Genomic DNA, 144179 nt, shown 5'->3' on the forward strand with positions numbered 1-144179 from the left:
TGGCTATTAAAAACACAATCTGGCCAGCAGAATGTGTTCTGTTGCTATAAATGGAAGCATATTTGAATAATTCCTGAATCAGGACTGGCTACACGAGCCCTCTTGTAAGACTGGGTGTTTACACCCACATGTGATACAACCATTCCAGTGGAGTTGTTGAGTTTGAGGGTTTCATTTTGTTCCCATGAACACTTAGCGAACTAAGGTTCCACATAGACAGCACCCTGATTATCAGTATATGCCTCATACAACTGAGGAGTCACACTTTCCCCAGAGGTTGACTGCTAACAACTGTTCCACCTCAACAGCCATGCATCTCAGTCAGTGCACAGTGCACCCTGAGACTGAGATTTTTTTTATAGAGGTTTTGACCATTCTTGTAATCTGGGTGGCTAAGCCAAGATGCACAGTCCCTGTGGCATACAGCACTCCACTGCTGTGCTCACATGGTTGCTGAAGAATGACCAGAGCTTATAGCTACAGAAGACTGGGGTTGCCAAGCCTGTACCCAGCAAATGAACACTGAGCTCCCTGAGCTACTCACCATTTAGCATGACCCTGGGGGTCACATATGGGTTTTCGAGTCCCATGGATGCCCATATCAGTCAATTGTTGCCTAAAACATCCTTTGAAACTCTCGAAAACCTCTGGTTCTTTCAACTTATCCAGGTCTCACCTCCATAATTTCCTATCTTTTTTGCAATTTCTTGTTTTCATCTACAGTTCATAAACAATAAATCATCTCAGAGTCTACACCTACCCCTGAAAAGGCTTACAGTTTAAAATCTGGTCCCAAAATCTGTCTCTTCCCATTATATAATCAATCTGAAACCTTGCAGTCTCTTTCAATAGATTACCAGCTACAAATTTATGATCCTAGCTCCAAACACCATTTATAACAGCTGCAGTCTAATTATGTTGTCATAACAATAATTCCATAAAGTCCAATCACTCCAAATTAATGAATTGCATCTGCTTCAGGTAAAATATGAGGCTTATTTGCAAGTTTAAATTTTTTAGAACAAGAGATGACACATTGAGATCAAAAGTGATTAGCTCTGTGGGGATGTAGAACCACTGGCTCTACCCCCAATAATATTGCTGCCCTATCATAGCAAGAACAACTGTGTCTTTGCCAGATCAGTTCTCTGTAATATGTGATCTATACTACATGCATTGTGTATTCGCTGCGAAAATAAAAGTATTCATAGTAAGTGACAGGAGTGAGAGTGATTATTTATTGTTGTAATTACTACACCCCCCCCCCCCCCCCACAACCTACAACTCCATGTGTTGAGCTGTCTAATAATAGTGATGGCGTCATCTGCTCATTACTAAGAGAAAAGTACTTAGCTCTTCCTATTTGGTGTGTGATAGAATCTAATTTGCATTATGAAGTGAAACAACCTTCAAATAAGGCTTGAACAGCACATTAAAACTCATTTTAACACTTATTGAATGAAACTTCCATATAGACCTGGCTCACACTGAGAATACTTGTACTGATCTTCCACATACTCTTTTTGTGGGTGCACTGTGCCGATTTGGCAGGTGCAACTGCTGGAATATAAAAATATTCTCAGCAATGCAAACCTGTTAGTAAATGTATTATCGACAGTAACATCTTAATCGAGCCACAAACTAATTACAAAATCAACCAAATGCACCATGATGTACATGACAAAATATAATTACAATTTTCATTGTATAATCTAATAGATTCACAATCCTTCAAATCAAAATTTATATTGTAAGTGTTTTGACAATAAATTTTATAAATATTAATTTTAACCAAAGTTAAACTATAATTTCACTTTCCACCAAGTATAGTAGTTTCTTACAGCAAATTTTATTATTTTAGATAAATTACTTCGTTTCAGTCTGTGACAAAGATGATAGCTATGACATTTTTCTGCATTGCAAACAACTGTACACAGTGCTCTATGCAGACTGGTCATGGGTTTAGTCAGCGCAATTTCTATACAGGTTGGTCAGAAACAGTCTGAAATCTTGTAAGAGTATTGCAGGGGAAAATGTGCTGAAAGATAACTGTTAGAATACAACTCAATACGCTGTGCCATTTCCATGCTATTTAGCACTGAAATTACCCAATCTGGTCATTGCATGCAGAAATTCAAACAGCTTCCTAGAGGTGGCAATGGCCAAATGTGTTCTCCATTTGGTTAGTTGGAACCGAACAAATAAAAATCATTGGAGGTTAGCAAGGATCGAACACCCAGACATTCACCCCGATGGTTCCTCATTTGAGAGTAGCTGAAGTAAAACTTTGTGTCATATTCAGCATCTTAAAAATAATAGTACTGCTCCAATTTGTGAGGTAGTGTAGTGGTTAAGGGACATTCATAACGTCCTATCATTATAGAATCTTTGAGGAAGTGATTTCAATTATTTTTATTTGTTTACAATACTGAACAATGGAAAATCCAGGATGGAATAATGACAATATTATGAAAAGGGAAGTTGCTACTCACCATATAGCAGAGATGCTGAGTCACAGATAGGCACAACAAAAAGATTGTCAAACAAAGCTTTCAGACAAGCAGGCCATCATCAGAACAGGCCATACACTTACACAGACCCACGTAAATGCAACTCACACACTCATGACCACAGACTCTGGCTGCCAAGGCCAGACCAGAGGCCTTTGCAACCAGAGACTGTGGTCATGTAAGCATTTGCATGTGTGTGTGTGTGTGTGTGTGTGTGTGTGTGTGTGTGTGTGTTGTCTGTCCTGATGAAGACCTGTTTGGTCAAAAGCTTTGTTTGGCAGTCTGTGACTCGGCATCTCACCATATGGTGAGCAGCAACTTTCCTTTTCATAATATTGTTGCAATAATATTGAAACATTCGAAATTGGCACTCTGTGAATTAACTAAGATAGAAAGTAATTTATTTATACTGACAGAACAATGGTGTCAGAAGTATTCTTCATTACAAGATGTGGATGTTGTCGATGGTAATTGTCAAACAAATATGTAAAACATATTTTCTTGTTCTATTACACAAGAAAATAATGGAGATGAAGATGTGAACAATAGGCAGGATTATAAATAAAACTGAAACTCAACCACAATGAGGAACAGAAATAATGAATGCAGTAACATGGACAGAAACATAGGATATTAAAATGGAAAAAATGAAATTGACTTTAATACGTAATAATAATCAAAACTATATGAACAAAAGTCACACATGAAAAAAGAACAATAGGAAGTCACAATGAGAGCAGATGAGAAAGCTTATATGATGACTACAACAATGTGACAAAGGAATAGTAATAAAAAATTACTTTTAAGCCAATAATTGAATAAACATGGTGATCAAAGAAGTTTTGATAAAGATTCAAAAATTTAAAAAAATATCAAAGCACCTGATGAGAGTCAAACCCATAATTTCAGCATGTGTACAATATCCCTTTACCACTATGCCTCACCACCAATCCATGCAGTACTATAATGTTTAAAACACTGGAGAACTATGCAAAATTTCGATAGTTTCAAAATGGGGATCTCAGCCCTGGGGACCTGTGATTTTTTAGTCAACAGCCACAAATGTACAAAAACAGGGAAAAATAATGATAATGATGAGGCAACAGATATGATGTTTTCTCAATTCTTTCATGTAACAACAAAATAATCAAGAATGAAAAGTAACAATAATTATGTATAGTAGGTACTCAAAGTGTCCAACTCCAACCTGAATGCACGCATTGCAATGCTGTGTCATGAGGTCCACAAGTTTTCCAAAATCAAAGTTCCCCTGATTTCATCAAAAGCTAAAATTACCCTCACTAGAAGCTCTTCAATGGTGTCTACTGGAATCACATAGACAATTTTCTTCACATGCTTCCACAGATAAAAATCTAAAGGGGTAAGATATGGAAAATGAGCTGACCAGCGAACTGGCCCATCTTAGCATCTACCTCTACAGATACAATGCATCTAAATGCTCCTGTACCTCAACAGCTTACTGTGGTGGTGTGCCGTCATGTTGGTGCCATGTTATCTGATGGACCACCACAGGAACATCTTCTAAATACAATGAAAGGACTTTTAAGAGGAAGGTTAAATATGTCTGTCCATTTAAATAGTTGGGAAGCAGAACAAGAGCCAAGAGTCACCTGTGATACCTGCCAAATATTCATGCCAAACTTATGCAAAAATGACTCCACATACATGCCATACACATTTACTTCATGCCATGCATATTTACTTTATTCCTAAAGTTGCTATTTTGAGAGCTGAATGACCCTTCTCTGGTGAAACATGCCTTGTCTGCCCGCAATACTCTCCTTTTGAAATTTAGAATTCTGATTCACTGATGTAAGTTACTACAGGAAATACTGATTCCAAGAAGGATAGTCCTCTTCCACCAAATCTTCCACTTTCTATACGTGGTACTGAGATGGGTTTTTGTCATGAAGGACATCCAATACAACAGTGTGTAAAACCCGAAGTTAAAAACAAATGGATATATTTTACCATGTTTATTTTCAAGCATATTGAAGAATGTTACATTAACTTTACTTACTGCCCATGAATTACCAATGGCCCTCAAGCTGGAAGTAGGATCTGTAACAACCATATCAAGGTCTTCTTCAAACTGAACAGTCTGCATGGAGTATGGAGTCCAGCGTTAATTTTGTTCACATGAAAACTTCCAATCTCCCTAAATCATTTGTCAACCACTGCAAACATATTTGCATATTGAATAATGTGATTCACAAATCTTTCACTCTAAACTGTGTGGGACTCCATTGAATTTCAACCTACAGTTAAATACGTTAAATGCATATCAGTGTATTCATTGAAGGAACATCAATGATGTGCCACGGCACCACTACATTCACTGCTGTGGAACTGTGTTTCACACCTTCATCTGTCATTGTCCTTTTGCACCTATTTCTGCGTACATTCACAGCTAAACAAACACTTCCAGCAACAATTGAATGTGTCAGTACAACTTCATAAGGTTATCCAATAACTAGCAGACATATGTCTGCTATAGAAGCTAATACCAGTAATACCATTTGTTCTCATAGCATAGATGGTAGCGCACAAGACTCTTAGACCATTAGGTGATGTCCCAACCCTGTTAATGTCAACTGTTTGATTTTTGTTTTACTCTCTTGTTCGGTTTGAGGAAACCAAACAAAGAAAATTTTTGGCCACATTGTCTCTGGCAGGCTGTTTAAATCTGTGAGTGTGATGATCTGATTAGCTTACTTTGATGTTGAATGACTCAGAAATGGTGTTACATATCGAGTTTTTTTGTCAACAATTATTTTGCAGCATAATCTCCCCCACAACATGCTTACAAGCTTTCAGACTGTTTCTGACCGCATTGTACATAACTGTGAATATCATTGAGATTAATTAGTGCACATTGAAATGCAGAAATATAACCATTTACCTGTTTATATGAAATGAAACTGAACAGAACTGAGGGATCAAGTGATATACAAAACTGATGTACCGTGTTCTACTAACCTAAATTTCGATCTGTTACATTATACTGTATATGTGACAATCTGCATCACCAGAATTTAGACAATTCTAGATCATGTCTAAGTCTTCTAGAGAACCTTCTCTGTCCCTGTTAAAATGGCCACTATGAAGCCTTGACCTAACAATATGAGATAACTCATTACAGGACTAATCGAGTCCCATGAGTTTGAACATCAGAACAAAACTAATCAAGAATTGCACAAAGTGTTAAATATGTTAGATGAAGCCAGGAAAACAATGTTAACCATCATTCTATGAACAAGACTTGCACATTATTCACAATGTTTAGCTGGGAATTGTCTTGCTAAAGAATAATGTGTAGAATTATCTTGAAGAAGAGCAATACACCAGGCTCAAAAATATCTCAATACATAAAACTCTGATATCAAACTTTACACATATCTGCTCTGTTTCTGAACAACAGTAGTTGTCAGACTGCAGTCACCATAGCAGAGCGCAACACACATGGCCATCACTGCAGCACTGGTTGGCACTTCTGAAAATACTGTATCTGACTTCTCATTTTGATGTTTCTGTCTGACATTTTTGCGGTTTCTGAAATCTGGAAGATGATTCAGTGGGAATTGTCTTGCTAAAGAATAATGTGTAGAATTATCTTGAAGAAGAGCAATACACCAGGCTCAAAAATATCTCAATACATACGACTCTAATATCAAACTTTACACATGTCTGCTCTGTTTCTGAACAACAGTAGTTGTCAGACTGCAGTCACCACAGCAGAGCGCAATACACGTGGCCATCACTGCAGCACTGGTTGGCACTTCTGAAAATACTGTATCTGACTTCTCATTTTGGTGTTTCTGTCTGACATTTTTGCGGTTTCTGAAATCTGGAAGATGATTCAGTGCCATGTATGTTATCAGTCTAATCCACAGCAGATGGCAATGAACTGTTGACACAAACAGGTTCACACATTTTAGCAGTGCTTCAGAGTAAAGTCAACTTTATCAACAAAGTTGTAGAGTTTATTGTAACCAGTCCAACATGGTAGCTATCATCCCATGCTGTAGTCACATAGTGTGGTTCAGTACCTACTCATCATTGTGTGTGGATCACCTCTATCAACTGATTAAGCATTTAAAAGGTCACAGCAGCTTCACTTGTTCCTGTTGAAATGTTAACAATACAACAAAATCCGTTCTATCCTGACTAGTAATTCTGCTGTGTTAAAAGCATTAATAATGCATCCTTTGATGTAATAAATGTATACTGACACATGACTTCATGTTTTTCCTTTATTTGATAGCTGTTCACTGATGGATCTTCGAGTAACACTGATGTTTCTGGTCAAACAATACTGAAAGTGCTGCTAGGCCTATGCATATACCATTTACCACAATTTCACATCACTTACTACTGATTTATTATTCAAGAAATTCTCTTTGTTTGGATTAATTCAGTATTTCACTATTCACAAATGTGAATGTACTTTTACAAGATTTTTACCGTCTTGTAATAGCTATGGAAATGACAATGTTGTAAGTGGTAAATGAGACAAATATTCATGTGAAACTATTCTAGTAGCATTGCCAGAAAATTACCTAAAAAGAGTTAGCTTTAAACCTGCTTCCCTTCCAGCAACATCTCATATTGATAACGGATGTAATGAGAAACTCATATACCGGTGGCATTCTCCAGAACAGTTCATACTGTAGTGTTTCCTTACCAAGTGCACTGCATTTTTACAGGCTTCTCCCAAAAAGTGTGTGTCACTGATTTTTGTAACTATTACTTATTTCACAAGTTCATTCCATTTCATACCACTTTCTAGCATGAACTGTAGCCAATAAAACTGTATGCCATTTGGTATAACATACTTGGTTCCATCAATACAAAATTCATAGAAGATACTCCACATGACCATGTGTTTGTTATCAGTCTTCAGTCTGTTTCACTGTCAAGTGACTTTCAGAAATCAAAACAGATGAACTAGCCACCTGTGTCTACTACCAACAAGATACTGCGTGTGCAAACAGCAGACTGAGTTTCAGAAGACGGATGTTGTTGTTGTTGTCTTCAGTCCAGACACTGGTTTGATGCAGCACTTCCTGCTACTCTATTCTGTGCAAGCCTCTTCATCACCAAGTAACTACAGCAACGTACATCCTTCTGAATCTGCTTAGGGTATTCATCTCTTGGTCTCCATCTACGATTTTGACCTTCAACACTGACCTCCAATACTAAACTGGGATTCCTTGATGCCTCAGAATCCTACCAACAGATCCCTTCTTCTTGTCAAGTTGTACCACGAATTCCTATTCTCCCCAATTCTATTCAGTACCTCCTCATCAGGTACTTGATCTACCCATCTAATCTTGAGCATTCATCTGTAGCACCACATTTCAAAAGCTTATATTCTCTTCTAGTCTAAACTATTTATTGTCCATGTTTCACTTCCATACATGGCTACACTCCATATAAATACTTTCAGAAAAGATTTCCTGACACTTAAATCTATACTCGATGTTAACAAATTTCTCTTCTTCATTTCAAAAGCTTCTATTCTCTTCTTGTCTAAACTATTTATTGTCCATGTTTCACTTCCATACATGGCTACACTCCATACAAATACTTTCAGAAAAGATTTCCTGACACTTAAATCTATACTCGATGTTAACAAATTTCTCTTCTTCAGAAATTCTTTCCTTGCCATAGCCAGTGTACATTTTACATCCTCTCTACTTCGACCATCATCAGTTATTTTGCTGCCCAAATAGAAAAAGTCGTCTACTACTCTAAGTGTCTCATTTCCTAATCTAATTTCCTCAGCATCACCTGATTTAATTTGACTGCATTCCATTATCCTCATTTTCCTTTTGTTTATGTTCATCTTATATCCTCCTTTCAAGACACTCTCCATTCTGTTCAACTGCTCTTCCAGATCCTTCGCTCTCTCTGACAGAATTGCAATGTCATCGGCAAACCTATAGGTTTTTATTTATTCACCATGAATTTTAATTCCTGCCCCAAATTTTTATTTTGTTTCCTTTACTGTTTGCTCAATATACAGATTGAATAACACCGGGGATAGACTACAACTCTATCTCACTCCCTTCCCAACCACTGCTTCCCTTTGATGCTCCTCAACTCTTATAACTATCGTCTGGTTTCTGTACAAATTGTAAATAGCCTTTCATTCCCTGTATTGGACCCCCGCCACCTTCAGAATTTGAAAGAGAGTATTTCAGTCAGCATTGTCAAAAGCCTTCTCTAAGTCTACAAATGCTAGAAAAGTGAGTTTACCTTTCCTTAATCTATCTTATAAGATAAGTCTTAGGGTCAGTATTGCCTCACATGTTCCAACATTTCTACAGAATCCAAACTGATCTTCCCTGAGGTCGGCTTCTACCAGTTTTTCCATTTGTCTGTAAAGAATTTGTGCCAGTATTTTGCAGCCATGACTGATTAAACTGATAGTTTGGTAATTCTCACACCAGTCAACACCTGCTTTCTTTAAGATTGGAATTATTATAATCTCCTTGAAGTCTGAGGTATTTTGCCTGTCTCATACATCTTGCTCACGAGATGGTAGAGTTTTGTCATGCATGGCTCTCCCAAGGCTATCAGTAGTTCTAATGGAATGTTGTCTACTCCCAGGGCCTTGTTTCCACTTATGTTTTCAGTATCCTGTCAAATTCTTCACTCAGTATCATATCTCCCATTTCATCTTCATCTACGTCCTCTACCATTTCCATAAGATTTCCCCCCATGTACATCACCCTTGTATAGACCCTACATATACTCCTTCCACCTTTCTGCTTTCTTTCTTTGCTTACGACTGGTTTTCCATCTGATCTCTTAATATTCATGCAAGTGGTTCTCTTTTCTCCAAAGGTCTCTTTAATTTTCCTGTAGGCAGTGTCTATTTTACCCCTAGTGACATATGCCTCTACATCCTTAGATTTGTCCTCTAGCCATCCCTGCCATTTTGCACTTCCTGTCAATCTCATTTTTGAGATGCTTGTATTCCTTTTTGCCTGCTTCATTTATTGCATTTTTATATTTTCTCCTTTTATCAATTAAATTCAACATCTCTTCTGTTGCCCTCAGACTTCTACTTGCCCTTGTCTTTTTACCTACTTGCTCCTCTGCTGCCTTCACTAATTCATCTCTCAAAGCTACCTACTCTCCTTCTACTGTATTTCTTTCCCCCATTCTTGTCAATCATTCACTAATGATCTCTCTAAAACTCCCTACAACTACTGGTTCTTTCAGTTTATCCATGTCCCATCTCCTTAAATTCCCACCTTTTTGCAGTTTCTTCAGTTTCAATCTACTGTTCATAACCAATAGATTGTGGTCAGAGTCCAGATCTGCCCCTGGATATGTCTTACAGTTTAAAACCTGGTTTCTAAATCTCTGTCTTACCAGTTATGTTATGGGAAGGATAGAGGGGAGGATATTTCTCATTTCAGAGCATCATTAGAGTTAGTTGAAATGTTCCCACCACTACAAAAAAAAAAAAAAAAAAAAAAAAATAAAAAAAAATAAAAAAATAAAAAAATAAATAAATCATGAACCTTACCTCCAAAAGACTTAGTCCCACAGAAATATTAGGCCTTTCCAAAGGCCACACCTTTTGCCCCACTCCAAAATTCAACCATGCAGTACTTGTTAAAGACTTTCTCTCTTTTTCCTTGTCCCTACAGTGGAAATACTTTTCACCACCAATACTACCAATCAGACTCAACCAAAGACCAATGTTCAAGCCTGCCTGACTCAATTCACTCCTCCATCCATCCATGATCCACCCCCATTGCCCCCAAATCACCCCCAGGTAAGTATCCAGAATTTCTTAAGCTAGAACTTTGCCCCACCATCATTCTACAAATCCTCAAGATGCAAACTAAGGTTACATCCACAGAAAGAACCGCAATCCACAACTAAAAACTGATCCTGACCTTATAATTATACCTGCTGACAAACTCTCTACCATTGTTGTTTTGAGTTATTAATCGATCACAGAGGCATGACCTACCTTCCTGGTCATGTGTGAATCAATTAGTGATTAAGATAAACTCTGACATAAAGGATGTTTGTGGAAAATTTGAGCATGCAAATGTAATAGATGTAAGCACTCTTGAAAAATCCATGCACACCAAACACGGACTTCATCTAAATTATGCTGGTAAACAATACCTAACAGAGAAAATATATAATTTTGTAAAGCATTACACTAGAAAACTTACCAGTACGTTGAATAATTGGCTCATAACAGGCAATGAAAGCTCAAAAAACAAAGCAGAACATGTTAAAGGGGTCCAAATTGACTCACAAGGAAGGATGAAACCCAAGGAAAGAACGAATAACACAAAAATGGGCCAAACCACATTAGATAAATGGTTGGGAAGAAACACACTCCAAGGGACAAGTAGAGGTTTTTTAGAGTAGCTGAGGGTGCCACAGGGGAATGTGTTACAGAACAAACTCATACATACACTTTAAAAGTCGTTCACCAAAATGTACAGTCTCTACCAAACAAACTTGATGAAATAAATGTACTTCTTAGGAATGAGTGGAAGGAGGTATCAGTTTTATGTTTTTGTGAGCACTGGCTAGAAAAGGACCATTTACAGTATTCAAATATAACCGGTTTCACTCTGGCAAACTACTTTTGCAGATCAATATCAAAGCTTGGAGGAAGCTGCATTTATGTAAAAGAAAACATAGACTATAAGATAATAGACTGTGTACATCACTTAGGAAGCGAAAAACACTTTGAAGCCTCAGCTATTGAAATAACATCAGGAAAAACTTTAATAATGTGTGTTTACAGATCACCCAACAGCAATGTAAACATTTTCTTTAAAAAACTTGACCTTGCACTAGGGAAACTTAAAAATACTTGCAAAACTATAGTTCTGTGTGGCGATTTTAATATTGACCTCTTAACACACAGCCACCAAAGAGAAAAATTCCTTAATATTATTCAAGAATATAACCTGTGCACTAAAATAAACTCCCCTACACACGTAACAAAAACTAGTGCTACACTTATTGATCCGATCTTTGTAAACACTGACATGCACACCTCAGAAAACTTTAATACCGGCTACAGTGACCACAATGCACAGCTACTTGCCGTATGCAGAAGTGTTGATTTGTCTAGGAATGGAAGTGTTATCTACAAGAGAAAATTCAGCATGCAAAATATTGAGCACTTCAAACATATGCTAAGTACCCACTCGTGGAATAAAATCTACAACAGTTACAACACAGATGAAAAGCTGGATAATTTCATGGAAATTTACAGACATTGTTTCGAAATTGCATTTCCAAAAAAGAAAATAATTTGTAAAGGCCCCAGCAAACCCAAAACTTGGATTACATCAGGAATCAAAGTATCATGTAGAAGAAAAAGGGAACTTTTTGCACTATCAAAAACAGATAGCAGCCCTGAATTTGCTCACCACTTCAAAAAATACAAGTTAACTCTGAGTCGTGTAATAAGGGAAGCAAAATTAAGGGAAAATGACAAACTTATCATGGGATCATCAAACAAAGCTAAGACAATGTGGAATACGGTACAGAGACTTACTGGAAAGGTGGAAACACACAAAAATATTGTATTGTCACAGGCGGGCAGCAAGATCACTGATCCAAAATTAATTGCTAACCACTTCAATTCTTACTACACCAATATTGCTCGTGAGTTAGCGAAGGAACAAATGGGAAAAACATCAAACAAAATATTACAGGAAATTTCTGGAAATAGTGTAACAAATACATCCATGTTCCTCCGTCCAATAAGTAGGGAAGAACTGTTAAACAGTATAAAGTCATTAAAAAATAAATATTCAGCCGGAGTCGACGATGTGCCAGACTATATTATAAAAGTATCAGCTGAACAGATACTCGCACCACTGCTAGATATATGCAATTCTTCACTATCAAGTGGTATTTTCCCACAACAGTTAAAAACTGCAAAAATTGTACCCCTTTACAAAAAGGGCGATCGGCAGCAGATGGTCAACTATAGGCCTGTGTCACTCCTATCAGGTTTTTCAAAAATCATTGAAAAACTAGTTCTGCTACAACTAACTGATTTCTTTAACAAAAAAAATATGATTTCAGGATGTCAGCATGGCTTCAGGCCTCAGTGCAGTACTGAAACAGCCACTTTTAGCCTCATAAATCGTATTTTAAATTCAGTGGATAATCACAAAAATGTTTCGGGGATTTTCCTGGATTTAACAAAAGCATTTGATCTAATAGACCATGAAATTCTCCTAAGAAAGTTAGAGTGGTATGGTGTAAGAGGCCTGCCACACGAGTGGCTGAAATCCTACCTAGAAAATCGCTCTCAGATAACAGAGGTAAAACACAGGGGAAAAAACGAACTCCAAGCTTATCAATCGAAACCTTCCACATTAACCCACGGTGTACCACAAGGCTCAATTTTAGGTCCCTTTCTCTTCCTAATTTTCAAAAACGACTTCCCCCTACACGTTCAACACTCCGAACCAGTGCTATTTGCAGATGACACAAGCATATTAATTGAAGGTGAAAATGAAATGGCTCTAAGTTTAAATGCTAAAGTCACAAGTGAAAATGTCTCAGAGTGGTTTATGAGGAATAAATTACTGATAAACCCTCAAAAAACAGTCGTCTTACACTTCCATACACAACAAAATAAAAACCCATTAAAACCAAACATGTCAATGGAAAACCAAAGAATTAACAGTGTCACTGAAGCAAAATTCCTTGGCATCTACTTACAAGACAATCTTAAATGGAATTCCCACATCACTTCATTAAATTCTAAACTATCCAAAATGACTTATGCGATGAGGATTATATGGAACAACACAAGTCCTGAAACAGTTAGAGCAGTGTATTACGCTTGCATACACTCCCTATTAAGATATGGCATCATATTCTGGGGAAATTCTCCTCATTGCATAACCACATTCTGGAAACAAAAAAAGATTGTGAGGGTAATGAAAAATGCCAACAGCTGAAAATCATGCAAACCATTCTTTAAAGAACTGGGGATTCTACCCCTACCATGTATCTATATACTAGAAGTTGTAATGTTCCTAAAAAAAGCATGCTAAAAAATGGAAATGTATTTATTCAAAATAAATCTGTACATGAACACCATACAAGGGCAAATAGTGACATACACAGACATCATTGTTATACCACACTGTGCAAGAAAGGTGTATATCACTCAGGTTCACATTTGTTTAATAAGCTGCCAAGTAACCTAAAGGCCATAAACAAAATCCATAGCTTTAAAAAATCTGTAACATCATATCTCTTGGAAAACTGTTTTTACTCAGTAGCACAGTATCTTGAAAAATAAGTTGGTTGTAACAATATACAAATGTAATGTAACAATATAGCAATATAAAAATGTAACAATTTATAAATGTAATGTGTACACCAATGTAACAGTATATTAATGTGATATCATTTTGTCCAACATCTAAGGTATGGTATATGTACCACAAAGATTCAGGATGTAAATAAATAAATAAATAAATAAAAACCACAAAGATTACCTGGAAGCAGGACTCCACTAGCTGTCAGATTCATCCATGTACAAAGCCTGCCACAGTGTCCCCATTACAGAATCTCCTCAAAACCTTAGGCCCAACTCAGAACCTCTCCCCAGAGTCCATCTCTCTCCTCACCCCTACTATTCCCCACACTCCTATCTTCTACATGCTTCCTAAGTCCATCAACCCAACCACCCAGGATGCCCCATTGTTACCAGTTACTGTGCCTCCAATGAAAGAATCTCTGCTCTCGTAGACCAACACCTTCAGCCTGCTACCTCTCCCCAGAGTCCATCTCTCTCCCCACCCCTACTATCCTATCTGCCCAACCGTCTCTTTACCTCATCCCTGCACACTCCTACAATCAGCACTTTACCATCCCCCATCTAAAACCTGCTGTCCCCCCCCCCCATCCCAGTCACCTCCCCCCCCTCCGCCCTTACACCCACCACTCGGTTGTCTTTCCCATAATGCAGTCTGGCTTCAGCTACGAGAGACTGTGGTCATATGTGTGAGATGCGTTTGCATATGTGTGTGTGTGTGTGTGTGTGTGTGTGTGTGTGTGTGTGTGTGTGTTTGTGTGTGTGTGTGTGTGCGCATGTGTGCAGTCTGTTTTTGACAAAGGCCTTGTTGGTCAAATTTCTGACAGTCTTTTTGTTGTTTTTATCTGCGACTCAGCATCTCTGCTATATGGTGAGTAGGAAGTATCCTTTTCATAATATTGTTTTACATATCTGGGTATGATAAGCAACTTAACAAATTACATTTCAACACTCTCTATTAAAAAGGGAGCATTGTCCTATAAAACGTTAAGATATGACACTACAACCTCTCTATTCACTTTACTGTTGTTGTTCATCTACATCTACATTTATACTCTGCAAGCCACCCAACGGTGTGTGGCGGAGGGCACTTTATGTGCCACTGTCATTAACTCCCTTTTCTGTTCCAGTCGCATATGGTTCGCGGGAAGAACGACTGTCTGAAAGCCTCCGTGCATGCTCGAATCTCTCTAATTTTACATTTGTGATCTCCTCGGGAGGTACAAGTAGGGGGAAGCAATATATTCGATACCTCATCCAGAAACGCACCCTCTCGAAACCTGGCGAGCAAGCTACACCGCGATGCAGAGCGCCTCTCTTGCAGAGTCTGCCACTTGAGTTTGCTAAACATCTCCGTAACGCTATCACAGTTACCAAATAACCCTGTGACGAAATGTGCCGCTCTTCTTTGGATCTTCTCTATCTCCTCCGTCAACCCGACCTGGTACGGATCCCTCACTGATGAGCAATACTCAAGTATAGGTCGAACGAGTGTTTTGTAAGCCACCTCCTTTGTTGATGGACTACATTTTCTAAGGACTCTCCCAATGAATCTCAACCTGGTACCCGCCTTACCAACAATTAGTTTTATATGATCATTCCACTTCAAATCGTTCCACACGCATACTCCCAGATATTTTACAGAAGTAACTGCTACCAGTGTTTGTTCCACTATCATATAATCATACAATAAAGGATCCTTCTTTCTATGTATTCACAATACATTACATTTGTCTATGTTAAGGGTCAATTGCCACTCCCTGCACCAAGTGCCTATCCGCTGCAGATCTTTCTGCATTTCCCTACAATTTTCTAATGCTGCAACTTCTCTGTATACTACAGTGTCATCTGCGAAAAGCCGCATGGAACTTCCGACTTCAGTCCTGAGACTGGTTTGATGCAGCTCTCCATGCTACTCTATCCTGTGCAAGTTTCTTCATCTCCCAGTACCTACTGCAACCTACATCCTTCTGAATCTGCTTAGTGTATTCATCTCTTGGTCTCCCTCTACGATTTTTACCCTCCACGCTGCCCTCCAGCACTAAATTGGTGATCCCTTTATGCCTCTGAACATGTCCTACCAACTGATCCCACCTTCTAGTCAAGTTGTGCCACAAACTCCTCTCCTCCCCAATTCTATTCAATACCTCCTTATTAGTTATGTGATCTACCCATCTAATCTTCAGCATTCTTTTGTAGCAATTCACTTTACTAGACATGTAAATCTTTCTACAAACTTTAGTTACCAATTACTGTTTAATAATGACTGATGTTACAACTACCTAATGGTTAATAATATCTGTGTCAATGAGGATATCCTCATCTGTGTCAATGAGGATATCCTCAAAGAGTCCAGGTCTATTTGTTACCTTTATTATATAATATTTCTCTGTTAACTATGGGTTTCCAAATTCTCTGTTCTAAGTAGTTTTTGGAGAAATAATTTAGTATTGTTTTGCATGATGTTTTACCACACCAAGCACTCACAAAACTGAAATCATACAAAATCCATTTTTGGTTGATTGAACTCTCCTTGATGTATTAATGAGCTGAGGGTTTTGCTAAAGATTTCTGTTACATCTTGGACTGAGTCTGGGGTCAACATGAAGACCCAGTTATAAGTTTGTGCCCCTGATATTGGTACTTGGCTGAACAGTCCCACACACAGTTTCAGTTTCATATCACCGATTTTATATTTCTTATTTTTTGTGGCAAACATGTCACCCACTTTTCCATTTCTTATGCTTTCAACACATACTTTGATCTATTTAAAAATGTCAATGCTGCTGATTCTGTGTTTTAGCTAGCTTTCTGTAACTTGCAATATGTGAGCTCCACTGCCATTTTTTGGAGCACATTGAACTGGCACTTTATTAAGAATGCTCTGTGCAGCTGACTGCTCTAGCCTGTCACAGATGTAATGAAGTCTCTGAATATCCTTCTATTTTACTCAGATCCAGGACTTGAAATTACCTCTGCGGACAATGCCGCAGATTGTGAACAAAGCCAGTTTTCTCAACCTTCTCTGTCAGTTGCTGGAATACTCCAACTACTGCCTCTGAGCCCAGATGACAGGCATCATTTGCTGTGGTATGTACCACAATCTGTTGCTGGTTACACCTCTCAATGACTGACAGAACGGTCAGACTAGCACGTTGAATGAGGCTTCCAGACATACATATTGATATCACAACATGATTCCTCCCATCTGTTTTCTCAAGGGATATCATTATGCATTCTCTGTTCAAATTACCGACTACTAATGGAGCACTTACACTTTTGTGCATGTTTCTCCTTGACATAGGACAAATCACAAGGGTCAGTTTCAGGGGAAGACATCACCTCAAATATTTTGGTAAGGGGTATGGTTGTAGTAACCTGAGCTTTTTCTGCCTTCCTTGTACAGAGCCCCAAGAATCACCACTCACAGTCAAATCAGCAAAGAGTATTAACTCATGTATTTTTTGGAGCTGAGACAGTATCCACAGGAGGGAACAGTACTTGTGGTACCTTTGCAGGATGCACAAATGAAGTATACAAATGACAATAGTGCTGCTGTCTGTGGTACATGCACCATAATGCAGTGGTTAGTGTCACTGCCTGGGGTGCTGTAGGTTGTTGTTGTTGTTGTGGTCTTCAGTCCTGAGACTGGTTTGATGCAGCTCTCCAAGCTACCCTATCCTGTGCAAGTTTCTTCATCTCCCAGTAGCTACTGCAACCTACATCCTTCTGAATCTGCTTAGTGTATTCGTCTTTTGGTCTCCCTCTACGATTTTTACCCTCCACGCTGCCCTCCAATACTAAATTGGTGATCCCTTGATGCCTCACAACATGTCCTACCAATCGATCCCTTCTTCTCGTCAAGTTGTGCCACAAACTCCTCTTCTCCCCAATTCTATTCAATACCTCCTCATTAGTTATGTGATCTACCCATCTAATCTTCAGCATTCTTCTGTAGCACCACATTTCGAAAGCTTCTATTCTCTTCTTGTCCAAACTATTTATCGTCCATGTTTCACTTCCATACATGGCTACACTCCAAACAAATATTTTCAGAAACAACTTCCTGACACTTAAATCTATACTCGATGTTAACAAATTTCTCTTCTTCAGAAACGCTTTCCTTGCCATTGCCAGTCTACATTTTATATCTTCTCTACTTCGACCATCATCAGTTATTTTGCTCCCCAAATAGCAAAACTCCTTTACTACTTTAAAGCTGCGTGCCCTCGGGAAAAATTACGGCTGTAGTTTCCCCTTGCTTTTAGCCGTTCGCAGTACCAGCACAGCAAGGCCGTTTTGGTTATTGTTACAAGGCCAGATCAGTCAATCATCCAGACTGTTGCCCCTGCAACTACTGAAAAGGCTGCTGCCCCTCTTCAGGAACCACACGTTTGTCTGGCCTCTCAACAGATACCCCTCCGTTGTGGTTGCACCTACGGTACGGCCATCTGTATCGCTGAGGCACGCAAGCCTCCCCACCAACGGCAAGGTCCATGGTTCATGGGGAGGGTTACCAGTTGAAATTTACTACCAGATATTATTTGCTATTTAGTATTTATAATTTATGCAAGATTCTTGAAATATTTTTTTTTAATGTTTGATTTGATTTTGATTTGATTTGATTTGATTTATTTCATGTTCCATAGGTCCAACTATGTTGGATACACAAGGACATGGAACGAGTCAGTTTTTTACAAATACAATCTGATAATCTTATAGCATATACAGAAATTTGAGTACATAATTATATAAAAATTTATACAGTAAATTCTTTGGGCAGCAATACAGAAAAAGAAAAAACATTTTCTTAGAATCATTAAAACACTACAGAAAACAGATACGGAGCACACACAGATACAGAGCTCAGGTTAAATAAAATTCTTAGTGGCATTATGTCAACTTGTATTATATAATATTAAAATATTACAATTTATTTAGTTAAAAATTCATCTAGACTGTAAAAAGCTTTTTCTAGCAGAAATATTTTTAGTGCTTTCTTAAACTCACTCTTGTTATGAATCTTTGTCTTTATTTCGGGAGGAAGAGCATTGAAGGGTTTTGCTCCAGTGTAGTGGACACCCTTTTGTGCCAAGCTCAAATTTCTGAGTTCACTGTGTATGTCATTCTTCCTCCGTGTGTTATGCTCATGATAATTACTGTTTGGTTGAAATATATCTATATTTTTACAAACAAAACACATGAGAGAAAAAATATATTGGCATGTAGTTGTGTATATTTTAAGATTACGAAAACTATTTCTACAAGAGTCTCTCAGGCGCAATCCACATATAATTCTTAAAGCTCGCTTCTGTGCAATGAACACTTTCCTTGCTAATGGCTGGTTGCCCCAAAAAATAATTCCATACTCAATGAGAAGAATGCTGAAGATAAGGTGAGTATATCACGTAAATAATGAGGATGTATTGAATAGGATTGGGGAGAAGAGAAGTTTGTGGCACAACTTGACTAGAAGAAGGGATCGGTTGGTAGGACATGTTTTGAGGCATCCAGGTATCACAAATTTAGCATTGGAGGGCAGCGTGGAGGGTAAAAATCGTAGAGGGAGACCAAGAGATGAATACACTAAGCAGATTCAGAAGGATGTAGGTTGCAGTAGGTACTGGGAGATGAAGAAGCTTGCACATGATAGAGTAGCATGGAGAGCAGCATCAAACCAGTCTCAGGACTGAAGACCACAACAACAACAACAACAACACTCAATGAGAGAATGAAAATAGCCATAATATGCCACTTTTGCAGTGTTAGGTTCAACACATGTAGTGACAACCCATAAAGCATAGGTAGCAGAGCTAAGCCTCTTATAGAGATCAATAATATGTGAAGACCAGTTCATTTTCTTGTCAATGTGCACTCCAAGAAATTTTGTTGTTTCCATTCTAACTATTGGTTGATTACCACATGTCACACTTATCTCTCTCTCTTTTTCTGTTTTTGTACAGAATTGAATAAAGCTGGTCTTACTGGAATTTAATGAGAGACCATTCACCATGAACCAATTAACCATATCTGAAAGTATGTAATTAATGAGTTCCTCAAGATTGTTGTCTGTTCTACTGCTCATAAAAATTGTGGTATCATCAGCAAATAATGTAAATTTACACGGCAGGCTTGTACATGATGGTAGATCATTTATAAAAATCAGGAATAATAGTGGCCCAAGAATTGAGCCCTGGGGCACTCCACATGTAATGGAACTCCATTCAGAATCTGAGGAAGTGTCACATACTCCACCCGAGCTATTCAACACAACTTTTTGTTTACTGTCTTGGAGGTACGACTGTAGCCAATTGCCTGCAACACCACTTATTCCTACTAATTTTGCTTTTTGTAAGAGAATCTGGTGATGAACACAGTCAAACACTTTGGATAAATCACAGAAGACACCAAGTGCTAGCATTTTTTCATTAAGGGTTTCTAGGACTTCATTTGCAAGTGCGTAGACTGCGTCTTCTGTTGAACGGCCCTTTTGAAAGCCAAATTGGCTCTTGCTGAGAACTCCATTCTTCATGAGATGATCTGTAATTCTTACATGTATTAGCTTTTCTAGAATTTTGGAGAAAGCTGTCAGCAAAGAGATAGGTCGATAGTTAGTTAGTTCAGCTTTATCACACTTTTTGTACAGGGGCTTCACAATGGCATACTTAAGTCTACTGGGAACAACACCTTTCTGAAGGGAAGCATTGAAAATATGACAGAGAATGTCCCTTATCCACACACAAGAATATTTCAATAAATTACTAGATATATTATCAACCCCTACAGAATTCGTACTTTTTAGAGACATGATGATTTTTTGAATTTCTTCTACAGTGACAGGATTAAGGTGCATTTCTGAAATTGTGTTTGAATATACGGCCTGACAAAGAGTTACAGCTTCATCAACATTGGGCTTGCAACCGATCTGTTGAGTTACTGATAGGAAGTGTTTATTAAAAATCTCAGCCACCGTTTTGGGGTTATCTACTAGGATACCTTCATATCTGATATTATTTATATCTTCTTTACTTGTTGTATCTCCTCCTGTTTCTTTTTTTACAATGCTCCAAATTGCTTTTATTTTATTATTAGAATTATCTATTTTCTTCTCATAATAAAGGGCTTTTGATTTCTGTATTAGTTTCTTCAAAATTTTACAGTATATTCTATAGTGTTCCCATTTTTCTACATCTTTACAGAATCTTATTGCAGCATAAGTTTCCCTTTTGGTTTTACATGACTGTTTTATACCTTTTGTAATCCAAGGCTTGCTTACAGAATTGGAAGCACTGTTTCTGACCCATTTTTTGGAAAATATTTCTTCAAAAAGAGCACAGAATTCATTTATAAAACAGTTAAATTTAGTATGAACATCATCATGGCTATATACTAAATACCAATCCATTTGCTGCAACCTGTGGTTGAAAGTTCCTTTCGCCTCTTCATTAATTACTCTTATGAATTTCCATTGAGGAAATTCTTTTTTGAACAGATTAACGTCATAAATAGTGAGAATTTGTCCATCATGATCTGAAAGCCCACTTATAACCTGCCTGACAATATAATTCTGATGTCTATTTACATCTAAAAAAATGTTGTCTATCATAGTTTGGCACTCGGATGTAATTCTTGTTGGGAAGTTTATTACTGATGTCAGATTGTGTAAGGTCATCACAATCTCAAAGTCTATTTTATTCTTATTTTCTGTCAAAAAGTTTATATTGAAATCACCTAATACTACAATATCCTTCGCTTTTGAAAGTAACCATGACAGAAGGAGTTCCATTGAATGCAGAAAAGTTTTTATGTCACCTGAAGGAGCCCTGTAGACAGCCAACACTATTATTGGGTAGAATTTAGTTGTTATTTCTGTGGCACATGCCTCAAATTGTTGTTCCACACAATATTTCTTAATATCTATAGCTTTGTATGCTACACTATCCTTAACATAAATTGCTACTCCACCTTTATCTTCACTTTCCCTACAGAAGTATGTTACTAAAGTATAACTTACTATAGATGGCAAGGCACATTTATCAGTAACATGGTGCTCAGTTAAGCACAAAATCTGGGCATTATTTATACTGTCCTTTTCACTAATGTTAATAAGGAGTTGATCTGTTTTGTTTAAGAGGCCCCTTATATTTTGATGAAAGAAAGAGATGCCTTCTTCTTGCTTTTTCATTCTATTAGTGCTGTTACCTGACTGAGAATCCATTGGAGTCTGCCTTGAGACAGGAGAGAGGAGACACCTGACACTACCTACTGTTGTCCCTTCTTTTTCTTCAGGCCCACACATAAAAAATCGTTGAGATGAGAAGGAGGCTCAGCATTTCTTCTGTTCAACAGCCCTCTATTTGTTGTTGTTGATGGTGGTGCTGTTTCTGACACTTCAAATGTTGGTTCTACCACTACTGCTGTGTTTCCTTGTGAACTTGGAGTCTTCTCGTTTTTGTTATTTTCGTCTAAAATAATACTTGGCTGATGAGGAACAATAGTTCTTTTGTTGTTGAAATCGATGTCCACTGTTCTTTCTGTTAAAATTTGGTCTTTTTTTACATGTTTTGCTGCTGCTGATGAAGTTTCTAATGAATTTTTTTGAAGCGTTTTCCTTATGGAGTCAGGTGATGGCGATGCAATTATCGTTTTGGTTTTTAATTTATTTTGGTGGTTTTTTAATACCCTGGTTATCATGCTTGTCAGATATTCTTTCCCCAAGCCATTCAGGTGAAGTCCGTGTTGCGTGTGGAATCTACGTCCAATACTGCTTATATCAACGCATTTCACGTTTTTAAAATGTCTGCAGATTTTTGCAAACTGACTGTTGGCACTTTCTATTTCCCTGTTAACACATGACCATCTTGCAAGATCATAGCGATGCGGAATATTGACAAGTATTATGTTAGTGTGAGTGAGGTTCCTCAGACACTGTTTAAGATCGCACGTTGCACTCGCTATTTTGTTTCTGTAGACATCGTTTGCACCTCCCATAAGTACAAAGAAGTCTTTATCATGCAGATTTTTTGCCTCTGCAGATTCGGTCATCTTTTTAATTTCGCTAGTGGGGCTCCCGGTTTCACTATACCACACGAAAATGTTTTAGTTGTTTCTTTTAGTTTACTCGGAAGTCCATGACCATGGCTGTCTGAAAACACAAACAGTTTCCTGTTATTGGAGTTCACAATTAGCGAGTCGTTTTGTATTGTTTTACTACACACTTCGACACAATTTTTGGTCAGCACATTTATATTGACCTCCTTCATAGTTGTTTGCGTCAGTAAATTTTCTTCTCTTACCTTATTCCCCACAGTGCCTTTTTCCTTTTCCCATCGTTCATGCGAACTGTAAGTTGCATTTTCACTATCGGCGATCGAAAGTACTTGAAATGTGTTTTCGTGCACAAAGCTTGCGTAACTTTCGCAGGTTTTCCGAATTTGCACTTTGGACTTGCTGTTTTTGCACTTTACATTTGACCACTCTTCCGTAACGGACGGACTATCTCACACAAGTTTTAGCGTGTTCAGTTCACTATTTTCTTGTTGTATTTTCGAAATGTCCGTTTTCAAACTGCCGATTATGAACTGTAAGCTCGTTATGCGTTCATTCAGTTTCTTGATTTCGTCTTTACAATTTTCACACGATTTCTTTTTTACGGCAAAATTTAAGTTTTTCTGGAAGGACACTTGCTTAACTTTTACTGTAGCCGCCATCTTAAATACCAGCATTATGCAATATTCTATGTCTGTGTAAACAGCTGCACTCTACATCCAGGAGGGGCTGTGTGCTGTTGTCAGTAATAAATGTGCTTTTAGTTCTAAGTCCTGTACTTCACTGATGACCTTGCCTTCGTATCTGGACATGTTTGTGACTTTTCAATTCAATTCAATATATTATCATCCATTTTATCATTACATGTTATACGAAATGTCATATGGGAAGACTTCAGTGTAATAGTACTGTATCCCTTTGATCTCATGATTTGCACTCTATCAGATATTGGATCTCTTTCTCATCCAGCCTTTCTATTCAAATAATTTAAGATTTTTTGCTCTTTTTTCTTTCCTCCCTTACTTGTATGAAGAAATACCATGCATCTAAAATCTGAAATTCACTGGTTTTTACATGTAACTGTTAAATGGCTGGTTTCATACAAATAAGTAGACTTTTTACCTATTGTTGAGCAGAGTTTTACAAAAATGATGCATAATAATTGTATAGATAAGTGAAACATTAAGTAGGGTAGCATTATTCCATAAAGTTGTCTATAATGAATTACCTGCCACTGAAAATAAATTAGGTAATGTAAATAACTGAAAAATAAATAACACTACATATCAAAGGAAAGTACTTCTGTATTACAAATAACTTCTAGCACTAAAAGCAAATTTAAACATCTGTTCTGTTTCATGTACATGCCCTCAATATAATTCTGTGAGTATTGTATCTTAAGCATTGGTCTTGCAGTATTTGAAAATGCTATTATTTTGCAATTAGGTAAAGGGTCCATGTAGGTTCATATAAAAAATCTCCACGTTGATTAGTAAATAACACATTTTATATGATCTTCTAATTAAAAAAATAAATTTGAATTGAATCTGCATGTATCCAGGAAAATCCCATGTAACATTCAACATTGTTCACTGAAAATTGTCAGACATCATAAATAAATACTAATGAAATTAATAGGTATAAAGGCCTACCTCAGCTTAGCTTACCTTAGACTCAAAATAATATGCTCTTTCATCCATATTATGTAAATTACTGAAATCATCATTGAACTTTGAAATCTGTGACTTTTTTCTCATAAAGTAACCTGTTTCTAAATTATCTGTCACTGAATGTTCAGTGCAAGGCATGAATTGTTGACTTTTCTGAGGTGCATTTCTTCCAGCATATCTCTGATTTGAGTATGGTTCTATTCCTTTAAGTTTCATTTTCAGAGAACTATCCAATTTACCATTATACTTATTGATGGAAAGTGGTTTAGAACTGACACTCATTACAGAATTTTCTTGTGGAGCAGTTTCTTCTTTGCATGCAAGTAGTTCATACTGTTTCAGTCTTGAGGTATCTGAAAAGTATAGTCACCAATTTATTTAATATTTAGTGGGACAGAACAAACAGATACAGGTTATCAACAAGTACTTTCATTTATACTAGATAATTTAATACAGTTATCCATATCTATTGTGAGCAACAATTGTTGAAATATGAGGTACATGACAGACCTCTCTTAGAAAAGCCTTTCTCAGAAAAATCTGTCACTGAATGTTCAGTGTAAGGCATAAATCCTTGACTTTTCTGAGGTGTATTTCTTCCAGTAGATCTTCGACTTGAGCTTTGTTGTATTCCTGTAAGTTTAATTTTCATATAACCGTCTAGTTCACTATTATACTTCCCGATGAAAGGAGAACTAGAACTGACACTAGCAGCAGAATTTTCTTGTGAAGCAGTTTCTTCTCTGCATGCAGGTAGTTCATGCTGTTTCAGTCTTGAAGTACCTGAAAAATCACAGTCACTGACTTAATCATTATTTACTGCAAAAGAACAAGATAAAATTACCATCATGTACTTTAATTTATACTAAGTATGTTGCTGAAATTATTAATATCATCTGTGTGCCCCTGATTGCTGAACTTTGAAATATGTGGCATACCTATCATTAAACAGCCTTTTTCCAAATTATCTCCCACTATATGTTCAGTGAAAGGCATAAATTGCTGACTTTTCTGAGGTGCATTTCTTCCAGGATATCTCCTACTTGAGCTTTGTTTTATTCCTTTAAGTTTCATTTTCATAGACCCATCCAATTTACTTTTATACTTTTTGATGAAAAGAGGACTAGAACTGACACTGGTAACTGAAGTTTCTTGGGAAGAAGTTTCTTCTTTGCATGAAAGTACTTCATATTGTCTCAGTCTTGATGTATCTGAAAAGCATAATCACACATTTCAGCACTATTTACTGCATAAGAACAGCAAAGATACAAGTTACCAATCTATCATCTCTGATGGTCTATGTTTAATGGTCTGTATAATAAGTTAGCATCTCAGGTGACCAATATCAACACAGAAATATAAACCAGCATGTTCAGTCCCTGTAAATACAGTTCAACTGTAGTTTCTAAAAGTTCTCATAGTTTACTGAAATTCAAAAAGACAGTATCTACTACAAATTATGATACTTCAAAAGATGATGTACTGCACACTTTATATTCTGGTTTTGACAGAAAGAAGGTACACTGAAGGCATTCACACAGAGATGTGACAGATCTGTTGCCTCTAACACATTTCCTTCACAGCTGCAAAAAAAGTCCACTCAGTCACAAACACTCACATACTGCATTGCATCACCACCACCATTAAGGAAAGGCGTCAGGTATTACATTAACTGGAAGCAGCAGTCTCTCTGGGTTCCTTCTGTAAAGTAGACTAACAACAAATTGTAGGTAGTTTTTGTTGCAGTTACAGACAAATATAAGAACACACACAAAGTTCTAAGCATTTTAAGGTGAACACAGTTTCTATATTCCACATAAATCCAGAGTAGAAAGAGGGACCAAGACCATGATACAAATCAAAATATACCCCAAGAGTGGAGTCAAGTTACTGTGACAAAATAGAATAGTGAAATGAGAAAGACAGACTGCTCCATTCCAGGGCTGATTGGTGTCTGGAAGTGGTGCTGGGCACTGGTGGTGTGTGCAGGACCTGAGGCAACAAGGTCTCCTGATGTTCAATCATCCCAGCACCTGGTGGCCGGCCCCACATTGCCAGTGCTGGTACAGGCGGGTTGATTAGCAACAGCTCATGTCAGTGCCTTGCAAAATGTTGTCATAGCCACAGCAGTGGCACTGGTACAAGACAAGTGTAACATGGAGGGTTAGCACATCCTCTCCATTTGGGGGAATGATGAAATCCTGGTGTCCATCTCCTGTACTGCAGGCTGCCTTGTGGTGTGCAACAAGGTAGCATTCATTGTCTCCTGGGCCTTAGAGACTACTGCCTTCAGTTTGTGGTAACTAGAGCACAGGGCCAGAAGTGGCCCTGATGATGATGATTCTGCTGTGAACAAATTCCCTGGATGTGATGCCAGCTGCCAGGGGCACATAATGCTCCTTGGGGGAGGGATCAGAATATGCTGGGGTAGCTCCTCTGGCCCATCTGGCAGCTCTGCCCTTGGAAGAACCTCATCCAACACCAGTCCAAGACAATCCAGTGTGTGCTGAAGCAGACAGCAGACGAGTGGACTAAGGACAAGGGGGAGCACAGTGCAGGTGGTCAGACCAAGGAAAGAGGTGATGGCCCAAGAGCCAGTGGAGAGGACAGAAGGACCAAAAATCAGGTCCCAAGAGGTGGGTCATCTTTGAAGGTGTGCATGGGGGCAGAGGAATTTGGTCTCCCACCCATAAGCATAACTGGATGCAATGGCACTCCAACAGCCTGTCACTGGCCTGTAGCATGAAGAAGTGCTTACAAAGAAGTGCTTACCCTGCTAACCAGGGATGACCCGCTGGAATCCAACACTAATGGTAGACAAAAGCACTTGCCCAGATGGGGGACTCTGGCACAAAGTGTGGTGACAGAGGTGAATGAGGCATATGAGGGGTCAGGAGCAGGAGGTGCAGCACTGTGTGCAGCTGACGTCCATACAGCAATACTGCTGGGCTCTTTTAGTCAATAGGAGTGCACCTGTAAGAACTTAGAAAATGCATACATGCCTCTTCTGCCCAAGCATTCTCAACATACTTCTTGATCTGTCTTGAGGGTCGAAATAAGGTATTCTGACTCTGTTGGAGTGTGGGTGAAATGGGGGTGCCCTGACATGGTGGATGCCACGCAGCCAAAAAAGGAAAAAAAAATCCTTGAAAGAACTGAGAAGTGAGCTGTCACCCCTTTATCCATCACCAAGGTGCAAGGAAGGCCTTCAATGGAGAAGATCTGGGTGAAGGTACACTCAGTAAACTCTGCCAGTGTAAAGTGGGAGTTGACAATGTATGGGAAATGGGAGTAAGCATCAATAATGAGCAACCAAAATGCACTCAAGAAGAGGCCCATGAAGTCCAGGTGGTCACATTCCCATGGCTGCATTGGTGCTGGCCATAACAAGTAACAGTGCCACAGGGTAGCTTGGTGATCTGGATACTCGGAAGATGCACTTAGCCAGTAGATGCAGTGGTGAGCAAGCATCTTTTCTTTGAGGTCCTCCAGTGGCTGTGATGTAAGAGCTGAAAGTTGTCCTACTGGAGGGAAGCCGAATGATCACCTGTGACATGGCATATACCATTATCAACAAGATCACTCCATCAATGACAATTAGTCCATGGTGCAGTACAAAATAATTACAAAGAGGGTCCAACACTCAGCCTTGAGTTTGTTCAGGCCACCCTCACTTGATGTGTTGCTCTATTTGGTGGAGAACAGGATCCATGTTGATAGCATGAGTGATATAAGAGCTCATAGTCAGAAAACCATTCAGTGCCTTCCGAACTTCCTCACTGAGATAAAAGCAAAGTATTTCCTCCTAGTTGAAGCCCGGGTTTGGACCCACACAAATACATGAGAGAGCATCTACATTGGAATACTCAGCCATCTAGCAGGAGTGAATCTCATAAAGATAATGGCTGAGGAGTAGGGTGGTCTGTGGTCTGTCTTATCTGGTAGGTGCAGATTGGGGTCAAAGAGAGAATCTAAAGGCCTTGTGGTCTATGGCAAGATGAAACTTCATGCCCTACAAAAACACTGGAAACCTTCTTGACTGCATATGTGGTCCAGCAAGGCCCCTAGCCCAAACTGGCAAGCATCTAAGACAAGTAGCTTACTCAACTGAAATGAGGCAAGGGACTGATGAAACCTACCTTCCACAGTTATGAATGTTTGGTCACACATAGTCATTCAGACAAATGGACACTTTTCTTTAGTAAGTGCATAAGAGGATGCACAATGGTGGTTGTTGAAAGAAATGAGATTTATCCAAATTGCACTTGAGACCCATGTCCTGCAGTGTATGAAACAGAATCATAATGTTCCACAGATGGTCCTCAGTGGAGGGTCATATGATCACAGTTTCTCCAGATAGTTGATACAACAGGGAACATGTTGTGTAAGCTGTTCCAAGAAATGTTGGAAAAGAGCTGGAGAGCTTGACACCCCAAAGACCAAACTTTTATCCTTGTAAGAACCATAAGGGATATTGAAAACAAATAACTGCTGAAATTCCTCATCAAGCAGAAGCTGCAGATGTACCTCAAATAAATCCAGTTTGGAATGACAGTGTCCTCCCATCAGTTTCATTACCAGTTCCTGATGATGCAGGGTACAGGCCAATCACAGCCTGTGTATTAATTGTAACATTAAAATCATTGCAAAGACATAGATGGTTTCTTGATAATTACAAATGGCATAGCCCATCATCTGGGCAAAATAGGTTCAATGACATCCAAAGTCATCAGCCTTTTGAGCTCCTCCATCAACTGATCATGTAGCAACAGCTGCATCAGCCTGGCCAAAAGCAAACAAAGGTGTCCCATTGATTTAAGGGTAATATGAGACTTATAATCCTTTGCCTTGCCAAGCCCAAGTGAAAAACTGGCCAAAAAGCTCTTGCAAAGTAGGCTACTTGGTCAGAAACAAGATTAACTGAATCAGACACTGTGAACCAAAATGCTGTGAAAGCATCGAAGCCAAACAAGTTTTCCACAAAAGCACTATCTGTCATAAGTAAAGTTAATGAGTGGACCACTGGCTTGTAAGCCATCTCTCCTGTAAATTATCCAAGAATGGTACTCTGTCATCCACTGTAACTTATAAGACAGTGTGTCGCTGGAGACACTGGCACTACACCAAGAAACAGATACATGTGATAATTAATAAGAGACACTGCTGCACTCATATCTACTTCAAACTGAAGTGGCTTACCTCTGAAACACACATTGATGAATAACTTGTTAAAAACCAAGGTTGTTCGCGTGTAGGGCTGAAGACATTAATGTTCATTGGTAGACAGGCCAATGGTGCCGCATGAGAGGACAATGCCTGACATACCATTGTATATTCCTTTCTTCCAACAGCAAGAAATTGGGACAACCTGGTTGGTCATGTTGAACAAAAAATGTGGGGCATGACAGAAATGGTTTGCAGGAAACGGCATGCTGGGGATGTGTTTATGCCATGTGCCATTTACAGGCAAGTTGCACCTTCACGATTTCTACCTCCAAGTACGTGCCTGAAACCAAGTGCCTGCCATCATCCAAGTTGATAGTGGCTGCTTCCACCATAAATCCAGTAGGGTGTACGAGAAACTTTAGAAAATTTAAATGATTGGACAACAGAAAGGGCCTTTTCCAAGGAGGTATCCCCAAACTGTCATGCACACTGTTCCATAGTGTCAATGGAAGACTACTTATATTGGGAGGTAACAAAACAGTACTTCTGACTGAGACCCTACAAGTCTGCAGCCCAAGCACGATTGATGAGGTTGTTTCCTGCACTGATAAAACTCTATCCTTGCTAACGTGATGACAGGAAGCAACACATTTTGTTAAACAACAGGTAACAGGGTGCCTGAAGTGAGCCAACTTTCCTAACAAGTGATGCATGTGGGGTGAAATCCATGAGAGAAAAAGAGCCTTGATAGTATTATCATCCATAGCCTTGAAGGTAGTAAAATGGTGCCATAAGAACTTCTTGTGTGGGTCCCACTCCTCTGAAGACTCATCATAGCCTTGAAAGAGAGATGGATGGGACAGCAGTTGCTGTGGCTTTGTAAGTAGTCCAGTCAGTATCCTGTCCAATACGTCATGTGTTCCTGCTGTTCGCTCCCAAGGATGCACTGGTCACCATTGTCAACTTCCCAAGAAACCCATATGAAAGTACAATCACCCTGACTGCCACACATATAGTAAATACCCAAACAAATAAAAACAAGCACAAATTTATAAACGTTTTAATGTGAATACAATTCGTTTATTCCATACGAATTCAGAGTACAAAGCCAGACCAAGTCATGATAGAAGTCAGAAGAAGATGAATGGTAACATGGTGGGTTGCCACAGTTTTAATCTACTCACACTGATAACCATATGAATTACATTTAGGTTATATATTTATATTTTGTACTTTAAAAACTTCACTATGCCTCATCTTACACTACTTATCTACCATTTTTATCTGTTGCTTCATACAAAGTATTTATATAACTTCAGTAATTTGAGAAACAACTATTACTAGGTGTTATGAACTTGTTTAATGTGAACATTACTATTAAACAGAATTTAGGTCCCTGATTCCAAATATTGTAATAAATTGTAGAAGGAGTGGCTAATAAGATAATCTTTCCTGAATGCAATTTCCACTCTGCAGCAGGATGTGCACTGATATGAAACTTACTGGCAGATTAAAACTATTTGCTGGATCGAGACTTGAACTTGGGACCTCTGCCTTTCACAGACAAGTACTCTAAGGACTCAGCTACCCAACGATGACACACAACCCATCCTCACAGCTTTGCTTTCACCAGGAATTTGTCTCCTGCATTCCAATCTTCACAGAAGCTCTCCTGCGAAACTTGGAAGACTAGCACTCCTGGGAGACAGGATGTTGTGGAGACATGGCTTAGCCACGGTCTGGGGATGTTACCAGAATGAAATTTTCACTTGGCAGTTGAGTATACACTGATATCAAATTTCCTGGCAGATTGAAACTGTGTACTAGACCGAGACTTGAAATTTGTACCTTTGCCTTTCACAGGCAAGAGCTCTACTTGACATCCCCCAGGCTGTGACTAGGTCATGTATCTACAATACCCTTTCTTCCTGGAGTGCTTGTCTTGCAAAGTTCACAGGAGAACTTCTGTGAAGTTTGGCAAGTAGGAGACAAGGTACTGGCATAATTAGAGCTGTGAGGACAGGTCATGAGTTATGCTTGGGTAGCTCAGTTGGCAGAGCACTTGTCCATGAAAGTCAAAGGTCACATGCTCAAGTCAGTTAGAGGCTTTTTTATCAGAATATGAAATTCTATTCTGTACCAACATAAGAAAGTGTAATACATGTGGAAATAAGTGTTACTTCTAGTATTGTGGTTGTGAATTTCAAAGTTCATCTTAAATTCATTGTTACTGTTAACCACAAATACAATTAGGGAGTACCTGTCTTGGAATGTGAGTTTAAGAACAACATCCCTTAAGAGGGTACAGAACTCAAGGTTTTGGTTAACTATTTTAAATTTCTTTAAATTCACATTTTGACCAGGAAAATTCCAGGACAGAATAACAGCAATATTGAAATGATAGATTATTACTCACCGCATAGAAGAGACACTGTCACAGACAGGCACAACAAAGAAGAATACTGAAATAAAGCTTGCCAAAACAGTTCTTCCTGAGAAGTAGAACTGATCGACATTCACACAACAATAACTCACACACACGTGGCTACTGCCTCTGGTCTGGAACCTGACCGCACAGTCAGGTCTTAGGCCTGAAGACAGCAGCCATATGTGTGTGAGTTGTTGTGTGAATGTGTGAGAATACTACTTCCAAGAAAGGTCTTCATACTTTTTAATTCACATTTCTTTGCCTGTGCCATCAATCTGATGGCAAACATCATACTTAAGTTATAGCAGGTGGGAAATATCAGTCATCGACAAACACACACGAAGGAATGAAACTTTGCTAGCTTTTGGATGAATCCTTTCTCAAACTCTAGTACACTAATACACATTCTTGCACATGCCGCCCCCCCCCCCCCCCCCGGGCACCCACCCACACATACGCACACACCTACAGCTACAGTGTGCTAACTGAATACACTATATTAGGAATGCAAATCGGGAGGTAGACTGGGGTTAGGGGCTGTGGGAGGTGGAGTGGTGAGGGGAGAAAGGAGGTGGGGGCAGGAGGTGTGTGAGATAGGAAAGTGGGAGGGAGAGGTGGTAGATGCACACAATAAGGGTGCAACAAATGGGTACTGGAAATTGTTAGTTTATGCAGTGCACAATGATGATGACATGGAGGAATGGACTTCGAGGAGATGATGGAACAGAGGAAGGGGAGACTGTTGCAAAGAGCATGCTGGTGCTGTTTCTTGGTGCAGACTGAGGCCAGGAGGATGGCAGGAATGAAGAATGTGTTGTAGGAATAACTCTCATGAATGTTGTTCAGAAAGCCGGCACTGGTGGGAAGGAAATGGACAGCACAGGTTGTGGAGCAGCTACTGCAATCCAACATGTTGTGTTCAGCAGGATGTTTGACTCTGTTGGACCTTCCCCCTTTCTCCCAAACCAACACAATTGCGACAGTCTACCTGAGAATTGCTGTACCACCATTATGCATTCAGCTGTCACAGTACAATTGTACAGGTGTGTGTGTGCGTGTGTGTGTGTGTGTGTGTGAGTGGAGGAGGGGGGCATATATAGTTACGTGTACACCATCTGAAAAAATGACTCATCCAAAAGGTAGTAAAGTTTAATATTTTTAAGTATGACTGTCAGCAACTCAGAGCTTCACTATTTGATAAACAGTTTCATTTACTCCTACATTATTTACATTCTGCCAGAACTCTCAATACTATTTTCAAATGATACTTAACATATAATAGTGGTACATCCCTAATAACAGTCTGTTGCTTATAATTCACTGAGTGAATAAAAACAGCTATTTACTAGGAAAGCTTTCCAACAATAGAAAGTGAATAATGGAATATCAACAACTGTGAAAAGGATAGATTGCTACTCACCATAAAAACATGAAAGGGTTGCGAACTGGCACAACAAAAAGACTGAGCTTTTGGTCAAAGCTTTCTTTCAGAAAAGAAAGGAGAACACACACACACATCAATACAAGCAGGCACACCTCATCCACATGACCACTATTTCCAGCCACTCTGGGCAGACTACAATTGTCGCAATGAATGAAAGCAGTAACAATGGGGCAGGGAAAGGAGATGGATAGCAGGCTACAGATGGGGGAGGGGGGGGGGGAGAAGAGCACTGTCTAGTGGAGTAAGTAGGGAAAACAAAATGGTAGGACAAAACTGCCAGGCACAGCTTCAGGAGGCTGTGGAAGAACAGGGTGAGGAGTGGAAAAGGAGAGGAGCAGAGAAGGGAAGGGACTGCTGGGTGCTTCGGCAGAGGGCAGTGCAAAGCACTGACAAACGATGTGATTCAGTTGTTCCAGTTCAGTGTGGTCCTTTGTGATGACAGGGGCACTCTTTGTAGCTGGTTTTGTGGGTGGTGGGAAGATTGCAGGTGTATGGGGATATGGCATAGGAAATCTGTTTGCAGACTAGGTCTGGAGAATAATGCCTGTCTGTGAAGGCCATTGTTTAGGGAGTCCTTGTCACTACAGATATGTCCTTCCTTGGGTGACTACACTGTATGGGAGGGATTTATTGGTGTGGAAGGGATGGCAGCTGTTGAAATGCAAATACTGTTGGTGGCTGGTGGGTTTAATGTAGACGGAAGTGTTGATGGAGCCATCTAAGAAGTGGAGGTCAATGTCCAAGATGATGGTACGCTGATTTGAGGTGGTGCCAGTTGAAGCGGATGGGAGAGAAGGTGTTGAGGTCATGAAGGAATGAGGATACATTGTCTTGGCTCTAAGTCCCAATCATGAAGATATTCATGGCTGTGCCATGGATTTGTTTGTAAAACTCCACTTCAAAGGATCAGTAGTTGTGTGTTAGCATATAGTTAGTAGGGTGTATGAGGAATGAGGTAGTGGGTTTGGTCTGAAGGACATTAGGAAAGGTGATGTTCAATACTGGCACAACCACAGACACGAGGGATGTTGTGCAGGGAGGTAGTGACAAAAGTGACTAGTAGAAATTCAGGTAGTAAATGGGTGGGTATGGTGGGGAGTTAGTGAGAGAAGTGGTTGGTATCTTTGATGTAGTGTGATGTAATCATCTTGCTGGGGATAATTCAAAGTAAATGTCTTTATGAAATATTAATTTTGTCAATGGCAGCTGAAATAAATGTTCATGAAATCTGGTGCATGAAACTCAATTTGTTAAAAATAATAAATGTTGACAAGAACTTATCTTCATTTCAATGCTTTACTGCAGTTGATGTTTTCTGTAAGTTTCTTAAGTGAAAGTGAGCCTCAGAACACCATGGTTCTCAAAAGACATGAAAAGTCTGTTGTTGTTGTAGGTGAACAATTTATTATGTCACAGAGTGCTGCTCCAGCTCTTACAACATACTGCAGCTCAGACACCATTTCTCACATGTTTTATATACCCTTGCTAACAACTGATGAATTGTTGTGTACAAGAAATTTACTAATTACAATTACAGAAATTGTTGATGATAACAAAAAGCGTTATCATTAACCGCCTATAATTGAAATGCATGAAATGTGATACAAAGATGATTACAAATTCTTGTTTTCATGGTAAAATAATCAGGGAGCAGAAATGAGAAGAGCAGAGAAGGGCAAAAGAGTGGTGGGTGTGCCGGCAGAGAGCAGTGAACAATCTGGGTGAGAGTAGGCAAATTTTGAAAAGATGACAGGAGAGAGGGGGCAGAAACTGTTGGATGGAGGATGTGGGGACAGTATGTTCCTGTAAGTTGAGGCTGGGGTGACTTCAGGAGCGAAGAATGTTTTGTAAGGATAACTCCCACCTCCACAGTTTAGAAAAGCTGGTAGTGGAGGTGAGGATCCAGACGGCCTGGGTTGAGAAGAAGCCATTGAAATCAAGCACAATATTTCAGCTGCACGTCATACCACTGTGTAGTCTGGGCACAGTTTGGCAGTCACCATTTATCCTGATGGACAGCTGGTTGGTAACCACACCCATATAAAAAGCCATGCAGTGACTGCAGCAGAACTGGTATATGATGTGGCAGCTTTCACAGGTGGCTTGGGCTCTGATGGGGTGGAATAAGACTGTGACAGGATGGAATAGGAGTTGCTGGGTGGGTGGGATGAGCAGGTCTTGAACCTGGGTCTTCCACAATAGTATGGTCGCTATGGCAAGGGGTTGGGATTGGGAGTGGCATAGGGATGGACTAGGATGTTGTGGAGGTTGGATGGGTGATGGAACAATTCTTCAGGAGGGATGGGAAGGATCTTGGGTACAGTGCCCCTAATTGCAGGGCATGATGATAGATAATCAAAGCTGTGATGAAGTATGTGGTTCAGTTGTTCCAGTCTTGGTTGGTACTGGATGATGAAGGAGTTTCTCCTTTGTAGCTGGTTCTTGGAGCCGGTGGGAGGATTGGGCATATGTGGGGAAATGACATCAGAAATCTGTTGTTGGCTAGGTCTGGAGGATAGTGTCTGTCTGAGAAAGCCTTTGTGAGACCTCCAGTATACTGGTCAAGGGAACTCTTGTCACTGCAGATATGTCATCCACTGGTAGCCAGGCTGTGTGGGAGGGATTTTTTGGTGTGAAAGGGATGACAGCTGACAAAATACAAGTACTGTTGGTGGTTGGTCAGCACCACCCCAAGCATTGCGATGACCAGATCTAGTTTCACAATAAGTTGTTGTTAACAGGGAGACATTCACAACCTCCTACAACAAAGTATGACAGTGACAAACACAGTGCACATTATCGTATAAAGTCTCACAGTGAATAATAATATTGACTTCAAATTTCACAGTTAGTGCGCACAGCAAGTTGCACAATGGCAGATAATAAAGCACAGAAAGGTATTTAGTTCAGACATAGAACCTAAAACAATATAAACTGATGTTAACATTGAAGAAATGCATTACTGATGATTAGGTACAAACTGAGTCTTGACCTAAGAGATTCACAAAGATACAGCAAACTTGTTGCAGGATACACCGTCTTTGAGAAGCCAGATTATTAGACGAACTAATTTACTAGTTCAGGTTTGTATTTCTTCCATAGATATGGAGAAATTTCATCCAATGCTGTAGATTGTTTGTTTCTGAGCCTATCAATAAGCTACAGAACATCATCCGTGCATACTACAGGTAGCATACTGCAATTCTGTTCATAAGTGGAATAAGATGTATGATGAGTATCTGGTTTCATGCAGACATCATTTTTGACAACACCTATAATGATTAAAAATATTGCTAACTAGAAGGGGGTCAGAAATATCATTATTTGCAGTTATTTTTATATTATTATTATTAGTTTCTGTTCCATTATTTCTGATTTCATTTACATTATCTGAGCTTCACATCTATTAATTAATTCTTTCTGCTTTTAATTTCGTGACTTCTTTGCATTACTGAAATTTCTATGGTTTGAGTAGATCTTTACATAACTCATAACATACACCATAGCTCATGCATCCCAGTTACTGTGAAGAATAATACACAGAAGAAGGAAAACAGTCTGTGCAATCTACATGTTTCCAATTTTTTCATTCAGGTCTTTCGTTTAACACCTAAAGGCACAGATTTTGATTTTAAAGAAGAACTTTTTTGAGTGCTCACTTTTTTAATGGGATAGTATACTTATGTGTCCAATCGGAAGCTCTAAGAACACATTCCATTTATTGTTGCCCCCGATGGTAGTAATAATTGACTCCCTAGTTTCAAGCATCAAACGATGTCTTAACTTAGCAACATTGTTTGCAGATGGTATTCTCTTGTGTTCATACATTTTTCTTGATTTGAATTTCATATTACAATAGTGCTGTGGACATTCCACTGTTAGATGCAGAGGAGAGAGCAGATAGGTGGAAAGAGTACATTGAAGGCCTCTATGAGGGCCAGGGCTTGTCTGACAATGTGTTAGAAGAAGGAACAGGAGGCAATAGGAAATAGATAGGGGGCCCAGTATTATAATCAGAATTTAAAAGAGCTTTGGAAGGCTTAAAATCAAATAAGCAGAAGGGATAGATAACATTCCATTCGAATTTCTAATAGCACTGCGAGAAGTGGCAACAAAATGACTATTCACACTGCTGTGTAGAATGTGTGAGACTGTGATACACCATCAGGTTTTTGGAAAAACATTGTCCACACAATTCTGAAAATCACAAGAGCTGACAAGTGTAAGAATTATCACAGAATGAGCTCAATAGCTCATGCATCCCAGTTACTGTGAAGAATAATACACAGAAGGAGGAAAACAAGATTGAAGGTGTGTTAGATGATAATTAGCTTGGCTTTAGGAAAGGTATTTCAGACATTGTTACCCAAAACAAAAGCCAGACTGAAAAAAATGAAGACATGTTCATAGTATGTGTCAACCTGGAAAAAGTATTCGACAATGTAAAATGGTGCAAAGAAATTTGAAAATCTGAGAAAAAGTAGGGAAAAGCTTCAGGGAAAGATGAATACTGTACAGTATGTACAACAATCAAGAGGGAACAATAAGAGTTGAAGACCAAGAATGAAGTGCTAAGATTAAAAAGTGTGTAAGGCAGAGATGAAGTCTTTCGCCACTACTGTTCAATCTGTACATCAAAGAAGCAATGGCATAAATAAAAGAGAGGTTCAAGAGTGAGATTAAAATTCTAAGTGAAAGGACATCAATGATAAGATTTGCTGATGGGTATCATTAAGTAGACAAAGTTAAGGAATTCTTTACCTAGGCAGCAAAATAACCCCTGATGGACAGAGCAAGGAGGTCATAAAAAGCAGACTAGCAGTGTCAAAGGGGGCATTCCTGGCCAAGAGAAGTCTACTAGTATCAAACATATGCCATAATTTGAGGAAAAAATTTCTGAGAATGTACATTTGAAATATAGCATTGTATGATAATGAAGCATGAACTGTGGGAAAACTGGGAAGAGAAGTGAAGCATTTGTTGTGGTGCTACAGAAGAATGTTGAAAATTAGTTGGACTGATAAGGTAAGGAATGAGGTGGTTCTCCACTAAATTGGTAAGGAAAGAGATGCATGGAAAACAGTGACAAGAAGAGACAGAATGACAGGACATCTGGTAACACATCAGGGGACAATTTACAATGTACTAGAGGGAGCTGTAGAGGATAAAAACTGTAGGAGAAGACAAAGATTGGAAGAGGAGGAGGAGATTAGTGTTTAATGTCCCGTCGACAAAGAGGTCATTAGAGATGAAGCACAAGCTTGGATTAGGGAAGGAAATTGGCTGTGTCCTTTTAAAGGAATTTTCCGGCACTTGCCTGAAGCAAACTAGGGAAATAATGGAAAACCTAAATCAGGATGGTCGGCCGCAGGATTGAACCATCATCCTCCCAAACACATGTCCAGTGTGCTAAACACTGTGCCACCTCAGTCGGTAAAGATTGGAAGACATCCAGGAAATAATTCAGGAATTAGGTTACAAGTGCTACTCAGAGATGAAGAGGTTAGCATGGAAAAGGAAGCTTAACACTAATGTCTGACCTACATGATCTGAGAGGTTACCGTTTATGATGTCTGCTGTGATGGTGTGGTCATAATTTGTTATAACATGATATATTGAGCTGCTATGTGATGCATGTTACATTTTTAAATCTTGTGCATATATTTTGGATCTCTTGGAGTTTGAGTCTTGGTCTGGCACACAGTTTTAATCTGCCAGGAAGTTTCAAAGTAGTCTTTGTTGTTGACGCTGTTGTCACCCTGTGATTCACAGAAGACATTGCCAGAAATTTCACACCTGGTTTTACTGCTAAGTTTGGGTCTTGACTGTCTGGAAATGGACTTATTTAACCTGTTCTTGCTATTTGACAGTTACTGTTTTTAGCATACCGGTATTTTTGTTTTGCATGATGACACTGTTTGTTATTTCTTTTTTGTTCACTGTAGCCAATGGTGGATTGTGAGGCAGTCTTAATTTTAAATCACTACTAGTGACCACAAAACGGTTGAGGTTTTTTTCTTTTTTCTTTTCCTGAGATTGAATGTGGCTATGTTGTACCTCATTTTCAATATCTTTTTCTTCCCATGTGGTTCAACACTGCTTGTTACACAATCACAGGTTATAACTGAAAGAACATCAGACATTTCATAAAAACACATTTTACTAAACCTATCTTTCCTTTTATTCACATGATTTTTTTCAATTTGATATGAGGCTGGGAATTTCATTTTGTGTTATTCTGTGCTGTTGCAACATGTAATCTTCCAGCATATATATTTGTGGGCTGGTTTCCTGAACTGCTCAAATTTGGAACATATCAGTACACTAGTTGGTCTGAAGCCTTTTTCAAAAATTGTCTTATGTTTGCTAATTCTAAAAAAAGATTCACTTTGAATTTATCTTTTTGTGGATCTATTGTCTTGATCTTATTATAAACTATAGACAAAATTATCTCTTTACATCAACAGGTCTCACATTACTTGTTCTGTATTTTGTGTGACTGTACTGACTTACTAGATCTTACACCATATCAAACCATTTGTCAGAATCTTGTGCTGGGAAACGTTAATCATCTTACCTTTAATATTTCTGTTGCATCATTCCACAACTGAAGCTTCCAATGTAGAGTAATGATTAATGTGGAGTATTGAGTCATCTTATGTTTTCACCTTAGCTTCTTGAAACCTAAGACCTAAGTCAGTTTGTACGTGATTCATAATCCTACTGCAATAATTATTCTGCCTATTTTTATAAGTGCATATGCAACCTCAATACCAGTTTTAGTCTTGAGAGTAGTGAGCCAAGCATATTTGGAGTACATTTCAATTACCATTAATAAATATTTACTGCCTGAGTTGTATTTGGAATATGCAATCAGATCAACTATATCAGCCTGATCAAGATAGTCCATTCCTTCCACGATAACTATTCTCCTTGTATAAATGTTGCATGCTGAACAATGCAGCTATTCTGTTATTTCAGCTTACATGTTGAATACAAGAAGTCCTTAATGCACTCATGTTCTCCAAACCCTGCACCAACGTATTGAGTCGTCTTTGGCGGTATAACTGCACATAAGCCATCTGGTGCCATTTCTGATGACACACTACCTGGGCCAATGCTGTGATGGTGGCGATTTTCTATTAACCATTTTGCTGGTGTTATATCCAGCCCATAATAGGGCACTGTGTGTTGCAGAATACTGCCAGAACACATACTCTGTGTGGTGAGTAGCCATATATCCTTATCATAATGTTGTATATATTATTGCAGTGTATTAAATGCTTGTCTTTAATAACCTAATTTGGAAAGGTCAGTAAGAAGAGGTAAAAACCTTGCAGCTCACCAATGATACAGTAATTCTGTCAGAGACAGCAAATGATTTGGATGATGAGATGTTATATCACATATATGTAATTACTTATGCTTATATAAAATGTATCTGCTCTCTCCTTCTACAAAACTTGTAAATTCTGTGCCTTACTAGGTACTCTGATATTTGTATCATGTGTATCAGTCGCTTATGTACATATAAAATTTATCAGAACTGTTTGCACAAACTTGTAAAAAATTGATTTGACATTTGCAAAAGGCTTCAGTTGGTGGGTCCATAAAAAAATAAATAAATAATATAAAACTGAATGGAATGGATAGGAACAAAGGCTACTCCAGTTAAATAAGGTGATTTGAGTGAATTAGATGAGAACATGAAACACTAAAAGTAGTGAATGCATTTTGCTACTTACAACAAAGTGACCAATTATGGCCAAAGTAGGGAGGATATAAAATGCAGAGTGGCAATAAACAGAAAACCATTTTTGAAGAAGAGAAATATTTTAACATCAAACATAAATGTTAAGTGTTAGAAACTCCCTTCTGAAAGTATTTGTCTGGAGTGTAGCCATGTATGGAAGTGCAACAGTATTGACAAACAGTATAGACAAGGACAAAAATGTTCTGATAGACAGTAATTCAGAAGATTACAAGGGCATACTGCATAACTAATAAAGAGATCTAAATTAAAATGGCTAGAAATAAATTTATAACACTTAAGGAAGGAATCTGTTGAAAAGACACATTCTATGGCATCAAGAAATAGTCAGTTTGGCTATAGACAGAAGTAAAGGTAGTGACAGGAGGAGGGCATAAATTGTAGAGCAAGATCATGGCTTGATTACTGTAAGCAGATGAAAATGAATGATGATTAGTAGTAGTAGTTGAAGTAGTAGTAGCTTTATTCATCCATAGATTTCATTTTACAAGGATATAGGACATGTCAAACTACTTACAAATTTAGATCAATTTAAAATAAGCTAATTCATATACATGGTTATAATAGAGGGAAACATTCCACGTAGGAAAAATATATCTAAAAACAAAGATGATATTACTTACCAAATGAAAGTGCTGGCAGGTCGACAGACACACAGACGAACACAAACATACACACAAAATTCAAGCTTTCGCAAATAACTGTTGCTGCCCAAACTCTTTGTCTTTAAATATGTCTGCTTGTGAGATGTCTGCTTGTGTCTGTATATGTGTGGATGGATATGTGTGTGTGTGCGAGTGTATACCCGTCCTTTTTTCCCCCTAAGGTAAGTCTTTCCGCTCCCGGGATTGGAATGACTCCTTACCTTCTCCCTAAAACCCACATCCTTTCGTCTTTCCCTCTCCACCCTCTTTCCGGTTGAGGCAACAGTTTGTTGCGAAAGCTTGAATTTTGTGTGTATGTTTGTGTTCGTTTGTGTGTCTGTCGACCTGCCAGCACTTTCATTTGGTAAGTCATATCATCTTTGTTTTTAGATATATTTTTCCTAATTCATATACACATATATTTACAGACTTCTAGTTAGAGACAATCATTAGATTTACTCCTGATATACAATAGTTTTTTTTTTTTACAAATAACTTATTAAATAATGTAATGCCACATTGTTCACTCACATCTCACTATCAGTCACTGCACACACTATGCATACATTGTTTCATATCACTTCACTCACTAGAGACACTCACAGACACACACACACACACATACACACACACACACTGGTGATCTCTGGGCCCTTTTCTGTACCGCAACTTCCCATTTGCTATGCCGAAAAACTGAGTCAGCACCCCTCCATAATGAGTGAGATGTTGAGCTCAGAAAGAGGAAAGAGGTGTTAGTATTGTGCCTTGCATAGCTTGGGGGTAAGTATTTCTAGAAAGGAAGTGTGGCGACAGTCGACTGCCAGGAACTTCACTGGCGAAGCGCAGAGTAAGAGGTCTTTGGGGACTCGAGCTTCTTTGACAGTCCCGGATGCGTCTTGATTAGTGATACACGTGTCTTGAAATTGTGCATTGTTTTTCTGGTGCTCATATAAATATACAAACCGTAATAAAAGTGCCTTATCGTAATAAGTTGGGATTTTTGGTGCGGTGACCGTCACTATAACCATAATACCCACATTGGTGACCCCGAATCGCGAAAATACGTTGCAGTCGCTCGCTGTGTATCACCGGTTTCACGCCAATAGACAATGTCGCAGCCTCCAGTTTTTACGGCAGTGCACGACGCCGCGACCACAGAATGGACATTCGACTGTGAAGCGCAACGCTTCACCCCGTGTGCCACTAATACACCGGGAATGTTCGTATCTCCCGTGTTTGCCTCGCCTGGCCGGACGACTTTAACCTCTGCCGGCATACCACACCGGGCGCTGTACACATCGTCGCAGACACCTTCTACGGCATTCTACGCTCAACAGAATGCCCCTTCAGCACAGGACCCCGGAAACCCCGAGTTTCTACCGCACAGCATGGACCACGCGGCTGGCCAGTTTCTGGGTCCACATGCACGGCTGCCGTTTAACATGCCCCCCTTCGCGCCGGTCGAAGGGACACTCGCGCCAACCGCGCCGGACCATTTATACGCCTACCCGTCCTGCCGCCCCGCACACATCTCGGGCGACGCACCTGCCGTGGTTCCGCCCCGTCACTCGGCGCTCAATCGCGATCTCGCGCCTCTGCTCGAGATTCCGGCTGCGCCGGCAGTTGACCCGCCCGCGCCTGCCGCGCTGTGCTTGTCGTGTGGCCGCACAGATTCCATGCCTACATGGACCGGATACCACGTCTCGCCTACACAGCTAACGGACGTTCAACGCAACACATCGCCTGCCACTGAGGCACATTTTGCACCAGTGAACACCGTGCAGAATCCCCGTGCGTTTCGTGCCCCTCCTGCAGCCCCGCAAACACTGGCCCCCGGCCGTTTTCCAAAGCTGCCGCCGTTACAACCGGACAACCCAGTGACGTGGTTTACCTTGGTGGACAACATGTTGGACATACACGGTATTGCGGACGACAGCACCCGTTTCGTGTGTTTAGTGAACCACCTGCACGACCACCCTGATCTCATCAGTGACTTATTGCTGAACCCTCCTAAGAGCAACAAATATGCCTCTGCTCGCGCATTACTTATCGAACGCCTCTCTCGTCCGCCGGCCGATACTATTCACAACATAATTTACGACGAGACTTTAGGCGACAGAACACCCTCACAGCTGTGGCGACGCTTGCGTGCACAGGTCGGTACCGAGATCCTGCCGAACTTAGCGCTCTGGGCATTGTGGTTGGTGAAGCTGCCACAAGAACTACAGTTACATTTGCTTCCACATACCGCAGCGTCACTCGAGGATAAACTACGGCTGGCGGATCAGGCATACGCCATTATTCGACACAGCACAGTGCCTAACACCGCCGAGGTTGGTAACCCTGTGTGTATACTTCCACCGTCGGGCGGTAGAGGTCGGGCGCGCGCGTATCGCGGACAGCACACGGAACAGCAGCCACCTAGCGGCCAAGACCGGGAACCGCCAGCGGGTCGGCAACAGCCGCTCCCCACCCCAACCGGGCTAGCACCTGCCCGCCCCGCCTTCCCCCCGCGTGACGCTTCGGCGGGCGGGACGAGTATAGCCGATTCACGCATATACTGGTTTCACACCACCTTCAGGGACGCCGCTCGCAACTGCCGTCCGCCCTGCGCGTTCCCAAACGCCGTACGCGGGCCGCAGTAGGCGCCACGGCCCGCGGATACAGGCAGGGGCGCCCACAGACATTGCATTCTGTCAGATTCCCCACCCCACGAGGACGTCTGTATGCCTTCGATGTAGGTTCGCGCCGGTATTTTCTCGTCGATACCGGAGCAGACGTTAGTGTCATACCCCCCACATTTTCTGTAAAGGACACGACATCAACCAAACTGTCCCTTCGAGCAGCAAGTAAGTCGACACTTCGTGTCCAGGGTTTGGCCAAGTTACCTATTGAACTCATACCTGGTAAACAGTTCACTTGGTCCTTCTACGTGGCTGATGTCGAAGATCCAGTATTAGGCATCGACTTCCTTTTCCACTTCGGACTGTCTCCAGATCTTCAGTCAGCCGCATTATTGCACCACGCCTCGTCCACGCACATTGCATGTTCAGTCGCCTCTTCGGCCCCCCCTCCCCCTCGGCTCCCCGACGACCTGGGAACAGCTCCCATCAAGTGCTCTTCATCGGCAGACAGCCTCACGATTTCCACTGCCCATCTCCAGCCTGAACGCCCTGCAGTCGACGACCTCCGTCCTCACAACGTCGAACGGAACCGTGCCAGATCATCGGCTACGCAAGCCCTCATCGAGGCACGACGCCTCGGACAACGCCTGCCAACGCCGCCACCACCTGACACCGGAGATGCACCTCGTGGAACTTTGCTGACACCGAAGCAGACTGCTTCCCTGGCACATCAGGTTAGTGACTCTCGTGTGCTACCGATCCCCGTTCACGACGGGCCCCAAATGAGTTCGCCAACCAAGCTGAACGCTATTACGAATGGCACGACACACAAAATTGTCACGACAGATGGGCCTCCAGTGCGCCATAAAGCGCGCCGGCTGCCACCACATAAACTACGCCTTGCTAAAGCCGCGGTGGAGGAACTTCTAAGGACAGGCATTGTTCGCCCATCGGACAGTAACTGGTCCTCCCCCACACATTTAGTTCCCAAAAAGGACGGCACTGTGTGCCTGTGCGGCGACTATCGTCGCCTCAACGCGCGGACGGTATTAGACAATTACCCGATACCTCACATACAAGACTTTGCGCAAGTACTTAGCGGAGCATGCATCTTCAGTGTCTTGGACTGCCGCAAGGCATATTTACAGATACCAATGGAACAGAGTGACATCCCAAAGACAGCAGTAATCACACCTTTTGGTCTGTACGAATTTTGTTACATGCCTTATGGTCTCAAAAACGCGGTCCAAACTTGGCAGCGTTTTATAGACTCACTTCTTTTTAACTGCACATACTGCTACGCATACCTCGATGACATACTAATTTTCTCCCCCCCTGACAGGGAACATGAACTCCACCTGGCCACGATACAGGACTTACTGACACGTAACGGAGTCGAGATCAATAATGATAAGTCACAACCCCGCTGCACTGCTGTCACCTTTCTGGGGTACACAGTCTCCTCGGATGGTATATGCCCCCCGCAGGAGCGGGTTGACTGCGTTCGTGAGCTACCCCTCCCAGTGTCGTTTCGCGAATTACGCCGGTTTTTAGGAGCTGTCAATTTCTACCGTCGTAACCTGCCGATGGCGGCAGCAATTCAAGCCCCTTTGACTGATGCATTGGCCGGAAAACAAACCTCAGGCAGTCGCCGAGTACCGTGGTCTGACAGCATGGTGAGAGCTTTTGAAGACCTTAAATCAGCTTTAGCACGTGGTGTCACTCTCGCCCATCCTTTGCCAGATGCCTGCATCTTGATTACAGCGGATGCAAGCGATTTCGCAATCAGTGCAGTCCTACAACAGCATGTCAATGACACGACTCAACCACTCCGTTTTTTTTCCAAAAAATTATCTACAGCTCAACGTAAATGGTCAGCATTCGACAGAGAATTGCTTGCAGTTTATGAAGCTGTAAAATATTTCTGCACAGACATTGAAGGAAGGAATATAACAATCTTCACGGACCACCGCCACCTCGCGGAGGCTATCCGTAACCCTGCTACTGACCTCCCTCCACGTAGGTTCCGGCAAATGGACTTAATTTGCCAATACACAACAGACATCCGTTACATTCGAGGGTCAGAAAATGTGGTGGCTGACTACCTATCACGTATCACTGCAATTTCATCCCCCATTAATTTCGACGAATTGGCCCACTTACAGGACAGTGACACCAAATTGCACAACCTCCGACAGGACCCAGATACTTCCCTTCAGATCGTTTCGTGCAACCTACCGGGCTCGGCCAAGCCACTGTGGTGTGATACATCCACAGGCACCGCTCGGCCTATTGTCCCCCCTGTGCTGCGTCGCCAAGTGTTCAGTACCTTACATAACCTGGCACATCCTGGCGCTAAGGCTACTACGCGCCTGGTTACAGAACGCTTTGTGTGGCCAGGTGTGAAGAGGGATTGTCGTACTTGGGCTCGTGCATGTTTACAGTGCCAGCGCAGCAAAGTTGGCAGGCACACACAACCCAGTCTCGGTAAATTCGACATCCCGAAAGGCCGCTTCCGTCATGTACATGTGGATCTCGTAGGACCATTACCCGTGTCGGACGGTTTCAGGTATATCCTGTCCGGCATTGATCGCGTTACACGTTGGGTGGAGGCAATCCCCCTGCAGGACATCACAGCAGATTCTGTAGCACGTGCATTTGTATCCTCCTGGATAGCTCGATTTGGCTGTCCTACATCCATCACCACCGACCAGGGAAGACAGTTTGAATCCCTGCTGTTTAACAAACTCTGCGTCCTCTGTGGGGTGGATAGATTCCGCACTACGGCTTACCACCCCCAGAGCAATGGACTGGTCGAGCGGTGGCACAGAACACTGAAAGCGGCACTCATGTGCCACGGTGGTGAGTGGTGCGATGCCCTTCCCTGGGTTATGCTAGGAATACGCACGGCTTACAAGACAGACCTCCAGGCTTCACTCGCAGAGCTCCTGTATGGCGAGACCCTAGTCCTCCCCGCAGAGTTCGTCAACGACGAAGCAATCGCCGACCTGTCCGACCTCCCCATGCTAGTTGAACGGGTCCGGACACACATAGCCGCGATCCGCATGCCTCCTCCACGGCCACATACCCGCCCTCGCGTGTTCAGGCATGCGGCTCTGGACTCTTTAGAGTTCGTTATGTTACGGGATGACACGGTCAAACCGGCATTACAACCACCCTACTCTGGCCCACATCGAGTAGTGTCTCGCAGGGACAATACTATGGACATTCTCGTCAGTGGTCGCCGGCAGACAGTTTCCCTCCAACGCGTGAAACCAGCCTGGACGATCGAAGAAGCTGTAACACACCCCCCCGAGTCGAGTGTTCTTCCATCAGATGGTGACGATCCCAATCCCACACAGATCACCCACCCTCCTGCGTCCCACCATGATCGTATGTGCACCGAGCCTACACCCGAGGGCAACTCAGCGGTTGCGTACGATGATATGCTACCCTCGTTCCAAACAGGCACTGCGTGTGACAATCCACAATCTCAGGCTCAACCTCATGTTGCGTGTGACATTTCACCGTCCCAAGTGTTGGTACCCAATACCTCCACAGAGTGTTCCAATGTTTCTCCTGAACTACGTTACTTTTCGCCCCCACCCCCCCCAGTGCATCCTACATCCACTGTCGACGAAATTTGCATCGCCATCAACGCCTCCGAGTGCCAACGTGACGAGCTTTCCTTGCAGCTCCACGAGGGATCCATCTTCATTCTCCGCATAGGGGACACCTCACGTGGGTCCACACCCACGTCACACATCACCATCCTGCGCACAGTCCCTATCCCAAATGGGGTGGATACGGCTGCCATAACCGCAACGTTCAGCACCGATGAGATGCTCAAGATTCGCATCCCCCTCTCCGCCGGTACTGCAACAACATCTCCTGTGCCCGTCCAGTTCACGCGCGCAGGTCGACCAGTCCGCCCCCCTCACTGGATGGTGGACTATACGAGCGCTAGTCCACCCTGCACAGACAGTATGGACACTTAGCACACGCTGCTATCAACCAGCGAGCATCCCACAACGCCACTACACAGGAAGACACCCATGTCCGTACCCCAGTGCTCCGCACTCCTGGGGGGGGGGGGGGGGGGGGGGGGCTCTGTGGCGACAGTCGACTGCCAGTAACTTCACTGGCGAAGCGCAGAGTAAGAGGTCTTTGGGGACTCGAGCTTCTTTGACAGTCCCGGCTGCGTCTTGATTAGTGATACACGTGTCTTGAAATTGTGCATTGTTTTTCTGGTGCTCATGTAAATATACAAACCGTAATAAAAGTGCCTTATCGTAATAAGTTGGGATTTTTGGTGCGGTGACCGTCACTATAACCATAATACCCACAGAAGAAAAGAAGGAAAAAAACATAAAGTGAAGGTGTTATGTGGAATGTTGGATATTTTATAATCATTATTATTATTATTACTACTATTATTATTATTTATTTGTACAACATTTTTTATTAAACCCCTACCCTCTTTTAGCTAAGTAATCCTTCAATGTATAAAATGTATTGCATAACAGGTACTATTTAGCTGCCTTTTTAAATAAGTGTATTTTGGCAATTTCTTTAATCTCTTTTGGTAATTTATTGTACAGTTTTATTCCTTGGTAGAAAATGCTGTTTTGAGTTTTATCTTTATCTTTTTTTTCTTGGTAAATGTAAGTTGAGTCTATCTCTTGTTGTGTGGTCATGGACAGAGCTGTTTGTGCAGTAATTACCAATGTTATTTTTAATATGTACAACTGACTGGTAAATGTACTCACATGGAGCAGTTAAAATCCCCAGTGTTCTGAACAAATCTTTACAATGAGCTCGACTAGTATTTTTGGTTATTATTCTTATGGCTCTTTTCTGGAGTTAGAAAATTGTGTTCATATTTTGTGCATTTGTTCCCCAAAAAAGAATTCCATAGCTAGAATTGAGTTAACATATGAATAATATGTAACTAAAAGACACTGCATGTTACACACTGATGACAGGATTCTAAGGGCATAACATGCTGATGACATTCTGTTTTAAAGTACCTTTGTGTGTTCAAATCACTTCAACTGAGAATCAATGTTCATTCCCAGAAATTTTGCATCTGTTACACAGTCTATAGAGGTGCCATCTACATTTAATTTAACATTGTCATTTTTCCTCTTCAAACTGAAATTCACGGCATTAGTTTTCTTTATGTTCAATGTCACTTTATTACTTATTGACCAATCATAAACTTCCTTGAGAGTTTCATTTGCTTTCTCAGCAAGGAGTTCTCTTGTTTTCTCAGTGACTATAATATTGCTGTCATCAGCAAAGAGGATTTTTTCACGATGCGTAACACTACTGGGAAAGTCATTGATGTATATCAGGAACAGTATTGGTCCTAATACGCTACCTTGCGGAACCCCTACATTAATGTATTTTGGTTCTGATAAGTGTTTTACCAAATGTTTAGATCTATTTGAAGTGTGTGTTATCTCTACTCTTTGTACCCTATCTGTTAGGTATGATCGAAACCAGTCATTAGCTACGCCTCCTATTCCTCATCTAATTTATTTGACAGAATCTTGTGGTTGACTGTATCAAACACCTTAGAAAGATCCAAAAATATGCCTGCGACACACTCATCTTTATCAAGAGCATCAAGTACAAGTTTTGTGAATTCTACTATGGCTGACTCCATATTTTTGCAACTTTCGAAACCAAACTGTGATTCGCTTAAAATATTATATTTATTCAGGTAATTCATTAATCTGTCTTTCATAACTTCTTCTATTATTTTTGAGAATGCTGACAGCAGGGAATTTTCTATGTCTTCTGCATTACCTTTCTTAAGCAAAGGTACAACTCTTGCCTGTTTTAACTGCTCTGGAAATTTCACTGATATGAAGGATTCATTTATTATATTTGTTAAGGGGCCTTGTATAATCCCTATGCATTGTTTCAGTACACACATTGGTACTTCATCTAAGCCTACTGACTTTTTATTTTTTAGTTACTGAACAGTTTTATTGACTTCATTCTCTGTGACTGGAAGTAACATCATCATTGTATTTAGTGCAACATTATTTACAGGTGTTATATTTGTTTGGGGGAATTTTTGCTGTAACTTCTCTGCAATACTTGAAAAATGCTCATTTACGTAGTTTGCTAAGTGCTGTGGATTATTTATTACTTTATCCCCCTCCCTTAGCAGTATGTTATTATGCATTTGTTTGCCTCTCCCCATTTCCTTTTTTTATAACATACCAGGCTGCTTTGCTTTTATTCTCTGCATTATTTATTATTTTGTCATTAAATGACTTTTTTGCAACAATCAGTACCTCCCTATAGATCTTTTTGTATCTATGATAGAAATTTAAGAATTCTGGATCATAGTGAATCTTTTTCATGGAACTGAGGTGTTTAAGTGTTTGGGAGGACTTCTTAATACTTGCTGTTATCCATCTGTTTCTGTGTGATGTTGGTACAGACATGCATACTTTCAGAAATGCCTTTTCAAAGTTCAATTTAAACAATGTGGAGAATTTAGAGAATTTCATATTCACATTGGTTTCCTTACACACTTCATCCCAGCTTTGTTTTTCTAGTTCTTTTGAAAAATCTTTTATTTTGATTTCTGATAGATGTTTGTAGGCTGGTAGTTTAGGAAATGATTCAATGCCTGACTTTACTATTGTTACTTGACAGAGATGGTCTGATAGTCCAAGATCTTTTACAGCTACATCACATTTTTCCCTGTCCATATTTGTGGCCACATGGTCAATTACTGATGAAGTCGTTGTGGTAACCCTTGTTGCACTATTGACCAATAAGGACATGCCAGAGCTTTGAAGGATGTTTATGAAGGTGGGGTAGTTATACAGAGATGAAGAGACTTATACAAGATAAACTAGCATTGAGAGCTGTATCATATCAGTCTTTGGACAAAAGACAACAAATTCATTTATTTATTTATGTGAGCCAAAGCCACTTGGTCACAGAATGAGTCAGTGAATACTTTATCCAAAGATGATTAGAAAATTTGTAAATAATTACTCAGAGATAACAACAAAACAGAGAACATATCAATAAATAACACATTACAGACAAAATTTCTCAGCTGCTTTGAGGAACTACTATACAGAACAGAAGTGCCAAAATGAAACCTATTAACTTGGATCTGAATACTTGGAGTTTATCACTCACTTTTTTCTTCAGTTGTTCTAGAAGAGTCTGAAAAATGAAATCTGCTGAATAGTGAAAATCATTCTGTACAATGCATGAGAAAGTGTTATCCAAGTGTGCATCATTTATACGCCTAGTGTTTGCTGAATGAATATTGCAATCATAATATCTTGTCTAGGGTTTTCCTCATTTTTGATGCAAGGAAATCTTGGAAACACCATAGTACAACAGACGCAATTCTCCAGCTTTATAATCATACTAATAATTAATTTCAGAATTTCAGACACATGGTGAAAAAGGCCAGCTGATATGCAAAGTAATGTGCCAAAAGCACTCTGATTGCTGAAATTACTCGACTCCTAAGTCTAAAATACTTATTTATATGAGCTAATAAAATTAATATTGTATTTCTAAATTTATGGAAAGAAAATTACTTTCATGAAAAATATTATATATTTTTCTTACCAGTATCAAAACAAGACTTTTTACCTTCCAAACTCTGCGGCTTGAAATCCTTTGCAGTGCCAGACACAGTAGAAATATTTCCAGCTTGCTGCCTATACAAATTTCCCTTGTCACTTCTGCAATCATATAAAATGGCTATCATCAACACATATTTTAACCACTATAGCCACATGTAGTTAAAGTACAGAAGAAAATACCTTTGAATTTCAATTCTTGGTTTAACATGGTCTCCTGGTATATCATGGAAAATGCTGCGAAAATCTCCTTCCAGAGACATTTTGTCTGATACATTTTTTTCGACTATAAAGTACTTGCGGAGGGGAGGTAATATACCATATTTTTCAAGATACTCTTCAGTTTCTGAATGAGTAAATTCTGGATAGTTACTGCTTTTACAATAAAGTACTTGTACACTTCTCTGTGTTCCTTCTATATCATCTTCCTAAAAAGTATACAATGCAATAAATACATTTTAAGAAAATAACAGTCCTATGGTAGCTGTTAAGAAATAAAATAGTACAGTAACTGTAATCTTAGAAACTATAACACATAATCACATTACTGTAGCTGAAAGAGATCAGCTTCTCACTGATCAGAATTTACCAATTTCTAGGACCAAGTAGATAAGTACTATAGATTTCACACTCAAGGTGCAAATGTGATACACAATTACCAATCTGAGAATGAACCTGATCTAAAAATTTAACACCATGATGGACAATCCCGACATAATAATACTGATGAAATTAACTTACTGACAGATGAGCTAATGGATATCTCAGAAATATGCTTATCAATAGCAAGTAGAATGGGGTAGAGATTTACATAAAGAAAAAAAAAATTACTGTCCCTACCTGACTTAATGGTTGTACTTAGTGGAGTTTTTTGTGAGTGAAGTACGTGTTGATTTGTATTTTCTTTGGTTCTGCATGTTTTCATAAAAATACCATGAATAAAGAAATTCTCACCTAAATTAAAATTCAGGGGAAATAAATACGTAAAGGTGAATGAAGTTAGTGGGTCAAAGGACCCAAGAATGTTAGACATAAAGAAAATCAGCACATCAAGAAAGAAACTGCAGTGTCTTCAAGGCATTTCCTCCCTGTCAACTTGTGAAGATAAACATTCGTTTTGAAATATTATGGTGAACCTTAGCATGCTCTGTGATTTCATTTCCAAAAAAACTGTGTGCAGAATATGTGGTGGTGACATATCTTTGGATGAGAATCAGCATCTTTGTAAAGGGATGGTGTCAAACCTGACATTGAGGGAGGATGCTAAGTTCACCCAACCTGGATATGATGTGACGTCATTATGACGTATATACGCTTTAGTCGATTAACACACCTATCGACTTTTACGAACATTCGAGATTCTAAACTGTCGTCAGCTAGTGGTTTGTTTTGACACGTGTGATTCTGAAAACAGCTCAGTGTGGCAGCGTATATGTATTTCGCCAAAATAAAAGAGCTGGATACTAATAGAAATATTCCTGACTGTGGCCTTGAAAACACCACATAAAAAAGTGAAGTCTTCTTATGTCCCGACCGGATTAGATTGTGTGATTGTTGTATTGAATGCTTATGCCGAAAATAATATTTGTTTACTATCAACATTTTAGTATGGTTTCATACAAGTGGTCTTGTCAGTACATATTAGATTGTAGCAGCATACTCTTGCTGACTTTTTCTTAATTTATATAGCTGAAAGAGAACTCGTGCAAGTTTGTTAGCTAAGTAATTTATATGTCCATCCAAAGATAGTCTTTTATCAACCATAATTGCAAGTAATTTTACACTCGGACCGCAGAGACAGGTACCTTAGTGTCCAGTAATGACTGATGTGTAGAATGATTGAATTTCGAACTTAAAAAGAAAAATATGAGGCATTGTTGAAGAAAAATCGTCGACCGGAGATGAAATACGAGGGGAAGTGGATTTCTCAATGTAATCTTAACCAAAGGTTAGTGTCTAGTACTGATTGACGTATGAAATGATTGAATGCAGTGTCAAAGCATTCCATGGTGGTATGATAGTGTCAAAGCATTCCATGGTGGTAAGCTTTCCTCTCATTAGTCTCTCGAATGCTGAACACATAATTAGAGACAAGCAAACGAAAAACAACGCACAGGACACAAACACAGTACAATACACGATTTAAATGCAAGGAACGTAAAACACATTTAAACGAATGGCACAGAGAACAGCGCTACCCTGTCACAATCTCTCGAAAGTTCACAAAGGTCGAATAGTCGATATACGGTTTCTATCGTTTTCTATGTAGCGTGTATACGTCATAATGACGTCACATCGTATCCAAGTCCGGTGAACTTAGCATCCTCTGACATTGAGTTCTACAAAATGTGGTACAGTTGCTACAACAATGACATCAAAAATGACAAATAATAATTTGTATGAGAACAACATAAGGCTAGTTTATGGTTTCAGATCTATTGGTAAAGGGATGGAGGCAGGCAAACTCTTTATGTGCATTACTTGACATTTCAAATCCTCCTGCAATATTTATGACTTACAATAATGTTATTGGTACTGCTGTTGCTGAAGTTTATAACATCTCAATGAAGGAAGCAGCTGAGGAAGCACTCAAGGAAAGTGATGACAGTGAAAGTGGTGATATTTGTGCATGTTTTGATGGCATCTGGCAGAAATGTGGACACACTTCACTAAATGGTGTCATGACAGCTAGATCATTTGATACCAACAAGATAATTGAGGTAGAGTCTAAGCAAGTACTGTAAAACTTGTGGTACTGGAACTGAGAAAGAACATGACCATAACTGTCAGATGAATTATACTGGTCCGAGCAGTGGGATGGAAATAGCTGGAGTTCTCAGGATATTTAATCGTTCAGTGGCAAACAGATGAGTCAGATACACATAGTATTTAGGGGACAGAACAGCAAGGCTTATGACCGGGTATGTGCAGAACAACCCTATGGTCCTAATGTCACAATTTCTAAATTAGAGTGCATTGAGCATGTCCAGAAGAGAATGGGGTCCAGCTTGAGAAGATTATTGAAAGAAAAGTAAAAAATAGTGTTGGAAGATGGTAAGAAGATAGGTAGTAAAGGTCACCTGTCAAATGTTGAAATAGATTACAGAATTATTATGGCTTGGCCACAAGAAGAAATGTAGGGAATTTAGAAAATATGATGAAAGCTGTATGGGCTATCTTTTTCCATAAGCTTTCCACAAATGAAAATCCAGTGCACAGTCTTTGCCCGAATGATCCTGACACTTGGTGCAAGTACAGGAGAAGTGCCAGATATGACCACAAACATTCTTTACCTGCATCAGTAATGAATGAAATTAAACCCATATTTAGAGATCTTTGTAAAGATACCTCATTGAAGAAATGTCTTCATGGGAAAACCCAAAATTTAAATGAATGTGTGCATTGTATCATTTGGAACCGGTTACCAAAAATTGTATTTGTTCAGCTTACAACCCTCTAATTTAGTGTTTATGATGCTATTTTATGTTTCAATGATGGTGTAATTAGAAAACTGGATGTTTTGGAATTATTGGGCATAAAATCTAGTGGAAATACTGCAAACAGATAAAGAGAGAATCCGAAAAGCAGATATTGCTAATTTTAAATGCACAAAAGAAGTCAGACAGAAAAAAAGAGGGACCAAGAGAAGAAACGAAGATCAGTATGATTCAAATGGTGCTCACTATGGTGCAGGAAAATATTAGTGGTAAGTCATTCTCATCAATAACTATACTAGAATTGCAATATTAAACTTTAAATGGATTTTTCTCAAAACTACATTTTTTTACTTACATGTACCATTATTTGATAAACTAATGGGGTTAGAAACATGAAATTTGATCATTTTGTACTGCAGATTGTAATAAGTTATTACATGTAAATTGAGAACCACCAATCAGAAGCCGTTTTATAATAATTCATGTACAAAAAAAAAGGTAAATTTTACTAGTGAAAGAATAATTTTTTTTTTCACAACCATAAAAGGTATTATGTTCATTTTACTTGTAAATTGAGGCATATATGTTATAAATTATAATCATTGCTAAATTAGGTAAATCAAGTAGAACATCATATGATTATTGTGGAGTCTAAGAAAACTTTAATGTAAAAAGTGGAAGCACAGAGGACCTGGCTACTTTCTGCAATTTAAGCATTGAAGTAAATGCTGCTATCTAATGAACAGACACTTGCAAAACAGTTTTATATCATTTATACAACACTACACTAAATTTTTTTGATGCAGGCTTTGTTGACCATCTAGCTCAAATGCTAACAGTAACCTTGCAAGTAAAAGGCAGTATTGGAAACAACATGTCTTTAAGACTTACATATAGATGCTATAGTTATGTAGATATAGTAAATATATCAAAACTACTTTAACAGCTTACTAAACAAAGAAAAATTGTCACAGGTTTATCAATTTAATGATATAAATGAAAAATTTAACACCTTCATTGATATAGTAACCCTTTCTCTCTTCTGCATTGCCTGGTTCCATCTTCTTTTGTTGGGTTGTGAATCAAGTACTTTCATCATTGTCTGCCAACACTCCTCTCATTCTTTAAGGACTTCCTCTGATTTCTTTCCTTTTCTCTACAGGCTTCCTCCCTGTATCTGCTGAATTCATTCTGGGTTTTTCTCTTGATCCCCTCCCAGGAACATTTTAAGAAACACTTTTTTGGCACACTCTGCTCTCTCGTTCTCATCATATGCTCATATGACTTTAGCCTTGTTGTTTTTATCTTGATCTGAAGTTTCAAGATGCTCATCCTTTTTCCGATTTCCTCATTTCTGGGTCTATCCAGTCTCACCTTGGCATTGATATCTCTTCAAAATTTCATCTCTGCTGCCTCCATTTCATTCCCTTCTCTTTTTGTTGTAGTCCTTGTACCAGAGCTGCATTAGCTAGGATGGGTTCATAAATTCAATAAGAATTTTAGTCTTGGAAACATTTAGCCACACTTGTTAACTATCAAAGATTGAAACATGAAATTACAATCTGACATTACAGACACAATGCCCCACATAGCACATGACATGCAAGTTAATAATAGGTGACATAAGCCACAACTTTCATGCCAGCAGAAGAGACTACTATATAAAATGTATAGCTTGAAATGTATAGCTTCCCCATCTAGTATTCCACCTTTTCCAAGTATCTGATTTTATGAAAATTCTCATATTCTTTAAAATTAATGTTATAGACTAGGGTAATAGACTGAAAAAACTGTGATGTTCATGATCACTATGCCAGACAAAACAAAAGCTGACTTATCATCCAAATCAACATAAGCCCACATCAAAAAGTAATTTCCACATGAGAGTTAAATTTTGCATGAAACTTCTTGAAAACTTAAAAGCAAATATTGAAGTCAAAACCTGTGAAATATCTTTGCTTTCTTGAGGAATATTTAAATGTATGAAGTGTATTATGTAAAAGGTATAATGGAGCTCTTCCATGATCCATCATTGAGAGGTGGAGGAGTGTCACTTTAGTCTGTCAGGATAGCATAGCCACCCTCCCACTCAGATACTGCAGGTTCGATTTGTGGACAAAAGAGTTAGGAGTCTGTCAATAGGTAAGATAGACCACAGCAAAATAAATGGATTACAGTAAAACTCTTTATTGATACATCAAGCTGGAGGAGACATAAAGGCACTGCATCATCCAGTGGGCACAGCCTGGTGCCGACCCACATCATCTTCATACTTGGTGCAGTGAATGCTGTCATGCCTGAAGACCAAATACACTGATGAGTTGGTGTGTCAGCACTACCAACAGAGACATTCAGTAGTGCAGTGAGGTGTATGATCACATCGAATGAGTGTGTCCGCATGTTCCAACATTGCAGAGTCACAGCTGTGTGCTGCCTGCCAGCACATGGGAGATCGGGCAGGTTTGCGCAGTCTTGTTGCAATGATGACAGACATTTGTCCAATGTCTCACCACACTTTTACTCATTGCCCAGTGATATTCTGCAAGTGCTTGTGAATGTCTGTGATGTTCTGGTTTTCTGCCAAAAGAAATTCAATGGCAGCTCTCAGACTGGAATTCACCTCCAATATAGATGCCATTTTGAAGACTATGTATAGGGCTGCCACCAGTCGGAACTTCACGAAACTATAGAGAAAGCAGCGGGAATATTCCACAATGCTCTAAAATAAATTGTGCCTTTTTTCAATTGGAAATAGTCAAGAAAAAAGAGGGGCTGCATTATGGGATCTGAGGCTTTCCTGGCGAATGTGCTGTATCCAAGGTTCTCGGGTGTCCAGCTGGATCCGATCATCAAAGTTCCACCATATTTCAGCAAATAACCGTTCCGCCATCATCAGGTGGTGCTGATGAATGATCTGTCTGCGCTGTGTCCATGGTATTTATGTCCGCAGGGTCCTGGCTGAGCTCCCGAGATGTTGCTTCTGGCCGGTGTTGCCCTTGAAACAATCCAGCAAGTTTCCCTTCTGATTTCTTCTGCTTTGTCATATGGTAAGCCATGGACTGCCTGCTCTACTGAAGAGATTATTTCATTGAACGGCAGAGATGCAGGTGTCGGTGCAAAATTGAGTCCTTTTTCAAGCTTGGGCCTTTCTGCCGTTTGCTGGCAACGTGTTGTCAAAAATAGGGAGACTGTTAAGGTGACACAAGATTGACACAGTCTTCTGACCACCAACAAAGATTCGTGACCTACTAGGAATGGCAAAAGATGACGTAAGCCTTAAGAAAGTGGGCATATACAAAATCCTGTGTGGTTGTGGACAATCCTACATCGGCCAAACAGTTCGCATGGTCAAGGACCGATGCAAGGAATACAAATGTCACACCCGCTTACGCCAACCCAGCCATTCGGCCCTAGCAGAACACTGCATTGAAACCGGACACACAGCAAAATTCGAAGAGGCAAAAATCCTGATGGCCACAAGTGCCTACTGGGACAGTATCTACAAGGAGGCCATAGAAATTCGCGTAACAGATAACCTCATCAACAGTGACACCGGGTTTCAACTTAGCAAGACCTGGAAACTGTTATTAAACACCATCAAAGAGCAACGGCGCAAGCGGACGCGAGACCCTTCCACCACGGTGGACAGAGATGAACTGCCGCCTACTACCGGGCGTGGCTGCAGCTACCCCCACCCCCCCCCCCCCTTTTCCCACCACGCGGCCCTCCGCCAGCCGTCCACACCAGGGTACGACTCGGGACTCCGCGGATATAGATATACCATGGACACAGCGCAGACAGATCATTCCATCAGCACCACCTGATGATGGCAGAATGGTTATTCGTGGAACTACGACGACTGGATTCAGCTGGACACCCGAGAACCTTGGATACAGGGGCTGCACTATTTATAGAATGCAGTTCCTCAGTTCCTATATTATGTAGTTAGAGTGGATTCTTTTATTTAGTACTCAAGAAGTGAAGAAGTAAGTCACAATCTGGAAGAAAGGAAGTCTAGTTTGTAGGTTTTATTATTAACTGTAGGGAAATGAAAACAAATTATAAAAAGTCAGTACTTTCAGCAAGTGCGCAGAATAAGATGCTATTAAACTGTTTGTTTTGACTGGAACTTTGTGTCAGATGAACACTTATGCTTTATGTTACTCAACCAAACAGAAAATAAAAGAGGAGTGGACCACTACAAGTGAAATTCATGTCTGTTTACCTTATGTATCACTATTATAGCATCCAAATTTTGAGTACCCATTTAAAACATACACAGATGCATCAGATTATGGTTTAGATTTGCATTATATTTCAACTTACCCAAGGAAGAGGTGTATATGTTCATTGTGCAATTGCTTTGTTTTGTACAGTGTTATAACAGTATGAGACTAACTACGGTATTATAGAAAAAGAAGTTTTGTGTATTATGTGAAGTTGAAGGCAGTTCATGAACTTGTTATGTAGAAATGAAACTATTGTACCTACACATCATAAATAGTTAACATGTTGAATGTATAGTAAGTTGTTGCATTCTTTATATTAACAGGAATTTTATTTTCATATTCTTCATACAGAGATGCATGGGAATTATGTCTTGGATGGATTGTTTACTTTGTCACTAATAATGTACCCAACAATTGCTAATCATGAGAGGGGGAAATATTGCTTCAATTGAGGCTTCCAACTGTTCAGCAGAACTTCATGTCCATTGTATCAAAAAAGCCCCTGTTGTCAATTTATGCTCATACATATTTCAGAGCTTAATGTGAAGAACATTGACAATGTCTCTACACTTTTGTTTCCTTGATGTATGATATTCATCATTATCAACATTGTGGATAACTTCTGAAAGCAATGTAGGCTATGGTATGGACCAAAATACAATTTTAATAAATTTTCTGATAGTCTGGCCATCAGGACAGGTGTGTGTGAGGAGATATCAATTCCATTATCCTGTGCAAAAAAGCTTCATGAATCTGAGACCAGAATTCTGGTCTAAATGACATTGTTGATGTGGTATCATTCAGAGATCATGATGCCACACCAAAACCTGCCCCAGCAGCCTGCTTGTGTGTGAGTTGCATATGTTTTTCTTGCTGTCCTTCTAGTGTTCTTTTGAATTTGTGTGTGTGTACCATTTTTCAACATGTCTGAGCCACCACAGAACATGTCTCTAAACGCAATTGCAAATTTTCTGGTGCATTGGATTGAACGCTTGCTACTCACTGTCAGCCAACTGACATCTTTACTAAAGCAGCAAGGAGCACCGCCACCGATAGCTGCTCCAAACTTTCAGTCATAGCACAGCGAGGTTGATGAATGGTTGTACTAGAGGGAGCGGTTACAGGCACACTTCACCACCTCTAAAATAATAGGTATGGAGCACAATGCTTGCTTTTTATCCACTGCTGATCCCCTGCTTTATCAGCTATGTCTGAAATTGTGCTTCAAAACTATTCCCAAGAAAGTGATGTACAACAATCTTGTGAAATTGTAAGATGACTATTTCGACAGTCAAATCAATGTTTGAAAGTTTTCTGTCTGAAGCAGCAGCCTACTCAGGCAGTAAAAATGGTGGATAGCCTAACTCAGAGGTCACCAGGTACTGCACGTTTAAATGTTCATGTGGAATTAATTATAGTGAAATACTGTTACATGATGCCATTATGCAGAATGTATCTGATACAGGTATTTGTGCTGAAATTCTAAAACTGCCAGACTCTTATTTAAAAACAGTTCTGTCAATTGTGGAATCTCAAACAATTTTGGCCTCAAGAGAGACTGATCTTGAGGCTCCATGTATTTCTTTTGTTTGTAGTCCATTAGGTACTCAGTCTCATATAAAGCACAGTGTTCAAGTAATTCAGAAAAGAGCTCAGACAAACAATAGAAGGAAAAACTTTCCATCTCATAGCACACAACATGTGTTACAAAGCTCTGGGAGAAAACTGTGTCCTCATTGTTCTCTGAGGCATGATTGGAAAAGTTTGTCCTTGCCATGATGTTAGTTGCTTCCAGTGGGGACATTGAAAGACTTGTTTAACTGAGTGTTTATGAAGCAAGCATGCCAAGGACAAAATTACCACTGTGCAGCATATGGCAATCACGGCTTTGCTGTCAACAACAGTACACAGTACAGGCTATGCCATTAACTCAGGCACAAGCTGAACCTATCACTTCCGCATTATGGAATTCTTCTGTTGCTGTACACATGCAGGTAAACCAACTTTTTTTCATTTAAAAGAGGACCATAAGGCAATTAAACTGCAGCGGACATCGCTGCTCCCCTTTCCCTAATAAATAAAGACACTTGGGCCGGAATCAGTACCCAACTGCTACAGTAGAATACTTATATTTCATCTGCCTACAATGCATAAGAAAGTCCAGTCCTTGGCATGTACAGTTTGCCAGCAAAAATTCAGGGAGTGAAAAAGTATGTTCCCTTTTCATGTACTCAATTCTAAAAACATGCAAACATTTTTAAGTAAGATTTACTCAATTTAGCATTCAAAACAAAGTGTTACAAGTCAGTGTTTCTGTGCCTCACAAAAATGTTTCTGTCTTGCAAGTACAAGGAACTATCTGAATCAGGTATAGGAAGGTATAAGAGCTTTGAGTCACACATTAGTGTGAAGGACAATGCAGAGCCGATTTTTCCACGCATGATCAGTCACCCATGCAATACATGATTACACCGCTCAGGAATTACAAAGATGCCAACACAGTGAGATCATCCAACCTCCTTCTGCAAAGCAATGGGAATCACCCTTGGTCATACTGAAGAAGCCTTCACTACAATCTGTGGTGGATTCTTTCCCTCTTCCAGGTCTGGAGGAATTAATTGACAGGGGACAGATTTGAGAGAGGCATGTGTACAGTTACCACTGAATGAACAGTCCAAGTAATACTTAGTGGTAAACACTCACTTAGGTTTGTTCCAGTTTCAAAGATTACCATTTGGAAGTGCTCCAGCTCCTGCAATTTTTGGACAGTTCCTGGAACAGTTAAAAGAAGCCCTTCTTGCATTATCTGGATGATATTGTCATCATGGGTCATAGGTCTGCATAACATTTAGTGAATTTAGACTGTTTGTTTCATGTTCTTTCTGTAGATGGCTTAAAGTGCAACAAGGGAACGCTTTGAACTACTTATTTCACATAATAAATGGACAGTGTGTACATCCAAGCAGAGATCTGCCAGCACCCCTTAACATTAAGAAGCTCTAATCAGTCATAAGGAAGCTCAGCTATTATATAAAATTTATTCCTAACCATGGGCAAATTGCTGCTCCACTTAACCCACAGTGCCAGAAAAATGTTCCTCTTGTGTAGTCCAAAGATTGCCAGAACGCATTTCTGCAGTTGGGAGAGATATAGTTAAGTTTTAGATGTTTGATTCACTTTGACCCAGGTAAGCCTGTTGTGTTAGCTGTGGATGCATCTTTTTATGAGGTTGGAGAGCAGTTCTCTTCCATAAGATTGATACTTCTGGCATACCTCTTGCTTTTACCTCAAAAAATCTCTGAACAAAGCACATTGTAATTACAATCAGCTTGAAAGAGAGGCACCCACTATTATCTATGGTGTTACAAAATTTCACCAGTATTTGTATGGTCATAAGTTATTTTTGCTAACACATTATCAGCCTTCAATGGCCTTGTTCACTCCTGCCAAGCCTGGGCCCAAATATTGTCTAATTATCAGTATGAGTTGTACAGGCCCACTGCCCAACATTTACATGGTGACACATTGTCTCAGATACTGATCAGTATTGACACAGTGTTTGATCCATCTCAGGAATCATGTTTTAAAATCAATTCTCAGGATATTAAATGTCTTCAAAATTTTCCTCTCGACTTTCAGCTTGTTGCCACTGTAGCTGCTTCTGATGCAGCTGTGCAGGTTGTTTTTCAGTACGTGTGCCATGGGCAACCAAGCAGTTTGTTTGTGAGACATTCATCACCCAGTGGTGCGTCACTACTTTTTGCATCATCACATAGTATCTGTGTGCTCAGTTGTTCTAATCTTGCTTACAGAGAATGACAATGCCCTGGTTGTGACTACTCACTCCCTAAAGTGGGAAGTTCTGGGTTTATTGCACCAAGATCACTGGGGTGTATTTGGCATGAAACAACTTGCCAGACATTATTGTACTTATCAGGGAATGGATGCTCAGACATATCAAATGATCTGTTGTTGCAAAGTTTGTGCAGAACACCACTCAGCTCTGCCACATAACTTTTTTGAGTGGTCACTTCTGTCCAGACCATGGCAATGCATTCATATTGATTTTGTGGGTGCTTTCTGGAACACACTGTGGTTGTTAGTGGCTTGCACTTACGGTAAGTTTCCTTTTGTTGTTCTCATGAGACCCACCACTATTGCAAGTACAGTATCAACCTTGTCTTCTATTTTTTTGTCTTGAAGGTCTTCCAGAGGTCTTTGTCACAGACAATGGCCAACTATTCACATCACCTAATTTCCAACAGCTTTTTGCTTCCAGTGGCATATACCATGTGACCACTGCACCTTTTTGCCCACAATCAAACAGTGAAGTTGACTTTTTCTGTTGTACTGCTCCTTGCCATGCAACGGGAAGTTGCTGTCAGAATTATTATATGGTCATAGGCAGTGGTGTATCCTGTTACATCTCCTGTTGCTGCCATGGAAGCAATTCATGCTTTCAGGTCAGACAAAGTTTAAGCTGCAGGATGAAATCTTTTACAAAGTCTTTGTCAAGAAACAGCATTTGTAATGTGGGGTCATTACCAAAATGATTAGCCACTCCTCATATGTCATCCTCTGTTCTGTTGAGCTACTGCATCACCACCAAAATCATCTGTGCCATGCATATGAGTATGCCAATGATTCTGCTGCAGAATCTATGTCTACATCTACATCTACACAGATACTCTGCAAACCACCGTACAGGGCATGGTGGAGAGTACCCTGTATCACTACTAGTCATTTCCTTTCCTAATCCACTCCTGAATAGAGCAAGGGAAAAATAACTGTCTATATGCCGTAATATGGGCCCTAATTTCTTGTATCTTATCTGTTTGTGGTCCTTATGTGCAATGTATGTTGGCAACAGTAGAATCGATGTGATTTCTTCTGAGGGGAAAAATTGGATTCATAATGACACCTCTGGCAACATACGATGTTTGCTCTTAGTGTCATAAGTGCACATTCTGACACAGTGCGGACTTGTAGTTTCACCTTTACACATGCACCTGCATGCCACAGATGGAACAGTATTTGCAGAGGGCGTGGACTTCAACAGAGGATGACCCTGTGATGGGCACCAATGTGCTTGTATCTCTGCATCAGTTTTTCCTATAATGCTGACACTGTGAACTAACAATCTCCAGTGGCAGATAACAGAAGATGGCAAAATGGCTGCCAGCCAAAATATTGTGTCAAGAAGTCAACATGATCTGGCACCAATACCAAAACCTCATAGAACAGGCAGTAGAATCGTTTGGTAGTTAGCTCCAAATGCCAGTTCTCCAAATTTTTGCAATAGTGTTTCTCAAAAAGAACATTGCTTTCCCTCCAAAGACTCCCATTTGAGTTCCTGAAGCATGTCCATAACACTTACATGTTGTTCGAACCCACCGGTAACAAATCTAGCAGCCCGCCTCTAAATTGTTTCAATGTCTTCCTTCAATCCAACCTGGCATGGGTCCCAAACACTAGAGCAGTACTGAAGAATAGGTCCCACCAGCATCCTATATGCAGTCTTCTTTACAGGTGAACCATTCTTTCCTAAAACTCTTCCAATAAACTGAAGTCAACCATTCACCTCCCCTGCCACAGTTATCACATGCTCGTTCCATTTCATATCACTTTGCAATGTTACACCCAGATTGTGTCAAGCAGGACAGTAACACTGTCTCCAAATATTACAGGTATGTTCTTCCTACTGATATGCATTAACTTACATTTTTCCACATTTAGAGCTAGCTATCATTCATCATACGAAGTAGAAATTTTGCCTAAGTATTCATGCATATTCCTATAGTCACTCATCTTCGACACCTCACCGTACATCACAGCATCATCAGCAAACAACTGCTGATTGCTGTCCACCCTGTCTGCCAAATCATTTATGTATATAGAGAACAACAGCAGTCCTATCACACTTTCCTGGGGCACTCCTGATGATGATACCCTTGTCTCTGATGTACACTTGCTGTCAAGCACAGCATACTGGGTTCTATTACTTAAGAAGTCTTTGAGCACCTCACATATCAGTTAACTTATTCCATATGCTCATACCTTCATTAGCAGCCTGCAATGGGGCACCATGTCATATGCTTTCCAGAAATCTAGAAATATGGAATCTGCCTGTTGCCCTTCATCCATAGTTCACAGTATATCAAAAGAGAAAAGGGCAAGCTGAGTTTCACACAAGAGATTTTTCTACAACCATGCTCATTCATAGACATAAGCTTCTCCTTCTCAAGAAAATTTATTATATTCAAACTGAGAATAGGTTACAGGGTTCTGGAGCAAACCAAAGCTAGTGATATTGGTCTCTATTTTGCATGTCTGTTCTTTTACCCTTCTTATGTCCTGCAGTCACCTGCTCATTTTGCCAGTAAGTTGGGACTTTGTGCTGAGGAGGGGGAGAAGGGGGTGGGGGTTAAAGATTAATGATAAATGCTGGCTAGGCAAGGAGCCAATCCCGTAGAGTACTCTTTGTAAAACCTAATTGGGATTTCATCTGGACTTGGTGATTAATTTGCTTCCAAATCTTTCAGTTGTTTCTCTATGCCAGGGATGCTTCCTATTACACCATCCATATGAGTCCCTGTCTGATGGTCAAATAATGGTACGTTTGCATGATCCTCCTGTGTGAATGGTTACTTGAAATTACAATTTAAAACTTCAGCTTTTGTTTTGCTGTCTTCAACTGCCACACCAAACTTGTGAACAAGGGACTGAATGGAAGCCTTTGACCTGCCTAGTGATTTGACATAGTACCAGAATTTTCTTGGGCTCTCTGCCAGATCTTTTGCTAAGATATGATGGTGGTAGTTATTGTATGCTTTGTGCATAGATCTTTTTACAGATGGACGAATATCTACTAATCTTTGCTTGTTGTCATTTGTGCGTTCTCTTTTGACCTGAGACTGCAACAGTATCTGCTTCGTCATCATCTTCTGCATTTTATTATTAAAATATGGCGGATATTTTCCATCCTTTATCCACTAACTAGGTACATAACTCTCCAGACCATGATTTACAATCTGCTTAAACTTTGCCCATAATACCTTACATCCATCTTACTGGAACTGAATTATGTCAATTCACTATCTAAGTGAGATGTTAATAACTGCTTATTTGTTATACCTAGCAGAAACACTCTTCTAGCCTTCTTGACTGATTTATTAACTTTCATAATTACAGTTGCTATAATGACATCATAATTGCTAGTGCCCATTTCTAAGCTGTCATTGTAGATCATGTCTGGCTATTTGTAGCTACAAGGTCTCAGATATTTCCATTGTGTGTGGGCTGCCAAGCTAGCTGCTCAAGGCAGTTTTCAGAAAACATTTCCAAAAGCATTTCACACGACTGTCTGTCTATACAACTCCCCCTCCCCCCTTCACGCATCCCACCCACCCAATGAATCCACAGCAGACATCCCAGTCTATACTCAGTACTTTAAAGTCACCTCCAACTACTATTGCACGATCTGAATATTTACGAGTTACTAACCATAGACTTTTTTTGAATGACTATAGTACTGTTACAGCTGAATCAGGTGGCCAGTAAAAACATTCAACAATTAACTTGGTTTCACCTACACCTGTAATATATGACCAGATAACTTCACTGTCACACTCAATTTCAATCTCAATACAGACAATATTTTTGTCAACTACAATGAACACTCCCCCTCCTATGACCTCTAATCTGTCTTTCCAATATACATTCCATGACTCACTAAATATCTCAGAGCTTCACACCTCAGGTTTCAGCCAGCTCTCTGTCCCAAGAATAATTTGTTTGTGAGATGTTTCTTGGAGCGCAGTAAATTCAGGAACCAATATTTTGACAGTTTACTGGTAAAATGTTGACAGTTGAAGTGTCTTTATTCTGAATGCTGTCGAACTTCCCTTGCTGTGTATGGAGTGGCTAATTTTTGTCAGAGCTCCTCAAGTTACCGTCTAGTCTAAAACACCCTCTTCTGCACTCCACAAGTACTCTGTTACCCAAGCCCAAATAGCTGTTTCCTTTGCATAGTGCACCCATGACCTATCAAGGGAGTCCTACAAATCCCCATACGATAATGCACATCTATAAATCTGCAGCCAAGTTGTCACAGAGTGAAGAAGCCTTTGGTTGAGACCAAAGTTCTGAACACTATCTGCTTAAGATGCACCATAATGTGCCTCATGTTGGAGCTCCCAATAACTAATAAATCCCTCCCCCTGTGTGCCTGTTTGGACCCTGCTGAACGAGCAGCCATCTGTCCACTCCCCAAGTGAGGCCAGGTGGCCAGTCTCCACATTGGCCCTCCACCTCAAGCAATGCGAACACCTTATCAACTGCCACTCACACTGCTGTGAGGCTGGATCCACCACCTTGGGTGCACTAGGAGGTGCCATGGAAGCAGAGGCCATGGGCAAAATAAGTGTCATCTAAGGTGTCCCATGCAACACACCAGATTCTCCACCACCACTACACCCCAAGGCAGCAGCCTGAACGTGACTGAATGTAGTTAAAACAGCATTCAGCTGTTCATGAACTGCAGCCTGCTCCTTCTGCATCCGTACACAGCATGCACGCATCCTAACCGTCCTAGCAAGACTAACGGAAGAACGATGTTAGTCTTGTTGTCCAGATCCAATACATCGCTGCAGTCCCCATCTACTGTCAGAGCCATCTCTGCCAGTTTTGGCTAGCTACTTCCTCTGTGGTGTCCATGGAAATTGACAGGCCACCTGTGCTGTCACATGTCGCCGCTGCCAGCTGCCACCCAGATGCCCAAACCAATGTTGCCCCAGAAAGTCATCACATCATATCAGAAGATCCACCTGCTGTCCAGCCAACCAAAGCATCTGTGTCTCTGGATGTGAGCACGCACCTGTGACCGTTTTTCGACTGGTGTTCCCGGTCACCCTCGTAGTGGACACTGGCATGCAGGCAAGAAAGTGTCATCAGCCACAGTTACCCATCAAGTGCATCCACCCCACATGATGATGTTGCAGATGTTTAGTTTAAATGTTTGGACTGGGGGAGGGGGGGGGGATGCTGTATTGTCAAGAGATTCTGGTGCTACACCAAATATGGCAACGGATATCAATACCACAGGCATTAGCAAGGTCTTGCTGCAATCTGCAACAATGAATCGAAGATGCTCCTGATGACCACACCTCTCTCCTCACCATTACAGTGCCCTCGCATTGAGGGTTGAACATGCCAGAGCTCTTCCCCAGTTTGAGACCTCTGCTACAGCAGTCAGTATCATTGAGTAGGCCAGTGACAGTTAAAGTTCTGATGAAATGTACTTTCGTAAATGATGCATTTTGTGTTGAAAAAAACGAATCGTTAATAAGTGCATCAAGGAATGCTTTCATAGCCAGTCACAATTGTAAATTATCAAGCAATTTTGTGACAAGGAAGTGTGTCAAAGTTAAATAAAACTTTCACTTGTTTATGTAATAAAGTGAACTAATATTTCACGTGTTCTAATTTGATGAACCTGCACTGATAGCAATCAAAGAATCCACAATTATGGCCATTGGCCAGATTTCTTCCCTCACCACAACATTCAATGTCTCTCTTCTCCTTATAAAGCCTGCACCCTGACACATTGCTCTCCATGTATTGAACAGTGGTTATGTCTGGTCACAACACTTGATACTATGATTCTGTGTATGACTATGAAGTCATTTCTTTAATAACCCAGTATTAGACAGTTATTTGAAAATTAGCTTTATAATGTCTAGGACAAGTTTTGGTGGACTGTGTTTATATGTATACCAACATGCTCTGATCCTTCGTATATATTGTGTTTGGACAAAATTTCGGATCCCTTTGGACATAATTGATGTAAAGTTCAAGACTGTAGGAAAATTATATTATACTCTACACATTGGAATACATGATGATCTCGGTACATACAGCTGTAGAAATGTTATTGAGTGTTACATGTTCTGGAACATAACATGGTCATTGCCATGTCATTAATAGACAATGAGAGAAAGGAAAATGACAAAAGGAAGTGGAAGGATTTGGAAAGGCAAGCTAGACAAAGCATGAAAGCTGTTAAGAGACACATAGTGGAATAGTTCTCTAGTGGCTTGGATAATTATTCCTACAGTCTGTGACTTTGTTAAACTGTGTTGAAACTTCAAACACCATTTCCCGCAAATGTGCTTTATTCTCATATAAAAATATTCTCAAGTAAACTAATGAAAATATAAGTATAAAGTAACTGTATAGCATATGAATTTACACATTTTATCACAGCATTTTCATAATACTCTGTGATTCATATGGAAAGAACAGATTTAATTGTTTATTACAGATAAACTATAGAATACAGAAACATGTTGTGAATGTCACTGGTTGGAGGAAGGTAGAATTTCACCATTGATTCAACTAGAAGCCACCTCTGCACAAGCAGTTTTATGACTGTCATGCAAAATTCTTTTAAGTTGGTTGCACAAGAAAAGGGAAGAGCACTGTTTGGCTATGCACATCTGACGAAAATGTTGACTGTATCCAAGATTGTTCACATGGAACCCTCAGAAATCCACATGATGAGCAAGCCAGGGACTTCAACTTTCTTGACCAATGGTATGGTGTGTTCTGAAATGACACCTGTATATGATGCCTTACAAGTTGCAGTTTCAGCAGCAACTGCATCCTGGCAACCTTAACAAAGGTACAAATTCTGCATTTCAGTTCTCCAGGATATGGCAGAAACATTTTCCAATTACTCATCTTTTCCATCCACTGGGTAAAATAAACCACCATAATGTAAGGATTTGGGAGTTACAAAATCCTGGTGTCATCATCAAACTGAAAGAGCCTCATTAAAGCTGAAATTGTTTTGGGCCACTTCTGTTCACAGTGTTTATGCCCCTTTGTTTTTTGCAGAGGAATCTGTAACAGGAATGTCATTTGGACATGCTGCAAAACTGGTTGTTGCCTCAACTTCACAAGGATTCCAATGATTTCATTTGTCACTTTCACCTTGAGTCGTTGCATTATCTTAACAACACCATCCCACAATGTTGGATTGGATAAGGTGGACATCAAGATCTTGTTGACTGACTCTGACCTCCCAGGTTACCAGACTTTACATCTTGAGATTTTTTCTGTTGGTGGTATATAAAAGACAGAGTCTTTGTCCCATCTATGGCAGCTACTCCTCAAGAGCTGAAAACTGAATTATTGAAGCTGTTGATTCAGTAAACAGGGACTTGTAAAATTTAACTGTTCAAAGACATTTTGCACTTGCAGTCGGTCGTTGGAAAATTCATTACACGTTATTTTGGTTCGCAATTGTCCAACCAAAATATTGTGTAATGAAGTTTACGATGACTGGCTGTAAGCCCGAAATCTCTTTGAACAAACAGGGACCTGTTGATTCATATGTCGAATGAAATGGACTACCTTTTCAATGTTTCTCAAGCAGTGTGTGGTGTATTTTTGATGTTTTTCCCATGGTGTATGTTGAGTGTAGAGTATATGGCAAAGAGTGTGTGCAAACATAAAACATTACATCTTTCTCCAGCCAGTGGCATGTGCAATGTATTTCTATCTGACATAGTTTATCTATAATAAACAACTGAAATCTGTTCTTTCTTTTTGACTCACCATGTATTTCAGTAAATGAAAGATCAGAACTGAAGGTGTTTTGATGTGTCCATATTGGAGCATCTATGAAAAAATGTGTTAACTTGTCCATTCTACAACTCCAAATGATTATTTTAATAGTGCCTTAATAGTGTAAGAGGAAATGCTCCTCAAAAACAACATGGCAGGTATAGGAGGGTTTGAACCCCCTTAACTGAGCATCTGGACTCTTGACTAGAACTTGTCTTATTATGATAAGGGGAATAACTGTGTCTTCAATGGTATACAATTCCAGGAATAACTATGCTGCATGAACTTGTTGGAGTAGCATCATAAATCTGAGCCTTGAATTTTTCAAAGTCTGTGACTGCTTATAATGCCTACAAGATGTCTTATTTAAGGATAATATTATGGCTGCATGCTGATAAAATGACATATTCAAAGGGCTGTATTCTGTCATTGATAGTTGTTCTCACAACATAGATGCCTGCTGGCTGGATATATTTTCTATTTGCAACTTTCTGCACAATGGGCTACAAATAATCAGCATCAGGGAATACTTCCAACAAGGTGGTTAGAACATTTCTGAATGATTTGCCTCCATCTGTTTCTTTCATGTCAGATTTCTTCCCTCACAACAACATTCAATGTCTCACTTTGCCTTATAAAGCCTTCACCCTGACACATTCCTTCCATGTATTGAAAAGCAATTTAATTAGGTTGCATCCATTTAACATGGCCAAACCACTTCAGTCTTGGTACACTCAGCCTTTCCTCAATGGTTGTTGTTGTTGTTGTGGTCTTCAGTCCTGAGACTGGTTTGATGCAGCTCTCCATGCTATTCTATCCTATGCAAGCTTCTGAATCTCCCAGTACCTACTGCAACCTACATCCTTCTGAATCTGCCTAGTGTATTCATCTCTTGGTCTCCCTCTATGATTTTTACCCTCCACGCTGCCCTCCAATACTAAATTGGTGATCCCTTGATGTGTCAGAACATGTCCTACCAACCGATCCCTTCTTCTGGTCAAGTTGTGCCACAAACTTCTCTTCTCCCCAATCCTATTCAATACTTCCTCATTAGTTATGTGATCTACCCATCTAATCTTCAGAATTCTTCTGTAGCACAACATTTTGAAAGCTTCTATTCTCTTCTTGTCCGAACTATTTATCATCCATGTTTCACTTCCATACATGGCTACACTCCATACAAATACTTTGAGGAATGACTTCCTGACACTTAAATCTATACTCGATGTTAACAAATTTCTCTTCTTCAGAAACGCTTTCCTTGCCATTGCCAGTCTACATTTTATATTCTCTCTACTTCGACCATCATCAGTTATTTTGCTCCCCAAATAGCAAAACTCCTTTACTACTTTAAGTGTCTCATTTCCTAATCTAATTCCCTCAGCACCACTCGACTTAATTCGACTACATTCCATTATCCTCGTTTTGCTTTTGTTGATGTTCATCTTATATCCTCCTTTCAAGACACTATCCATTCCGTTCAACTGCTCTTCCAAGTCCTTTGCTGTCTCTGACAGAATTACAATGTCATCGGCGAACCTCAAAGTTTTTATTTCTTCCCCATGGATTTTAATACCTACTCCGAATTTTTCTTTTGTTTCCTTCACTGCTTGCTCAATATACAGATTGAATAACATCGGGGAGAGACTACAACCCTGTCTCACTCCCTTTCCAACCACTGCTTCCCTTTCATGTCCTTCGACTCTTATAACTGCCATCTGGTTTCTGTACAAATTGTAAATAGCCTTTCGCTCCCTGTATTTTACCCCTGCCACCTTAAGAGTTTGAAAGAGAGTATTCCAGTCAACATTGTCAAAAGCTTTCTCTAAGTCTATGAATGCTAGAAACGTAGGTTTGCCCTTCCTTAATCTAGCTTCTACGATAAGTCGTAGGGTCAGTATTGCCTCACGTGTTCAAATATTTCTACGGAATCCAAACTGATCTTCCCCGAGGTCCGCTTCTACTAGTTTTTCCATTCGTCTGTAAAGAATTCGCATTAGTATTTTGCAGCTGTGTCTTATTAAACTGATAGTTCGGTAATTTTCACATCTGTCAACACCTGTTTTCTTTGGAATTGGAATTACACTCCTGGAAATGGAATAAAGAACACATTGACACCGGTGTGTCAGACCCACCATACTTGCTCCGGACACTGCGAGAGGGCTGTACAAGCAATGATCACACGCACGGCACAGCGGACACACCAGACCCGCGGTGTTGGCCGTCGAATGGCGCTAGCTGCGCAGCATTTGTGCACCGCCGCCGTCAGTGTCAGCCAGTTTGCCGTGGCATACGGAGCTCCATTGCAGTCTTTAACACTGGTAGCATGCCGCGACAGCGTGGACGTGAACCGTATGTGCAGTTGACGGACTTTGAGCGAGGGCGTATAGTGGGAATGCGGGAGGCCGGGTGGACGTACCGCCGAATTGCTCAACACATGGGGCGTGAGGTCTCCACAGTACATCGATGTTGTCGCCAGTGGTCGGCGGGAGGTGCACGTGCCCGTCGACCTGGGACCGGACCGCAGCGACGCACGGATGCACGCCAAGACCGTAGGATCCTACGCAGTGCCGTAGGGGACCGCACCGCCACTTCCCAGCAAATTAGGGACACTGTTGCTCCTGGGGTATCGGCGAGGACCATTCGCAACCGTCTCCATGAAGCTGGGCTACGGTCCCGCACACCGTTAGGCCGTCTTCCGCTCACGCCCCAACATCGTGCAGCCCGCCTCCAGTGGTGTCGCGACAGGCGTGAATGGAGGGACGAATGGAGACGTGTCGTCTTCAGCGATGAGAGTCGCTTCTGCCTTGGTGCCAATGATGGTCGTATGCGTGTTTGGCGCCGTGCAGGTGAGCGCCACAATCAGGACTGCATATGACCGAGGCACACAGGGCCAACACCCGGCATCATGGTGTGGGGAGCGATCTCCTACACTGGCCGTACACCACTGGTGATCGTCAAGGGGACACTGCATAGTGCACGGTACATCCAAACCGTCATCGAACCCATCGTTCTACCATTCCTAGACCGGCAAGGGAACTTGCTGTTCCAACAGGACAATGCACGTCCGCATGTATCCCGTACCACCCAACGTGCTCTAGAAGGTGTAAGTCAACTACCCTGGCCAGCAAGATCTCCGGATCTGTCCCCCATTGAGCATGTTTGGGACTGGATGAAGCGTCGTCTCACGCGGTCTGCACGTCCAGCACGAACGCTGGTCCAACTGAGGCGCCAGGTGGAAATGGCATGGCAAGCCGTTCCACAGGACTACATCCAGCATCTCTACGATCGTCTCCATGGGAGAATAGCAGCCTGCATTGCTGCGAAAGGTGGATATACACTGTACTAGTGCCGACATTGTGCATGCTCTGTTGCCTGTGTCTATGTGCCTGTGGTTCTGTCAGTGTGATCATGTGATGTATCTGACCCCAGGAATGTGTCAATAAAGTTTCCCCTTCCTGGGACAATGAATTCACGGTGTTCTTATTTCAATTTCCAGGAGTGTATTATATTCTTCTTGAAGGCTTGAAGGTCTGTTTCATACATCTTGCTCACCAGATGGTAGAGTTTTGTCAGGACTGGCTCTCCCAAGGCCGTCAGTAGTTCCAATGGATTGTTGTCTACTCTGGGGGCCTTGTTTCGACTCAGGTCTTTCAGTGCTCTATCAGACTCTTCACGCAGTATCGTATCTCCCATTTCATCTTCATCTACATCCTCTTCCATTTCCATAATATTGTCCTCAAGTACATCGCCCTTGTATAGACCCTCTATATACTCCTTCCACCTTTCTGCTTTCCCTTCTTAGCTTAGAACTGGGTTTCCATCTGAGCTCTTGATGTTCATACAAGTGGTTCTCTTATCTCCAAAGGTCTCTTTAATTTTCTTGTAGGCAGTGCTTCAGTGCTTCATATGACATTTAGGGTGATTTCATCCATACAAGTTACATGACTGTTATGCAGTATGTCTATTTCACTGGCTCGCCGGTAGACAACTATCCCAGTACCTCACATCAGAGATTAAATACCTGTCCACATCAACCTAGCTGAAAACAGGTCTCGCTTACCTAATACCCCAACTGTGCTCATTCAAAAAATAAAAACATTCACAAACACCATCACTGTTGTTGTTTTATGCCTCTGGAACAAACTGTCTTGTGCTCTTCAGACAATTCAGAGTCCCTGTTGCTTGAAGAAGAAGCTGAAGTCCTCCCTTCTGTCACCCTCATAATTTTCAACAAAAATTAATGCATATGGCCAACTATCCCTCTGTCGACTAGTAACGCCAAAGTTCCTCTCTTCTCCCAGTTATGCTTCTTTCTCCTTTCCTTTTGTTTTGAGTTACACTACTGTCTTTTCCCTTATACTCATTAACAGTGTGTTATCTTGTACATCTTTCCCACCCTCTTTTGCCAATTTCCCTCATTCCCACTACTGCTAGAAATCATAATTAAAACCTACTTTCCCCTAATTTTTAATTATTGTTGTACTTTTCATGTAAAAACATAAATAGTTTGTGCATTTGTTTTTCTCTATGCTATTGTAATCGTTAATTCCTAAATTTAGTACAACATGCTTATGAAAATATGCACTACGTGATCAAAAGTATCTGGACACCTGGCTGAAAATGACTTACAAGTTCATGGCGCCCTCCATCTGTAATGCTGGAATTCAATATGGCATTGCCCCTCCCCCCCTCACGCCCCCTAGCCTTGAAGACAGCTTCCACTCACTGTTGCAGGCATATGTTCAATTAGGTGCTGGAAGGTTTCTTGGGGAATGGTAGCCCATTCTTCACAGAATGCTGCACTGAGGAGAGGTATCGATGTTGGTCGGTGAGGCCTGGCATGAAGTCAGCCTTTCAAACCATCCCAAAGGACTCTGTGCAGGCCAGTCCCTTACAGGGATGTTACTGTCATGTAACCACTCTGGCACAGGCTGTGCATTATGAACAGGTGCTCAATCATGTTGAAAGATGCAATCACCATCCCTGAATTGCTCATCAACAGTGGGAAGCAAGAAGTTTCTTGAACCATCAATGTAGGCCTGTGCTGTGATAGTGTCATGCAAGCCCCCTCCATGAAAAACACGACCACACCATAACATTAACACCTCTGAATTTTACTGTTAGCACTAAACACACTGGCAGATGACGTTCAATGGGCATTCCACATACCCACACCCTGCCATCAGATCATCACATTGTGTACCATGATTCGTCACACCACACAACATTTTTCCACTGTTCAATTGTCAATGTTTACACTCCTTACCCAAAACGAGGCATTGTGTGGCATTTAGCGGTTTGATGTGTGGCTTATGAGCAGACGTTCACCAATGAAATCTAAGTTTTCTCACCTCCCATCTAACTGTCATAGTACTTGCAGTGGACCCTGATGTAGTTTGGAATTCCTGTATGATGGTCTGGATAGATGTCTACCTGTTACACATTACAACCCTCTTCAACTGTCGGCGGTCTCTGTTAGTCAACAGACGAGGTCGGCCTGTACACTTTTGTGCTGTACATGTCCCTTCATGTTTCCACTTCACTATCACATTAGAAACAGTGGATCAAGGGATGTTTAGGAGTGTAGAAATCTCACGTACAGTCATATGACACAAGTGACACCCAATCATGTGACCACGTTTGAAGTCCGTGAGTTCTGCGGAGCACCCCATTCTGCTCTCTCACACTGTCTAATGACTACTGATGTTGCTGATATGGAGTACCTGGCAGTAGGTGGCAGCACAATGCACCTAATATGAAAAAAATATGTTTTTGGGGGTGTCCAGATACTTTTGATCACATAGTGTATCTAATGTAAAATTTGTAGAACGTCATAAAATGTAAGAGGGGGCATGATGGCCCTAAGCTTATGAGGTTAAATAAATCAATAAGTAAATAAACAAATAAAAATAACAAAGAGCAGAGACTCACATTCACAGACTGTCAACAACCCACAGAATGGTGGAATACAACACTTGGAGTGCCACACAGAATTGCTATAAGGCCCATTCTAGTTTCTAACTTACATATATGATCTTCTAACGACTTTAAAAAGAGCTTCAATATAATGTAATGTTGCTGATGACACAAGCTTGCTAATCAAGGGTCCCAACTTGACCTTAGCAGGCATAGCTCAGATGACAGCTGACGACACATACAAGCAGCTTACAAATAACGGCTTAAGTACTGATCTCACATCTCATGCTCTTAAATTTCAAACAAGCAATATTGAACTGTTAGCAGCAGAAGCAGACATTAATGGTCACACACTGAATTAAACACACTGTGTGAAATTTCTTCAAGTCTAGCTGGATAACAAGTTAAAATCTATGGCTAAAGTAAGCAAGAAACTAAGCTTAAAGTGCTATGTTCTTAGATGCATCTCTCATTACATTGAATTAAATACATGAGCTTATGTTGTATATTTTCAGTCTCTGTTGTCTTATGGAATTATCTTCTGGGGTAGAGTACCTAAAGCAAATAAAATTTGTATTGGGTAAAAAGCCAGCAGTACAAATATTGAGTAAAATAGATGACTGTACACCATGCAGAAGCCTTCTTAAAAATCTTGGAATTTTTAAACTCACTTCCGAACATGTTTACTGCTTAACCCCTTAATACCAAATAAATTTCTAGATAAAGACAAAAATCAAAAAACATGGTGCTTTATAGGTACCCAAAACGCTCAGGAGAATGCAGCACTTGTCAGAAGCATTGGTAGCTTCACAAAGAATCAGCACCGACTGACACTGGCATTCAAAAATAGTTAATTTTGCAATTATTAGCACAGCACTGATATGATGTGAGTTCGCACAATTGGCATTAAAGGGTTAATGGTGTTCGTTGATGACAATAAAAATTGGTTTCCTTTTTACTATGACACACACAGCCAAAATACAAGACACAATAATTATTTTCATGTAGACTTTGCCTCCTTCTCCAGGGTTCAGAATGGTGTTATATACTCTGATGATGAAATATTCCACAAGCTCCTATCTAACCTAAAGCAATAAATGGGGAATCTCCACCAATTCCAAAGCAAATTATAAACAGAGTTCATTAGCCACTCTTTCTACAAACTATCTGAATATCCAGGTGCAAAGACTGAAATGTTCTCTTAGATACATGGAAAGTAGCAGTGTTTGTTATAAAACTGTATAAAAAATAGATGTACTGTAAATAGGACTCAGTATTTACAGATGTAAAAAAACTTTTTCTTTAAAAAAAAATACTTTTGTAAGCAAGCAAATATTAAACTATTAATAGCAGATAAAAAGCAGTTACATAGTAAAACTAACTTACTTTATTAAATTTAGATGGCATAAATATGAGTAACATCACACTACAGTGATAATTTATTGTTAGTTCACTATATGGATTAAATTTTTACTGTGTCCTTGTCTTATTTTAAGGTATAACTTGGCTTGTTTCATACCACTGAAGGTTCTCCTTCTTGGTGGGATCTACAGAACATGAGGAATGAATGAAAAATGAATAAAACTTGGGTTTTCATCTAAGTTGGTAAAGCTGTATTCAATAAAAGATGCTGCAGAGCAGGCACCGGTAAGTACAAACACCGGTAACAGTACAAACTCAGTGGCTGTTAATGATTAATATCAACAGACAATCTCAAGTCTTCTAAAACATTTGTGGAATGCTGCTGGTTATCCAAAATCATGCAAAAGCATTTTAGATCTAATTCTGAGTTAGCTTTCTGTTAAGAGACAGAATAGCTTTCCGATCCAACATGCATCTATGAAATTGGGAATGAAAAACTTCAGAACAGACACTGGATTTGAGTATATAATAGTCGATAATATTGCAGCACTCTGGCAACTTATTTTTGAGAAAGTGTTGTGAGAAGATTGGAAGATTTTTTTCACATTCTCACACCAACTACAGCTATTGCACAAAGGTTTATCCATGATTTAAAACCAAGTAGTTGACCTGCACTGCTGTTCATGACCAATGGAGGCTTGTAACAAACACTAGACATGTAAAGGCAAAAGAAATATCACAGAAAATGGGTCGCAAGTTTCAAATACTGTTATGATGGAAAAAGAAAAATTACTTTTCAATTCTGAATGTGATTTGGAAGGTGAAACTAATGTGAAATCACAATTAAATTATTTGTCAAAACTAGAGCAAAATAAAATACTAGATAAAAAATTTTTTAATTCAAAATCCATTTTATTCCCTAAATGAGTACTTTACGAAAAATTCTTTGTATGTATGCCAAGCTCTTAGTTTTAAGTAATTCACAAGTAATTTGTTGACAGTAAAAGTATTTGTAACACTGTTATTTGTATATTAACATATGCAAAACACATTAAAATGTAAAATTTATGGTTGAGTACAACTCTTTAGTTTGTAATTTGTAAACTGACATATTCAGATGAATAATATGTATTATGTCCCTTTTTTTTTTTTTTTTTTTTTTTTTTTTTTTTTTTTTTTTTTTTTTTTGTGGGGGGGGGTTACATTTCATTATTTGATGTTGAATAAATATCATTAGCATTATTATTAAAAGATCTTAAGCTTAAGAGGAGCTCAGTTTGTACACATCTTATAAATGCTATTACATCTAATAAATTTGGCACTGATGTCAAAATTAATTAAAGACATTGCCAAATGGTTAATCTTGTGGAATATCAAAAGTCTGTTAAAATTTAAAGATGGTGGGAAGGAGTGTGGTTTCAAATTCCAAAATAAAATTCAGGTGCTTGGTGTTGCTAACTTTATCTCAGAAATGGGGGAGTCTTGACAGTTTCACTAGACAGATCTGCACTCTTGTAAAGCACCTTTCATATTCACTTTCACTACCAAAGTAGAAATGAGAGATGCACTTCAGCAACTACAAATTTAATACTAATTTATGTGATACCTTAAAACAAAAACAACAGACTTAGACAGAATAGAAGTGTTTAATTGCCCATCTCTTAGCAGGAACAACTGAATCAGGACTGACAGACATACAAAGTGCATGAATTGCCTCCTGACATTTCAGGTTGTTTCCCTCTCGTATGTTGCACGCATTGCAACATGTTCCAATAGTACCATCGATTAAGAGTTTGTCCCTGTGGCAGGAATTTGTGATGATGTAATAGGGTCAAGAAAACTATCAGCATGCCTTTGACATTTGACCTGACCTGATGAGCTTTATTAGGTCTTGAAGAATATTTCCCAAGCCACTGTCAAGATTGAACCTTGGGCTCAACATCGTAACTGTAGACCCACACCCCATCACCATTTATAATTCTCTTAAGGAACATCTCGTTCTCATTTGCTCAATCCAAAAGCCCTTCATAGATTTCACGGTGATGGCATGCACAATTTTGTTTCCATTCCCGACATGAGTAACGTTGGTAGACATTGAAGGGCATCCTGAATGAGGGTCACCCTTAACTTCCGTATGGCCATTATTAAACCATGTGAATCATTTGTAACACTGAGTGCAGCTTAAGCACTCATCACCATAGGCTTCCTGCATCATTTGGTGTGCCTCTGTAAAGGTTTTCTTGAATTACATGCAAAATTTACAGCAGATATGTTGTTCCTCTAATTCTAGCATCTTAAAATTTGCAAACTATGTGACACAATGTGCTACTCAAAACAGCACTGAACAATAAGTAACAGACATACAACACTGAAACTTCTGGCTGTTACACATTAAACACAGGCATGTACAGGAATGCCAACCGCATTTTGCTCCAGCATACCATTGGCATGAAATTACAAATGTTCTGGAATCTTTTCAACATACCTCATGTCATTATCTAGAAGAGCCAGTGCTATTCGAAGAGAGGATAGGAGAAGCTCGTAAGGTTTCAAAGTTGAACCTGTACCTGACAGATCAAATCTGCCCTTACTCATCTTTGTTCTGTAACACTGATGATGGGGATGCCCCATTCTAGAATCAGGGTGTGGTTTGGTACCCACATACAGTTTTGATATACATATTAGTCAGTCAAGCCTGAGCAAGCCTGGATGAAGGACCTGGATACTTGCACTCTGCACGTAAAAGTGAAAAACCTAGTTTCATGGAGAGCTTAATACTGGTTTCATAACCATATCAGATGAGATATTTTTGAATATCGTCAGTCCAGCAGGAGCCATCACGGTGAGCAGGTTGTAGGTGCACCTGCTGTGGAGTGAATGCGATTAGGTCAAGTAGACACATCAATATTAATTCAAATGGTGTACTGTTGGAAAACGATTTCATCTTTATTTTAGCATTTTGGTGAGAAATTACAAACATAAGTGGTGAATATATGATGATGGTATCTGTTCTTTCGGACATGTCTGAAAGAACAGATACCATTGGTGATTTTGCAGCTCTCAAAAAATGAAATTACAATAAAATCCAGACCATTAGCTGCATACAGGTGTTGATAAATATAAATGGGGACAGTTGACAATGTGTGCCCCACCCGATACTCAAACCCGGGATTTCCTGCTTACATGGCAGATGCTCTATCAAACTGAGCCATCGAGGACACAGAGGATAGTGTGACTGCAGGGACTTATCTTTGGCACACTCCCAATATGACCCACATTTCCAACTTACTGTCCACACATTACATTTGTAGTGCCCCTGTGACAGTCAATCTACTGATTCCCATTAGAGTTTGAGCAATATGAGTGCATCCGCACTGAAGAGGATCATTGGCCGGTATGCCTTATCTATATGAATATGGTATCTGTTCTTCGGAATATGAGCAATGTGAAACAACAGATACCATCTTGTAGGTTATAATGAGTGACAAACTACATTTGATGAAACCCTCTGTAATAGAGTTGTAACATTTCTCATTTGTGTCACAAAATTTTGGTCAGGTACTGATTCAAATAGGAAAGGAAAGAGAAAATTTTTTGTTAGATTTGAGGACAGTTAATAATTAAGCATTAAGACCAGAAAACAACAATATTGTGAAAGATAGCTTCTAGTCAACATTATAGCAGAGATGTTGATTCGCAGATAGGCATAACAAAAAGACTCTCACAAAATAAGCTTTCAGCCAACAAGGCATTTGTTGAAAATAGATCACACACCCACACACACAAAAAGTACACGCAAGTGCAACTCACACACACATGAGCACAGTCTGTGGCAGCTGAAGCCAGATAGTATTGTTATATTCCGTCCTGGATTTTCCATTGTTTGAAAACCAGAAAATATTTATACCAGACAGCACAAATGAGAAATGCACTGCTAAGATGGCTACATCCGAGACGATAAGTGTAGAAAAAGTGACTATACCCCAAATGATAAGCATGGGAAATGCAACAACACTCCACAAGTTACAGCAGGAAAATGTAGAGGCAAGTGCAGATAGTGGCTGTGCCACCCAAATAGAAACATGAAAGGTAAGGTTAGGAAATACACTCTTGGAAATTGAAATAAGAACACCGTGAATTCATTGTCCCAGGAAGGGGAAACTTTATTGACACATTCCTGGGGTCAGATACATCACATGATCACACTGACAGAACCACAGGCACATACACACAGGCAACAGAGCATGCACAATGTCGGCACTAGTACAGTGTATATCCACCTTTCGCAGCAATGCAGGCTGCTATTCTCCCATGGAGACGATCGTAGAGATGCTGGATGTAGTCCTGTGGAACGGCTTGCCATGCCATTTCCACCTGGCGCCTCAGTTGGACCAGCGTTCGTGCTGGACGTGCAGACCGCGTGAGACGACGCTTCATCCAGTCCCAAACATGCTCAATGGGGGACAGATCCGGAGATCTTGCTGGCCAGGGTAGTTGACTTACACCTTCTAGAGCACGTTGGGTGGCACGGGATACATGCGGACGTGCATTGTCCTGTTGGAACAGCAAGTTCCCTTGCCGGTCTAGGAATGGTAGAACGATGGGTTCGATGACGGTTTGGATGTACCGTGCACTATTCAGTGTCCCCTCGACGATCACCAGTGGTGTACGGCCAGTGTAGGAGATCGCTCCCCACACCATGATGCCGGGTGTTGGCCCTGTGTGCCTCGGTCGTATGCAGTCCTGATTGTGGCGCTCACCTGCACGGCGCCAAACACGCATACGACCATCATTGGCACCAAGGCAGAAGTGACTCTCATCGCTGAAGACGACACGTCTCCATTCGTCCCTCCATTCACGCCTGTCGCGACACCACTGGAGGCGGGCTGCACGATGTTGGGGCGTGAGCGGAAGACGGCCTAACGGTGTGCGGGACCGTAGCCCAGCTTCATGGAGACGGTTGCGAATGGTACTCGCCGATACCCCAGGAGCAACAGTGTCCCTAATTTGCTGGGAAGTGGCGGTGCGGTCACCTACGGCACTGCGTAGGATCCTACGGTCTTGGCGTGCATCCGTGCGTCGCTGCGGTCCGGTCCCAGGTCGACGGGCACGTGCACCTTCCGCCGACCACTGGCGACAACATCGATGTACTGTGGAGACCTCACGCCCCACGTGTTGAGCAATTCGGCGGTACGTCCACCCGGCCTCCCGCATGCCCACTATACGCCCTCGCTCAAAGTCCGTCAACTGCACATACGATTCACGTCCACGCTGTCGCGGCATGCTACCAGTGTTAAAGACTGCGATGGAGCTCCGTATGCCACGGCAAACTGGCTGACACTGACGGCGGCGGTGCACAAATGCTGCGCAGCTAGCGCCATTCGACGGCCAACACCGCAGTTCCTGGTGTGTCCGCTGTGCCGTGCGTGTGATCATTGCTTGTACAGCCCTCTCGCAGTGTCCGGAGCAAGTATGGTGGGTCTGACACACCGGTGTCAATGTGTTCTTTTTTCCATTTCCAGGAGTGTAGTATAGAATCCAACCAAATAATGGAATTATTTACACCAGCACTAAAGGAACTGAAAGTATCCCATAATAAAATGGAAGAATTTAAGTCATTAATAAAAGAAGAAAAAAGAAAAACTTCTATGGGGAAGAAATCAGTTCAAAGAAAAGAGAAAAAGAAACTAAATCATATATAGAGAATAATAAAAAAATAAAAAAATAGAAGAAAAATTCAATAGACATATTAGAAATATGAAGAAAAGCGCTGAGGAATTCGAAACCAAAGTGAACCTGGAAATTCAGGTGATTTAAGAGAATGAGAAGTGAAAACAACAGAAGAGCCCCAAAAAATGCTTAATAATGCACAGAAAACTAAGGTTAACTTAGCTGATCAAAATATTAGAGGATTGGGTAACAACGTAGAGGAGTTTCTTGTCTGTTTGAAAAATTTAGAGGGTTCTGAAAAGATACCATCCTTTGCCTGTCTGAACACCACCATAATCACAGAGTTAGCTAAGTGTGTGTGTGTGTGTGTGTGTGTGTGTGTTGGGGCTTACGGGCACTCAACGTCGAGGTCATCAGCGCCCTGACACACATTAAAAGAAACAAATGTGGACAAATTTAGTAAAATGAAAGCATACAGGCAAAGAAAGCGGGAAAAGATGCAAAATGCTGTATAAGAAAATAAAATGTAAGGAAAACGAGAAAGGAGCATCAAGGATGCCACAGGAAATAGTCACTGGCTGGCCATTTATGTAAAATATGGGTGAGCCAGTCATCCTGTGAACATATTAAGACTCTCTCCCTAAAATCTTGGTAAAAACAATGGACAAGTCACAGAACTTTAAAACTTTAACCACATTCGTTTGAGTGATTCCTAAAAGAGAATGGTACATCTGCGCACTGTGGGCTTGACTAAACAGAGCTTATTGTTAGTCATTTCCAGCCACTCATACTCCCACTGACACATGACTCGTAAGCTCAATAGCAAGGTGAGTGCTTGCAGGAGGATGGCACACTGAAATACTTGCAGATTGTGATGCGTCTCCTTGGCTGCAAAATCTGCTCTTTCGTTTCTAGCAATGCTGACGTGCCCTGGAACCCAGCAGAAAACCACCTCCTTCCCCACTCGTTGTAGTTGGGAGGAGGGCATCCTGGATGTTCTGGACTAATTTATCTGCTGTATACAAATATTGCAATGAGTGAAGGGCACTTAGTGAATTGGAAAAGACAAGAAATTTAGGACAGGAAGAGCATCTCATCTGCCCCAGTGCCCGCAAGATCGCAGACAATTCTGCATCAAAGACAGTAAATGCTTGAGGCAGTCAGACCTTGAGGACACGATCTGGAAAAACAACAGAGCAACCAACAGAATCCTCCTCTTTCGACCCATCTGGAAAAACAGTACATAATTGTGGTGCTCAGATAAAAAGGCAGAAAATGTTGCATTAAAAACAGTGGCAGGAGTGCAATCTCTCTTGTACTGCACCAAATATAAAATCACTCTGGACCTCTACAGTAACCAGGTTGCCAGGTGGTTAAAACCCTGGATTTGTGGCTTTAAGGGCTCCACACCAAGGGATTCCAGTACACGTTGCACATGGATCCCTAATGGCATCGTGGCTCATGAACGGTTGAAAAAAAGTCACTCCAGAGGCTGACGAGCAACAATATAATGAGCGGTTGAGGTTGGAGCTGCAAGAAACTTACAAGTCTGGCGCAACAACAGGAGCTGCCGCTGGATGGTAAGTGGCGGTTCTCCTGCCTCAGCAAAGAGGCTGGAGACAGGACTAGTCCAATAAGCACCCGTGACCAGTCAAATCCCCGCATGGTGGACAGCGTCAAGGATCTACAAATAAGAGGGCCTCAATGACACATACACTGTGCACCCATAATCCAGCCACGATCACACAAAGGCCCAATAAAACTGGAGAAGACGCGTCCTGTCCACTCCCCAAGACCTGTGGCTACGGCACTTGAGGATGTTCAGTGCCTTCAGGGCTCTGGCTTTCAAGTCTCGCAGGTGTGGCAACCATGACAATCTGGAGTAAAAAATGAGGCCCAGAAATTGCACTGTGTCTCTAAAATGTAGGATAGTGTCACCTATATGCAAGGCAGGCAAATTAAAAGGACGACGAGAATGATTCAAATGAACACACACACACACACACACACACACACACACACACACTTACCGGCAGAAAACTGAAAACCCATCTTTGCACCCCACTCCTCTAACTGCTGCACTGTATGTTGCAACTGACAGCTCATGGTTTCAACACTGGAAGAGGAATAGAGATCAGGAAAGTCATCCACAAATAAGGAGCACTGTACTGGACTCCTTACCGTAGATGTTATAATGTTGATGGCTATGGCAAAGAGGGTAACACTCAAAACACTGCCCTGGGGGACACCATTCTCCCACTCAAATGGGGAGGTGGCCACAAAAGCCCCATTGATGCAGTTGTGCGAGAATATTGTGTCTCCGGTTAGTATTGTACGCCTTACTGATATCAAAGAATATGCCAATACAGTGATTCTGACGGAGGAAAGCCTGCTGAATAGCCGCTTCTAGGAGGGTCAAGTTGTCAACTGTGGACCAAAACTTTCAGAATTGACACTGAGAGCAGCTCAGGAGTTGCCTGGTCTCTAAAAGCCAGACCAGACGACAGTTAACCATCTGTTCCAGGGGCTTTTCTACATTGCTCATCAAGGCGATACTCTGATAACTACTGGGACATGTGCGGTCCTTTCCTGGTTTGAGGAGAGGGATTAGAATTGCCTCCCTCCACGAGTTGGGGAAGACACCTGTCGGCCGTATTAGATTAAAACATTTGAGGAGGATTTCCTTTGACGCCGCTGGCAGATGTCAAAGCATGCAGTACCGGATGTGGTCGTGACTAGGTGCAGTGTCAGAAGTCTCAGTCAGTGCCGATTCGACCTCCCACATCAAGAAAGGGGAGTTGTAGGCCTCAGAACTGTTCAACCTAAAGCACAACTTTTCCCTCTTGACAGTCACGCTGTAGTGACAAAACGCTGGATCCTGGCTTGCATTGGCAATAGTTTGTGCAAAATGCTCAGCCAGTGTCTGAGCAATGTTTCTAGGTGTTGCTTGGAGGCACACCTGGTTCAATACTGCAGCTATCAGTAAACGGCTTTGTTTACTGGAAATCCTCTGGATGGCTTCCCCTACTTTTGAGGAACAAGTGGAACGATTGATGGGGTTCAGGAACTCATGCCATGACCACTTTTTGCTCCCTTTAATGACACGGCGAGCCTTGGCTCTCGCGATTCGAAAGGTTGAGAGATTGTTCGCTGTCGGGTGGCGTTTAAACCGTCGAAGAGGTGCACTCCTGTACCGGATGGCTAAAGGGCACTCTTCTGTCCACCAAGGGACAGGTTGCCTCTGCAGAGGGCAGAAAGACATTGGTATGTATAGATCAGCAGCGTGATGGATCACATGCATGATGTGATCCACCCATTCCTGGACGCTGTCATGCTGTTCAAACACATCCAACTGGCCAAACAGCGTCCAGTTAGCCCTGCCAATCATCCACATTGGTGGCTTCCATTCCAGCAACACACCATCGAGTAGCTGAAGGTGGATCAGGAAGTGGTCGCTGGAATGAAGGTCATCAGTGACCTCCCAGTGAACAGAGATGGCGAAGGCTGGAGAGCAGAGATAGGTCGATGGCTGAGAATGTCCCAATAGCACCACAGAAATGAGTTGAAGTACCAGCGTTTAGGAGGCACAGCTCTCGAGATGTCAGGAGGCTCTCCAAAACTTGACCCTGATGGCAAGTAGATGTTCAGCCTGTAATGGTTCTTTATTTATGTGATCATTACAGCACTCCAACCCCAGTTCTCGATACCAGTAATATCGTATTACTTTTCTGCGAAGTAACAGGCATATTTTTGTGACAATATCCACATTTAGTTTTATTAATGTATAGGTATTCCGATGTATCAATATATTACAGTGATATGGTTCTTGTGTGTATTCATTTCTGTGAGACTGTCATAATCTTTGACTTACTTGTAACCGTTTTGGTGCGAATGTGCACAGAGCAGTCTTTGTTTCACTTTGCAGAAGTTAAGTTGTTATTTCGCTTTGTAAAAGAACAGTCAAGTCTTGTGTTCAGTTAAAGTGGAAATTAAATATATGAAGATTCATACAAAACTGTTTTCTTGATGATGTGACAATTAAGAAGAAGTATATGTGAATTTACCAAGTTTAATAAAAATGTGGATCGTGAACACCAAATCAAAAATTATTTCTACCATACCATTTTTCTGATCTGGGATTGTTTGATCACTAAGAATTTCCTGAAAAACTCATTTGTTAGGTCTTCAAATATTGCTAAAATACAGATCTTGACCTTCTAGCAATCAAAGTGGAATCTCCCTAGAATCAACAAGATGAGCCATAACAACTTCGATGAAATCTACGTGGAAATCCATTCAATATAAGTGCCAAAATTAAAGACTTTTTTACAGTGACTTCATTATTTCCATTCTGACTATACCATCCACAGCCAATAACTTTGTTGTTGCCCGATAAAGCGAACATATGCTGCGTGAGCAACATTATTAATCTGATTTCTAACCTACTTTGCAAGTGGTGGTATTGTTAGAAGCTCCACAAGACATGGTGTGCATTGAAGTCTCCCAAAAGTAGAAATGGTCGGGGGAGTTGAGCGATAAGATCTGTGACAGCCTCAGAGTCTACTGCATCCAGTGGAGGTAAATAAAGAGAACGAACTGTAAGCCACTGATGTGCAGAAATTTTGAACTGCAACTGCTTGCAGGTCAGTATCCAGAGGAAGAGCAGAGGAGTGGTACACATTATTGACAAACACAGCAACCCCTCCTTTGGCTCTTTCCCCAGTCAGGTCACCCTTGAGATAAAGGGTATAGCCCCATAGTGCAGGGTCATCAGATGCTTTGAAATGTGTTTCCTGCAAACACAAGCACAGAGGGCATTGCTGCGATAGCAGTTTCAGTTCCTCCATGTGCGTATTGAGTTAGGTAAGTTACATACAAAAGATTAAATGATATCAGCTGACTCATGCAGAACTAACATGGAAAAAGGAGGAGTTGTTACATATATATTAAGACAGACCACAAATTCAAAAACATTGAGACAAGAAGATTTTTAGTGATCAACACATAGAACTGTGTGCTTGTGAATAGATACTGAAAAATAGTTCTCTTTTAATTGTAACTGTATATAGATCCCCACTGGGAAATTTTGAACTATTTATGAGGAATCTGGATTCCTTACTGCACTATGTGAAAGAGAGCAACAAGCAGTTAATACTCTGTGGTGACTTCAGTACAGATTTTCTAAATGATTCTGATAAGAAAATTGATCTGGAAAGCTTATTTGGATCGTACAATTTGATCTCAGTAATTATTTTTCCATTTCCTGAGCCTACAAGAAGTGTCCTTTCATCCTCACAACCATTTTCTTCCCATATAAATAACACCAAAAATATTTAATCCCGTAAAACTGAAAGATGCACAGAATGGAGACAAGCTGCCATCGTAGCTGTTGCAAACCAATCCCTGGATTGACCACTACAGAAGAAGAAGAAGAAGAATCAAACAGATCATTTCCCTTCTGCCATGGAGTAATTCCTTGCTGCTCTATTCAGCTGTCTAAATCATATGCTACATCATGTTCTTCACCGTTTATCACCTGGATAAAAACATGTCCCAATGCCTGATTGGAAGCATCACATGAAAGCACAAACTCTTCCTTATGGCCAAGAAAAATTAACACTGGTCTCAATGTTAACACATTCTTCACTTCCTTGAATGCATTGTGGCATTCCTTTGCTCACATGAACTTTATGCTTTTCTTTAATAGTTGCATAATCTAACTCACCACATCTGCAAACCCTTTTACCAATTTTCTATAATAACTTGCCAGACCCAAAACTGTTTGTAATTCTTTACTATTCCTACGAACTGGAAAATCTTACACTGCTTGTATCATTGTTGCATCTGTTTTAACCTCTTCGCTACTGATTACTTGCCCAAGTACACAACTTCCTCTAAAGCAAAATGACTCTTACCATTACTTAGTATCAAATGTGCTTCACATAACATTCTAAAAACCTCTTGTAACTGTTGTATATTCTCCATCATACCCTATGGAAAAAACAATTATACCAGCAAGGTATACACTGTCCAACAACCGCTAAAACATTGCTGGCAGGTTTTTTAACCTGAATGACATCCTTCCGTATTGATAATAACACCAAGGACCCAGAATGGTATCTTCATTTGGTCCGCAGAAAATTCTCTAAGCGATGGTGTCGACTACTTACATCAATGATAGAGTATCTAACTGATGATACCCACTCCTCAGATCCACTGTCCCAAGCTGTCCGTAGTTTCAGTGATATTGATATCAGGTACAGTTCTGTCATTGTCTTAGTATTAAGATGTCTTATAGACACAGCAGAACCTATATTTCTTACACCCATCTGCTGACTTTATTGCTCTCCCACCTTGGCAGCTCCCCATGGACTAGTGCCCTCCCTTATTACTCCATCTGCTAATGCTGGTTAATATAAGCTTCCATAACTGCCTGTAAATACCAAGCTATAATATACAGTTTATGACATACTAGTGCTTCAGCCCCTGTAGGGATTCAATATTGTGTAACAAGTGTTGCTGGCAATGGGCCTTGAGGAAAAAACAAATCCCCCAAGCACTAATAATAATTTCTCTATTTCCACTCTTTCTGTTTTTTTTCTCTATCTTTTGTTCTAGTGGGGTTTTAGTGCCAGACTGTATCTGATCAGGGTGCACACATGCTGTGTCCCAATCACCCACAGCTAGGCTATCGAGATTAGCAACCAGCAATCCCCTGGTCAGCCTTACTTCATTAGCACCAAAATTGTCTACATTTTCAGGCACCATTTTCCTGTCACTTTTCCCCTATACATACATACATACATACATATGAAATGTAACAATATTATGAGAACGAAAGCTGCTACTCACCATATAGTGGATGTGCTGAATTGCAGATAGGCACAACAAAAAAAGAAGTGTGAAACTCTTTTCGTTGTGCCTATCTGCAACTCAGCATCTGCACTATACGGTGAGTAGCAACTTTGCTTCCCAAATATATATATATAAAAACAAAGATGATGTGACTTACCGAACGAAAGTGCTGGCAGGTCGATAGACACACAAGCAAACACAAACATACACACGAAACTTTACAAATGTCTGCTTGTGTCTGTGTATGTGCGGATGGATATGTGTGTGTGTGCGAGTGTATACCTGTCCTTTTTTCCCCCTAAGGTAAGTCTTTCCGCTCACGGGATTGGAATGACTCATTACCCTCTCCCTTAAAACCCACATCCTTTCGTCTTTCCCTCTCCTTCCCTCTTTCCTGATGAGAAACAGTTTGTTGCGAAAGCTTGAATTTCATGTGTATGTTTGTGTTTGTTTGTGTGTCTATCGACCTGCCAGCACTTTCGTTCGGTAAGTTCACATTCAATTTAGAAATAGTTTTGAGATGTAGCCGCAAAGAAGAGTCCATGCTACAGTCAAAAGCATACAGTTCCCACAAATTAGTATAAGTCATGCTGGATTGTCAAGATAAGAACCCAAAACTATGCTAGAAATTGCATAGGAAAATTCAAGTCTATAGGCGGGTACTTCTGATCATGTGGAATAAGAGTCCAGATAATATCCAAGAGGTCAAAGGCCAGGAGAATAACAGCAGTATATTTTGCGCAATAGATATTTCAATAAAAACAGCATCACATACACATGGATCTATTTCTTGCAAGGATGCACACCTCTCCCTATGATTCATCTCTGGCATGATGACCAAGTGGTGCATAATGGCTATGGAGCTCAAGGTACAGGAGTTGTCCTCTGTAGCTGGTGTGAACACACTATCTGTAATGGCTCAGTGGTTAGAGTTGTACCAGGAAACGCTATTTATGTAAAATATTGATTCTACTGTAAACTTTGTTAGCACCAAAAAAGTAAAGCAGTCATCAATCCAAAGGTTATTTCAAACACCACAGAGGTTTACTAGGCATGGTCCTGTTGGAGATGCTATGCCATTGCCTTCTCGGACCTTTGCACTGACTTACCCAGTTAGTTATAGGGAGATCTACACTTTCACATGACCATGGTAATTTGACAAGCAAATCTAACTTGGCACTGTCTGTTTCCCAATTTTCATCTGTGTATTAAAAAGTTAAATATTCCACAAGAATAAAATTAGAATGTCATACCCCACTGTTTTCGTGGCCACCAGCATCAGGAGTAGGACCTGAGCCAGGTTCAGGACCAGTATCGGGACCTGGCCCTTCGGAACCAGGCCCTTCAGGACCAGGCCCTTCTGGACCAGGCCCTTCGGGACCAGGCCCTTCGGGACCAGGCCCTTCTGGACCAGGCCCTTCTGGACCAGGCCCTTCTGGATCAGGTCCCTCAGGACCAGGCTCTTCGGGACCAGGCTCTTCGGGACCAGGCTCTTCGGGACCAGGCTCTTCGGGACCAGGCTCTTCAGAATCAGGCTCTTCAGGACCAGCATCTCCAGAACCCTGATCATCAGGACCACGGTCATCAGGACCACGATCATCAGAATCAGGTTCAGGCTCAGGACCATGGTCAGGTTCGAGATCTAGATCAGGTTCAGGACTACCTAAAAAAAAATAGTTTCTATGTGATGTCAATAGATCAAAACATTTAGTCACACACACTTGTAAATAAAATGTTTCATACAATAAGTACCAATAGCTTAAATGAATATCAAACAAGAACCAAAAAATAATAACCCGAAGCATCTAAGTGCTAGTTAATGTGAAAAGTTATCATATTTATGAAATAAAAATTGATAAAATGATAAAGTAAATATTAATACATATGGAATGGCAAATGTTACAATGACAGCACTCGGCAGCTCTTTTATCAGACTGCGCAGGTTGCAAATTTTGTGTTTCATAGCACTGGCATATTCATTCATATTATTAAGATTCATCACAAGCAGAACCTTGAGATATGTGAAATATGTCAGGGTGAGGAATAACAGTGGTACACTGCCTATCAGAAATTACGTCTCTACAGTGGTTTTACTGTTAGAGCTGGCTGGACAAAACATAGCTTGCCACCACTGTCCACGCAGTGACATTCAGCCCCATGAGAGGTCACATTGAATGTGGCTGCTCCAACTCCAAATACAAACAATCATATGCCTCCACGCTAATTTGGGACATGGTATTGGAGCACTCAACCAACAAAGCCTTGACACATGACCTGCTGAACTTAAAAGATCCCACCCTGGAAGCTTGTTTACTGATTATAAGGGCATCTGTACAATCGGCTTTCTGACAGTCATTCTTCCCGCGAACCATACGCGACTGGAACAGAAAAAGGAGGTCACGACAGTGGCATGTAAAGTGCCCTCTGCCACACACCGTTAGGTGGCTTGTGGAGTATAAATGTAGATGTAGATGTAGATTAACTTCTGCAGTTGCCTCAGTTGTCACATTCCAAAAACATCTCATAATGAAGTTTGCACATCAAGCAAAGTTTGAGATGACAAATGATTTGCTAACATCACATAAGATATGCATTCTCTGCTGAGTACCACCTTCAAGACTATGCTCTAGTAACTGTAACTTACACTTTAAATTCTAATATAATCACGACACGCCCCTGACATCATGGGAATGCATTAAGCTATATGGTCAGCTCAATCTACTGAGAAAACTCAGTAAGCATATAAAATCTCCTGTGGTACAATTTAGGGGAAAACTGCTCCATGAGCTCTGGAGTCTGAACAAAGTATGAGCCCATAAAGATCAGGATGGAAACAACTTCTGGAATGCTGACCACTGTTAATAAATCCATTCCTAAAAGGCCCACAAATGAAACAGTGCAATGCTCTCAATAAACACATGAACAACAGGAGCAATGAAGACACACTGGCAGAATAGTAATATTTCTCAGTTGGTGCACCAGTGGGGATTTGATTTTTTGACTTTTTTTTGCAAAATGTTACAATGTCAGTATGGATACATGCTGCATCACTGTACTGTTTTATAAGAAGCTGCAGGCTGAGCAGTCAGGCCATGATGTGTCTGGTCAAACTTCTAAGTATCATGAACCACCCATGCTTCATTTGATCTTTAAAAAGCAATAAATGAAAATATAATTAAAAGAAAGTCTGCTGCACTGATATTTATAGTTTTCTCAGTTGTACTAAGTAGGTGATGTTCATCTAGCTCAGCCTGCTTAATATTTACCTGATTGCACTGATAATTTCCACAACATAAAAAGTATCTACATACTTTTCAAATACCGGCTACTTTATAGTAAGCATTGTTACTTATTATCATGCAAACAGTGCTTTCTTATTCCAAATGCTAGACAGTTAGATAATTTATTGAAGGATTTTCGAAATTCATTTTGTATTGAGTGGGTAGCCTACTTTTGTCTTATGTCTGTGGATATGTTGTTACACACCTCTAGAATAGACTGCAGAACTTCAGTCTGAACATGAGATTATAACAGTGTACATCGAACTGAAAATCATTGCTTAAACCAGAGGATTAATTCAGATTAAACCATGGGCTACCCTCCTGTTAGTAAACTTAGTGTATTCCTCAGAGATACTGGTGGATCTATTTACTGGAAGAGGAAACTGTCTCAAAGAGCATGTCCTGTCCACGGCAATTTAATACAGCTTCATTTGTACTCAATGGTCGGAGGGAACTATGCTACAGCTGGATAGGCATTATCAATGGCTGTATCATGTTTTCTTTTACTTCAAGTCACTCCTCCTCCACAAATCAAATGAAAAGGCTAAATCATTCAAGACCTATTCTGGGATGGTTGGATCATTCTATCAGGCACCAGACACAGCTGGAGAACACAGCTGGAGAAGTGACTCATAGCTTCACAGAAAACCTCAGTTTCCTAGTAAGTACATTTACAAGTAATGCTTATAAATCACACTACAACTGCTTGTGGAAACCACAACTTCATAAGTGGCATGAGAGGGAAAACTTCTGACCAAACAAATGTAGAAGTTTTCTCTGAAAATTTCCTTGAAGAAATGATATAACTGTATCATCATGGAGATATAATGTCCTCAACATAAATCTACCGAATGCTTGCTTTTACACTCATGATATGTAGGTAAATGTGATACTGTGGACATGGGAGCAGATGAGCCATATTTAGAAAAGATGAGACAATATTATCCATTAGCTCCAAATCATCTGACACCTTACCTCATTGAGGATGTTCATGTTGACTGGGATCAGTGATTACTGTAGCAGCTGTAACAATAGCATCAAATGACACTAAGATACCAAGAGCTAGAAAAACAAGCAGAAAAGTCTACAAGTTCAATGAACTGGATAAGGAAAAGGTTATCTCATATCTCACACATGAATTAGAATCATTTTATTTGCACAGTGACAATGTAGAGCAACTGAGGCTCAAGTTCAAATACACAGTCAATCAAGCCCTAGAACAATAATGAAAGATCACAGACATCTCCTTGATAACTGTTATGACATGACAACTACATCGCACCGATGACACCTCATGATGCAACACATCCATTCAACCGTGAACACACTGTGGTGGCTTGGAGGACCAGCCTTGCAGCCAGGATATTCATTGGCATGTGCATCCTAGAAGACACATATATGCAGATCTATCTTCTTCTGCCTAAGTTGTGAAGGCAGTCGTTCAAAAACTTGTAGCTCTATGCCACAGTCTATTTAGTTCAGCACAACAATCCCAACGGCAGAATCACCACACCCTGCAGAATCATCACAGCCTACAACCAAGGACCACTGCTGACAACACTCACGACTTCAAAGCTCCTCTAATTGCCTCAACACGTGGATCCACGACAGCACTGAGACTGGCTACAGAGAATGTAGCAGATGAATGAGTTGTTGGTGGAATGGCTGGCAGCAATTACAAGTTCAAGGCCATCAGTTGCAGTACAGCCAGTCCAAATAGATTCATTGGTGTGGAACTTCAGAGCGATGCCACCCCCCTTCCACAGCTTCAACTGCAAGCTGGAACCCTGGTCATGCTATATGACATCGGTGGAACAACACTTTCTCTTTTATGACACAACCAGTGACATGCAGCAACATGCATTCTTACTGACAAATGCAGCCCTTGCCATTTACCAACTTATACAACAAGTACACCCTGAGGCAGAACTGAACTCTCTTTCCCATAAGTCTAGTCTGACTGAATATTTTAACTCCCAGATTCATGAGGCAGCCACCCTCTACAAGTTCTTCAGCTGTAAAAAACTAGACTTCAGAATCATACCATGAATCAATCACAAGGCTCCAGGGACTGGTCCCAGAATGCAGATTCCAGTGCTCCAACTCCCAATGCAAACAATCATATGCCTCCACACTAATTTGGGACATGGTATTGATGCACTCAACCAACAAAGCCTTGAGACATGACCTGCTGAACTTAAAAGATCCCACCCTGGAAGCTTGTTTACTGATTATAAGGGCATCTGAACAATCTCTGTGATCATTAGCTTCCATCCAGGATCCTGCATTAGTGTTTGCCATCTGCCCAGTCAGGAGCAGCCCACACATTAGGCAGCAAGAATTAAAAAATTAACAGAGATATAGAGGCCCCACCATCTTTAACAGTTACCATCAAGTGCACTGCTTTATCAGCCACCAACACCTGCAGTAATGCTTTTGTAGAACTAAGTATGCATCTCATAGCAAATCAGGTCATAAGGTGAGGTGTGCCAGCTGGCCCCACCTATGGAAGTGGGATGGACATTCTCCAATCCAGTCGAACTACCCACTGCTGACAATGTCTGCACAGACGTCTCCTCAATGCAAACAGAAATCCCCCATTCATGACTAATCATTTGATTACAGTGTCTCAGGAGGGAGCCTCAGTCATCTTTGAAATGGACGCAGGCCATCATCACTAACTGGAAAATGTATCAGAAATTTGGGTCACCAGAATTACATTCTTTCAACAGCCCTCTTCACACTTTTAGTAATGAATTCATATCTGTGTCAGGATTTTTCTATGCATGAGTTTAATATAGTGCCATCACTCTCACAGTTCACTTCCCAGGGTGATTCTAACCTATTTGGTTTGGATCTATTTAAAACATTAGAACTGGAAATTCATGCCACTTCAAAGATGGGTGGACAAACCATGGACATCACAGACCTGTTAGAGAAATTCACAACTATGTTTTCACGAAAGGCCTCAGTGGTCTCAAACTTCAAGGCACACCTCCTCCTGCTACCAACAGCAACACCCAAAGTCTCCCTTGTTGCAGGTATGGATGCTGCAGACCTCACAAAGAATCTTGATTAACTTTTTTCAGTGTTTTTACAAGTGAATCTCCATTGTAACACAGACAAATGAGAGTTTTTCATACAACAAATTGATTATCTAGGACACATATTTAGTGCCTCAGGAGTCCACCTGACCCCACAGTATGCGAATGCCATTCAAAAGTTGCCAGTACCCAAGGACAGGTCACAGCTTTAGCCGGTACTATTACTGTTGGTTTATTCCATATGTGCCAGCAATCTCTGAACCCCTCCATCAGCTGTTTCACAAATACATCTCCTGGAAATGTTCATCTGCAGGTGACAAGGCATTCTTGGACTTGAAACTGGCACTGTTACAACCAACTTGCCTCATGACATATAACCCAAAACATTGCCTCTTACTAGTGGCTGACACCTCTGACTATGGTGTGGGTGCAGTTCTCTCCCATATAAATAATTGGGTAGCTGCATTTTCATTAAAGACATTAAATTCAGTAAATTTATAAGGGGGCCCTTGACATCATTTTTGGAATAAAAAGGTTCCATGACTATGTGTATGGGAGGGAATTTACCCTCCTTACAAACATAAACTGCTGCTGTCCTTACTAAAGACTACAGGAACCATACCAACCACAATGGTCTACCAAGGTAGGTCCTGTTCCTCTCTTCCTATACATATGATGCTCATTTCTGATCCACAACACAGCATGCCAATGCCAATTTGCCTTTAGGTTAGGACTCTGAGTTTGATGCTGATGCCGAGGTATGCTTTCAGACAGATGCAGCAAAGAAGTCGTAGACAGCCTCCCACTGGGCATGTACCTCATCCAGTGCTGCACAGCTTTGGATCTGATGCTGTGAGATCTCAGCAGCTATATCAAAAGAGGCTGGCCAATGAATAAGAAGACCATAAAACACTCAGATCTACAAGAATCATAGGCATGACACCACAATCTGTCTATAATGGCCACACCCAGTTCCTCATTCCCAACACACACATCGGCAACAGGCCCATCATCTACTACACCAAGGACACCAGGGTGTGATGCTCACAAAGCAACTTGCAAGACATGACTTTACTGGTGAGCTATGGATACTGATATCATGGTTATGGTGCCAATAGTACAACCATTGCCAAAGCAAGCATGCAAGCTACACCATCACGATGCTATTCCCCTTAGCCAATGACCGACAACCCATGTCCCACGTCCACCTTGATTTCGCAGGCCTATTCATAGGGGCTACCTAGCTCACAGTAGTAGATGCTGTCACAGGATTTCCATTCACAATACAACTGACCTCCATGTTATCTGCATTTCCAATCCTAACACTGACAAAATTTTTTGCCTTTGAGGGGCTGCCTGTGTCCACTGTCATGGATAATGGTCGTCAATTCACTTCAGCCAAATTCCATGCCATTTGCAACGGCATTTCTTTGGTCCTCACTGCGCCATTCCACCTGGCTTCTAACAGGTCAACAGAAAGATTTATCCACACTTTTAAAACACAGCTGGTGAAGTTGTGTCAGCATCAACCCCTAGGAGAGGTAGTAATCCTGTTCTTAGCCTCGTATCACAGTACACCCTAAGATGGAGCCTCCCCAGTGTAAAAACCCCATTGTAACCCTCACTGCTCCAAGCTGTCAATCCTTCATCCCCAGGAAGAGGAAACGCATCTCAGATGCAACAGGCATCACAGATTTTCTCTGAAAAACCAGTGTGGAGCCTTACTTTTTCACAATAATATTTCTGCTGGTTGCCAGCAAAAGTCACACATCTTCTAGGTTGAACTATGATGGAAGTGGAATTCACAGATGGCACATAGTGCCAAAAACATATTAACAACGTATGTCCTTGTCTTAGCCCGGTTCCACCACCAGGCAACCTAACACACGTCTCTGTTATAGAATCACAAGCAGCAGGACTACCACCAATGAGGAAGCCACAATCTGCACCATTACTGGGAAACATATCACTTGAGGCTACAGAGTGCAGATCATCCCAGCCAGTCAGCCCCATGGAAATGGGCCCCAGACCAGCCAGCCCCTGCCCCCCCCCCCCCCTCAGGGACAGGTGACACAGGCTTCACAGAACATTCTGAGACCTGTCACGTCCTCTCCACCTCTGTCCTGGAGGAGGCAGGGGGATAATGTCATGATGTGACAGCTACGCCATGACAATGACACCTCATGAGCCAGCACACTACATGTGGCTCTGGCAACATCGCAGTGGCTCGGAGGGCCAGTCTCACAGCAAAGCCAACAGAGGGAAGCAGCTCCGAGCTGTCCAGGAAGACGCATGCATGTGGAACTATCTTCTTCTGCTGAAGCAACAAGGGCAGCCAATTGGAAACTTGGTAGCTTTATGCCGCAGCCTGTTTAGTTCAGTGCAGTGGCTCTCAAAGGCAGAATCATCACAGTCTATGACCAAGGATCACTGCTGACACTCAGAACTTTGCAGCTTTGGTAATTGCCTCAGCACGTGGATCCATGATGGAATTCTGATCAGCTCCATGAAGAATGGTAAACAGTGACTGTTCCATACTTCATCCAGGCTGTATAAACCCTGTTTCAGACTAATAAATATTTTGCTGACTGCTCAGCAGAACTTTAACTTTGTGTGAGATTTCGAAATATTTCATTGCTTGCTCAGCAGGACTTAGTCCCATACACCATATGAACTAGTACTGCTGAGTTGCAGAACAAATTTTACAAGTTACTTTTTCTGAGGATTGTTTTTTCAGTTAAGTTTAAGCCAAGAAGAAACATTATGTTGTGTATTTCATTTCTGCATTTTGCCATCGAACATAAGCCATGATTCTGTTGTCATAAATTTACTGCATGTTCATGACATTGTGTCAGTTATCACACTGTGAATAAATATGTTAAGTGCTACCTGACTTTCATGTTGGTTATCTCCAGATAAAGCAATAAAAAACAAACTAGGAAGTGTCTTAAAAAACAGTTGCTGCACAACTGCTACAAAACAAACCATAAACACATCCATAGGCAGAAGGAACTGAGTGAAGCATTTAATGACTATTAAAGTGCTCAGATGATTTGGAGCTGATACATAATATCATTTTTGAATATGTCTCACCCGTTCCTGAGTCCACAAGATCACATACACCTGCATACCACAGACTGCAAAATCATTTAGTAGATTATGTTGAGGACATTATTTGGGCACACTTCTGATTAGCCAAAATTGTCCTGCTCTTAGATATATGACAAACAATTGTGTGGTTGACATAAGATGTTACAAAAGTTTTATAAATGATATCTGGAGTGCTTTCCTCTTTTATTTCAAGAAATGACAAATAGCTCTGGGCCTCTTGAGAGTATAGAGTGGCAGCAAGCTCCACCCATGGGAAAGTGCTGGAATATGATCTACACCCAGTGCTGCAAGATTTTGATTTCCATGGTTCCAATTGGCTTTGTGACTTATGGAAGTCAATTGCATACAGAGTTAAACAACCAGGTCACTGGAATAAGGAAAGAATCTATATTTTTGAACATCTGTAACACCTTGAGGAGTTTTTGCCCAATACACAGTGCAGCTCAACTGTAGTATAGAGCCTTGCAATGGTACTGTGCCTGTGGTCTCACGTCTCCACAAGTGGTAGTGTTCATTACCTTCAGAAACACTGACATTGGCTCATCTACACACAATGCAAAATCTAGCTAAAATTGCACATTAGATTTATAGAACAGGAGTAAACATGCCATGTCTGTTCCCTATGACCTGTAGCTGAGAAGTGTCAAGATGTTGAGTGCTGCAGATCACTTGATTATCAGTTGCCTCAGGTGTGGTGAGCTTATGGTCAAATATAAGACTGAGAAAATTCTTAAATATTTCATGCTCAGACATGAGGCAGTAATGTGCAACCAACACCGATGCCAAACATGCCTTGAATTATGAAAGGTGAAACACACACACTTCTATTCAGAAAACTGAGGCCTATTTATACTACTCACTCCTCCAGTCTCCTAATGGTGAGATACAGCTAGCAAACAGAAATTACAAGACTAGAGAAAGCATTAAGTATTTCAAAAACCACTTATCAATAAGGAGACATGTACAGGTATTCTTACCATGAATACTATGCTGTTAATACCAACGTCAAATGTTACAATAGTATTATGAGAAGGAATGCAACTTACACATACAATTGCAGTCTCAGGCAACTGAAACCAGCAGAGATGCTGAGTTGCAGATAGTCACAATGAAAACGCTCTCACAATTAAAGCTTTTGGCCATTAAGGCCTCCATCAACAATAGACACACATATGCACAGACACACATACTCTCACGCAAATGCAACTTACACATACAATTGCAGTCTCAGGCAACTGAAACCAGCAGAGATGCTGAGTTGCAGATAGGCACAACAAAAACGCTCTCACAATTAAAGCTTTTGGCCATTAAGGCCTCCATCAACAATAGACACACATATGCACAGACACACACACTCTCACGCAAATGCAACTTACACATACGATTGCAGCAGCACCATTGCATGATGGGAGTGATGACTGGGTGGGGGTAAGGAGGAGGCTGGGGTGGGGAGGGGGAGGGGTAGTATGGTGAGGGTGGCAGGCAGTGAAGTGTTGCTGGTTAGACGGTGGGCAGGGGAGAGGTGGGAGGGGGGGGGGGATAGTGGGAAAGGAGAGAAATAAGAAGACTGGTCTGGTGGTGGAATGACGGCTGTGTAGTGCTGGAATGGGAACAGGGAAGGGGCTGGATGGGTGAGGACAGCGACGAATGAAGGTTGATGCCACGAGGGTTACGGGAACGTAGGATGCATTGCAGAGTAAGTTCCAACCTGCGCAATTCAGAAAAGCTAGTGTTAGTGGAAAGGATCCATATGCCACAGGCTGTGAATCACTCATTGAAAGGAAGGATATCATGTTTGGCCGTGTGTTCAGCAACAGGGTGGTCCACTTGTTTCTTGGCTACAGTTTGTCGGTGGCCATTCATACGGACAGAAAGTTTGTTGGTTGTCATGCCTACATAGAATGGAGCACAGTGGTTGCAGCTGGTTGCACAGGTAGCTCTGCCTTTGATGGGATAAGTGATGTTAGTGACCAGACTGGAGCAGGTGCTGGTGGTGGTGGGAGGATGTATGGGACAGGTCAATTACATGGGTATCAGCCATGAGCTAAGGGGTTGGGAACAGTGGTTGTGTAAGGATGGACAAGTATATTGCGTAGGTTTGGTGGACGGAGGAATACCACTGTGGGAGGGCTGGGGAGGATAATGGACAGGACATTTCTCATTTCAGGGCATGACGGGAGGTAATTGAAACCCTGGCGAAGAATGTAATTCAGTTGCTCCTGTCCTGGGTGGAACTGGGTTACGAGGGAAATTCTCCTCTGTGGCCAGCTGGTGGGACTTTGGAAGGTGGTGGGAGACTCGAAAGATAAAGACACGGGAGATTTTCCAATGTCAAATGTTGTTAGACTTAGACACAATAAATTATTTTCTTCAGTAAATGTACGTATGAGTTATATAAATCAAAAATTATTGTTTCATTCCTGGCACACACAGATATATATATAGACACACACACACACACACACACACACACACACACACACACACTTGGTAAAATCTGCTATGTATTCTTTTAGAGGGTAGGTAGCATGATCCTGGGTAAACTATTTCATTTAGCATCAATAACCTCTAAAATAAAAGTGATACATCAGCCTTGTAATTACAGTTACTGTGAACTTAGCAATGAGGATGATCAGATCTTTCATACATTTTTAATTTTAATTAGCATAATACATACATATTCATACTTGTTTACTTTCAATGAAACTTAATGAGCTTTCCCTTTTTAGTAAAAAAAATGCAATCCATTCCCACTTGATGCAAGCATCTAATGAATATATCAACTTTCTCATGCCCCTAGTTGAGTCTTTCAGTGCTTCAGAAATTTCCTACCAGTCATATTTCTTTCGCCCTTAGCATATGTGCTGTTGATCTCTTGAACCCCAGAAGCACCTTCTATCAGCAGTTTATGTTCTCTTCATACCACTCCATCACTCAAGCAGTTTATGTGAACAACAAACTGTACAAGGTAGCAGACAAAATCCTTTTGTACTGCTAATGCTGAAGTGGAGAGGATGCAAACATCCTTTTATCTCTAATAAACTGACAACCAGCAAAACATAACTGAACACTAGCAAATGGAAACTGAATATGACTGAATGCAGTCTACTTGTGCTCGCCCACCATTTACACCACAGAGAATCCTTGTTCACGATGCTCATTTACTTGTGTTCACTCTAGTATAAACCAGGCTTCCAGAAATCCTTCTAATGATCTCTAGTGGAAAGTGGAATTATGGTGTTCACAAACTCCCCCCATGATATTTTCTCACTCTCTTTAACAAGCTGTCAATATCTGCCCTCACTAACCATAAAGCTGTGAGGTTCTCAGCAGATGGTCAACATATGAACTTGCACAGACAAACATGTCTATCCCTGAATAAAGAAAGGCACTCTTCCCTCCTCCTAGTCACAGGCAGTCTTTGTAGATGGCAAGCAGATTTGTCATTTGTGGACACTGTCACAATGTGCAGACACTGTCTACTGGCTGTACAGCATCCAGCCTACCTCATTTAACATCCATTTTAGCAGCATGGTGCCTTGAGTGCAAATCACTGACCACTTCTCAATGAGCAGTGTCTGCATGGGCAGGAAAGCAAACTAAGTGATAAATGACAGACAACAAACCCTAAATCCTCTGTCCTACAATCAATGGATGCCAGTCTTCCAATGATGCTGTCAACTACTTGACCCCTGCAACAGATGGTAACAGAGCCCCACAGCCTGTTATAAGCATAAAAATTCCCACAGGAAAAATAGAGGATAAGGTTGTCAGATTATGTAGAACTTTGTGATCTAGAGATTCTTTAGGGGGATAAGTATAGGGAACGTATGATCATCCTACAAGGTATGTGTATTTTTGCAGGAACTATTGGTAAGTTGAGGTGGAGTGTTGAGGTGAGGAGTAGTAAACACTGTTAATGTATGTAATCACATTACCTTCAGCCCTTTCCCCACTGAAGGCATCCTTTCTGTGATGATTATAATCCCTCAGCAAATGAGTGTCAGACTTCTGACAATGGATCTCCTCTAAACACAGGCATAAGTCTCCTCTGGGTCAATAGTCTCAGTTTTGTCACAAAAGTCCCAAAACTATTTATTTTCCACTGAATTCGATTGGTGACATTTATCTATGTCTTCACTACAGGGTGTCCCTATCAGGACTGGGCTAAATATCGCAAAAATGGTAAGAGATAGGGACAGGTGGATATAGATATAAGCTAAGGGGTTGAGTGAACTTCCTGGTGACCTTCAAGAGCCATCTGCCATCTTGGTTTGCATCATATTGCATTCAGCTCACATTTGTTTAGTGGGAGGGGGTCATGTGAGACATGTTTTAAGAGTAGAATTTGACAAGGAACAATTGTGAAGTCTGTTTTGCAGTACCTTTCATAGGTAAAAATTTATGCACCATATGTTATAGCATGTATAATTCATCATGTAGCATGCTCAAACTTGATGACATTTTGTTCCTGTCATTACAGGTGTGCCATTAATTTGAAGGACAACATGCCAATAACCAAAGAAAACAGGATCAAAACCATCCTGCTACCTGGTGGCCAGAGTTCCACAGAAATTACCAGGGGCTTCAACCAATGATACCCTGGAGGGAACCCATCACAGAAAGTGTCATCAGGAAACTGATCAGAAAGTTTCAAGAAACAGGATCAATGGCAGATAAGTCCCATGCCAGCTGTGCCCCTACAGCAACCGGTAAGGCTATGACCACGGCAATGTTAGCATCAGTGGCCACAAGTTCCATCAAAGGTATCTTGTGATTCACCCAAAAGCATGGCATTCTTTGGAGCAGTATCCACCAAATCCATTCAAAACACAACTCCAACAACATCTGGTGGAAGGTGACCCTGATTGAAGGGTACAGTTTTGTGAGTGGGTGTCAGCATAACATGCCATTAATCATGATATTGCTTACAACATACTCTTTAGTGATATGGAGAATTTATATGTCAATGGACAAGTTAACAAGCACAACCATTGATACTAGTCACCAGACAACCCAAGTTGGAAGTCTCCCTCCAGGGCACAATGATGTGCAAAGTTCTGCTATAGTGCGGCACTTCGGGAATGTGTCTCATTGGCCCTGTCTTTCTGATGGAAATCCCCAATGCTCTGAACTATCTGCAGATGCTGGATGAGGTTCTCAATGAAGATGGGGCATTTCCTTCATACTTTCAGCAGAACGGGGCACCATCCCATTGTAGTGCCTGTGCACAGGAATGGCTTGACACGCATTTCCCCAGATGTTGCATTGGGCATCGTGGTCCCATGGACCTCATTCACCTGATCTAACCCCCCTAAATTTCTAATTGTGGGGCTATCTGAAGTCCATGGTGTATTCCGTAAAGATTCGTGATGTGCAGCAACTGGAACTGCAGATTACTGAGGCCTGTGATAGTGTCACACCTGCCGTGTTGCATCATGTCCATGTAAACTTTCTCCATCAGACACAAAAATGTCTTCAGGTACACAGACAGCATGTGGAACACATTCTGTAAAGTGCACCTTGTTTTGTAATGTGTTGCATGCCAGTCCTGTCATGATTCATGATGAATTACACATGTTATAATAAATTATGCATAACTTTTTACCTATCAAAGGTACTGTGAAATGAACTTAACTACTGTGTTTTGTTGTCAAGTTCTAACATTAAAACATGTATCACATGGCCCTCCTTCTATTGAAGAAATGTGAGCTGAATCCAATATGGCAGATACCACGATGGCCGACGGGCTCCAGCAGTCACACAAAAAGTTTCCACCCACCTCCTTTGCTTATATTCACATCCACCCTGCCCTTACCTCTAACCATTTTCATGACATTTTACCCAGTTCTGGCTTTTGATATACCCTGTTTATGGCTGAGAAACTGACTGTTCAATCAGCAGATAAACAAGACTGAAAATGTAACTTCTGGAAGGTTGAAAAATGTTGCTAAGCTTTTGGACAATGAACTTTTTCCAAGATACTAATAAACACACACATCACTTCATTGTCCCAGCCAACTACACTGGAACAGCACTGCAGCTTGACTAGGGTAAGGCATTGTGTTGTTGGATAAACTAACTGTGAGGATAAAGGAAGCAGGGAGGTGGGAAGGGAGTGATTAAGGGAGAGGCAGCAAGGCAATAAGTTAGGAACATGTCACTAGTGAGTTCATCTTGCCAAAAGAGGAAGATACATCATGCGACACACACTGAAGGGAAGGAGTGGTTTTGGAGGGGACAACAGAACACTGGAAGAGGGAATAATCCACTGAATTACAGACCTGTATCAAATGGATCAAATGGCTCTGAGCACTATGAGACTTACCATCTGAGGTCATCAGTCCCCTAGAACTTAGAGCTGCTTAGACCTAACTAACCTAAGGACATCACACACATCCATGCCCGAGGCAGGATTCGAGCCTGCGACCGTAACAGTCGCGCAGTTCCAGACTGAAGCGCCTAGAACCGCTCGGACACAGCGGCCGGTAGACCTGTATCACTGATGTCAATTTGCAGAAGGATTTTGGAACATATACTGTATTTGAAACTTATGTTTTACCTCAAACAAAATGATCTGTTGACAAATAGTCAGCATTGATTCATAAAATATCATTCTTGTGAAATATAACTAGCTCTTTATTCACACAAAGTGACGAGTGCTACCAACAGGGGATCTCAAATTGATTCAACATTTCTAGATTTCCAGAAGGCTTTTGACACCACTCCTCACAAGCAACTATTAAACAAACTGCATGCCTACAGACTATTGCCTCAGTTCTGTGACTAGATTCATGATTTCCTGTCAAAAAGGTCTCAGTCCATAGTAACTGATTGAAAATTATTGAGTAAAACGTAAGTGATATCTGACGTTCCCCAAGAATGTGTTACAGGCCCTCTGCTGATCCTAATGTCTATAAACAATTTAGGAGATGATTTGAGCAGCCCTCTCAGATTGTTTCCACATGTTTCTGTCATTTACCATCTAGTAAAGTCATCAAAAGATCAAAACCAATTGTAGAGTGATTTACACAAGATGTATGTAGGGTGCAAATTGTGGCAACTGAATCTAAATAATGAAAAGTTTGGGGTCATCCACTTCAGTGCTAAAAGGAATCCATTAAATTTAAGACAAATTAAGATAAATCACACAAATAGATTTTCAATGTAGCTCATAATTTGCAGCATTGTCCCCATAACTGATTATGCCCATTTGGTTCTGAATTGAGTGGAAGGACTGAACCACAGGCTTTGAAGGTTCTGTGACAAGCTAGGCTGTGACTTCCTGGACTTGTGCCATGGTGTTGAGAACTGTAGTGTCCCCCTAAACAGGTCAGGGGTGCACTAGAAATCAGATGCTGCTACGCAGGTTGCTGAGCATGTGTGCGGTGCACACAAGAGTTTTTTAGATTAGGCAACTCTCCATCCAGTCCAGATAACAATAGCTGTAGGAAACCCAGAAGTATCAGTGTAAGATTGAAACAAGTGCCTCCCACAGGTGAGAGTATTAAAATCCTAAGAATAACCTGCCAAAGCTTCGCAACAAAGAGTCAGTGTGTGAAGCACTCATGAAAAGCTCATTGAAACCTGATATTGACAGCAATGAGATTTTTGGAGAAATTTTAAGTGTATATCAAAAGGATAGGCAAATAGGAAATGGACGTGGTGTATTTGTGACAGCGGAAAAGAAGCTCAAATCCACCAAGACAGAAACTGAAGCTGCTTGTGAGATTGTTTGGGCAAGACTTAATATCAGGGGTGGGCATAAAATGGTAATTAGATCACCTAACAGACTCATCTCATGATATACCAAAAACTTTAGGGAAAAGCTCAGCTCACTTCTTCACAAGTTTCCCAATCATACTGTAATCATTGGTGGAGACTTGAATCATCCGAAAATTAATTGGGAAAGCTAAAGTTTTGTTAGTGGTGTGCATAATAATACATCCTGTGAAACTTCACTACATGCCTTATCTGAAAACTACCTAGAACAAATAGTTAAGAATCCCTCTTATGATGGAAATATACTGGATCTAATGGCAACAAATAGGCCTGGCGTTTTTGTAGATGTCCACAGTGAAACTGATATCAGTGACCATGACTGAAACAAGAAGAAAGACATGTCCAGTAAATAGATAAAAAATCAGTACTGTCAAATCTCAATAAGGAACTTGAAACTTTCAGCATTGAGAAACAGCAGAAATCATTAGAAATGAATAAAGCTTCAGGGTCTGATGGAATCCCTGTCAGATTCTATACTGAATTTGCAGCTGAGTTAGCCCCTCTTCTAACTATACAAAAAACTGTGTCCAGTTCTCGGAAAAAGGCAGAGATGAGTCCTAAGAAGGGTAGCAGAAGTGATCCACAAAACAATTGTCCCAGATATTGACATCAGTTTGTTGTAGAATCTTAGAACATATTCTGAGCTCAAACATAATGAGGTATCCTGAACAGAATGATCTTCTCTATGCCAACCAACATGGATTTCAAACACATCAACCATGTGAAACCCAACTTGCACTTTTTCTCACATGGAATACTGAAAACTTCAGATCAGGGCAATCAGGTAGATGCAGTGTTTCTTGACAGTGCTGGAACCACTGCTGTTCATTTTTCATATTAATGACCTTGCAGACAATAATAATAGTAAAATCAGGCTTTTTGCTGGTGACACAGTTGTTTATAATGAAGTACTATCTGAAAGAGCTGCATAAATATTAAGTCAGATAATGATATCAAAGTGGTACAGAGATTGGTAACTTGTTCTAAATGTGATGATATGTAAAACTTTTCACTTCACAAAATGAAAAATGTAGTAGCCTATGACTATAACATCAATGAGTCGCTGTTGGAACTGGAAAACTCATACAAATACCTGGGTGTAGCACTTTGTTGGGATGTGAAATGGAATGATCACATAGGTTCAGTTGTGGATAAAGCACGTGGTAGACTTTGGGGAAGAGCAGCACAAATGATCACAAGTTTGTTTAACTGATGGGAGAGTGTCACAGAGATCCTGAAGGAACTAAACTGGAAGACTCTGGAAGACAGACATAAACTATCCCAAGAAAGACTATTTAGAAAGTTTCAACAACTGGCTTTAAATGTTTCTTTAGAAATATACTACAACCCCTATCTATCGCTCACACAAGGATCATGAACATAAGATTAGAATAATTACTTCATACACAGAGGCATTCAGACAATGACTGAGAATGACTGAAAGAAGTTGTACTCAGAAGGTAACAGATGTGAAAGACAGTGAAAATTTAGCGCAAAAAAACTCTTTTGAAGTGCTTTCTGCTGTGGATTCAGTGAACACGTCGGAAAGGGTTGAAAAGTTTGAAAGTAAGTAGGTGAAACAGTGAAAATACTATGTCAGGAGATATTCTAAAAACTCCGAAAAGATGTGCGCACACCTACACTACCACAGACTTCAATGCAACAAAGGAAACTACGTTAAAAAACGTATCTCCAGTGAAACTGCAAACTGCAGAACATTTAGAACACGTACGGCAAAAAAACAACACTAGTCAGATGAGAAGAAGAACCTTAAATCCTCTGGTTACAAAAAGTGTGAAACACAAAACAATCTGTGTGTTAGATGATAGTCATGGCCATGAAATTTCTGTAATGCTGATGAGAACATGTAGTTTCAAGGCCTCTTGTTTCATAAAGCCAGGGGCTCCATTGAGTGAAATAACGGACCTAACAACCTCAACTGACGTAGCTAGTTTGAATAAAGACGATTTCGCAGTGTTATGGAGGATGAAACGACATCTATAGAAACGAGATACACAAGGTGATTACAGAAATGAGTAAACGTTTAAATAATTTAACCCACACAAATGTACTCATTGTGAACATCCTGCATTGTCATGATTTACCACTCTGGTTATGTGTGAACCGCGAAATTAATGTTGCAAACGAGTGTGCCACTTAAATATGCACTAACTTTTAAGAATGTCGATATTGTAGGTATAAACAGATTGAAGCGAAGGTTCCACACAGTCCATGGACTTCATTTAAATACGCCAGGAAAGAAAATATTAGCCGAAAAAATATGTACTCGCATTTCGAAGAAGAGTGAAGAAAAAAGTATAAGTGACAAACAAATGGAGATTAAGAAGTGCTTTAGATGAGTTTCAAGCTGTGCCATCGGCCAAACGCAAATTACCAAGTGGTTTAAACCGATTAGGCAAGAAACAATCAATCAAGTTGTCAGCCAAACTAAAATTACGAAATGGTTTAACCAAAGAGGACAGATGTGGATGAAGCAAAACTTATACAAGCTCCAGAAGTTAACTCACCTGCTGATTGCCACCAGCGAACAGAAGCCACACACAAGAAAGATACAGAAAATTTTTTAGGGTAAGTGCTCTATTAGAAATTCCATTAGATAAAGAATCAGAAACCGTTTCAACTAAAGTTACTAAATACCCAGATTTTGCTATACTACACCATAACGTTCAGTCACTCACAAATAAAATTTCCATGTTGGTAGCACTACTCCAGTATGCACTAAACATAGACATAATTTGCATTACTGAACATTGGCTACGAAATGACAAAGTAAAATTAACCTCAATCTCAGGATATAGATTAGCAAGTCATTTTAGCCGAGAGTTTTCCAAACATGGTGGCTCTGCTATCTTTGTGAAAGAACAAATAAAGTTCTGTGATGTCAGTAAAACTTATATTGATCAACTGAAAAAAGACTTTGAACTTTCCATTACCAAACTGCCAGAGCTTAATTTCATAGTTATTAACATATATAGAGCACCAAGTGGAAACCTGTCAGTCTTCATGAATAAACTAGAGGTTCTGCTGAACAGGATCAGTACCCTAAATATGAAGATAGTGCTTTGTGCAGATTTCAATACTGATTTTTCAAAAGACAGTAGCACCAGAGATGTTTTGATAAATATGACCAACACATTCAATATGATCCCCACAATACACTGTCCAACAAGATTAACAGAATGCTCAAATTCCATTATTGACCAAATATTCATCTCAGAAACAACTTACAGATTCACAAGCAGAGTACTGAGCATGGGTTATAGTGATCATGAGGCACAGCTGCTGTGTATAGAAATGTCAACAAGTAGCAGCAGTTACAGAAAAGTAGTTGAAAAAAGAATCTTTTCTGAAGATAACATTAGAATTTTTAATCTCTTACTGGCGAAGGAAAACTGGGAAAGCATCACCACTCAGAGCAATGTTGATAGCATGTACATGAGTTTTCACAGCTCTTTCTTCACTATTTTAATGAAGCATTTCCAAAAGTAGTAAAAACAGTAAAACCTAACAATAATAACCAATAGGTAACGAAACGCATAAAAATTTCCAGTGAGAGAAACAGATTTCTGCAGTACTCTTGTAAGAAATATAGAGTAACCCAAGAATTCACAGATCATTCAAAAGCCTACAAAAGAATCTATGGTAGAGTAGTCAAAGAGGCAAAAATTATGTGGAATGACAATTTGATAAGAAACTCATTTCAGTGCCAAAGAAAAAGAATGTATCATTAACACTAGAAGGCCCAAAAGTCACAGACCCAAATTCAGCTGTGGAAAAATTCAATGAATACTTCACCTCACTAGCTGAAGACCTCATTCAAGTACACTGTCAAGGACCAGTCCCAAATTTCTCCAGCAAGTCAGTGGTCTCGACTGCTTCTATATATATGTATGAAACAAACCCCAATGAAATGATAAGTAAAATTAAATCATTCAGCAATAAAATGTCAAGTGGTCTTGATGAAGTACTTGATTTCATATTAAAAGCATGTGCTCACCACGTAGCAAACCCCTTGGCAAAATTTTCAACCTCTCTTTACAAACTGGTGTATTTCCAGATATTTTAAAATAGCAAAAGTTTCCCCACTGCTAAAAAAATGTTCTTCTGAAAAAATATCAAACTACGACCTGTGTCACAGTTAAGTTCCTTCTCAAAAATACTAGAAAAACTCTTCTATGACAGGCTTTTAAGTTTCATAAATAAATATGCACCTCTTACAGGACAGCAACATGGTTTTAGAAAGTCTAAATCCATACAGACGGCAATTTTCGAATTCTTAGACTGCATTTTAAAATCCCTTGATCAACATAAATTAGCTGCAGGTATTTTTCTAGATCCATCAAAAGCCTTCGATGTCCTGGACCATAACATTCTGCTCAAAAAATTAGAAAGATGAGGAGTAAGATGTGTAGTGCATAGCTGGTTGTGTTCATACCTAAAAAACTGCAGGCAGAAAGTATCACTTCAGTATGAATTCAACAAAATGAATAAAACAAGAAACAACTCCTTTCTTTCTAGGGAATAACCAATAAAATATGGTGTACCACAGGGCTCAATCTTAGGTCCACTACTCTTCTTGATTTATGTGGACAACTTAGTTGAATATATGAGTCCCACAAAAACTATCCCGTTTGCCGATGACACCAGTATATTGCTCACTGGATCCAGTCCAGAAACTCTGCAGTCCACAGCAGAAAGTTCTATGAAAAGACTTTCTGAGTGGTTCACAAAAAAACAAACTTATTATAAATACTGAAAAAACTGTGTGTGTTGATTTTCATTTAATTCCTCCAACTAATCAAATGTATATTCAAGCCCAATTAAAAAATGATCCCCTAAAAAATGTAAGTGTCAAAAAATTCTTGGATCTTTGGGTTCAGCAAGACTTAAAGTGGGACACACATATAAATAACTTGTGTAGAAAACTATCATCTGCATGCTGTGGCCTAAGAATTTTAAAGGCTACAACAAGCAAAACAACAGTACTGCAGGCATACTATGCACAGTTCCACTCACTAATCCAATATGGGATCATTTTCTGGGGATACTCAACTCACAGTGTAAAGGTTTTTAGAATGCAAAAAAAAGAGCTTTAAGAATAATTTGTGGCCTTAAAAATATGGAGTCCTGTAAATCCCATTTTACTGAGCTTGGTGTTCTAAATGTTCAAAGTTTATTCATTTATGAAACTATCTTGTTCACTAGGGACTACCTCCTGCAAACAAGCAAACTGATACAGAACAAAAACGTACACAACTATAGTACCAGAAGGGAATAAAATATACATCAAGAATTTCACAGAACAACCACCTATCAAAGGAGCATAATTAACATTGGTGTAATACTACACAATAAGATACCAGAGGAATAAAAAATACTACTCATGCAATATTTAAAGCTAAACTAAAGGCATAATAAAGCACTGTTTCTATTCTGTCAGAGAATTTCTGAATAAGTAACAAAATTAACTGTAATAGGTACCTAATTTTAATGTGCCTACTGTTTTGCTAATACTATGTATTATTGTAACTTATCTTTGACCTGTCCAATATCAATTGTACAATTTGTGCTATATGATAAAACTGGACCAATAAAAAATAAAAAATAAATCATTTTTCCCGTTCTCCATACATGAACAGAACAGGAGGAAACCCTAATAACTGCTACAGTGGGAAGTATCCTCTGCCACGCACCTCACAATGGTTTGCAGAATGTAGATGTAGATTTAAAGGATGTCAGTTCAACTAATTACTTAGGACTTATAATTATGGATAACTTAAACTGGAATGGTCACACAGATAACGTTGTGGGGGAAAGAAAACCAAAAACTGTGTTTTATTAGCAGAACATTTAGAAGATCCAACAAATCTCCTTCAGAGGCTACCTACACTACACTTGTCTGTCCTCTTCTGGAGTAATGCTGCATGGTATGTGATTCATATCAGATAGGACTGATGAAGCATATTGAAGAAGTTCAAAGAATGGCACATCATTATGTATTATCATGAAACTTACTGGCAGATTAGAACTGTGTCCCAGACCAAGACTCGAACGTGGGACCTTTGCCTTTCACGGGCAAGTGCTCTACCATCTGAGCTACCCAAGCATGACTCACGACCCGTTCTCACAGCTTCAATTCTTCCAGTACCTCGTCTCCTACCTTCCAAACTTCACAGAAGCTCTCCTGCAAACCTTGCAGAACTAGCACTCCTGGAAGAAAGGATATTGCGGAGACATGGCTTAGCCACAGTCTGGGGATGTTTCCAGAATGAGATTTTCACTCTGCAGCGGAGTGTGTGCTGATATGAAACTTATTGGCAGATTAAAACTGTGTGCCAGACTGAGACTCGAACTCAGGACCTCTGCCTTTTGCAGGCAAGTGCTCTACCATCTGAGCTACCAAAGCACAACTCATGACCCATCCTCACAGCTTCAATTCTGCCAGTAGCTCAGATGGGACTGATGTTACCACCATGGCAAGGCCATTGGCTTTTTGTAAATTGAGTGTATAGCACAACACAAGTTTGGGAGATGTAAGAATGATTTTTGGCATGGTGTTCCTCTTTTCTGAGTAGGATATAGGTAGCAAAAGCCGTGGCAAACAGAGAAGTTAAGCTGGTACAGTCCAGCATGATTTTGAGAAATAAGAAGGATGCTCTTTCTCATCTGATTCATGAGAACAGTACAAGGAGTAGGAACATTTGTGGATGTGTTACAGGATGTATTTTAGCAGATTGGGTTGAAGGGTAGTGCCTACCTGTGAGGGATTTCATAAAATATTCAGCATATTGGTCAATAGATTACTCATCACCATAGATGTGTCATCCATGGATGGGCACACTGTTTGGGGGAGGTTTCTTTGTGTGGAAAGGATGGAAGCTACCAAAATGGAAGTACTGTTGATGATTAGTGGGCTTGATACGGACAGAGGATTTTATGGAGCCACTGGAGAGCTAGAGGTCAACACCCAGGATTAGCTGTGGGAAACCAGTTATTTTGGTCATGGTCAGCTTTTTCAGGGCCTTTGTGGGTGAATCAGATGCTACATTTAAGTTCATTGGTAGGATACTGTGAAAATGCAGTACCTTCCTATAAAAGAAAGTGCTTATAAAACACTCGTGTGACCCATCCTAGAATATTGCTAATATGTGGGACCCATGCTAAATAGGTCAAGCAGGGGATATTGAATATATGCAACAAACAGCTGCACAAACAGTGACAGAAATGCTGAAAAACCTCAACTGGCAGACACCTGAAGATAGAAAGCAACTAGCTGACAGATGCCTATTTACAAAATTTCAAGCAGTAGTATTAAGTAGGTAATCCAGGAATATACCACTTTCTCCAACATATCACTCCTGTAGCGACCACAAAGACAGTATTAGACCAATAACTGCATGCACAGAGGTTTTTAAATAGTCTTTCATCCCACACTCCATACATGAGCGAAACAAAAAGAAATTCAAATATGTGGTACAATGGGAAGTATATTTCCACCATGCACTTCACAGTCATTTGCAGAGTATAGCATAGATACAAATCTAGACTCAATCAAACAGGCTTCAAAATATGTAATAGAAAGTTGTTAAATGTGTTATTTGAAAGTGCTCAAGAAAATGTGTGGGTGTACTGAAAATAGGTTTTGACAAAACTGGTAACATTTTTGTGAAAGGTTGGTGGTGAGTAATTAATCATCATTTAAAAAGTCTGAAGCATACTGATCTCATTAGCATTAACATACAGATGTTGCTACTGATTTTCCACTGTGGTACCTCTGGTGTCACCGCCAGACACCACACTTGCTAGGTGGTAGCTTAAATCGGCCACGGTCCATTAGTACATGTCGGACCCGCGTGTCGCCACTGTCAGGATCGCAGACCGAGCGCCACCACACGGCAGGTCTCGAGAGACTGACTAGCACTCGCCCCCAGTTGTACGACGACGTTGCTAGCGACTACACTGACGAAGCCTTTCTCTCATTTGCCGAGAGACAGTTAGAATAGCCTTCAGCTAAGTTAATGGCTACGACCTAGCAAGGCGCCATTTGTAACATTGCATGTATCTAAAGAGTCTCACTTGTATCGCCACAATCTCCAGATGTCTCATCAAGAACGATGTATACAAGGATGGATTAAAAGTTAAGTATTCAAGGAGCTACGTACTTTTCTTTTTAGCATTCATTACTTATCCTGTTTCAGACCTCACTCCATCCTTCGTGAGTTAGCGCGTGCATCTTGGCCGCCTCTTTCAATTAGTGTGCGTAGTGTTGGCAAGTCTGCCGACACTACAGTACCAGGAAAACAAATGTGAGGGAGTAAATGAACTTGAAACATGACTTACAATGTGCATCAGCTGAAAACAAACTAAATATAAAAAAGATAGCTAGAAATAAGTAGTAGCAACTTTTTTAGTGATTGATTAACTCATTATTTCTTGGCTCAAAAATAAGAGAATTTTTTTTTTATCATGGATTAATTAAATATGACTTACCTTCTATCACCATAGAAACTGGAGTGTTGAACTTTTTTGTTAACCTTATATTGCTTAGGAACTAAACTTTGTTGGTGGTACTGGATGGCATCTGTTCTTATTGGGATTGGGAAGCACTGCTCTAATCTGTATAAGCAGCAGTCAATTAAATATCCCTTCGGTCTCACTTTAAGACTTCATACTATTTCTAGAGAATTAATTTCTTGGTGCAAGTGGACGTAAAACTTTTTATCATAATGTAATATTCCTCTCTGACTTTTACTTGTTCAGAGTGAATTTTTTCATAGATTTTCAACTGGATATTTCTTAATGAATATGTCTTATACATATGTGTTCTGGCATTAAATAGCATTAATTTCATCAACAAGCATTTTTACAACATGGATCTCAGACTTTATGGACTGTATTCTAAGCTACAGGTTATTGATGGTAACAGTACTCTGTTAATCACTAACTGGTTATAACATCATACTCTGCAGATCCTTGTGAAGTACTTGGTAGAGGGTACTTCCCACTGTACTAGTTATTAGGGATTCTTCGCACTCCTTTCTTATATGGAACACAGGAAGAATGATAGCTTAAACTCAACTCCTCTGTGTATGGCTATAGTTAGTCGAATCTTGTCTTCAGGTTTTCTGTGGGAGTGTGGCTCAATGGTCAGGTGCATGCCACTCCAGCAACTTCCATGTCACTAATCTACCCCTTACCCAACAGGGAAAGGGGGCCTTTCAGTGTAGTGTGGAATATGAACCAGCAGCTCCTCACATCACTGAGACAGTGATGCACTTGATAATTTGGCCTGTAGATTAAGGGCAGACTGAAAATTTCTGTGGTCCAACGGAGATACAATCCTGTGACCTCACAGTTTCCAGGCATACGCTTTACCACTATATCACCAGGCCCAACCTTATAAGAGTGATAAATGATAGGTGGGGGAGGGGGATCATAGTATATTCCTAAATTCATCACTTAAAGTGGGTTCTTGCAATTTCCTAAGTAGGCTTTCATGGGATATTTTGTGTCTACCTTCAAGCGTTTGCCAGTTCACATTTTTCATCAATTCTGTGACATGATCCCAAGGCTAAAACAAGTCTGTGACCATTTGTACTGACGTTATTCGTATATGTTCAACATATCTTGCTAGTCCATCCAGGTCCATACACTTGAGCAATATTCTAGGATGGGTTGCACAAGTATTTTGTAAGCAATCTCACTTGCAGGCTGATTCTGTTTCCCTATAATTCTGATACAGAAGTCTGCCACCTGCCTTACCTAATACTGAGCCTACTTGGTCATTCCACTTCTTTATCCCCAAAATTTTTACATCTAGCTGCTTGTATGAGCTGAGTTGACTAAACATATTACAAGAAAAATAATTGAAAATAGCAGGAATTACTTACAGTAAAATTCATTTACCCTTACTAGGAACTATGTCTGAAAAATTAAATTCAGAATTACCACTGTACTCAAACAATCTAGAAGAGAAAGTGTTCTGTTAGTCTGGTTAAATAAAAATTTTAAGCTGCCCCAGGAGTTCATGAGGACCACTTACCTGTATCAGTGTCAGGCACCTCAGTCACAGGCTCATTACTTCCAGGCACAGTTTCAGTCACATCCACTCTCTCTGAGGCAGTTACATCCTCTCTTGGTGATGTTTCACTTCGCACCTACAGAAATGGAGAAAACACTGTCAGAAAAGTAACAAAACTTTAAAAATCAATTATTGTCATAGTCTGGCTTTTCTCCTGAGCAGGAGACATGTTTGGCTCTTTTTTGTAGGTGCATACTTTCTCTTCTAAGTGTAGAGTTCATTATTGCATTCAAATGTGTCCACAATTCCCTACAAAAGTTTCCTTTCTTTGAAGGGGTAAACAATACGAAATCATGCAGACCCATATTCAAAAAACTGTCAGTTCTTCCTCTTCCTTGCATTTTTATCTACAAAACATCAGTTTTCATCAAACACAGCTCACTGTGTGCCAACTCTGAATGCTTGCCTGCCTTGTAGATGGAAGCACTTCTGTGTCGAGTGAAGAGGCTGTAAGATGTCATAGGTGAGACATTCATTAGCCTATAATGAGATAACTATATACATTGTCAAGATCAAGTGGTATATTTCTCCAAGTAAACACCTTACGCAATATATCAAACAGTTCTTTCACACCCTGGAGTGAAATGCATATGCTAAGCTCGATTCAGTCTGTGGTCTCCAGTGTTGGAAATCTTATAGTTTTCACCTGCTGGTGACCTACTCTCAAAACATACCTTAGTGCTGGGGTTTGGACCACTCAACTCCTCTATGGTTGCAATATTCATTGCATCTTCAAGTACCCAATGTGTATGTCCATCAGTATTATCTTGATTTTGACTGGGTATTATCTGTATAAAATCTTTAATTCTTTTCTCGTGCCAACCCTGAATATATTCTTTGTAGTAACTTAGGCTTCACATCCAACTCCCTATCCCCTGTAGTGATTTGACTGGATTACAGCAATTTGATTCTGATTACAACTGTCATTGGAGTTATATGTTAAACTGTCCATGTCCTTTATTATTGTGTCTTCTTGCCAGTTAGGTGTCTGATAGTTTATATCCATCCCTCTATGGGATATTTGGCACAAGGAAACATTCTGTTTTCAAGGTATTTTGTTTCCTGTATGTATTGATTTAGTCTTTAGCTCATGCTATCTTCATCTTCCACATCTGGGACTTTTCTGGATCCCTTTTGATCTTGGATGGCAGCTTTTTTTATTTTTTTATTTCTTCTAGTGCATGTTTTTCACCAAACTGATTATTATATAGAATTGATAACTTAACTGTCTTCCTCCATCTCATCCAACTCATTTGTTTTCTAGACCTATTTTTGTTTACACAGTGAATCTCATTTACAAATTATAGTCTATCAGTTCCAGCCTTGGGATTCAAATTTTCTTCTTATTTGGTATGAACTCAAAAATAAACATATTATCTCTCGGTCAGAAAGCAATACATCCCTGTGTAACAATGCAATCTTTTCCTGGCACCTGACAAGGTTTATCTCTATTCTTACAGAGAATGCATAAAGCAGGAAATCTGATTTTTGTGCCCTTCTCTCGACAGTGTGAGCAAACTGCATGTATTTTTTTCATAGTACTTGTCTATGTATCTGTAATCCATGTTGCCACTGACGTATAGTCTCTCACAACTATGGATCTTAAGCCTACCCACCTCTGTAGTTGAGGTTGGTAACACACGCCTGAGCAATAGTGCCCGACTGAGAGGTAAGCTGGTTTTAATCCTCGCGGTGGATGAAATTTGTTGATTAAATTCTTCTCTTTTTGTATATTTTTCCTAATTCTGCTTGTATGTGTCATCAAGCATGTCCTTTTCCACAATACCTGACTCCACATGAAACGGAATAAGTAGAGGTAATTTCTTTCTTGGGGTTCACACTTTGGGACCCCATTTACCTCAGCATTTTCTGAAATTTTGTTAGAGTTTTGCTCACTCTGTCTCAACTATTAAAACATAGTATTGTTCTCTTTTGCCTCTGTCTCCTCTATTTTCTTCCTGGTTACCACTATGGAAGTAGATGCTCAAGCTACTGCTGCAAAACGATGCAGAAACTTGTCCCACAGCTTTCTTAGAGACTTCCACTTTCAGTTGAGGGTTTTCCATTTCCAGTTCAATAACTGCCCCCCCCCCCCCCCTTCCACCTCCAACACTGACAGAAATTACGTCCAACCTGTGAGTGTTCTCATTCTCTATGTGGTCAAAGGTATCCAGACATCCCCAAAAACATACATTTTCCATATTAGGTGCATTGTGCTGCCACCTACTGCCAGGTACTCTATATCAGCAACCTCAGTAGTCATTAGGCTTTGTGAGAGAGTGGAATGGGGCACTCTGAGGAACTCACGGACTTCGAATGTGGTCAGGTGATTGGGTGTCACTTGTGCCTTAGGTCTGTACATGAGATTTACAAACTCCTAACATCCCTAGGTCCACTGTTTCCAATGTGATAGTGGAGTGGAAACGTGAAGGGACAAGTACAGCACAAAAACATACAGGCCGACCTTGTCTGTTGACTGACAGAGACCGCTGACAGCTGGAGGGGGTCATAAAATTGGACGATTGCACAGTGGAAAAATGTTGTGTGGAGTGATGAATCACGGTACACAATGTAGCAGTCCAATGGCAGATTGTGGGTATGGCGAATGCCCAGTGAACGTCATCTGCCAGAATGTGTAGTGCCAACAGTAAAATTCTGAGGCGGTGGTGCTACGGTGTGGCACTATCACAGCACAGGCCTACATTTATGTTTCAAGCACATTCTTGCTTCCCACTATTGAAGAGTAATTAGGGGATGGTGATTACGTCTTTCAACATGATCAACCACCTGTTCATAATGCACGGCCTGTGGCAAAGTGGTTACACAACAGTAACATCTCTGTAATGGACTGGCCTGCAAAGAGTCCCGACCTGAATCCTATAGAACACCTTTGGGATGTTTTGGAATGCTGATTTCATGCCAGATCTCACCGAACAACATCGATTCCTCTCCTCAGTGCAGCACTCAGTGAAGAATGGGCTGCCGTTCCCCAAGGAACCTTCCAGCACTTGACTGAACGTGTACCTGCAAGAGTGGAAGCTGTCATCAAGGCTAAGGGTCGGCCAACACTATACTGACTTCCAGCATTACTGATGGAGGGTGCCACAAACTTGGAAGTCATTTTCAGCCAGGTGTCGGGATACTTTTGATCACATAGTGTATATCACTACTCATGCTCAGCAGTGCAGGAGAGCAGAGATCCCTCCACACCACAGGTGACAACCTATTGCACCTTATAACTTTAAAAACCCACACTGTTTAGTACTTTATCTATCTTCAGCACCTGTCAGTACATTTGTTCAAAAAGCAGCTAACAGGTTTTGGCATATAAGTTAACATGCAGGGTATGAACACTTACATCTGTTATATGGCAATTCTAGTTGTGTAAGTTTTTATTTTACTACATTATCTTTCTATTATCCCCACTCTAATACCATCCCGGAGACATGCATCTCATCAGCTGGCTAACTCCTGTTCTTGTGTGATGTCTGCTTATGGTGTTTGGTGTTCTTATACCGTGTTCTACATGCACTTTGATCCGCATGTAAGCATTCATGAGCTCTTTCTGCATTAACACATTTTATTATTGTATTAAGTATTTTTCTTGTGTTTTTATATGGCTACGGTACTAGATGGCATACACATGCTTATTTTTGATGCTCGCTAATAATGCAGTAATTCTAAGTGTGCACCATCTCTTTGTCTCTAAATTTTTAAACCTTCCCTTCTTCAGTTTTGTAATACTTTTACCCAGCCTGTACTTATTTGTGGTATATTTTTCTCTATGGTCTTGTGAAGCAGGGCACCAGGTACCTAAAAATTGGTCAAGAAATAATATTTCCTTTGTGTAGCTGGTTGCTGATTTTTTCAACAAACTCACACTGTTAGTGAAACCTAACATTGTCAGGGAGCAGACAGCAGTCTTAACATAGTTTATTAAAGAAAAACTTTAAAGTAAAAAACTTAATGCCTAGTCCTCAATTTTCTTATTATAATTTAAGTACGACAAAGAGCTTTGGTTACTTTATACAACCATTTTCAGATCATTCAAAACGAAAAAAGCTGTGAATATTGCATTGGAAAGCATCTTTAGCTGTAGTCTTGCAATAACATGTATTTTTAAATGCTAAGACAATCACAGTATGTAGTTCAAAATCATCACATGAGAAAGCCAGTTTGTAGATAATAATCTCAGAAGATGAAGGTAATACTGAATGAAAATGGCCAGTTGCATGAGTAAAAGCTGCATCAAAAGCCAATTATTTTCAGTTTTGTAACAGGTATTATAGTAAGAACAGTATATGCAACAGTTCCAAAAATTGTCAGCTTGTCTTTAGCCTGGCTTACAAAAGAACGATCCTGCAGGATGTATTAAATATTTATCTTTATAAAATGTGCACAGGCTGAAGAACAGACGGAAAAGATAATTTTTATATGAAAACCTTTAAACCTTTTTAAATAAAACAAACTTTATTAACATTCTACATCTTTATTCTTTGTGTCTTCATATTTATTCCGAACCTAGTCACCCTACCAAATCAACACATTTTTTTTCCAAACAAAAGATCGGTTTGTTGACATCGCTGTCAGCTGTTTGACTTTGTTGACAGAGCCACAAGCTCACTTCTGCTTGCACCACTTTATTGCTATCAAAGTGATATTCTCAAAGGTGTACTTTAAATTCTCAAAACAGATGAAAATCAGATGGGACCAAGTCGGAACTGTTTATTTATTTTATTTACTTGGTATGTGTATTCCATGGATCCATACATGCGAGTAATTCACTTTAATTTGCAACATGTCAATACAATTATAAAAACACAATTAATACTGCATAATAATAATAACACAGTACAATAATACAAATAATAGTATCAGTTTTTCTTACTTGCTAGCTAACATTTACCTAGTATTGTAATTCACTAACATCAACGTAATATTGTATCTTTCATCTAATAACTGAATAACATGATACAACTTTTCATTCAAGAAGTGCATTAAAAGTGTATATGGAAACTTTGAATTATTTCTGTAAAAGAATTCATCTAAGCAGTATAGTGGATGGTCAAACAGGTATTTCTTTAAGATACATCTGAATAAAAGTTGTAATAGCAGCACACTTTACTCCCTTTTGTACAAGTGACAAATTTTTTAGTTCAAAATGTAAATAATCCATACCTCTAGTGTCATACTTGTAGTATGAACAATTTGTTTCATACAGGGTATACTTCTTAATGACAAAATTTATCAGAGAGTATATGTACTGACCTGTTGTTGTCAGTATTCCTAATGGTGTGAAGAGTTTTCTACAAGGGGTTCATGGAAAAACCTCACACATAATTCTGACTGTTCTCAGCTGTTAGGATTTTTTAGACTGGTGAATTAACCCAGAACATTATGCCATAACTTATTAATAAATGAAAGTACCCAAAATAAGATGATTTTAAAATGGTAATGTCCCCAAGATGAGTGATGTTTTTTAAAGCAAAAGTTGCTGATGACAGCCTTTTTAGAGTTAGGGACACATGATTTTCCCAGTTGAGCCTACTTTCAATATGAATGTCAATATGAACCCCTAGGAATTCAGTGGAGTGCACCTGTTCTAGTACTTGGTTGTCGTGTGCAGTGACTATGTTTCCTGGATTTTTATTTTTAGTGTGGAAATGAATAACATTAGTTTTTTAGTATGAACAGAATATGAATTAATTGTAAACAAAGCTGTAATTTCTCTGAGTATATCATTAACATCAGGCTCTAAATCAGTAGCGAACGTACTACCTACCACAAAGCTTGTATCATCAGCAAACATTGTGAATTCACATTTTTTGCAAATGGACATGTGTAGATCATTAACGTATACTAAAAACAGTATGGGTCCAAGGACAGATCCCTGGGGAACCCCATGCTGTATTTGGCTCCATTCAGAAGCCACAGCATTAAGAGATCCTGTATGGAGGATGATCGATGACAGTGAGCCCCAGTCATCAGATTGGTGCAGATGTTGTAGCATAGTGCAGCACTCACTGTACACAGCTTTAAGTCTTCTATGGATTTTTATTGAAGGCATGTTTTCTGGGGTTAGAAACTTGATTACAGCACATTGTTTTTCATACAATGAAATACTTATGTAGCACACTGCCAAGTTACATGCTACAATTCGGAGCTACCTAGCGGCAGAGCATTCAACCTTGCATCAGCAAAGTGGAAAAGTCGATCATGTAATATGCATGACATTTAATACCTCAACCAATATTGAGAACAGAATAAAAAATCTGGAGGCATTACTTTTCAGTGTGTCATTAGATTTACAAGGTGGAATCAAATGAGAACCTTAAATATTTTTTAAAATTTTATATTGAACAAAAGTAGAACACAAGTGTATCATTTTTTGATATAGTCTCACTATCATTCAACCTACTTCCTCCAGCACAAAGGAAGTGCACAAATTCCTCTTAAAAGAAACAAAAATTTCTTTTGGTCATGTGCACAGCCACTTGTGCACTATCTGCTGCATCTCTTCATCGAAACAATTGTTCTAATGATTCTCATGAAGAAGCCATCAACTTGTGCTTAAAAGTGTCACAAAAGTTCTTCAAATATGCTAACACGTCACTCTTTCAGTTCTGGAATGAGCTGCTGTGGCATCCATATTGCAGACACTTTGCAAAACTTAAAGCACTTCATGAATGATGTATTGTGGTGTACTGAGCCATGACTAGAGTTCTCAGCAATTTCATCCACCAGCAGAAGGTGATTTTCCATCACAGAGTCTTCAAATTCTGTAGCAGACTATGTTGTCACCCCATGGTGTGCCTGACCCTGGTGCTGAGCATCTGTCATGAAAGTCACACCATTTTAAAACTTTCTATTCCACCCATACCCTTGCTGCATTGATACAATATGCATCACCATACTGGATCTTCATTCACCAATGGATTTCAATAGATTTAATACATTCATTGTTCAGAATATGTATGACAGAAAGCTGTTCTCCTTTAGTGCATTTAGGAAGTAGGGCAACCATTTTGATGTGATGTTGTGGCTGAGTTTCATTTGTCTGTAGTATGCTGCCAACTGTAGGGCATTTCTTACATCATTGGTACCAGTACTGCCAATTTACAGAACCATGGCATGAAAATCAGTCTTTAATAACACTTTTAGGGTTTTCATTTGACTCTCCCTTGTGAATCTGTGTAAATGACTTGCCTAGCATTATGTTGTGTAAATCCACTCTACATGGAGATGACATCACATCTGTCACCGCTGGAAAAGACTTTGCAGCATTCAAGCATTAAAATAAGGAACATCTCAGAGAGGCTAGTACAGTGTTTGGAAGCAAAGAACGGTGTGTTATTCATGAAAAAAATGGAAATATTTAATTCCTCTGGCCGAGCGGTTCTAGGCGCTTCCGTCTGAAACCACACGGCTGCTACGGTCGCAGGTTCGAATCCTGCCTCGGGCATGGATGTATGTGATGTCCTTAGGTTAGTTAGGTTTAGGTAGCTCAGCTGTTAAGTCCCATAGTGCTTGGAGCCATTTGAATTTTTTTAATTCCTCTGGAATAAAAATATATTATTTGGCAAATGAGGTAATTAGCTGCATTTGTGGAGTCCAGAGTAATGAATTCTGTCCACTGCACTTCAGATAACAGGCAGTTAGATGGATTTGTGGAGTCCAAGTAACATGTCTTCTGTATCCTGCACCTAGTGCATGTGAGTGTGAGGGCGTCGAGTGTAGTGTCACCACACATGTGTACTTAAATCGACTGCCGACTGTATCAGTGCAGGCCAGCCACTAGAGGCCACCTGTAGGAAGCATGCACATGGTACAGTCTCCACTGCACTGTCTATGGTGACTAGCATCTATATATGCATCGAGCAGCACTGACTCACACTCAATATGTTCTTTTAGATTGTACCACTCACATCATTTGTTCTGTGTATCGTATATGTTGCACCTTCTGTGGGATTCTTTTGTCTTGTTATGTGTGGAGTGACAAGAGGCTTATTGCAAATATTGTTCAGAGGTTTATGAATAAAGCAATATTTGCATTACCTGGATTGGTTCTGTGTATTACTTGGTTACTACATGATACACATGTCATACAGGGACCCTGCAGCCGAACTTCATGAGCTTAGCTGTAAGTGTCAGTTCATTACTGATGCCCATAATGACTCCAATTTGGACTCTATAATGCATGACACAATTATCTGTTTAGCTCCAGACAAGGAAGTGTACCAGCAGACTTTATTCTGTGAAAACCACTCCACTAGCAGAGGCTTTGCAAATAGCACAATCTCTTGAAGCTTCTGGGGGAGCGGGTGACCAAATTGAAGTGTGGGGTGATGTAGTAGTATTGTCACATGATGTGACCATTATCTTGCACGAGGAAGTGGCAATGGCCACGATAAACATGGGGGCCCAGTCCTGAGCAGACCAAGGCCAGCCCAAGCAACTGTGACCACCACAGCACCAGCGTCAGCCTTCTCCGCTTCCATGTTGTCCTTTCTGTTTTGTCCAGCACAAACATTCAGTGTGCCCTAAGCACTGGGCTACTTGTAATGCTTGCTAGAAGAAAGGCTACATTGTCTCCGTTTCTCATTTTTCGTAGGTTGCTCAGGATATGGACATGGACATAAACTGTGTGATTCCAGTGCTCGTGACTTCTCCCAAGTTGTTTATCAAATTAAATATTTTTCGCCATGTGCTCCAGCTACAGTTTGACACAAGTGCTGCAGTAAAGTTATTGAATTCTCAAACCTATGTGAGTTTAGATTTGTCACTGTTGACACCAGTCTGTTAGGATAAATTATGACCTACCTCTTACAAGGCAGTGGTTTGTTGCATTTCTTTTTTGGTGGCTGTTGATGCCTGTGGTGAGAATTTGTTCGGTACGGATGCATTTCAGGCATTTGGATTTTCTATCACCGATGCAGTTCACATTTTGTCTGACCAGGTACTGTATTCTCAATTGTAAACACTGTGTGAGAAGTTTCCAGACTTGTTTTTGAAAGGTATACGATGTGCTATGAATTTTTCTTCCCATATTTCTTTGAAATCCATGGCTCAGCCTCATTTTTGCCATGTGTGTCATATTCCTGTCACCATGAAAGATCAAGTGAAAGCAGAATTGGACAGATTTCAGGTGCAACCTCTTATGGCTAGTGAATGGTCATCTCCACTGATTGTAGTTCAGAAACCACCAGGTAAAACTTCATCTCTGTGGCGACTTCAGTATTATCGTCAACACTCGGTTGATTGTGCACACATATCCTCTTCCATGGCACGAGTACCTGTTGGCGAAAATATTGGGTAGCCAGTAATTGATTTGTCTGAAGTATACCTGCATGTTACTGTAGACGAAGAGTCTCAGCATGTTCTGGTTTTGAATACTCCTTTTGGTCTCTATCAATATTTGCACCTTCCTTTTGGTGTGGCTAGGGCCCCTGCTATTTTCCAATGATTTTCACAGCAATTGACTATGTCTGCCCGGGTTTCATTAATTATCTGGATGATATTGTTGTCACAGGCTCCTCCACATCTGATCACATGAAAAATTTGTGCACTTTGTTTTGTGTCTTATAGTCTGTAGGCTTAAGGTGTAACTTTGCAAAGCCCTCTGGAAACCAAATCTCTGTTGTGACACGTATGCCTCATCACTCATTCACGAAGGAGCTTCAGGGCTTCCTATGGAAGCTAGCCTTAACTAGGGATGGCCACACTGGACCAAGCGTTGCATGCATTATTATGCAAGAATGTACCTTTTTTGCTGGAACCCGACTGCAAGTGTGCTTTTCAAATGTTGAAATCTGAACTACTCTCAGCCCCATGTTTAGCTACATTCCCTTCAGCCCAGAACATATTTTTGGTAACTGACACCTCACAGTACAGCCTCAGCATGGTCCTAGTGCACTGATAAGCCTACATCTCTGAACGACTAACATCTCTGAACAACCTGTTGATTTCGCCTTTAAATGTCTCACTCCAGCCCAGTAGCCTTACTCTCAGGTGTGAAAAGAGGCTCTTGCCTTAGTCTATGTTCTCCAAAAATATCATGGGTTTTTTTGTGTGGCTCCAAGTATCACCTTATTACTGACCAAAACCCTTGGCTTTCTTGTTTAACCCCCACACTTTCTTGCCTGACCAGGTAGACACCACCTGCAACACCAGGTGCTGTTCTTGTCTCACTACAATCACAAAATCCATTTTTGACCTATGTCTAAGCATGCCAGACACCACCTGCAACGCCAGGTGCTGTTCTTGTCTCGCTACAATCACAAAATCCATTTTCGACCTATGTCTAAACATGCCAAAGTGGATGCAATTTCCCGCCTTCTTGTGGGTCCTGATCCCAAGTTTGAGTGTGGAGAATTGCTTTTCTTCCATCTTCATACTAAAAGGCAGGCTGCGGTCAAGAGTTTCCCAATTATTAGCTCACGCATAGCAGCTGCCATTGTCGTCAGTCTGGTCCTCTACCAGGTGGTTGAGCCTCCTTGGGCAGCTATTTTTCCTTGTGGTATCATCTCCCTGTTTTTGATGGTGTTTTGCTGTTTTCCACAGAAGAGCTCTCTCCCAGGTTAGTGATTCCCACTGAGTTACAGGAAGAGTTCTATGCTTTCTCCAACAAGGCCATTGGGAAGTTTCACACACTAAACTACTAGCTAGAAGACATGCTTTTGGCCCGGGATTGATGGCAAAAGTGTCTGTTTTGTCACGACATGTGAGCAGTGTGCCTGACAATAGACAGCTCCCAGGGCATCTCTGTCCCACTGGTCAACTTCATGCCAGCCACAATGCATTCATGTAGACTTTGTGGGCCCCTTCTTGATTTCCTATTGCCTCGTGGCTGTGGATGCGTTTTCCCAGTTTTCTTACATTCTCTGGTGTCTGTCAACATTGCCTGAGGCTGCAATTCACACGCTTTTGAGAGTTTTTTTTTTTCTTCTATTGAAGTGTTACCTTGTACCTTAGTTTCCAATAATGGAGCCCAGTTCACACACCTTTCAATCGCTTTGTTCCTTTACAGCCTTCATCATGTTACAGCTCCGCCATTCCATCCTCAATCAAATGGCGAGACAGAATGACTAGTGTGTACATTCAAGTCCTAAATGTGTGATTCTTCACCAGATGATGCTCTTCTCCATTTTCTGATCCTGATGCACCTATCCTGGTGATCCTATCACTTCACACCTATGGGAGAGCAGAGGCCGGCTGAGCTGCTTCACAGCTGGCAGCCACACATGCTTCTTCACATTCCGTAGTCTGTGCCGCACCTGCCACAGTCGGGTTTGCCTGGCTGCTTTACACCGGGAGTGCCGGTGTGAATGTGAGGGTTTGGTCACTGGCCCAAGAGGATCGTTGGGGACGCTATCTTTGTGATGCCCAAACAGTCATTGGGCTGGTGATGCACCACTTTAATCAGTTGTGGCCACAATTGCCAGCAGAAGCTACTGGATGCAGGTGTGGCTGCCATCACTGCAGCCCGCCCCACTGCTTTCCACCTCAAGCCTGTCTTCACCTGCTGTTGAGGTGCCCCTATCTTATTGGCTACTGCCTCCATGTGTGGTGCCTTTGTTCCAGCTTCCAAGCACCTAGCACTGGTTCATCTCTGGCCTCAGGTCCCATCATCACTTCAGTTATCATTGCCAATGGGTCTAACATCGTCTGTTCCACAATAGGACCTGCCTGCTGATGATGATGCACAGATAGCGATGGCACCATCCTCCCCAATGCTGTCATCAAGAGCCACATAGGCCCACTGGCCTAGGGCATTCTGGCCTTCTTCTTTGGTGCTCACCCGGCAGATCCCATTATTCCATTGTTGTTCAGAGGTTTATGAATAAAGTCATATTTGTGTTACTTGGATTGGTTTCATTTGTTACTTGATTACTACAGCGTCCTGTAGACTCTGTTTCAAAAAATCGGAAGTGCCAACAGTTACATTCCGGTTTATTGTAAATTTCTTGATATTGTCAAAGATAAACAAAGGCAAACCAGAACCTGTGACAGTCTGTTTATCAACATGAAACTTGGCAAAAAAATATACTGATATCTCATCTGCTAGTCTCAATAAAATGCTGGACAGTTCAGTGGACGTACAATTATTTAATACATTTCCAGCACTGGTGTCGCTTACTGTATCCAGAAACATCAAATGGAAAAGGCTTAGAGAAAAAGCAATTTAGCCCATGGAAGAAATCAGAATATGTCCTTAAAACGATTTCAAATAGTAATTTTGTTTCTGAATTCTGTTTTCAAATATTCCTTTACAAAGGAATATACAGTAATATTTCCCTAATTTAATTCTCACATAGATATTAGTGTCAGTGGTGTTCAAAAACAGCTGCAATCACTAAAACTGAACAAAGCTCCAGGTCCTGATGGAATATTTACCAGATTTTGTACCAAATTTGTGCCTGAGTATGTCCCTCTTTAAATCATTACATACCACTGATCCCTCGGACAGAAAACTGTGGCCAATGGCTGGAAGAAAGCTCATGTCACACCCATCTACAAGAAGAATTGTAGAAGTCAGCTGCAAAACTACCATCCAATATAACCTAATATTCATTTGTTGTAGAATCTTAGAACATATTCTGAGCTCAAATATAATGAGGTATGTTGAACAGAATGACCTCTTCCATGCCAAGATTGATCATATCAAACCCAGCAACTGCTTTACTCACATGACGTACTGAAAGCCACAGATCAAGTTAATGAGGTATATGAAGTAGTTCTAGACTTCAAAAAATCATTCAAATCAGTACCACATTTATGGTTATTACTGAAGAAGACTTCTGTGAGTTATCAAGTGAGATTTGTGACTAGACTAGGGATTTCTTAGTAAGGAGGTCAAAGCATGTTATCTTGAATTGAGGGTCATCAATATGTGTGGCAGTAACTTCATATGTGCCGACCGGTTGGCCGTGCGAGCCGCACAATAACCCTGGATTCGGTGTGAGGCGGCAGAGTGATGGAGTGGACTGTGGTAGCGGTCGTAGGGTTGTGGACCATTGTGGTTACGGCGGGCACGGAGCCTCTCCGTCATTTCTAGGCCCTCCGTTAACATACAACAATTTCATATGTGCTCCAGGAAAGTGTATTGGGACATAGCTGTCCACAGGGCAGCCACTTTGAGCATGTGTTGTATACAGGGTGCTTATAAACTAGTTTTACAAAAGTAACGTATAATTGTGAAAAAAATTAATAACTTACAGGAGTACTGAATGCAGTATATCTTCAAGCTTTATTTGAAAATGTTCAGTGTGGCTACCTTTTGTAACGCAACTAAGGTCTCATCTGTAAACGCCCTGTCTGCAATGAATTTCCTACGAAATGCAATGAAGCAAGTCATGATGTATGGTACAACTGCTTGTGTTATTTGTTATTCCAATTCTTCAACATTTCTCATAAATGGAGGAACAAACACTCTGCCTTTAACACAACTCCATACATAGTAGTCAAGTCAGCTAAGACCTGTGTTTTTAGACCAAATATTTTTAATTTCCTATCTGTGCCAGTCGGAAAATTCTGTTTGTAACTCACCTTACTTGTGGGCTAGACCTGATACGGTATGGGTACCGTGATTCATTGTTATGAATTTCTTAGTATTTTTCCCGCCGCTTTACAGCGTGGGTAATCTCATACTTTTTCTCGGATCATTTGACGAGATAGTAAATCACACAGAGGAATAAGTAGGCAATTTTGTTTAATGATCTCTTAAGGGTCACTGCTTTCCCTGGTAACATTTTCATTTGCTGAGATGTTTTGGCTGGAAAGAGAACTGATATGGTCATTCTGGGATTTCCAATGACGTTTTAACAAACAATAAGTATGAAAGCGAGACTCCCAAATCTGCTTAATATTCATCTGGTTTGTCATGCATGCATGCATAAATAGCCGGCCGCGGTGGCCGTGCGTTTCTAGGCGCTGCAGTCCGGAACCGCGGGACTGCTACGGTCGCAGGTTCGAATCCTGCCTCGGGCATGGATGTGTGTGATGTCCTTACGTTAGTTAGGTTTAAGTAGTTCTAGGGGACTGATGACCTAAGATGTTAAGTCTCATAGTGGTCAGAGCCATTTGAACCATAAATAAATAATTAGGTAAGGCGATAGTGCTACCTGTACTCGCGGATTTGTGATCGGGTTTGTATTCAAAATTTGCATATTTTCACCTGTTACAGTAGGATGTTTGATTTCTGAATATATCATGCGTAACAGCCAAATACTACCGTAGTAGTTCTTTTTTCAAGGGCTTGCAAATAAAGAGAAGCAGATAGTTATAAGAAAACAATTCCATACTAGGTTCACCATTTGTGATAAAAAAAAATTAAGAGAAACACCATATCGATATTAATGATGCAATACCTGCCCACATTATGGTGTGTAGACGTTCGCAGCGGTTCATAAAATACTTCATAGGTTCGCAGCTTACATTACGCTTCCTGCAAATCGTTTTCCTCCACATAGCATGTATCTACAGTTAAGGAGAGCTAAATAATATTCTTGTATGAATCCTAGAATGCTAAAAGCATTGTTAAGTCTTCCAACAGGCAATAGTATAAAAAATAATGCAGCGCTGTTTAGAAATCTCTCGATTCACTAATTTATTATATTCCGCTCCGTATCATTCTCATGAACATACTCCCTTTCTTTTTTAGTCTTTCAGATTTTACGCTACAGTGTAGTGACTTGTTTCGCAGGCTTTACTTCAATCTGTACTTTTTCATAAGACTGCCTTTGCATCTCCTCTGCCCTTGGAAGTTTTTCATCCAGCAGTTCTGTCACAATAATAACAGTCAAGCAACCCTTCAGGTCAACTTTCGTACGCTTACAAAGTACTGTAAGTAATACAACACTTTCTAATAATCTCGTTAGTAATTGCGCCATACTTCGTTCTTGTGTTCACTTGAGGACGACTAGTATCGTACTTGAAACATTGGGTGAAACAGACACAAAACTCCTGTGTGCAAATGAGAGCAATTTGACATGTGATAACTATGTCGACCAAATTTACTACTAATGAAGTTTCTGCAATTTACGGTACATCTACTATCAAGTGCACTGCGTACTTTCGGATAGATCTAAATTAATTCCAACAAGTTCGCAAAGATTACATTTCACATATCCAGGAATTATGCACAGCTTTCAAATCTACACATTCTGCAAAATTCAAATCCACATGGTCTGCAAAATGTTTGTGTACTTACATATCGTGACACATAAGAAGCGCTCGGAAATCCAAGAATGACAATTAAAAGCAACACTATCAAAATTTCAGTAATAAAAGGCGGCGTCGAATAGACGCTGAACAACAAGTCATACTGAACTGACATCAACTCATAAAGCCTACAGCCTGCTGATGAAAATTACATTTTACAAAAGGATTAACTGACAGATAAAATTTTAGTTGTTTGGACAACATGTACAAACTTCTTTGTTTTTGCGTAGGTTATTCTTGGCCATGGAAACTGCAGAAGAAACTAACGGTGATCTCTGTCTTTTTATTTATTAGTTTCATTACTTCATTCATTGTGTTCATCGAATCTGTATCGAGAAGCAGAGCCTTCAGTCATTATACACTAAAAAAAGACAAAGAAATGATAGAAATTTAATCTTTATACTGCTCTTACATTGAACTACCACTATACTTCTCCTCTTTGACTTTCATTCTATTTTCTAGCTGTGAGAGAAGCGCTTGTTTTTTTTTCCATTTTCAGGAAGTAGTCTATGTATTCTACGTCCTCGTGTTTTCCGCTTCTAATTACAGTTTTCAATATTATGCGTGAACTACAACTTCGTGTGCGGCCTCCTTAGTTTCTTCTCTCCTCAGCAGTCGAAAGACTTCATGCCGTAGCGATTTGCAGACGTTCATTGCCAGCCGTGTACTGTTACTTGGTGTTGATTGCATTGTTGTGTACGAGGTGCATTCAAGTTCTAAGGCCTCCGATTTTTTTTTCTCCGGACTGGAAAGAGATAGAAACATGCGCATTGTTTTAAAATGAGGCTGCGTTCATTGTCAATACGTCCCAGAGATGGCAGCACCGTACGGCAGATGGAATCGACAGTTGAAGGAGACATGTGGTGATGGAGTTATGGATGTGTCGAAAGTGCGTTCATGGGTGCAACAGTTTAATGAGAACTGTTTTAAATACTTAAAATGGTGACGTTTTCCTTACTTGAACAGCGTGCAATCATTCGTTTTCTGAATTTGCGTGGTGTGAAACCAATTGAAATTCATCGACAGTTGAAGGAGACATGTGGTGATGGAGTTATGGATGTGTCGAAAGTGCGTTCATGGGTGCAACAGTTTAATGAAGTCAGAACATTGTGTGACAACAAACCGAAACAACCTCGGGCTCGCACAAGCCGGTCTGACGACATGATCGAGAAAGTGGAAAGAATTGTTTTGGGGGATCGCCGAATGACTGTTGAACAGTTCGCCTCCAGAGTTGGCATTTCTGTGGGTTCTGTGCACACAATCCTGTATGACGACCTGAAAATGCCAAAAGTGTCATCCAGGTGGGTGCCACGAATGCTGAGGGACGACCACACGGCTGCCCGTGTGGCATGTTGCCAAGCAATGTTGACGCGCAACGACAGCATGAATGGGACTTTCTCTTCGTTGGTTGTGACAATTGATGAGACGTGGATGCCATTTTTCAATCCAGAAACAAAGCGCCAGTCAGCTCAATAGAAGCACACAGATTCACCGCCACCAAAAAAATTTCGGGTAACCGCCAGTGCTGAAAAAATGATGGTGTCCACGTTCTGGGACAGCGAGGGCGTAATCCTTACCCATTGCGTTCCAAAGGGCACTACGGTAACAGGTGCATCCTACGAAAATGTTTTGAAGAACAAACTCCTTCCTGCACTGCAACAAAAACGTCCGGGAAGGGCTGCGCGTGTGCTGTTTCACCAAGACAACGCACCCGCACATCGAGCTAACGTTAGGCAACAGTTTCTTCATGATAACAACTTTGAAGTGATTCCTCATGCTCCCTACTCACCTGACCTGGCTCCTAGTGACTTATGGCTTTTTCCAACAATGAAAGACACTCTCCGTGGCCGCACATTCACCAGCCGTGCTGCTATTGCCTCAGCGATTTTCCAGTGGTCAAAACAGACTCCTAAAGAAGCCTTCGCCGCTGCCATGGAATCATGGCGTCAGCGTTGTGAAAAATGTGTACGTCTGCAGGGCGATTACGTCGAGAAGTAACGCCAGTTTCATCGATTTCGGGTGAGTAGTTAATTAGAAAAAAAATCGGAGGCCTTAGAACTTGAATGCACCTCATACTTTGTCGCTTAGGTGTGCTTTTGCTGTCTGTGTTTTGTTGAGCTATTTTCGTTGTGAGTCTTTCCAAAATAACTAGTGACATGGTTCGTCGGTTCGTGGACCATCGCAGGAGTTACCTCCTGTTCGGAAAAGGAAGCCGGTTAAAAGGAGTGAGTGCCGGAAAATAATGCCAAATGTGGTGAAGTGCTGCAGTGGTGAGAAAATTCAAAAATAACTGTTACATCCGGTTATACAGTCTTCCCCCAGAGCTGCGACGTACACCGGAAAGAGAGTGTGTAGCATTTATAGAATTACAGAGTTTGCCAGGAATCACTCAGGCGTATCCCCAGTAACTTCTGACAAGAAGAGGTTAGCTTCAGTTGCAATTCTAGTGGAGAATAATTCGAAATAGCTCTGCATTTGGTCGTAATTACTTTAAATTCTGTACTCTATTACTGGCAGGGCAATTTTTAAGACAGATACATATAACGACTAATAACGCATTTCTGAAAAGATTTGTTGTTGTTGAATGCAAGTTCAGTTCGTAAAAAAAGAAAATCTTTTTCTTCTCGTCACCTTAAGAGAAGAAGCGGACTAGTTCTAGAACAGAAGATTGACTGGAGATGGAGTAAGAATGTTGAAGTCTATTGGTTTCATGTGGAGAAAGATGGAAAATAAGAGACCTTTTATTACTGGAATGTGGCGACACCGTGCCTTAGTGGTCCCAGTTCTTCATTTAGATCAAAAATATTAGGGAGGCTGGCACAGATATACTTCATTTCGACGAATCCTGGATGGGCAGTAATTTAATGTGGGGCAAAAAAAAGAAGAGGAAGAAATTGCGTGGGGAAAGGTCTCGAGAAGACTAATAGAAGTGTGGGTTCCAAAAATTGATTTGTTAGGCAAGCAGAACTAAAGCTCTGGCCCAGATCGATGTAGGGAGACTACCGTGGGCAGATGAATTCCACTAATTTCTAAAAATTGTTCGAATAACTTGAGCTCTCAAATCTTCTTCCCCACTCTGTAATTATCATGTACAATATGCAGGCAAGACAACAAACCGTCCACGAAATATGTCTCTGTGACAGAGGGGCCGTAAAAGAGGGAAAAAAAAAACCTCAAAGGAGACTCAGTACTCAATGCGGGGGAATAGGGCGGCTGTGAAGTCATCATTACGCAGTTGACATATAGGCGACAAAGTGATTCGCTTGCCGCCGTTTATGGGGTAATCAACCTTTAGCTAAAAATATCTTTACTGCATAAAAGAGAGCAATTAGAATAGTGAGTGGTGTTCACCCACGATATTCTTGCAGAAACCTCTTCTGTAAGCTCCAAATATTAAATACCATATGTCAGTACTTATTTTGTTTGATGATTTTCGTCTTGAATAACCATTCTCTTTTTACACCCAATAATGCATTCCATGATCGCAATACAAGGTCTAAAAATGATTTACACAGAGATCTAAAACATTGAAGTATCATTATTCTGCCACAAAACTCTTCAATTCTCTTCCATCTGATATCAAAGCCCACATTAATTCTCCACCTAAATTTAAGTTTATATGAAGAAAATACCTTACACGTAAGTCCTTCTACTCTCTGAATGAGTACCTGCAGAGTAGGCCTACTTTTTTTATTGTATTTCCTATTTATTTTCTAGCCTCTATTTGTATTATGTTAGCTGTAATTCATCTTTGCTACCTAAGACGATCAGTGTACGAATTTTCTTTTTTCTGTACCAAAAGCTATTTTCAGTAGTGTACGTCATATTTATTTGAACTGTATCTATTTAATTTTAGTTCACCCTTTAAGCTTATATCAGCAGACTGCTACATTCTTGTTGTACTAATGTTTATTGCACATCTATGAAGATGTAAACCTGACTCGTTCCACATCCCTATGATTCATCACTATATGGGTTCATTGAATTTGAAATAAATAAAAAAATAAGAATACATGCGACACTACAAAGCTGGATCTAATTGTAAAATGTAAACTTTCACGGCCGAAATTGTCATAATTAATAAAATATTTCGGGCTATTATGCCGTAGTCTAAGGAATTTCACTTCAAAACCCGACATTTCGCCCCTTCTGCGGAGGACATTTTCAAGGAGGATCGTAGCTTTGTTGAACGTCCGATTCACACCCTGGCTCGCAGCATCACTATAATTTTTATTCTGTGATCTTAACGCTCTTTTCACCTCAGCGAATGAATAACCATTGTTTAGCAATGCAGTGGTGGGATGTTTTAATTCTGCGTTAAGCACCTCCGGTTCACAGAGTTTCCTTGCTCTGTTTGCCAGCGTCCAGGAGGGACTGCCAAGGGGGAGGTGACTGTGAGAAAAAGATTGAATAACCAATGAAGATAACATTATATGAGTAGGGGCCTGGAATGTCAGAAGCTTGAACGTGGTAGGGAAGCTAGAAAATTTGAGAAAGGAAATGCAAAGGCTCAATCTAGGTATAGTAGGGGTCAGTGAAGTAAAATGGAAAGAAGGCAAGGATTTCTGGGCAGATGAGTATAGCCTAATATCAACAGGGGCAGAAAATGGTATAATGGGAGTAAGACTCGTTATGAATAGGGAGATAGGTCAGGGAGTGTGTTATTGTGAACAGTTCAGTGGTGGGGTTGTTTCTATTAGAGTCTACAGCAAACCAACACCAACAACAATAGCTCAGGTATACGCGACGACGTCACAAGATGAAAAGGAAGAGACAGAGAAAGTATGTGAAGATATTGAATGGGTTATAACATTATGTGAAGGGAGATGAAAATCTAATACCCATGGGGAACTGGAATGCAGTTGCTAGGGGGGTAGTAGAAGAAAGAATGACAGGAGAATATGGGCTTCGGGCAAGGCATGAGAGAGGAGAAAGACCAATTGTGTTCTGCAACAAATTTCAGCTAGTAATAGCGAATACTCCATTCAAGAACCACAAGAGGAAGAGGTATACTTCGAAAAGGCCAGGTGATAAAGGAAGATTTCAGTTAGATTTGATCATAGCCAGACAGAGCTTCCAAAATAAGATGCTGGATTGTAAGGCGTGATCAGGAACAGATATAGATTCAGAAAACAATCTAGTAGTGATGAAGAGTAGGTTGGAGTTTGAGAGATTAGTCAGGAAGAATCAATACACAAAGAAGTGGGATACGAAAGTATTAAGGAATGGCAAGATACGCTTGAAGGCTATAGCAATAAGGAATAGCTCAGTAGACAGTACAGTTGAAGAGGAATGGACATCTCTAAAAGGGGCAATCACAAAAACTGGAAAGAAAAGCATAGGTACAAAGAAGGTAACTGCAAAGAAACCATGGGTAACAGAAGAAATACTTCAGTTGATCGATGAAAGAAGGAAGATAGCGGATATGTGGAAAGAGTATATGATATTGAAAGCGTCTATGAGAGGGGAGATTTGTCTGGTGTGATAGAAGAAGTGACAGGAGTCGATTTAGAAGAGATAGGGGATCCATTAATAGAACTAGAATCTAAGAGAGCTTTAAAGGATTTAAAATCAAATAAGGCAGAACGGATAAATAACATTCCATCAGAATTTCTAAAATCATTGGGGGAAGTGGCAACAAAATGGCTATTCATGTTGGTGTGTAGAATGTATTAGTCTGGCGACATACCATGTGTCTTTCGGAAAAATATCGTCCACACAATTCCGAAAACTGTAAGAGCTCACAAGTGTGAGAATTATTGCACAATCAGCTTAACAGCTCATGCATACAAGTTGCTGACAAGAATAATATACAGGAGAATAGAAAAGAAAATTGAGGATGTGTTAGATGACGATCAGTTTGGCTTTAGGAAAGGTAAAGGTACCAGAGAGGCAATTCTGACGTTGCGATTGATAATGGAAGCAAGACTAAGGAAAAATCAGGATATGTTCATAAGATTTGTCGAACTGGAAAAAGTGTTCAACAGTGTGAAATGATGCAAGATGTTCGAAATTCTGAGAAAAATACGGGTGAGCTATAGGGAGAGAGAGGTAATATACAATTGGTTGTAAACATTTTTCCGCATCTGTCATCTTTCACTTTTTAAACTTACTGCCATCCATCATTTCTAATTTTTAAAATTCCCTCCATCTGCTGTTCTTCCTTTTTTTAATTTACAGCCATCCACCTTTTTCAGTTTTTAAATTCCCTCCATCCGCCATCTTCGATTTTTAAATTTTCCACCATCTTGATGATGCCATATGTTCTAGTTCATTGATGAAGTCCTGCAGTCAAGGTCATTGATAACATCATGTGTTTGTGTGTGTGTGATGGATACTTGTATGACCTTCTTGATCACATGACAAATTGGAAATCTGATTGAGGTCAAACTGGGCCAGGCTTCTAGTAGCATTCCCATTCACTATATGATCAAAAGAATCTGAGAACATATTGGCAGGTATTAATATGGAGCCGTCCACCCTTTGCTTTATGGTGGTTTGAAATCTGCTGGGGACATTGTCAGTGAGGTATCTGAATGTCTGTGGAGGAATGGCAAGCCATCCTTCCTTAAGAGCCAAAACCAGAGAAGGTATTAATGGTGTGTGCTTGCATTCTGAGTGAAGCTGGCATTTTAATTTATCCCAAAGGTGCTTCACTGATTTCAAGTCGGGACTCTCTACAGGACAGTCCATTTCAGAAATGTTATTGTTCGCAAACCGTTGCCTCACAGATGCTGCTTTATGAGAGATGAATCATCAATAGGTATGCTGGCCCTTGTCTGGCATAAAGTGTTTCGATGAAGATGTATAAAATGGCGAGAAATAAAAATTGGTGGGAGATTAAAAAAATAGCCCAGTTGCAGTGTCATGTTTTTCCCACTCCTATGGAAGTAGGGCTTTTGTGCTAAACATAAACTGGCAGGAAGTTCAGAAATGCAAGATGGTACATTGTTGTACTGGTTGACCTTAAATAGTGGCTTAGGCTTTACATCAGAATGCAAGACTTGAGATACTGCGACTGGCTCTATGATGTCAGATTTTTTTGAGGCAAAGGAAGTTCGTGCAGGTCCAAGCCTCTCTGGTAGACAAAGAATATCTTACTTGACATGTTTGCCCATGATATTATTCACTCAAAGATGTATGGTCATTGATTCTGCTTCTCCTAACTCTAACTTCGGATCCATCCCCTTTATATCTTTAACGCCACAATGGGAGGGAAAGGCCTTACTGCCGCCACACCACATCCACACCTCAGTCACTGCTACAGCTACACTGTTATCACCACCATCAACATCAGCGTGCATCATGCCAGCCAGATGCCCAGAGTCCAAGTGCTGCACCGGTTGCCATGATTGCAATGCCCCAGGCCAGGGAGCAGTTGTCAGCCACCACCACTCTAACCCATAGCTCATAGGCGAATGAGTAGTTTCCACTGATTTAATGGCACTGCACTAGCTGTCACACAGCTGTTGTAACAGTTACATTGTCTTGCGCAACTCCACACAGAATGCTAAGCCTGGCAGACCCTAACCACAATGCTTTGGCGTCTGGCCTGCATATGCGAACTGTTAGGGCAGCTTATGACGTCACTGTACACACAATGGTGGACGACCTTCACTGTTACGAACTGTAGCTGTTGATATCATGCTGCATTGCTCACAGTGCATGATTAACCTGACTGTTATCCATGTGATACGAAACTCTGACACGTGATAGCCTGCCTTCTTGAATTTCACGCTATTTATAGCTAGCCTACATGAAAATACTCTTCCAAAGATGTTGAGAGAAAGGATTTTTGCCTACACTTGCTAGGTACTGCCACATATTTTTCGTACTACAGTCTTCTATTCATCCATATGTGCTATTTAGACAGTAAGCAGCCTGCTACATTAATAGCTTACATGCTTTTCCATTCTCTATTACTCACACAACAGGAATTTCAGCGTTATTTTTAACAGACCCAGAAAAATTACATTTCTGAGGAATCCAAACAAATATTCCACATGACTGACAAATTCAGGCAGCTTCAGAGCAACACATTTCGTCCTGAACATTCAGCTGCGGTAATCCGAGAATACAAAGAATTCAAAGAGAATTCAAAGCTGGTTGAACGCGATCAGCGAATATAGAAGCTTAAAGATGATAAAAATACATTAATAGCGTTTCTGTGGGACCATCATCCATCTAAAAAGTGATTTCAGGCATATGATCAGTGTAGCGCAACTGGTCAAGTCGTAGATTCCACATAGACATGTGGCAACATGTTCATTCAACATACAGAATCTTCTATCCTAGCAAAGATCCTAACGTTAGGTTCCTCCCTCATCTACATCTGCAATACATCGATGATACACTTTTTTTCATGAAGCTACCAACACTGTATTGCCAAATAAATATATATACAATCGAAAAGTAATTATTTCAGTTCGCAGCGTGTGATTGATGAGGTAACATCACCACCATAAAACGTCAGTCTCCACCCGAACAGTCAACATCATGTAAGCATCATCCGTGTTCTTCCGCGTATGTGTGTATGTAGTGTACTGCGGTCTGTGTTTATCTCGTTTTCGTTTGCTATTTCCAAATGATGTTGTGGAGTACCCCATGATGAAAACATCTCAGCAGAGTACATGTCCATTTTCATTGCGTCTCAGCATAAATTCAAGTGGATGTAAACCTTTTAGCGTTGTAATGTTCTCTGATGATGAATTCAAACTATTGGCAATTTTTGAAAACCCACAGTATTGTCATATGAAAGTAATAGGAGTGGTGCAGACTGCCTGACAACTCAGTAGCGATTGCAGACATGTGTACTAGAAAAACTCAAACAACACTTTCAGTAATGCTATGTGGTTTCCATGAGGAATGAAAATTTTAAAAGAAATAGAACTGACTCACATACAGGAACAGATCTTCAAGAATTTAACGTACAGTGGTTTTCCCACACAGCACACACTTAACCGGATATTGAGCTGGTAGCCATACAGTTACAGCTTCTACGAAACATTGTGGACCAATTTACAGGAACTTTTGCGGCAAACTCCAAATCCTACGGAAGAAAATGTGGTACAAATTTCGATGCTTGTCGCACGTCAGTAAACGTAACCATGTATCAGTTTACAACACTTGATGAAGGCACAGAGTTGCAGTTTTATTTGAGTATGTACAGTGGAACCACGCTTGATGAACGCCTCCCATAACGCGCAATTGGCATAGAGAGTGAAACAAATTGTAAAAGCCAGCTTAACAAGCGATGTTTCGCTTAACAATAGACTACGATTTAGTGTGCCGTCACCAGCCGCCATTCGCTCACGGCGAGGCAAACGTTCAACAATATCAACACCTTTCATTGTCGGCAGCGGCATATGAACAATGTCTTTACTACATAACTGCAGTCAGGGTTTAGCGCTGTTTCTGCTACCATCGTAGTGCAGCTTCTGATGTTTCTAAACTTGTGTTCACACAGTGTTTTTTTGTGTGCAAATTTTAATAACCTTCGTAGAAATGTCCCCGAAGATAAAGCAGAAGACGACCATGAAAGAAAGAAAACTGTCTTAGAGATAAAACGTAAAATCATTGAAAAATGGGAACGTGGTGTGAGTGTTGCTGGTTTAGCACGCGCATACAATCGATCCACATCAACTATTTGCACTATCCTCAAGAACAAGGACAAGAGTAAGGAGATAAATGCTTCAAAGGGAGTAACAAGGATATCTAAACAACGTTTTCGTATTCTGCACGATGGCCAAAGTTTGCTCCTTTGAGGGATAAATGAACGGCAATTGCAAGGTGACACTATTAACGAGAACATCATTTGTGAGAAGGCGAGAATGATTTTCGCTGACCTCGTTAAGAAGACGCCAGGATCATCACCAGCTGAACAAGTCTTTAAGGGAAACCGTGAGCGGTTTGAGAAGTTTAAGAGAAGAACCAGTGTTCACAGCTTTGTGAGGCATGGCGAAGCAGCCAGCTTCGACACAAAGCCAGCAGAGAACTTAATAACTTCAAGATACTAGTAGATTCTAAGGGTTATCTGCCGCAACAGGTTTTTAATTGTAATGAGACTGGTATATTCTGAAAAAAGATGCCGAAGTGTAGCTCTGTAACAGCAGAGTCACAAGCCAATCAAAGACCATCTTACAGTGCTATTCTGTGCCAACTTAGCTGTTTGACGTCCCGTTGCCTTCTTATGGGCGGAATCAGCTGCAACCCATAAGAAGGCAACGGGACGCCAAA

At 40.5% G+C, this 144179-nt stretch overlaps 1 long non-coding RNA gene across 1 annotated transcript; it reads left to right on the forward strand.

Moving 5' to 3' along the window:
* The first annotated feature begins 40736 nt into the window (after window positions 1–40736).
* Window positions 40737–106380, forward strand: LOC126252887 (uncharacterized). The gene is made up of 3 exons (XR_007545865.1): window positions 40737–40856; window positions 79014–79164; window positions 105324–106380. It is a non-coding gene; the product is annotated as an uncharacterized LOC126252887 (long non-coding RNA).
* The last annotated feature ends 37799 nt before the right edge of the window (window positions 106381–144179 follow it).

This window comes from Schistocerca nitens, chromosome 4 (assembly GCF_023898315.1).
Source record: "Schistocerca nitens isolate TAMUIC-IGC-003100 chromosome 4, iqSchNite1.1, whole genome shotgun sequence".
Lineage (NCBI taxonomy): Eukaryota > Metazoa > Arthropoda > Insecta > Orthoptera > Acrididae > Schistocerca > Schistocerca nitens.